The sequence below is a fragment of the Ovis aries genome, chromosome 10, assembly GCF_016772045.2.
Source record: "Ovis aries strain OAR_USU_Benz2616 breed Rambouillet chromosome 10, ARS-UI_Ramb_v3.0, whole genome shotgun sequence".
NCBI classification, from domain to species: domain Eukaryota; kingdom Metazoa; phylum Chordata; class Mammalia; order Artiodactyla; family Bovidae; genus Ovis; species Ovis aries.
The window spans coordinates 69,644,452-69,788,630 of record NC_056063.1 but is presented as its reverse complement, the minus strand read 5'-3'; the positions used below and the strand labels follow the sequence as shown (position 1 = coordinate 69,788,630).

The 144,179-nt window shown below is 40.5% G+C and overlaps 2 protein-coding genes, 1 long non-coding RNA gene and 2 other non-coding genes across 11 annotated transcripts; 3 read left to right on the top strand and 2 right to left on the bottom strand.

Moving 5' to 3' along the window:
* The first annotated feature begins 27,793 nt into the window (after window positions 1-27,793).
* LOC114116759 (U2 spliceosomal RNA) lies at window positions 27,794-27,984 on the top strand. Its single transcript, XR_003590580.1, has one exon. It is a non-coding gene; the product is annotated as a U2 spliceosomal RNA (small nuclear RNA).
* A 2,085-nt stretch (window positions 27,985-30,069) lies between these two features.
* Window positions 30,070-54,827, bottom strand: LOC121820457 (uncharacterized). The gene is made up of 2 exons (XR_009595152.1): window positions 54,452-54,827; window positions 30,070-49,645 (listed from the first exon to the last, which is right to left on the bottom strand). It is a non-coding gene; the product is annotated as an uncharacterized LOC121820457 (long non-coding RNA).
* A 6,158-nt stretch (window positions 54,828-60,985) lies between these two features.
* Window positions 60,986-89,452, bottom strand: GPR180 (G protein-coupled receptor 180). The gene is made up of 9 exons (XM_027973708.2): window positions 89,232-89,452; window positions 86,965-87,123; window positions 79,183-79,383; window positions 73,509-73,689; window positions 73,317-73,366; window positions 70,172-70,329; window positions 66,265-66,456; window positions 64,316-64,393; window positions 60,986-63,265 (listed from the first exon to the last, which is right to left on the bottom strand). Exons 1-9 carry the CDS (start codon window positions 89,374-89,376, stop codon window positions 63,107-63,109), a joined length of 1,323 nt encoding a protein of 440 aa, XP_027829509.1. The 5' UTR covers window positions 89,377-89,452; the 3' UTR covers window positions 60,986-63,106.
* Window positions 88,973-112,092, top strand: TGDS (TDP-glucose 4,6-dehydratase). Of its 7 annotated transcripts, none has more exons than XM_042254983.2 (13): window positions 88,973-89,107; window positions 91,486-91,572; window positions 95,113-95,179; window positions 95,937-96,005; window positions 97,137-97,227; window positions 101,600-101,742; window positions 102,860-102,958; window positions 104,049-104,108; window positions 106,261-106,304; window positions 106,914-107,079; window positions 108,479-108,537; window positions 109,095-109,192; window positions 110,480-112,092. In XM_042254983.2, exons 3-13 carry the CDS (start codon window positions 95,123-95,125, stop codon window positions 110,563-110,565), a joined length of 972 nt encoding a protein of 323 aa, XP_042110917.1. In that variant the 5' UTR covers window positions 88,973-89,107; window positions 91,486-91,572; window positions 95,113-95,122; the 3' UTR covers window positions 110,566-112,092. The 7 variants fall into 7 exon arrangements, with proteins under 7 accessions (XP_042110917.1, XP_014953723.1, XP_042110918.1 ...); XM_015098237.3 differs by lacking the exon at window positions 88,973-89,107 and adding an exon at window positions 89,718-89,812; XM_042254984.1 differs by lacking the exons at window positions 88,973-89,107; window positions 95,937-96,005 and adding an exon at window positions 89,718-89,812.
* Window positions 112,093-138,045: 25,953 nt separating this feature from the next.
* TRNAF-GAA (transfer RNA phenylalanine (anticodon GAA)) lies at window positions 138,046-138,118 on the top strand. Its single transcript has one exon. It is a non-coding gene; the product is annotated as a tRNA-Phe (tRNA).
* Window positions 138,119-144,179: the final 6,061 nt, after the last annotated feature.

Sequence of the window (144,179 nt, the reverse complement as noted above, 5' to 3'; positions counted from 1 at the left end):
TCATAATTCACTCACTCTCCAAAAAAAAAAAAAAAAACTAGGTAGACAGCCTCTTCCATCTGATATTAGTCTTCTCTCCTTGAGACTAATGCTGGGTTGCTTAGTTGTGTCTGACTCTTTTGTGACCTCAGGGACTATAGCCCGAAAGTCTCAAGTCTCCTCTGTCCCTGGGATTTCCCAGGCAAGAATACTGGAGTGGGTTGCCATTTCCTTCTTCAGGGGATCTTGCTGACCCAAGGATCAAAACTGCATCTCTTGTGTCTCGGCAATGGCAGATGGATTCTTTACCACTGACTGCACCACCAAGAAAAATTGCAGAATGTCTCTCTGTCCTAGCAGAGCATCAGAATTGAGGTGAGCTTTTGAACCTTCCCTGGTGGCTCAGATGGTAAAGTGTCTGTCTGCAATGCAGGAGACCTGGTTTTGATCCCTGGGTTGGGAAGATCCCCTGGAGAAGGAAATGGCAGCCCACTCTAGTACTCTTGCCTAGAAAATCCCATGGATAGAGGAGCCTGGTAGGCTACTGTCCATGGGGTTGCAAAGATTCAGACATGACTGAGCGACTTCACTTTGAACCATTAGGGGCAGTCAAGGCTATCTGAAGATCTTGTTGTTCAGTCACTCAGTCACGTCCGACTCTTTGCGACCCCATGGACTGCAGCACACCAGGCTTCCCTGTCCTTCACCAACTCCTAGAGCTTCCTCAAACTCATGTCCATCGAGTCGGTGATGCCGTCCAATCCAACCATCTCATCCTCTGTCATCCCCTTCTCCTGCTTCCGATCTTGCCCAGCATCAGGCTCTTTTCTAGTGAGTTGGCTCTTCACATCAGGTGGCCAAAGTATTGGAGCTTATTCACGGCTGGTTTCCTTTAGGATTGACTGGTTTGATCTCCTTGCAGTCCAAGGACTCTCAAGGGTCTTCTCCAGCACCACAATTCAAAAGCATCAATTCTTTGGTGCTCAGCCTTCTTTATGGTCCAATGCTCACATCCATACATGAAGATCTGCTGAGTTAGAACTTCCCAGAACTAGAACTCAGGCATGTATATCTCTAAAATTTTCCCTTGGTGATCCAGTGTACACCAAGGATTGAAAACAACTGTTCAGACTTTAGAAAGGAGTGTCAGGTAAGACCCAGAGTCAGATCATTGTAATGTTTTATACTGGAGTAAACATCTATAAATTAGTCTTGGCAAATAAATAAACAAACAGAACCCCAAATATCTTGCCTCTCAATTCAATTCAAAAGCTTTTTTTTTTTTTTTTAGGAAAACAATATTGATGGGGACTTATGTTGTGGTTCAGCAGCTAAAACTCTGAGCTCCAATGCAAGGGGCCTAGGTTCCATTCCTCCCTTTTTCTAGTGCCCTTCATTTCACCTATTGGGAAATCTTCTGGATTAGCAAAGGTCCAAACCAAGGACTTCCCTGGTGGTCTAGTGGTTAAGAATCTACCTTCTGATGCAGGGGACACAGGTTCAATCCCTGGTCGGGGAACTGGGATCCCACATGCTGCATCAGCCTGCAACCAAGGTGTGACACAGTCAAATAAATAGATATTTAAACTCTGCCCCCCCATGAAAGATCCAAGCCATGAGCATCTCTCAGGTGAATTATGGCAACAACCCCTGCTTTAATTTCTTAATGCTTCCCTATCATATCACCACAAATGTAACAACTTAAGACAACATGCACTTATCTCACAGTTCTAGGTCAGAGTTCTAGTCAGTTCTAGGTCTAGTAGGTCAGAGTTCTCAGGGTTTGGCTGGGTTCTCTGTTCAGGGTCCCAAGAGGCTGGAATCAAGGGGTCACCTGGCTTGGGCTCTCATCTTCCAGCTTCCTTAAGACTCTTGTAGGATTCAGTTGCTTCTCATGGTGGTGGTTTAGTCGCTCAGTCATGTCTGACTCTTGCGACCGCATGGACTGTAGCCAGCCAGGCTCCTCTGTCCATGGGATTCTCCAGGTTAAGAATACCCGAGTGGCATTTCCTTCTCCAGGGGATCTTCCTGACCCAGGAATCAAGCCTGGGTCTCCTGCATTGCAGGCAGATTTTTTTTACCGACTGAGCTATGAGGGAAGCCCAGGTTTCCCATCAGCAACAGATCGAGTCCCTCTCATGTGCTGTATCTCCCTGCCCTCTGTTGCATTTCTCTGACTCCCACTTAAGAAAACTCTGCTTTGAAAGGTTTATGTGTTTAGACTGGACCCATCTGGACAATCCAGGACCCATCTTCCTATTTATTTTATTATTTGGCTCTGTCGGGTCTTAGTTGCAGTGCTTGGAATCTTCGTTGCATCGTGCAGCATCCTTCATTGAGGTGCATGGACTCTTGAGGCACCAAGGTCTCAGGAGTTGCAGCGCATAGGGCTTAGTTGCTCCGAGGCCTGTAGGATCTCAGTTTCCGGACTAGGGACTGAATCCGAGTCCTCTGCATTACAAGCTGGATTCTTAATCACAGGACCAACAGGAAAGTCCCACAATCTTCCTGTTGTAGAGTCCGCAACCTTAATTGCATCTGCCAAGTTCCTTCAGCCATGTAATGTAACAGATTCTCACGTCCCAGGGATTAGGGCGTGAATGTGGCAGGCTCCTCCTACCTGCCCTGGCTCCTCAGCTTCCTGCTTCACACCCTTGTTCCCATCTAGCCTGTCTACAGCCCAGCGGACAGACCTGCCAGGACGTCCCGTCTCACTGAGAGCAGATCCTGCCCCACCTGCCCTATGCAGTTTGCATCCCCATTACCTTCCTGACCTGTCTCCCTCACACCCAGCAGGCTCCCCGTTACAGACAATTGCCCTGGGCCTTCCTCCGCCCCAACTTCTCTTTCTCGCAATAGCTGCAGTGGCTCACCCTTCCTCTCCTGAATGTCAGTGCCGAGACTCAAACTTAGTGAGGGTTACCTGACCCCCTATTTAAAACTGCAGCCTCCAAATTCCCCGGGACTCCCTTAATCCCCTTCCAAGCTTTATTTTTCTTCATAGCACTTTTCACTTTTGAATGTAGTACGTATTTTATTTATATTTGTTTGTGGTATGCACCAAAGCAAGCCCCATAAAATAGAGTTTTTGGTTTCATTTTTTTAGTCCCTTTTGTTCCCTGCTTTATCTCCAATGCCTACAACAGTGCCTGACACACAGAAACCACCCAGTAAAATTTTCCAGTTGACTGAATACTGGAGTATAAAATGAGGAGAGCAGCCTGCCCTGCAAACTGTATAGGGCAGGTGGGGCAGGTGAAAATGTGGATCTGCTCTCAGTGAGACGGGACGTCCTGGCAGGTCTGTCCACTGGGCTGTAGACAGGCTAGAGTGGGTTGGGAGCGAGGAAAAAGGGCTTGGATCTTACATTCCAGGATGTGCCCTCTCTCAGACAAAACAGTCATCTCCATGAAGATGAGACTGATGTCACATCAGAGGACTTGGCATAAAGCAGATTCATAGTAAATACTGGGTACGTCATGTCAACGTCAGCTTCTCAGGTGGCTCAGTGGTAAAGAACCTGCCTGCCAGTGCAGGAGACACAAGATGCAAGGGTTTGGTCTCTGGGTCAGGAAGATCCCCCGGAGAAGGAAATTGGCAACCCACTCTGGTATTCTTGCCTGGAGAATCCCATGGACTGAGGAGCCTGGTGGGCTACAGTCCATGGGGTCACAAGAGAGCTGGACACGACTTAGCAACTTAACAACAACAATGTTGATGTCGCTGTGCTAGACTGCAAGGACATTATTTCAAATGACCTGCACACCTGTGGATTATTATTCATTTCATCTTACCACTTTAACTCTCCTCATGCGTGCTGTGGGCTAAGTCACTTCAGTCGTGTCCGACTCTGTGATGCCATGGACTGTAGCCTGCCAGGTTCCTCTTTTCATGGAAGTCTCCAGGCAAGAATACTGGAGTGGGTTGCCATTTCCGATCTCTAGGGTATCTTGCTGACTCAGGGATCCAACCCCCATCTCTTACATCTCCTGTATTAGCAGACATGTTCTTTACCACTAGCACCACCTGGAAGCCCAACCCTCTTCACAGAGTGAGCCCAATGATACAGTATGAGAGTATGTTGTGAAGGGTCATTCAGTTCACCCCTGCATCATAGGAGGCCTCCCCTCCACAAATGTGCATGTTTTTAAAAGCATTAACTGTTGGGAAGACAGCCTGGCAAGTGGCAAGAGTGTGGAGACAACCAGGGAAAGGTCTGACCATAGCCTCGGCCGTTGACCAGCTGTGTGACCTTGCGGTGCTTTACACAACCTTGCTAAGCCTCCATTTCCACTTCTTTAAGTGGTGCTAATCACTGCACCTTGTAGGGATACCGTAGGGATTAAATGAGATAACACGGGTGAAATACCCAGCAGAATGCCTGCTGCTCAGGAGGTGAACCTAAGGGAGCTTTCTTCCTTCCTCTCTGAGAGCCCAAATCCACCTCCCTGTAACATTTACCTCTGAGCCGAGTGCTGCTTCAGGGAGCAGTGGAGAATGAAACGGCTCTGTCCTCCTAACGGCTTTTGAAGCAGTTATCATGTTCTCCCTCAATCGTCTCTTTCTAAAGGTGAAAACGCTCAGTTCATTCAACCATTCCTTATGAAAACTGTTTTTGATTTCCAAACATGCACAGGTTTGACGACATAGCTTCTAAAATGTGCTGTCTAGGAAAGACTTACATTAGAAGCGAAGTTCCATGGAGGCAGGACTCTTTGCCTGTTAAATTCATGATGCAGCCTCAGCACCGGGGAAAGTGTCTGGTACGTAGTAGGCTCTCAATAAATATTCATTTATTTAAATGATGATCTCCAGAGGTGGCCTCTAGGACCCTTTTCTGGGCATCATTCTGCTTTTACCTGGTGGCTCAGATTGTCAAGAATCTGTCTGCAATCCGGGAGAACCAGGTTTGATCCCTGGGGCGGGAAGATACCCTCGGGAAGTGAATGGCAACCCACTTCAGTATTCTTGCCTGGAGAATTCCGTGGCCAGAGGAACCTGGTGGGCTACAGCCCATGGGGTCACAGAAAATTGGACACAACTGAGTGACTAACACTTTTTTTGTCCTTTTCAAGTCTCAGTGGGTTCTAAGTAAGTAGAAATCCACTTTCTTAGACAATACCCTCAAGATTTCTCAATTAGAAAACATGAAATTTGTACAACATGATTCTTAAGGACACTACTAAAATTCTAGGTTTTGGCTGTTGTCTCTTTTTAAAAAATTGAAATATAACCTCCATGACATGGAATTCATCGATTAAAGCATACAATTCAGCGGTATTTTGTATATTCATAGAGTTGTGCACCCATCGCCACTAATTCCAGAACATTCCCATCATCTCACGAAAACTCCTACCTAGTAGCAGCTGATCTCAATTCCCTCATCCTTCCATGTCCTGGGTACCATTAATCCGCTTTCTCTTTCTCTGGATTTGTTTCTTATGTCCATTTTATATAAATGAAATCATGCAACATGTAGCCTTTTGTGTCTGGCTTACTTCATCCAGCGTAATGCATTCGAGCTTTATCCCTGTCACATGGTTTCCCTTTTATGGCTCAATAATAACCAACCATATGTATATATTTTATCTACAGACTCATCTGTTGATGGACATTTGGGCTGTTTCCACTTTCAAGCTATTATGAATAATACTTGGATGAGCATGTATATACAAGTTTTTGTATGAATTTATGTTTTAATTATCTTGGGTATCCAGAATGGAATTGATGAGTGCTAGGGTAACGATATGTTTAACCATTTGAGGAACTTCCAAACTGCTTTCCGCAGTGACTGCGCCATTTTGCATCCTTGCCATCAATGTATGAAGGTTCCAATTTCTCCACAGCCTTGTCAACACTTTGTTATTTTCAGTTTCTTTGATTCTTGCTATACTGAAAAAAGCGAAAGTGTTGCTCAGTTGTGTCGGACTCTTTGCAGTCCCATGGACTGTAGCCCGCCAGACTTCCTTGTCAATAGGATTCCCCAGGTAAGAATACTGGAGTGGGTTGCCATTTCCCTGTCTAAGGGATCTTTCTGACCCAGCGATAGAAACTGGGTCTCCTGCATTGCAGACAGATTCTTTACTGTCTGAGCCACCAGTGAAGCTCTCTTGCAATTCTAGTGAGTGTGAAATGGTATGTATGACATTTGATTTGGTTGTTTAAGTCAGGAAGTTTTAAGATACTCCCTTCAAATGTCCATATCAACCTCTTTATCTTAACACTAGTCATACATTTGTTAAACAGTTCTTAAAAGTAATTTGTTTTCAACTTGCACACACTTCTTAGAGTAACAAGTTTGTTAAATGTACTCTCTGCCTAAAATAATGTTTGCTTCTGTTATTAAAAAAAGAAAAGAAAAATTAGTTCAGCTTTCACCAGTTATGCCTTAGTCCTAATCATCCATTAGTTGAGGGTTTTTACACTCAACGCCTTGCTCGTCAAGTTTCTGTGGCTATAATATATGTCACTCCTCTAGGGTTTGTCTACCAAGAAATCTGAGTTTTTCAGTGCTATACGCTCTAACTTTGCATCTTCTCAGATGTCAAGAGGGCAGAGAGGTGCCATGGCATCGTCACCCCTACACAACTTCTCCTAGAGGTAAAGGCCAAGCCTCAGCCAGATAATCCTGGGCCACACGTTCACAACCGGGAAAGATCAGCCAGGGACCACCCACAATTAGTGTGACACAGTGGCTTCCAATCGGAACAACTCTGCCCCCCCAGGGAGCTTTTGGCAATGTCCGGAGACATTTTTGGTTGTCTACTGGCATCTAGTGGGTAGAAAACAGGAATCACCGAACATCCTGCAATGCACAAGACAGCTTCCGACAGCGAAGAACTATCTGGCCCCCGCTGTCAAGAGTGTAAAGCTGAGAAACACTGGTGTAACCGGATATCAAAGAGGACTCTCCTGAGCTTTGATGTGTGGCATATTTCGAAGGCTTTGGTTGACCTCTTTGGCTCAACTTCTGTAGTTGAGGCCCCAGGTGAGAGTGGAGAACAGATTTTTATACTCCTATTAACAAACAGTACTCAAAATCCCACCAGTAAAATTAAAAGAAAAGAAAAATAATCCACCAGTGACTTTAGTGAACTCTAGCCGTCTATGAAATATGTATTAATAGACACTAGAGGGTAAGTGAAGAGGCTGACTTGTATGTGTGTGTATGTGTATATTCTATATAAAAATCCTTATCATATAAACAAGTGTATCTAGACCAAAAAAGAAGGCAAAATATAGAGGTGCATCTAGTATTTATAAAAATGGTATTTTTCTGTATTTTGTTGTATATGGGATTTGTTAGACTTTTCAAGTTTATAACTTATGATTTCTCACTCTAAATAGATGTTTACAGTCACACCTACTTTGTATTAACTCTGTATGATTTTTCTTTTTTAAAAAGATTTATTGATTTTTGTTTGTGGCTGCTCTGGGTTTCATTGCTGCGTGGGCCTTCTCTCATCTTGGTGGCAGGGCGTGGGCGTCTCATTGCAGTGGTTTCTATTGTTGCAGAACACGGCCTCTAGGTGCACGGGCTTCAGTAGTTGCAGTTCTGGGGCTCAAGAGCGCAGGCTCCTAGTTGTGGCACACACGGGCTTAGCTGCCCTTTGGCATGTGGGATCTTCCTGGATCAGGGATCGAACCCGTGTCTCCTGCATTGGCAGGCAGATTCTTTACCACTGAGCCACCAGAGAAGCCCTGTGTGACTTTTCATGAAAAGAACCCCCTGTTGTAGAGCCTCAGTTCCCACAGTGATCTTTACCAACACCACGTTCTGCCTTTCCCCACTGGCCACAGACTTGATTATAATTAGACCCGATCCTCCGCTGCCCCAGCCCACTGCACACTAGCAGCTGTCCTCCCCTCTCCACTGATGCTTCGCCAGGGGTCACCCATAACCTCCATGTGGCACACCCAAGCAAAGGTCAGCTCTCAGTCCCCGTGCTGCTCAGCCCTTGGTGGCATTTTACACCGTTGCCCGCTCTCTCCTCTGGGCTTTCAGACTCCAGGCCCTTCTTTTTTCTTCCCACCCTCCCTTTCCATCCATCTCCAGGCTGCTTCTCCTCCTCCCTCCCACCTCTACCTTCTTATCTTCTCCCTCTGCAGTCCCTGTCCAGATGACCTCGTCCAGTCCCAAGCTGCAGGAATCCACATAGACTCCTGCGCTCCTCAAGGCACCAGCCCAGATGAGTCCCCAGAACTCAGACTTGTTTATCCAGCATTCTGCCTGATATTTCTCTCTCTTTGCACATCTAATAGGCATCTCAAGCATCATGTTCCAACCCAAGTTTTGATCCTCTCCCACCTTGACCTGCTCTTCCCTCCAGTCCTTCTCATCACAATGAAAGACACTACCACCTACAGTCCCTGGTTGCTCAAGCCCCCAATCCTAGAAGGCACCCTGTCTTTCAGTCTCTAGTTCCAAATCCCTAACTTCTCCGGCCTCTTCTCCCCAAACATACCCAGCATCTCCCCACTTCTCTCCAGCTCCTCTCCCCTCTTACCTAAGTCACTGCTGCAGTGTCCGGACTAGGCTCTCTGCTTCCATTCTTGTCCTGCACACAGCACAGTCAGTGAAGATCAGATCATGGTTTCTACCATATTCAGATGGAAATATCATGTCATATTCATTCAAATGCCCTGCTCTGCCAGTTACTAGCATCCTGTTCTCTGACCTGACTTCCTCATCTCTTGTGCTTGCCCACATGCTCCAGGAGCAGTGGCCCTTCTCTAACTTGGACATACCAAGTTCATCCTGCATCAGAGTTAGTGGTTGCTGTTTCCAGTGCCTGGAGAGCTCTTCCCCATGATCTTCTCGTGGTTGACCTCTCACTCTGGTCGTCTCTTCAGAGAGGACTTTGCTAAGCAGTCATGTGACACTCTACCTCATAAACCTATTTTAATTCTCTTCGATGCACTTATTACTATCTGATATATCCTCATGTATTTATTGCCTTTTCCCTGCTGCTGCTGCTGCTAAGTCACTTCACTCGTGTCTGACTCTATGTGACCCCATAGATGGCAGCCCACCAGGCTCCCCCATCCCTGGGATTCTCCAGGCAAGAACACTGGAGTGGGTTGCCATTTCCTTCTCCAGCCATTCTCCCTATGATAATGCAAGCTCCATGAGAGCAGAGACTTCATATGTTTTATTTACCACTGTGCCTAGAATATTGAATAGTTAGTGTTAATTGCTCAGTTGTGTCTGACACTTTTCGACTCCATGGACTGTAACCTGCCAGGCTCATCTGTCCATGGAATTTCCTAGACAAGAAAACTGGAATGAGTAGCCATTCCCCTTTAGGGGATCTTCTTGATCTCCTAAGAATGCATTGCAGGAAGACTCTACCATCTGAGCCACTAGGGAAGAATACTGAATAAACACTTATAAAAATGAATGAATGAATGAATCTGTTTTACAGATGGGAAAACCAAAGCACAGGGTTAAGTCCTGAGGCCAAGGTGCCATGACTCTAAGTCACAGAGCCAGGGTTAGAGCCCAGACAGGCAGTCTTCAGGGTCCATGACCTTAACCACTGTAACATCCTGCTTTTCTCCACCCACTAGGCGCTGACCTGGTTGTCATTAGAGACTGGGAGGGCAGGAGGATGCAGGGTGGCTCTTCTGTCTTGGATCCAAGGCAGACCCTTCCTGGAACACAAGGCAATAAAAACAACCTAGAGGAGTCTCTTAAATACTGGAGTGGGTAGCCATTCCCTTCTCCAGGAGATCTTCCTGACACAGGGATTGAACGCGGGTCTCCTGCATTGCAGGCATATTCTCTACCTCTTTATGGCCTGAGCCAGAAGGGAATCCCCCTAAAATACTAGAAAGTGGAACAGTGGGGGAACTTCCAGAGCCATTTGCAATCCATTCCTATCCTGCTGGGACCTTCAAGCCTGCAGCTGACTCTGACGAACCTGCTTATCAAGGCTTCCCAGGGATTCCGAGAGACACGAAAATCACCCTCATCTTCATCAGACTCAAAGCAAGCCAGGTCCACTTCACAGCAGGAGTATCTGAGTTGCCTTCGGGAGCCAGCGGGGCACGCCCAGAGGCTGCCAGTTTGGGATTTATGAGGTCCCCTCCCAAGGTGAGTGTGAGGGAGCCGGGAAGCCAGCTACCACTCCTTGAGAAAGCAGTTTCCTTCCCCTTCAAGCAGCACACACTCTCAGAGAGTGGTTTCAGGGTTCCTGAGTGTGAGGTAATTTGTTTTTGCTGCATTTGATGAAATATTGTGGCCTATTCTTCCCAGTCCTAAGTCACTTCCTGAAGTTAAATTTGCCTGCGGAGCAGCTTTCTGATAGAGTTAATGGATAGGGGCACCACTGGGGAATTCATTTTTGTTAATTTAAGTACTTAACAGTAGCTCCATCCCACCCCACTCTCCACTCTTCTCCCCTCAGCCCCCAGTAACTAGTTGGTTGGGTTTTTTTCCCCCCTTTTCTTTTTCTTGATCCCTAGTAAAACAGAATGCATTTCCTGCATTGTAGACATTCCCCCTGTGTTTTCTGTTCAGCGTGTGACAGTACTAAAGAATGAAAGGGTTATATAGATCTTTGGAACTGAGTATTTATAAGCTCACTGCTTGGAGAAATTACTAATCGTTTTAGCAAAGGTTATTCATTTGGAATCTTTCGATTTAAAGACACATGCCTCCCTTTCAGATGTAATTTCTGTGAAATGATAATAATTCAGCAGTTGGTAGAAAGAGCAGTAAACCCATATATCAAGATCACATTCCAGCCCTCTCCCATTTCTATTTCTGACACACAAAAAAGGGCAACATATTAATAAAAGAGAAATTCAGAATTTATTTTCATTTGTAGTTGACACAACTAAGAATTACTGTAAAAAAGATTATTTTTTTGACCTTTGTCTTTTTTTTTTTTTTTTTTTTTTGCTGAAGGGGAACTAAGACCAAACTACTATCAACCTTGGCAAACTTGAATTAACCATGGTTAGATTTCTTTTTTTTTTTTTTAGCAGAATCATATACATTTTTATTAAGCGATTTCTTATATCACTCCTATTTTGGTACTCTCATCCCAATGGTCTTCTTAGGAATGATTAGGAATGCTTAGGAATGATTGTTAGCAAGCAAAAACAAATACAGGTGTATGTACTTTAATACTGGAATATAAAGGTCATTGTTTAAATATGGAGAAAGATAAATCTTAGGGATATGAGAAAATTTGGGATCAACAGAGCTAAAATTTAAATTAAATGTGTGTGTGGGTGTATGTGCCTCCCCTATTTGTTTGAAAGTTGTAGTATCCAGCAGACATTCACTGATAAGGGCTTCCCCAAATCAAGGACTGAGGTCATTACTGGGAAGGTCAAAGGCAATGTTCAGTTGAGTAGAGATCCATGAATCATGTACAACATGCAACTATATTCATCTTAATCAAAAGACAACAGAAGATCTCAGTGTTGGAAGGGCCCTTAAAGTCATCTAATCTCACCACCTTGTATTTAAAACATGACTCTACTGATAACGCGTTATCTTATGAGGGTGGAGAAGGAAGGAGTGCCTCTTGAACTGACCCAGTCTGTCTGGGGTGTGTGGTAAACTTCTTAATTACTTAATATTATCTATTATCTGCCAGTGAAAAGGTCTGACCACAAATAAAGCAACATGCCTAGATGGAATCCCTTGTTAATTGCTGAGCGACTGAACTGAACTGAACAATGCCTAAGATGGAGAAATCTGTTGTGCAGTCACTCAGTCATGTCTGACTCTTTGTGACCACATGGACTGCAGCACACCAGGCTTCCCTGTCCTTCACTATCTGCCAGGGTTTGCTCAGACTCAGGTCCATTGAGTTGGTGATGCCATCCAACCATCCCATCCTCAGTCACTCCCTTCTCCTCCTGCCTTCAATCTTTCCCAGCCTCAGGGTCTTTTCCAATGAGTTGGCTCTTCACATCAGGTGGCCAAAGTATTGGAGCTTTGGCTTCAGCATCAGTCCTTGCAATGAATATTCAGGACTGATTTCGTTTAGGATTGACTGTTTTGATGTTCTTGCTATGCAAGGGACTCTCAAGAGTCTTCTCCAGCACCAGAGTTCGAAAGCATCAATTCTTCGGCACTCAGCCTTCTTTATAGTCTGACTCTCTCATCTGCTGGAGAAGGAAATGGCAACCCACTCCAGTATTCTTGCCTGGAAAACCCCATGGACGGAGGAGCCTGGTAGGCTAGAGTCCACAGGGTCCCAGAGAGTCGGACATGACTGAGCGACTTCACTCATTCACTCACTCACTCACTCTCTCATCTGCGCATGACTACAGGAAAAACCATAGCTTTGAATATATAGACCTTTGTCAGCAAAGTGATGTCTCTGCTTTTTAATATGCTGTCTAGGTTTGTCATAGCTTATCTTCCAAGGAGAAAGCATCTTTTAATTTCGTGGCTGCAGTCACCATCAGCGGTGATTTTGGAGCCCAAGAAAACAAAATCTGTCACTGTTTCCATTTTCTTCCCATCTGTTTGCCATGAAGTGATGGGATGGGATGCCAGAGAAATCTGAGTGTCTGCTAAAGTCAGATGCTTCTTGAGTAAGGAGGGGTAGGGGTGAGGAAATGGTGATACCCAAGAAATCTCAATATCCCCTGCCAGGTTTCCAGCAGGTCCTGGGCAGCTGCTTGGGCTTCAGTTAAAAATTCATGTCATCACTGCCATGGTCTAACTAGAAATGACTCAAAATGCTGGCAAAGTCTCCCAGCACATCAGTGGAGTGTACCTCTGCAAGAGGGCAGGAACAAGCTCCGATGGTGGAATCAAGGAGAGTGGACAGGAGTTTAAGCTCTTTGTGGCCAGATGACAAGCAGACACGGTGATTATAACTCCATGGAGTTACAACTCAGGGATCCCGCTTAAGAGTGGCCCCATCTTAAAAACATCACAGGGCTCACAGATGGCAGCAGAGCCTTCAAATTACCTCTTGTAAGTCTCATGAAGTCTCATGCAAGTGCTATTCAGATGCATTTGTGAACTAAGAGGAGCCATTTTATGGATTTGAAAGCCAACTGTTTACCGCTTATCAGGTTTTAAAAAGTTTTCCCCTTGATTTACAGACAGTGACTGATTTGATTGACTTAAACTCAAACAATGACCACTAAGGTCTGAGTTGTATAGGGAGGATTTTGGCAGCTGAGTCCACATACCCAAGGATGAAGTCCAAAGCTGTTTTATTTCTGCCCTGGTCACATTTTTTTTTTTTAATTTCAAATTTTTATTTTTGACTGCCCTGGGTCTTTTGTTGTGGCAAGCGGGCTTTCTCTAATAGCGCGGCACAGTCATAGTTGTCCGCAGGCGTGTGGGATCTTCTCAGACCAGGGATCGAACCTGTGGCCCCTGCTCAGACAGGTGGATTGGTAACCCCTGGACCACGCCCTGGTCACGTTTTTATCCAGAAGGCCCTACTTTTTGAAGCAAAGGGCTGGCTGGCATTTGGTCTGCTGGAACTCTGGGCGGCCAGCTGCGCAGGTTGCAGAGCACACCTTAGAGGACAGGCATGCCTCTTCTCTCTGATTCCTTTTGCTAGAAGGATGCACTTTCCTGATAAATGAAACCTGGGAGCCTCTCTTCTCTCTAATTTGCATGAGAGAATTAGGCAGAGGGCCTAGGAGGCTTACGGGCCCCTTGTTCATCTGGCATCACAGAGCTGCTACACAGCTCCACGCAGATAGCGCAATCACCACCACGTTCAACATGGAAATTACTCCGTAATTGAACTCTATTAGACGCTAAGGTTGAGCCTCCCTGAAGGAAGAACTGTGAACATTTGGGAATATTATCTGGGAAATTTAGCTTTAAAAAAAATATTCATTTGAAATATTTGGGTGATTTATTTAAAAAGTACTTTCCCAGACGTTTAAAATATTCAAAGAATGACCTAATTCTTCCTTCCTATTGATATGTAGGCACACATCCTATAAGACACACTGTCTATCCTAATTGCTTAGGCACTGAATTTCAGTGCTTTCTGGAGAAAGAAGTCAGATTGAATCAATAAAAGAGAAAAGTCAGGTCCCTAGCCTGGCTGCTCTCCTGAGCCACCCCGTGTTGCAGCTCCACCCACTGGCTGGACACCTGAATTTGAACGTTTGTAGACACCACCAGGCTCGGCTAACTCAGTGCTCCAACCTTCCCTCTTCTACTAAATGGCTCCCCCTCCTGATTCCCTGATTTGGTGCTCACAGCCACCTTCCTTCCTTTTGTCCTGAAGACTCAGGAGTCCTCAAGGCACGTTGGACATTCCCTTGCACTATCTCTCACACTCCACCCTTTCTTTCAATTCCCATTGCCTCCAGACCCCTGCTGCTTCAAGCCTGGGTGATTATAATAGTCTCCTAACTAATCGCCTACTTGTTTCTCCCCCTTCAATTCACCGCTGCCACAGTAATCTCCCTAAAACACCATTTAATCATGCCAAACCCTTAATTAAAAATCTTCATTATCTCTTCATTACCACCAGGATAAAGTCCAAGCGCCTTAGTTTCCTTCCACTGTCTGGCTTCAATCCATGTTTCCAGTTTCTTGCCCACTATTTCCCCACAGTCTTTGTAGATGCCACTAAAACCAGTCTCGTCACACCATTCATCCACCTGGAATGATTTTTCCAGCCTGTCACTGAGATCTGTGTTCATTTTTTGAGGCTCAGGCCAAGTTCTCCTGCCTTTTGGGAAGATCCACTGGAGAAGGAAATGGCAACCCACTCCAGTACTCTTGCCTGGAGAATCCCATGGAGGGAGGAGCCTGGTAGGCTACAGTCCATGGGGTCACAAAGAGTCGGACACGGCTGAGTGACTTCACTTACCTGGGTAACTAAGTCTTCCTCAAAGTTTCTAGAACACCCAGTGTCTCGAGTCACAGCCTACCACAAGGCATTATTTAGTTCTGCTTTGACTGTGGGCATGCTCAGTTGTGTCCAACTCTTTGAGACTCCATGAACTGCAGCTTGCCAGGCTCCTTTGTCCATGGGGTTTTCCAGGCAAGAAAACTGGAGTGGGTTGCCATTTCCTTCTCCAGGGGATCTTCCCGACCCAGGGATCGAACCTGCATTCTCTGCATCTTCTACATTGGCAGGCAGATTCTTTAGAGCTGAGCCATCTGGGAGGCCCCTACTTTGACAATATGTGTCTTAAGATCAGGAACAGTTCCAGATACATGCTTACATCTGCCTCTCATTAGAATTGGGCTTCACTTGTGGAGAAGGAAATGGCACCCCACTCCAGTACTCTTGCCTGGAAAATTCCATGGATGGAGGAGCCTGGTAGGCTATAGTCCATGGGGTCGCAAAGAGTCAGACACAACTGAGCGACTTCACTACTACTTTCACTTGTGGCTCAGCTAGTAAAGAATCTGCCTGCAACGCGAGAGACCCGGGTTTGATTCCTGAGTCGGGAAGATCCCCTGGAGAAGGGAACGGCTACCCACTTCAGTATTCTGGCCTGGAGAATTCCATGGTCTGTATAGTCCATGAGTTCACAAAGAGTCGGACACGACTGAGTGACTTTCACTTCGTTCATTACAATCACACCACCGCTTACTGCCTGTCATCCCCAGTAAACACCAATTATGATGGGATTTGGTTTTAAGATATTTGCAGTTTGATGGCCAAAGGAAATTACTGTTATAGTGTATCCATTGTGATCAATCCCTATGCATGTCTGGCGTATCCGATTATAAAAGGAATTCACTTGGTGTGGACGAGTGCTCAGTTAAATTCAACCAGCCCAGAGAGATATAATAAGGGAAGAGAAATGCTGGGGAAATCATTTGCAAGGAAAGACTGCACTCCTCTCCATCTATAAGGACTAAAGAATACAATGGAGGAGACCCTCATGCATAGTTGAAGAATGGAAGAGGTTGAAGCGGAAGCAGGCACAATTGTGTTCAGAACTGTATATCTCTGCCCTTCTTTGCTATACTCGCCCGAGGAAGACACAGTCCACCAGGCATGGAGAAGCATTAGGTAGTTCTTTGGATTTTCTATTATCAGATCACAATATTGATAGCTTGTCCTGAAGAGGCTTTGTTGTTGTTCAGTGGCTAAGTCATGTCCGAGTCTTTGCAACCCCATGGATTGCGACATGCCAGGCTTCCCTGCCCTTCACTATCTCCCGGGGTTTGCTCAAACTCATGTCCATTGAGTCAGTGATGCCATCCAACCATCTCATCCTCTGTCTCTCCCTTCTCTTTTTGCCTCCAATCTTTCCCAGCATCAGGATCTTTTCCGATGAGTCGGCTCGTCACATCAGGTGACCAAAGTATTGGAGCTTCAGCTTCAGCATCAGTCCTTCCAATGAATATTCTTGCCTTGAGAACCGCATGAACAGTATGAAGAGGCTTTGGTGCTCTTAAAGAAAACATCCCTATAGTATCTTCCCTGCTCTCTGCAGCCAGGAGTGCATTTCATCTCAAGGGCTTTTCCCTCCAACGCTTCACCTTGACTCATGGTATCCCCCAGGGATGAAGAGCTCTTCTTGACTCCACGGAGTCCCGAGAATGGGCACTCAGATCTCACCTGCCAGCATCACGGGGGGGAAAACTTTCCTTAGAGTCATTTGAGAAGAGAATGCCTCTTTCCTGTCTTCTCTCACTTTCCTCCCACTTTAGAGGAAGAACCGTCAAACAAACAAACAAACGAACAAAAACCCCCAACAACTTCATAAGGAAAGCAGTACCAGATAGTTGAGGGTGTTGGGTCTTCTTTTTCTTTTCCTTTTTCTATCTCCCCAACCCTCTTACTTCTCTTTAAACACATTTCACTGGGGAACAAGAATCTGGGCCACTTGGGCATTAGCACTACTTCTAAAAGCCAGAGGTGCTCTACAGTTGGCATGACCTGGGCACTAGCCTGAAGCCTTCCTATGTCATCTGTGTCCCACTGGACAGCTGTCACTTGAAGGAGCCCCCAAGGATGAGATGATGCCCTCTGACCCACTAGTCTCATGTTCCCCAGAGGGTCTTACCATTCGGGCTTTTGTTTGTTTCTCCTAATAAAACATCAAAAATGGTATTTCAGTCAATGAGACCTGAGGTCATACTATGTGTGCAAGAGACCCAGAAGATATTGTTTTCAAGAGCTTGAAATCATTCTGAGTGAACTGACACTCACGTGACCTATCTCCAGGTTAAGGTGACATATAAACACTTCTACAAATGACAAATGCAATAGAGCATGTGGCTTAAGGAAGTAATCTGTGTTAGGTGTCCTGTGCTGTGCTTAGTCGCTCAGTCATGTCCAACTCTTTGCGACTCCAAGGACTCTAGCCGCCCCGCCCACCCCTCCAGGCTTCTCTGTCCATGGAGATTCTCCAGGCAAGAATACTGGAGTGGGTTGCCATGCCCTCCTCCAAGAGATCTTCCCAATGCAGGGATGGAACCCACGTCTCCTGCATTGCAGGTGGATTCTTAGACGGTGTTTTCAAAGAGGTAAATTTGAGTGAGATTTTGATGCAGATGAGAGAAAGTAGAAGAGAGCGGTGTATAAAATGATACATGGCTGAGTCAGAGGAATTCCTGTAAGGAAGACAGGAGTTTGATTAAGAAAGGATTCTGGATGGAAGTTCACTTTCTCATCAGGCTTGAAACACAGTTTTAATCTAATCTATCTTTATGTGCATGGCAACCAGCACAGTGCCAGGCACAATAAATGAGCAACAAATGGCTGATAAATTAATGCACAAGAAACTACTTAATTGCAGACTCAAATACATCTAATAAAAAGTTGACTAGTGTAGGACTTCCCTGGTGGTCGAGTGGCTAAGACTCTCTGCTACCGCTGTTGGGAGCCCCGGTTCGATCCCTGGTCAGGGAATGCCACAACTAAGAGCTTGCATGTCCCAACTAAAGATCCCACACGCTGGAACTAGGACCCAGGGTAGCCAAATAAATAAATATTTTTAAAAGGTTAATGAGTGTATTCCTAGCTTTCTTCTATCTTAGCATAAGTTTCTTTTTTCCTCCTCCTATTGCCTGCTGCTCATCTCTTTGACTTTGTGACAGGGTTGAGTGGCAAATGAAATGCCCAGATTACTATTACTATTATACACACATCTATAATGCTCTACTTGATTCATGGAGGGTGTGAAATCAGAATGCCTCATGCACTTTGATCCCTCCATAGCAGAGAGGCTATACCAATGCTTAAGAGAAATAATATCAGTAAAGTGTGTTTAAAAGCTTTTGGTTATTGGATGCACATTAAGATCCTGAGAGACCTACCAGTCACTTTCCAGATCATTTTTGTTCTATAGGGAATTTCTCTATAAAAAAAATTCAACACACCCAGGGTTTTTTCCCAGATCAAAGTAACAGTTGTCATGATCCTGTCTCATCTGTGTACAAACTTCATATAACATAACCTCCCAGTGTAAAGAGAAGACCACAACAATTTAACTCCACTTGGAAGGTCATCCATAGCGCATAGAGCAGAAATATGAGCAGGACACCCATTCTTTAGAGGGGAAAAAATAAGGAGGGCTTTCCCTCTGTGTGACCTTGGAAGTCTCCATAGCAACTGTGCTAATTAGCAGACTGTGTCTGAAGATGGGGGGAGGGTGACTGCACCCTGACCTCCAGGCACATGAGTGCCACCTAGTGGAAATCCCACTTCAATACTTTCCAAATAAAACAAGCCCAACTTGATTCGTTTCACTTGCCTTTGAAAAGGATTACTTTAAGTTCACACAGGTATATAATTTTAAATATTTTAACAAAGAATTATAACTTAGAAGTCAAAAGGCTGAGTCAGGAAATTTAAAAATCCAACCAATACTTTGTATCACAATTTAGGATTTCACTTATTTTCAAAGCCTGCAATGCAGGAGACCAAGGTTTGATCCCCTGGGTGGGGAGTATCCCCTGGAGGAGGGAATGGCAACCCACTTCAGTATTCTTGTCTGGAAAATCCCATGGACAGAGGAGCTTGATGGGCTACAGTCTATGGGGTCACAAACAGTCGGATATGACTGAGAGACTAACGTATTTTCAAAAGCGCTGATCCATTATTCAAATATAAGCAACACTTTCAAAACTTGGGAAGAAAAACAAAAGAGGCATGGATGAGTGGGTGAGAATAGGGTTCAAGGGGACAGAAAGGAGGCCTTTCATTATATACTATGTTGTTTGTTTTCAAACCATATGAATGTATTGTTAATCACTAAATAAGATTTTTAAAAGTCAGCATCTATTCATTTTGCCAGCAGCTGTGTAATTTCAGCAAAAACAGTAACATTTTTCACATTAAATGTATTTGTTAATTTGCAAAGAAAAATGTGTCCTCATCATGAAGTTAAAGCGTTTTCTCTGTGAGAAAGTACTTGTCTGCTGAACATAGATGACATACATAGAAACTTCATCTCAATCACAAAGACACACACACTCCACACTCCCCTCCTCTGAGTTGCTTACATCTTATGTGGAGACACATCTCAACTATTGATTTTTTAGAAAACACTTATGTCAATGGTCCTCAACTTCCTGGAACAAGCACTACCAAGTACTTCACCTAATTTGGTCCTTGGACTTACTAACTAAAAAAAGTAAATGGATGTTAAAAGTTACAAAGCAAAGCTCAAAGAACATGTCCTTCAGGTTGCCACAATGGCTGAAAGAAGACTTCCATTTATCTCCTGCAACTCGGAGAGAAAAGACACGTGGAATCCTGAGCCCAAAGCCGCTTACTGTGGTGACAAAGACGGGAACCCAGAAATGTCAGGCTGACCTTGTCAATGCTCCTGTGATACCAGGTCAGCGTCAGTGTGTTCTGGGTGGCAGACAGGATAACACCTTCCATCACATTCCTAAAAGTATGATGATTTGCTTTGAGGTCATTTTATAACAGTTGAACTGTCTGGTTTTAAAAATGTGAAAAATACCGCGTAGTCCTAAAGACTTTCTGCCTCTATGTATGATTTAATTTTTTCTGTCTACAGACCACTTTGCTGTTGCTTGCTCGTTGTGATGTCTGATTCTTTTGTGACCCCATGGACTGTAGCCCACCAGGCTCCTCTGTCCATGGGATTCTCCAGGCAAGAATACTAGAGTGGGTAGCCATTCCCTTCTCTAGGGGATCTTCCCCACCCAGGGATCAAACCTGTATCTCATGCTTGGCAGGTGGATTCTCTACCACTGAGCCAACTTGTGATTAAGTAAAAGGCCCTGGAGATTCCACAATTGTTTCCACAAAATTGAAACAAAGCATTACACATATGCAAACTCAACAGCTTCTGCTAAGCAAGTGGGTGCAATTTTTTAAAGTTCTTTTTGGAATTTTGGGCCAGCTTGTTCAAGTGAATTAAAAAACACAGAACCACCATATGAATGTCAATGCATTTTGGATGAATATTAGGAAAAAATGCAATTCTGTCCTATTTAAAGCATAGTAATAGAAAATCCTAAAGAAAATCAGTCCTGAGTATTCATTGGAAGGACTGATGCTGAAGCTGAAACTCCAATACTTTGGCCACCTGATGTGAAGAGCTGACTCATTCGAAAAGACCCTAATGCTGGGAAAGATTGAAGGCAGGAGAAAGGGACGTCAGAGGATGAAATGGTTGGATGGCATCACCAACTCCATGGAGATGAGTTTGAGTAAACTCCGGGAGTTGGTGATGGACAGGGAGGCCTGGCGTGCTGCAGTCCATGGGGTTGCAAAGAGTCGGACATGACTGAGCAACTGAAATGAACTGAATAGAAAATAGAAATACATATTTGGGATTCTGCATATTTTAACTAGATGGATCACAGATTGTGGCTTAAACATGATCTAACTTTTTTCTTTTTTAAAATTAATTTTTATTGGTATGTAGTTGATTTACAACGTTATGTTAGTTTCTGCTGTACAGCAAAGTGTATCAGTTCATAATCCAATCTTGTTAGTACTTTTGGTATACCTTATGTGCTAGTTACCATATATGTTGTATGCCAAGTATAAGTGCTATCTTTTGTATATATGTGTGTTATTGTATATATATGACACTATATAAAAATATTCAGCAATTATTTGTGACATATGTTCATAATTTTTCCTTACTTCTATTTCCTTCAAGAATTACACTGAATGGAGGTTGATAGCTTTAAAAAAAGTAAAGCAAATGTGTTTGGAAATTTTAGATACATGCATTTCTATCTTTTACTGTATAAGTTTGTGATATTATCCAAAAACTATAAGATGGGTAGAGTCAGTGATGAAGCCATTATCCTGTAAAAATGGATTAAAATAAGAGATTTTATTTTACTGACAGCTGGTTGTGGTATTATTTTAAAAAGGGGGAATATGTAAATGGGAACTGTTGAATGATATCCAATTTACAGCCCTAGTCACATGGCTACAAAGCTAAGAAGAAGTGAAATTGAACCATCCTCCAGTAAATTAAACTCATGCCAATATCCCATCAAAACTGTTGGTCCAACCATTCTCTTCATTTCCTCTGAGTTGATCCAACCCTAACCTGTCAGTTCTGAAACTGTTCTTCAAGCAACAACCACAATCCAATATTTAGTAACGAGTCATTAAGAAGGAAAAAACCCCACAAAACAGTCAGAACTTGATCTTGGACTCTTAATTAGAAAATATGCATCTTGCTAGAGCTACCAGCAGTATGAGAAAATCTTTGCTGTTTTTTTGTACACGTGATTTTGAAGCTATTTTCTCTAAAAGCCTGAGCCATTTTGGTTACTTAGTTCTTGTAGCTGAGGAGAAGCTGACATTTTCCATGAAATATTATGACCATTTTCTTTTTCAAAAATTCTTGTATAAGACACATTTTGCCACTTCCTAGATGGGTTTCCATGTCCAACTGAATGAGCTATTTGCAGCTCACTCTCCAATGAATGGATAGAAATGGTGATGGTTTCAATTTGACCATTTGAACAACTGAATTGGAGCTAATAGCCTTTCTATTCAGAATTCTACCTTAGAACAAACAGCAGATCTATTAGCAAAATTATTTGAATGAGATGAAGCCCTGGTTCATATGTAATACTTTGAACATCTACTTTCTAACATGTAATTACACACGACATGATCTGAAGTACTTCAACCCTACTCTCAACATACTCTGTGAAAATTACATTTACTTCCTGAAGAATCTCATTTTTCTCTGTAAATCTGTTTAAACCATTAGCTATTCTATTAAACAAATTAGAAGGAAGGCAAGACAAGGGCATTGTCTCAGTTTAACTTTCCCTTCCCCATTCATTTATTCATTCATCCATTCAATGATTCAATATTTATTGTCTAATAAGGGCCAGGCACTGGACATTATTACAGCAGACAAGAGGCAAAAATCCCTGCCTTCGTGGCGAAGACAGACTTGAATCAAATAAACACAAAAATAAAAATCTAGTTACGGAGCAATGTAGATGAGGTGAGGGTGAATTTGGTGGTCTGGAGGGGAATAATAGAATAACCTACCTTACCTGGTGCCTAGAGGGGGTAACTTTGAGGAAGTGACATTTAAATCATCTGAAGGATGAACCTGAGGTAGCCAGGTGAGAGTGAAGTGGGTTAGGCTTTCAATAAACAAGTAATTTTTTAAGTAGAAGTTTGCAATACTTGGAACAGATTTCCACAAAGAAAGTATTTGTTGTTTCTCTGAAATCTGAATTTGACTGGGTCTCTTATCTGGCAATCCCAGGTGGGCACCTGAGCCCAAAGCCAGTGGGAAGGCCTTGAGATGGGCCAGGCTGTCACCTCCTGGGAGGAGGAGGTCAGGTGGCTGACAGGAGGCGATGGAAGGGCAGTGGATGAGTTGAGATAGGAGAGCCAAGAGCCCCAGGCCCCTGCATGACCTGTAGGTATCATATTGCATGCCTTCTATCTTGCCTAAATCAAAGTTTTTGCACTACACTAACCAGAGGCTAAATTTCAATGTAATATCATTTTTCAATTACTATTAAAGAAAAAAAACCCGAGAAAGATTCTCAGGAAATATATGAGCTGTTAATTCCAGAAAGATTTGCTTATTTTTTGAAAGACAAGCTTTAATAAGGCTTTGGCGGATGAAGCCTGTGTATGTTCAATCTCTGCTTTCCTCTTGGCTATTTCAGCCTGAATCGGCCGGGCCTGTCATGGCACATGCAGGGGGTCCTGAAAGATGTTCTCCAGGAAAACCCATTGCACTGGCCAGCGAGGTGTCCCGTTGAGGCATGTGATTCAACTCTTGCCTGTTAGATGCTGTCAATTTCAGTCCATTTAGGTAGTTTTCCATTAACATCTCTGAGTAGCATATGTAATTTGGTCTTCTTAGATCTCTGAGTCAAGTAAACACGCTAGCTTCTGTTTTACAATTTTCCACCTGGTGTTAGAAATTACATCACTATACAACCTCCACTGCCATCTTTCCCTCACTCCCTAAAAGCATGTACGAGTGTCAAAAAGTTGATCATATGTTCCCAATTCATTAATATTTAGCAGGTAGCTTTTCTCCATATATAATTAAATAATATCACAAAGTCTTTGCCCCAACCCTGAAATATTCTAGAAAATAACAGAAAACTCTGCAAAGAACAAAGCCGTCTCTACTCTGCAAAGAACTAAAATTCAGTGATGTCAACTCTAGCCGCCACAAAGTCTCCAGGCCTGTCCTACGTGTGCATGTATGCCTCTTCCGTAATTCACTGACTCAGTATTAGACAAGCTTCCTGTGTGCTACACAAAGTGTTTTCTAGCACTTTAACACAGAAGGTCAAATAGAGCCTTATTAAGTGTACTAAGTAAATCAGGCATTGAGGGTCTATCAAGTTAAAAACCAAGCACAGTGAAAAATCCTAGGGATACTTGATGAATCCTATTTAGAAATAAAGAGGAAATAATACTGGAAAGTCAAAGAATCCCTGAAGAATAGAGTTTAAATAGTTACAAACTAAGGGTTACAAATCTCATTTCCTTTTAAGATCACCAAGGATTGTTGTTCAGCAGCTAAGTCGTGTCTGGCTCTTTTCCATACCATGGACTGCAGCGTGCTAAGCTTCCCTGTCCTTCACTATCTCCCGGAATTTGGGCACATTCATCCTCACTGAGTCAGTGATGCTATCTGACCATCTCATCTTCTGCCACCTTCTTCTTTTGTCTTCAGTTTTCCCCAGCATCAGGGTGCTTTCCAATGAGTCAGGTCTTCGAATCAGGTGGCCAAAGTGTTGGAGCTCCAGAATCAGCAGCAGTCCTTCCAATGAATATTCATGGTTGATTTCCTTTAGCATTGACTGGTTTAATCTCCTTGCTATCCACAAGACTCTCATGAGTCTTCTCTAGTGCCACAACTCAAAAGCATCAATTTTTTCAGCGCTCAGCCTTCTTCATGGTCCAACTCTCACATCCGTACTTTCACATCATAGCAAGGGTGTCTAGGGTGCCTTTCTGCAAATACATTAAAGGCCAGTAACCTCAAGACTGCCTTCAGCAAAAGACAAGACCAAACACATATGAAGTAACCCACAAAAAGAAATCTGCATTTCATATTTCTTTTGGGAGATATATTAACTTCCTAAAGCTGCAGCAACAGAGTTACAGACTGGGTGACTCGAACAGTAGAAATATATTGTCTCACAGTCTGGAGGCTGGAAGCCTGAGATCAAGCTGTCGGCAGGTTTGGTTCCTCAGAGGCTGTGAGGGAGGATCTGCCCCAGGCCTGACCCCCTGGCTTCTGGTGGTTTGCCAGACATCGCTGGTTTCCTTGGCTTGTAGATGAATCATGCCAATCCTCTGTCTTAACTTGGCATCCTTCTTGTGTCCTCACACCCGCTTCCTGCCCAAAGTTCCTCCTTTTATAAGGACACTCCAGTGTTCTTGCCTGGAAAATCCCATGGACAACGCAGTCACAAAAGAGTTGGACACTACTTGGCAGCTAAACAACAATAGGGAATCGTTGTATATGAAGCAAAAAAAAAAAAAAAAAAAGGAATAAAGCCCACCCTAATGACCTCATCTTGATTATCTGCAAAGAACCTATTTCCAAATAAGGCTACATTCACAGATTCTGGGGACTAGGACTTCAGCATCTTTTGGAGGAACGTAATTCAACTCAGATTTAGGGGTACTGGACAACCATCCAAATACTTTTGGGTTTCAAAAAAAGAAGCCATGATAAGCTGGAACGATTTCCTTAGCTTCAATTTTGATTCATGAACAGTGGATGCTTGAATGCAAAAGCCTCTTAATCGAGACAGTGACAGGAAGGGAAGTGCCACACCACAAGATGCTGTTAGATCAGAGAGCTGGACGGGAGAGGATTGCAACTCATTTTCCTGACCCACTGACCAAAAATAAATTATCAAAAGCTTCAGAAAGATTGATTTAAAAAGCTACTAGCAAGGTCTGATTTTGATCAAGTCATAAGATGAAAGTGAAGTCGCTCAGTCGTGTCCGACTCTTTGCAACCCCATGGGCTGTAGCCTACCAGGCTTCTCAGTCCATGGGATTTTCCAGGCAAGAGTACTGAGTGGGTTGCCATTTCCTTCTCCACGGGATCTTCCTGACCCCGGGATCGAACTCGGATCTCCCACATTGTAGGCAGATGCTTTACCGTCTGAGCCACCAGGGAAGCCCAGTAGATAAGTCATGATTCCTGATAAAGACAGATTGCCTAGTCAGCTGGTGAAAAGAGACCCAGGCAAAGTCAGAGTCCTGCTTTTCGGTCATGGTCTCCTCAGAGAGCTGGTAGCTTTGCTATTTTTAATATTTATGTATTTGTATTTGGCTGCGCCGGGTCTCAGTTGCGGCAGTCAGGATCTTTGGCCTCACTGCAGCATGTGGGAGCTTAGGCTGTGCCCTATGAACTCATAGTTGCAGCACATGGCATCCAGTTCTGTGACCAGGGATGGAACTTGGGCCCCCTGCATTGGGAGTGTGGAGGCTTGGCCACTGGACCACCAAGGAAGTCCCTGACTGGTAGCTTTAGGAAGATGACGACAGTGGGCTCTTGTATCTGTGAGTTCAACCAACCATTGATAGAAAATACTCAGGGGAAAAAAATTTCAGAAAAGTTCCAAAGAGAAAAACTTGAATTTGCCACTCAGCCAGTAACTACATAGTATTTATATTGTATTCAGTTTTATAAATAGTCTAGAGAGGATTTAAAGTGTATTGGAAGATGTGCATAGGTTATGAGCAAACTCTGTACATTTTCTATAAGGGACTTGGGCATCCATGGATATTGGTATCTGAGTGGGGTCGGGGGGGTGGGGGTAGGGTGAGCTGGAACCAATCCCCCTTGGATATGGAAGAATGATTGTAGCATTTATTAGTTCCAGCATCCTCAAGAGGGGTTGGGCAAATGATCCTTAAATTCCTTCCCAGACTAATGAATACGTCACCGCTACACACTGAACGACCTGGTGAGATACACCCATCATTCCTGAGACAGGACAGGAAGTAGCTCTTTCCAGTGCTCCAAGGTGATACCTTCAGCCCTTAATTCATGCTGTCTGCACACTGTATGCTCCATTGATTCAACTCTCACCTGCCAATAAATGCTGCATTCAATCCCACACACAGTGAAAGGATGGGGGCCCTGGAAATATCAAGGCACTGATCACTGGAAATGAGAAATTTAGAGGAACTCTTACTTGTCAGCATGGCAAGGTGCTCCTCTCATCTCTTAGTAGCTTCCTCTCCACTTATCAGCACTGGAAGTTACTCTGTGGACAGTCCTACAGGGGAAATGGGAGCTGAGGGCTTTGCCTGTGACGGGTGGGTTGACCTATGTAGAAGGCTTAACAGACAAAGATATCTGAGAACTAAAAGGATTATGGACACATTAAGAATTGTCCACGTAAGTGCAGAGGAAGAGCCGAACTATAGAGTGGTCGTGTCTGGGGACACCGGTCACCCTCACCAGGATGATTCAGAAACACCTGATGGCGAGGTTGAGAGACTGACTTTTGTCTTTTCAGAACCGGGATTCTATAGAGTAGTTGTTAACACATACATGTTTTGTGACCATGAACACACTGTTGGCAATCTTAGCTGAGGCACCACTTCAACTGGTTTCCACAAGGACTCCAGTTCATATTGACTGGAAAGTGTCTTGAGAGCCTCAGAAAAGTACTGCAAATCTGGCTCCCACTTGAATCTTTGAACACTTCTTCAAAACACACAGAAGAGAACAGAAACCAGGAATATCTATGGATGAAGACTTGGCAAGAATGTCTTTCCAACATCGTGGCTAGGGTTTTTGTAAAATTATCCAGGAAACTGTGTCTTTTCACCTTTATATCCCTTAACATCATTTGCCAAGGAAGGACAAATCAGGCTTCTTGGTGGCAATTACTACAGAGAAGTAGGAGTGAAGTTAGGTTTGGTGTGGTGAATTTCTTGGAATTTTCAGAGAGGTAATGTGAGAGCCCTGCTTTCCATTTGGCAATGTCCACTGAAGACAGGTTCTTTGGAGCTCTCTCATATCAGAAGCAGTAGCTGCTGTTTTCCTATCTAGTACCACACTTTTAAGCCAACAGTCACAAAGCTTCCAGCATTCCATGAAGGGATATGAATCTTCTTTGGCGGGAAGTTTAGACTGGCTTCTTGTTTTACAAGCATGGAGCAGAGATTTTTTTTTTTCTTTCTGAGAACGAGTTACTGGTTCCTGCTGAGTGAGAACACCGGAATGGAATGTCACTACTCAAATCAGTAAGACTGTCGAGTGCTTTGTCCCCTGTCACTGAGATACAGCATCAATACCACCGTCAGGACTTCTCTGGCATATGACACAAATCAGAGTTGCAGAAATCAGAGTGGTGAGCATACCTATATCTTCACAAAAGCACACACCATAACGTGGATGGATAGGTACATAGTGTATCACTTCCTGGTCTTTTGGCTAAGATCAAGTGTAGTATCTGTTCTTATCTGTTTAACATCTGATACGTCTTCTATCTGAGGACAATGTACTCTATGGATTTTTGGAGCAGGGAGTTGGAATAGGAGCTTGCTCTGTCCACTCCATGCATTGACCTAGTATCGCAGTATCTCAAGCCACAGTGCAAAAAAATAAAAGAAAGAAGAAGGCATATGGTGTAAGGGGAATCAGTGCAGTTTCTTCTTGAAAATCTTGATTAGATGTTGAGCAATCCTCTGTCAGGCAGGCTTTCAGATTTGCGATGCGGCTCTAGTCTTCACGGGCAAAAGAACAGCCACACCGAGATACACAGGAGTCCTTTATGAATCTCTGCAAACACCAACCCCAGTCCTTCCTTCAGACCAAGTTGGCAATGTGTCTCCTCCTTCGGTTGTCCTAAATTACTTTCAGTTACACGTGTGTGCAAGTTACCATTTACACTTCCTTCCTGCCTCAGCTTTCCACAGCCGTGACAGTGATTATAAATGCAACTGAAGGGGGTGTTCGTACACAGAGATAGCAGCATCCTAAGTGTTGCTTTAGGGAGGAAGAATTCATGACCACTAATGGCAAGGCTAGTAACAGTAGGTATAAAGAAAAGTTGGGGTGTGGGAGGAAATAGTCCTTTATCATCCGCTGGTTTGCCCCATCAGGGGCCCCCAACCCCCGGGATCTAATGCCTGATGATCTGAAGGAGGAACTGATGTAATGATAATAGAAATAAAGTGTGCAATAAATGTGATGTGCTTGAATCATCCTGGAACCATACCCCTGTCCATCCCCGGTCCCTGAAAAAACTGTCTTCCACAAAACCAGTCCCTCGTGCCAAAAAGGTTGGGGTTGGTAATAAAGGGGTCCTTTGGGCTGGACGGTTACATCAGCCATCATCTGGGCTGCAGCTCATCCCTTTCCTGGTCCCATTTATCTTTCACCCAATATTGTCTGTGACTCAAAGACTCCCATCCATGATAAAGACTTCAAATAGGTGGGGAGGAGAATTAGGAGCTTGTAGACATCTGGTGATAGGCGATTCAGATTTAGGCTTAGACGTTACAGGATCTTCATTTTAAAACATCAAAATGTTCATTTTGTACAGTTTGAAACGTGACTTTTAAAGATGACCCTAATCTCAGGGGAGTAGATAGTCTGTCCCACAGATGTGAATTTCGCTAGACAGCCCATTTTTGCTCCCCCGTGAGGAATTAAAGTAGATATGCTAAAAGGTTGTACCTCTTTCAAAGCTGATTCTCCCTGTAAGAAAGTGTTAAACCACAGAAAGCGATGGAAATGGCTGATAAGGCCTCTGGTCGCTGCCTCCACCTCCGTGGGTGGCTGCTCTTTGACGCATCTGAATTTGAAGCGGGGTGGGGGTGCTGTTGGTAACAAAGTCTTATGTTCAAAATGTCCACAGTCAGAAAGGTTTGCAATATAACAAACACCCTTATCCTCACTCGAATCTTTACAACAGCTTGGATGACTTTTTAATTGTGGCTTAATATAGTTAATTATGGCAAACCTTCCCTATTTTCCAGGATGATGAATTAATATTACAGATCATTAATGTTACTAAATTGGCATAATGACATAGTAGATTTAACGTCCCAGTTACGTTAAGACCTGCTTGATAATTTGGCTCTTTTGTTCTTTGCCTTAAATAGGGAAAGCATGCAAGCGAGCCTTTTAACAGCAGGCTGCATGTAACTACCTGTGTCATTTTTCCTTAATAAATTATTGATATGGAAAATCCCAAACGGAGGACTTCTTCAGACTGTATGTGAAGCCAACATTTTCTTTCTAATATCCACTTCATCAGTATAAAAGTTAGAAAGCTGCAGCTCTTCAGCCAGGTTTTATAATTAGACAAGAGTGCATTTTACATCTGCAAAAGACTCATGCTTAGTGGGGGAAAAATGAGAAACGTGATATGTTCCATTCTGTTGCAATGGTTATACCATTTTAATCTCTTAAGTTCAATATATATCCTCTAGCAGGCTATACTTCTAGGATTTCATTTTTAGATCCTTAAGGCTGCATATATCTGTCAAACCGACATAATGAATTTAAAGTGCTAATGCCTAGAAGACCAGAAAAACATTGAAATATATCCTTGGTTGATTAAATTACCACCTCCAGCTACTTTACATCCTTCTGTCCAAATAGATTTTCTTTTTTACTTACCAAGTGCTGGATCTGGAAGATGCTGAAGATGTAATTTTATGGTAAAAACATGCACATGTCTTTAGACAAGAGCATTTTATTTAAAGTCTGTAGAGTATTTCTGTGATAGAGCTTACAATTTGATTACGGAGTCTTTCAATTACTCTCAACCTGCAGGTTAATCGGTGACTTTCAAGTGTATTCTTGGAATGGAATCTATGTTAAACATTGGGAGTACTAATATTCAAATGCTGTGATAACAGTATCTAAAATAATGTGAACTTGTTTTGCAAAAATATAAAGCAACCCTGAATACTAATCTTCATGGTAAAAGTTGTTTCTTCAGGAATTGCTTAGATTGACAGACTGACAACTCAAAGTGGCAACAATGACTCAGACACGTTCCTTTCTCTTAAATATAGTGGCTTGGTCCTTTACATAGATGTTAGTCTGTTAGAAAAATGAACCCAGGTGCCAAATCTTATGCCTCCTTGTAAAAGGGGCAGTCAAAATAAACCTAGAAGTAAAAGTGCTGTGGACCTGAGTGGGGAGAAAATATTGTTTTTTGCACTCAACTTTTACTGCTGGAATTTAAGATAGAATCAGATCTGAAATATTAGTCATGTCTTTCTATATGTCTGTATTCAAAGACTTACAGTGTACTACCTTAAACAATCTGTACATGCTTATCACATTGTCGGGTTTCAAACACACATATGAACACACAAGTACAAACCTGATTACACAATCACAGAACTCAGATCTACACATATTTCAGTAATGGCCCTCACACAAAGGGAAAGTAGCAGCAAATGCAGCTGCAGGACCTGGTGGGATTCATTTTCTATTGGAAGATGGCTCATTACAAGCATAGACCGTGGGATGCCTGGTCCTGGCCACCAGCCTCTGGGAGGACCCATTCTGACCACACATTCACCATCTGCACCCTTCTGAACCTGAGCGAGGGAGTGAGAGAAGGGCTCTGCCATTTCAAGGGGAAGGTTCCAAAACCTTGCAATACTAACATACAGTGCAAAGACAGTGAGCATCAGTGGTTAGATATTGGGGTGCTGTGACATCTGGGGGTGAAACTAAAGACCGAAATGAATGCGAAATAAAACGACAAGTATCAGAAGAAACAGGGGCAGAGACTGAAGGCAAGAGAGCAGATTTGTAGTGCTTTGAAATGAAACGTTATAATCCCTCCGACAATCCTGTTGACTATGAGCTATAGCGCTAGGAGTACAACACAGGAAAAAAGATACATTGTAGGATAAACAGCTTCTTAGAAGGTAAAACTGAATGGTCAAAATAGATGAATAAGGACACACAATGGAGAGGAAAAAAAGAAATGAGTCCATGGCAATATGAGAAAAAGGCAGAAGTGAACAGAGGACAGAAAGGCAGAAAAGAAAAAAAATGTAAATGAGTGAGACAAAAAAGCCAAAAGACGAGAAAGAAAAAAGAGAACAAGAGGGGAAAAGAAGTAATATTTTCCTTGATAAAAATGCACAAAAGGGAAGATGAACTTTGTTCTTTTTCTCTTTCTACTCTCCTCTCTTTTTCTGCTTTTCGCCTCGCAGCACGCCAGCCTAAGCTGAGAGCTGTAATGTCATTAAATTGCAAATGCTTTTTCATTTCCGACACACACTGTTTACTTATCTGGCAAAAACATATGTTGGAAGGAATCCGTTAAATTCTGCCCATTGCCTTGGGTAAAAGTGCAATGGAAACGGACCCACCGAGCGTCCTCTTTCTTCTTCTTTAGCACTCCCCTTATCTACAAGACGGCTTCGCAGAAAACTGGCTAGTTCAATGAAAAATGAAGATACAGCGGGAGATTAGGGAAGAACACTGAGCACAAAATTCCTGGAGAGAGGTCACTCCATTGCAAATGATTTCACTCCTCTAGATCTGCATAAATTACTATTTTTAAGGCATCTCCAAAGTCTGTATATTTTTCTCACTCTGTCAAACATTTAATTTCACGCCCCGTGTTCTGAATATGCTAAAATGCATATCTCTGATGCACCTTTAAGCCAGAAAAACGAATGCAAAATTGAAGATAAAATGATGTGATTTACACTACAAGCCTATTACTTGAGGTATTTACATATAGTTTACCTCTGCAGTTCTGAGGATGATTTATTAAAAAAATCTGGATTAAGCTCATATAAATATGTATAAATCTTTGTTTAGAAAATAGATTTTGCAGCTGTTGTGTCAAAAAAGTTCTTTAAGATTCTGTGAAGAATTTTCCTTTTAGCATGCTTTGAGAGGGGAAAAAAAGGGGGACAGAATTTGACATTCTGCTTGGTGGGGTGGCGGGGGTGGGGAGAAAAGCGTATTCCACCATCCGGCGTTTATAAAGACTCCTTTATTGCCCTTCTTGGCCCAAAGCAGGCTGGCCCCTCCTCAATCTTTTCTTATACTTATTTAATTTTCTTTTCTCCTCCCCACTCCCATTTTTTTTTTTTTCGCTTGAGTCCAAATAATAGTGCCCTGGATTACTAAACTGAAATTAAATATCAGTGTTTAATGACTGAAACAATCGTGAGTCTTTTGCACGTACCCCCTTGTGTCCCTTGGCGCCTTCTGGCACCTTCTGGCACCTTTACCTAATTTGCTCTCTTCCAAAATATCTTCCCAGCGTCTCGGCACTGACACCAGACCCGGGACTTGCCACCTGCCGAGAGCCACTTCCAGCTACCGATTTGAAAATGATTATTAACACACTGCAAGCAAGATATCTTATCCTATGGGAAAGCAATTCTAAAAACATGATATTTCCTATAAACAATCCCCACATGTGTGTTTTTGCCTCTCTCTCTCTCTTTCTCTCTCCATCTCTCTCTCTCTCATCTAGAGTTTTGCCTCTTTGTCTGAAAAATGCTTTCTCCAGTTCCCCCTGATCCCCATTTCTCTGTAATCATTGTGGGGGAATTACTCTCTGCTATTTTCTTGTTAGGCTTTGGGTTTAGGAGAATTTAGATAACAAAGTTGACTAATTCAGAGCTGAATGCACATTGGACTCTGCAAATATACCTTCCGCCACATGATAAGGGCAGGGCCAGCTTCTGGGCTGCACCTGCCGAGATGCTGTGGGAACAGCTGCTTCTGGAAGCAGGTACTGGGGACAGCTATTTCTTCAAAGCCTGCATTAATCCTTTCGCAATTATACAAGAAAGGGATGTTCACAGGCATTCGATCGCTTTCGGGGGTGGTGGTTGTGGGGTGGGGGGAGATATGAGTTTGCTTCCTGAGATTGAATTCCAGTTTTGGTGTACGGTGCCTGCTTAAAGTTGACTAAAGACAATTTAAAAGAAAGAAACTGCAGTCATTTTCAAAAGTTACAAGTCATTCTTTTTTGCACAAAATGGCCTAACAATCCCCCCTAGTGGTCCGTTTCCTGTTCCTGTGATTTATGAACATTCTCCTTTTCAAAACTGCCCATTTGGTGTGTTTATAGGCTCATAGCAAAGAAACTGGAAGAAAAAAAAAATAAAAAACAAAGTCAGACTATTCAGAGTTGAGCTTAGCTTTCCCTGAATTCCTCCTTTCCTATGTTCAGACAGAGCCTCATTTCTCAAAAACTGATGGGACTAAATCCTACCATAAAGCCAGCTTTCTGTTTCAAGGATTTCCTCAAAACTGACAAATAACCTGAGAGCTCGGTGTTTACAATTCCCTTCGCTGAAATCAAGGAATAGACCAGGGGTGTGATGCACTCAAAATACTGGATTTGGGTTTCTGAAGGGAAGAAGAGTAAGTCATGGAAATGGCCTGCACCTTTCTTTCAAGAAGGTTTGGCCCAAACTGGATTATTTCAATCCTTTAGGACAGAATTACTTTTATATGATGAAAGAACCCTGTCTCTCAAGTATAACCACGCGGAAAACGCCTGGTCACCGTTGCCATCCGGTGTCCGATCCTTTTCTTGACTCTGCACAAAGAAGCCTCCTTCCTTCAGCGTTTGAAGGTGAGATGAACTGCCTAACATCCTCCGCGGCTTCCTTCTAGGTTCCGCCTACACAGGAAGCCTGCTTTCCCTCAGTTGAGGCCAGCCGAGCATTTCAAGCTTTGAACACTGAGGAGATACCCTACTCCCCTGAGTGCCGGCTCCCTTCCCTCAGCTGTGTTCCCAGTCTTGCTCCTTTACAGACCAGATAGAAATGGAATCCAGCACATCCACTGATCACGGAAGAGGCTCCATAGCATCGCCCTGGACGGCTTAGATGGGGAGAGTATCAAGACTTCTTACACGACCGGATGTCCCAGTCTGTTCAGGCTGCTACAACAAAATACTTCAGGCTGGTGCCTTAGAAACAGCAGAAATTCACCCCTCATGGCTGGGTTCTGGCGAAGGCCCTCTTCAGACTGCTGACTCACACTGGCTGTGTCCTCACAGGGTGGAAGGGGAGGGAGGCCTTGAGTCTCTTTGAGGAAACTAGTCCCATTCATGAAGACAGGGCCGCCCCTCCTCCCAAAGGCCCCATTTCCTAATACCATCACATGGTGGGGGTGGAGGCATTGGGATTTCAACATACGAATTTGTTGGGGTTGGCAGGAGGGGCACACGAATATTCAGAGCACAGCGGTGGAAGGTGGAAGAAAAAGAATTTTAGATCTTTGCTAAACACGCATCTACCAAAAGTAGCGCAAAATAATACTAAAACCCTAAGGTTTGACTCACAGGAAGCTTATGACTATTAGGAAATAGCGACATCATGAAATGAATCCTTTGGGACTTACCTGGTGGTCCTGTGGCTAAGACTCTGTGCTCCTGATGCAGGGGTAACAGGTTCAGTCCCTGGTGGGGAAGTAAGACCCTGCACGCCACACAGCGTGGCCAAAAACAAGGTAACCCATTGCCAACCTCCTTGCACTTCAGCCTTGAAAGCTTGGACTTATTTTAAGTCTGGGTTTCTCCCAAATGTCTAGACTATTTTTTCAATAACACTTGGATTTGGCTTCATTTCCTTCCTTTCAGTTTCTGCAGTCTTCATCCTGGTTTACAAAATCATTTCTCGCCAGAAACATCTCTGGGAGCCCCAGGGCCCTTTTTATTTATTAATTCATCCTAACTCCAGTGGCAAGAAAGATCTACCTAAACATGCAACTTCCCTTCTCAGAAGTGGGCTCTAGTTCTCAATGATATTACCCTGAAATTTCATGTCCTGAACTTTGAGGCCCTTCAAAGGTACAGTGGCCTTTTCAGTCATTCAGTAATGCAACTGTGACATTCTTCTATCTGCTAGACCATACTTGGACAAACCAGTTTGCTCTTCCTTGAACCAGGACTTCGATTTTTACATGTACACACACCCCTCCTGCACAGACAAATTCACCATCAATGTGATGAAGCCTAGACCTCAGGACCTATCTCATGGGTCATTTCTAAGAACTTACACCTAATTTTGCCTGTGTTTCTTAAAGAGGACTCCCTCTCTACCAAGTTAAATAAGTTTCAGGCTCCACACAATTGGTATCTGCCCCCAGTCTCTTACCATTGAACCTGGATGTGAGCATTCACTTAGTCCAGAACCTTCTTAGGACCTAGTCCAGCCTCTCCTGTCTCTGAACTACATGTCTTGCTTGTGCACATTGTTGGTTTTAGGAGCTCGAGGGCTTTCCCTGTGATAATGTTCTTTTCTATCAGATGACCCAGTGAACGACTCCACAGTAGCGATGGTCTCTTCTTTACATTCTGTACCAGGATATCAATGTGTTGGTTCACTATTTGTAATGTGTGTGCATGCATGCTAAGTTGCTTCAGTCGTGTCTGACTCTTTGCAACGCTATGGACTGCAGCCCACCAGGCTCCTCTGTCCATGGGGATTCTCCAGGCAAGAATTTTGGAGTAGGTTGCCATGCCCTTCTCCAGGGGATCTTCCCAACCCAGAGACTGAACCCTGGTCTCCTGCATTGCAGGTGGATTCTTTATGATCTGAGTCACCAGGGAAGCCCATTTGTAACGTATTAAATGAATATTTGACTGTTTTTGAGGAAGCTGGCAACTGTTCATTTATAGGTGTCTACATTAAAGATTATTAGAGGCTAAAACTGTAACTTTCCAATTCCAAGGTCATTCAAATAAAATATGCAAACATTTATGGAGCATGTTCATTGCTGCATCTTTAAACCTAGCATGGGCGGGTAATCAACACTTCTTGATTAAGTCGTTTATAAGTCAGGACTCGGAGTGAAGGGTGAAGACTATTACTCATCGGTTTATCACTGTAGAACCCAGGGGAATTTAACTGGATTCTGGCATGGGCAGGACCTGGACCTCTTCCTCCACTGCTTCTACTATCTTCTGTGTTGGATTCACTCTCAGGCAGGTCTAATCCATGTACTGGCCTTCAGGGTCTCTAAGCATATACACTATTAGCTCAGAAGCCCTAAAGCAAAAACAAAACAAGACAGAAAAATGAACAACAATGGTAAAACTCCTTTCCCCCCCAAATTGCCAGCAAAACTTGTGAAATCAAGTGTCACTGAGCCAACCTGAAGCACAAGCTGAGTCACCTCTTCAGGTAATGAGTTTTTTATGTTAACTACATACTTTAACAGCTTGTCTTTGAAGTATATGCCTAAGTTAGATCATAAATCCAATAACCAAATTTACCCGCCAGTCTTGAACCTTGTTTAATTCTCAGCTTGTGCTCAAGAAATAGTAAATTATAATCATAATGTTACAGGAAACAAACTGAACAATTCAAAATCAAAGGTCATGTTCATGTCTAGAAAAAAATTAAACTGGCCATTTATGAAAAGCAACAGCCATTGTGATCTTAACTTTCCTAACCAAAATAGACTATAAGAAAAAAGAACAATGCTCCAAGTAGATTACACTACAGGAAGTGTACTGATTTCTGAAATCCTTACCCATGCAGATGTTTAATGGTGCAAAATCTGGCCCCTGTAGGGTGGAGCAATTTCATTTTAGCCTTTCAACCATAACTTTAAATTACTCAGAATTCAAAAATCTACATTTTTTTTAAATTAAAAAAAGATCTACTTTTAAGCAGACCTACTGTGCTGTGTGTGCTGTGCTAAGTCGATTCAGAGTGTCTGACTCTTTGAAACCCGGTGGACTATAGCCCATAGCCCACCAGGCTCCTCTGTCCATGTGATTCTCCAGACAAGAATACTGGAGTGGGTTGTCATGCCCTCCTCCAGAGGATCTTCCCAACTGAGGGCTGGAACCTGCGTCTCCTTATCTTGTGCATCGGCAGGCGAGGTTTTACCACTATCGCCAACTGCGAAGCCCTGGCAAACCTATTAGTTTTTGCAATAAATTAGACCTCACACCTAGTAAATATGAATACTCATTTGTTACAACTAGGGAAAAGCAAATGGTATTATATTTTGTGTCTCTCGGTGGATGTAAGGAAAGTGAACTAAACTGTATGCTTCCAACGCAGCATTTCACAAATGTGGAATCCAGTGAGTGAATACAGAATAAAATGAAATGAGACATATCCAAAAAGTAGCGGCTGTACTTATGTGCTAATCACACCTCAAAGAGTAACACTGTTTGTTTGTTTCTTTTAAATAACAGAAGCAATAAAATCCTGTTATGGATTAATCTTGTGCCAAATTTTGTTTTTTAATCAAATCTATTTTGAGCTAAAGAAAATACAAAAATGCAAATGAAGGGCCTCATCCTCCAGATCTCGTGAACATGTAAGGGCTGATACACTTCAAAGATTTTTTTTTTAACTCAAAAATTAAAGTCATCATGCAACACAGCAAAACATGCTTATTGGTAAACATTTTAATTTTGTATTCCATGTGAAGTTTCACCCTAATAAAAATCTTTAGGAGGGAGGGTTTTAAAACCCTGAAATTAGATGTTTACTAAACAAATATTGCTCTCATTTAATGTCTCATGTATGTACCACACTTGGAGACTGCAAGTGAGAATTCAGTTGTTTCACATGGCGAATCAAACCAAACAACAGGAAAACCACGTTGGAAAAGAGTCAGCGCTCCTCTCCAGATACCCACACCACTTGAACACAAAGTGTGGGTAAGTTCATGGTAGGGTTGTTTGCGTCGCACTCTCCGGTGTGTTCCCTCCACTGGGGAGGAAATATTCATTAGTAGACCGAAACAAACTCTTCAGAACATTTTTATCTCAAAGTGAGAAAGCGCTTTTCAAACAGGCTGCTAATGAAGCCATCCGCCATCTTGTTTGATGTTGTGTTTGTAGTTAAAAGGAGCTCTGAAAGGCCTCGGGCGGTGCCTACTCTCAGTTGGCAGCTGTTTCAACCTTTGTGGGGCCACTGTGCAGCTGGAACACAGACTCTCCCATAAAATGCCAACCCACACGCTGTAAGTGCAAAATACAACAATATTCATGGATATCAACTGTGTAATATCAGGTATCACATAAACTACATTTTATTGCATGAGATCACACTCTGCAGAAGGACATAATAACATATCATTATAAGGATGATGCTTCTTAGAATTCAAAGCTCAAGAGAGAATGTGTTTTGCTTTCTATCCTAAAGCCAGAGAACCTAGGAAATATTAGAAAAGAAATGTATACTGTTGATGGAATACATGAAACAGGTGGTTTGTGTAGCCATCTTTCATAGGAATATCTCACACTGCTTAGAAGCACATGTATCATGGGAAAGAACTTATATTATTTCAAGATATGTGTGTGCAAACACACGTGCACAAAACTATAAAGCGTATAAAATTGAAAATTTACATCAAGGTTGTAATGCCACAGTCGAAAGAAATTTTAAGGTGTTCTCATTCGTGCAAGTACTACTTCTGTCCCATTACTGTGTACTGTGCTTAGCTGCTCAGTCGTGTCCGACTCTGCAACTCCATGGACTGTAGCCCACCAGGCTCCTCTGTCCACGGGGATTCTCCAGGCAAGAATACTGGAGTGGGTTGCCATGCCCTCCTCCAGGGGATCGTCCCAACCCAGGGGTTGAACCTGCAGTGTCCTACATCTCCTGCATTGCAGGCGGATTCTTTACCATCTGAGCCACCAGGGAAGCCCTCTGTCCCATTGGCTGGATACAGTTATTCAGAAGATGATTTTGCAGTATCTCTGCTGGAGTGGAATGGTTACCAAAGCGCATAGGCACTGTGGGGAAAGTCACCAAATACAGTATTCTACATCCAGGTAACAGGCATTTCAAACTCAACCCCTCCAATATTAAACTCAATATTCAACACCATTAAAAACTGCCCATCTTCATGTATTTTCTATTTCAGCTCATGACACATTATCAGTGGTAGACAGAACCATAAGGTCACCCTAATAACCCCCTCACACTGTAGGCAAGACCTATGAGGATGGTAGGACAGCCCTCCCGGGGCTATGTCACACTGAGTGGCAAAGGTGAAGGGATTTTGCAGATGTAATTAAAGCCCCTAATTGGTTTACCTTGGCTTCATCAAAAGAGAGATGGAAGGGAAAAAAAAAAAAGAGAGAGAGAGAGAGAGATGAAATAGAATGGACCTGATTGAATCAGGTGAGCCCTCTAAAAAAGGTCTAGAAGTCAGAGAGGTTCTCCTGCTAGCTCTGAAGAAGGAAGTTCCTATTTTGGGAGAGGACCTGTGGGAGGACAATATGCAGATGGCCTCTAGGAGATGAGAGTGACCCCTGACCAGCAAGGGAGTGGGGATGCAAGTCAGTCTTACAGATGCAAGGGACTGCCTGTAACCACATGAGCTTGAAAGACTTGGGCTGCAGGAAGGAAGACAAGCCAGCTGATTCCTAACTGTAGCTTTATAAGACTCCGGGCACAGGACGCGGCTAAGTCACACCTGGTCTGCCAACCCACGGAAACTGACATGATAAATGTATGTTGTTTTTAGGCCAGTAAGTTCATGCTAATGTGAGAACTGGAAAATTCGATACAGTATACCATGGTGAGAACCCATAAGCATGAGCATAAAGGGGGAAAATCTAACACAGCCTGGGAGAAGGGTGAACCAGAGAGGCTTCCCATAGGGAAGTTGACATCATAGAAACTGACGTTTTGGCTGAGTCCCAAAGATCAAAAGTCGGGGGATTCTTCTTAATGAAAAATGTTAACAAACATCTTCCTTTATTCCATAGTTCATGAGAACTGAAATGAATGAGGATGTGTACTGGCTTAGGGGTTTCCTTTGACTGAGCCCAGATGTCCTGAGTTCTCCAGTTCAGGGCCAAGAGGGGCTCTCCACTTGCCGGTAGTTCATGAACTCGCAGGCAGCATCAACACTGAACTTCCAAGGCTCCAGTGTCTGACCTTTGGCTGGTGTGAGCTTGTTCAATCATGAATTTCTTTCTAAAAGTCTAAACTAAATTGTTCTTATGATAGTTCTGAATTATTACATATAATGTCAGCTGTGAAATAAAAAGAAGTACTTCTTCCACATGCTCCTATGTTCACATTTTTTGTTTGCTTTTTAAAGAGACTTTTCTGCCATTTTTTGAATCCTGTAACTGTCACTCATTTCACATTTTCTCATAGAATCTATTTCACCTTGCTTTGTTGTCTATACTCTACATCCATGCTGCTGTTCACCCCAAGGACCTGTCCCACCAGGCTCCTCTGATCATGGAATTCTCCAGGCAAGAATACTGGAGTGGGTTGCCATTTCCTATTCCAGGGATCTTCCCAATCCAGGGATTAAACCTGCATTTCCTATGTCTCCTACACTGGCAGGCAGATTCTTTACCACTGAGCCACTTGGGAAGCCCCAATATATCCATAAAAGTGAAAAGTGAAAGTGAAGTTGCTCAGTCGTGTCCAACTCTTTGCGACCCATGGACTGTAGCCCACCAAGCTCCTCCGTCCATGGGATTCTCCAGGCAAGAATACTGGAGTGAGTTGCCATTCCCTTCTCCAACACTAAACTTGATCTTTATAGTCCTCTCAAAATACTACAATGGAATCAAACCTGTTTCAGTAACAAATAACGCATTTCCAGCTCCTCCGTGTGATGTTTCTATTTAGTACATATAGGTTTTGTAGAGTAAAATATACTCCATTGCTTGGTAATATTCAGTTCAGTTCAGTTCAGTTCAGTCACTCAGTCGTGTCCGACTCTTTGCGACCCCATGAATTGCAGCACGTCAGGCCTCCCTGTCCATCACCAACTCCCAGAGTTTACCCAAACTCATGTCCATCGAGTCAGTGATGCCACCCAGCCATCTTATCCTCTGTCGTCCCCTTCTCCTCCTGCCCTCAATCCCTCCCAGCATCAGAGTCTTTTCCAATGAGTCAACTCTTTGCATGAGGTGGCCAAAGTACTGGAGTTTCAGCTTCAGCATCATTCCCTCCAAAGAAATCCCAGGGCTGATCTCCTTCAGAATGGACTGGTTGGATCAATATTCAGTAGCAGTCCAATAAGAATTTTTCGTCTATACCCTGTGTATACTTAACTATGCCCCTATTTTATGAGAAACAATTTTGTTAGCTACCTTCATAGCTATGAATACAATGGCATCTTTCAAAAATACTTTTTGGTAAAATTTATAGACTAGAATGCATGGATCTTAAGTGTACAATTTGGTGAATTTTGATAAACCTGCATATCCATGCAACAAACATCCAATCAAGATAAAGATATGTCTTGTGCTCAGTTGCTAAGTTGTGTCCAGCTCTTTGCGACCCCATGGACTGTAGCCTGCCAGGCTCCTCTGTCCATGGGATTTTCCAGGCAAAAAATACTGGAGTGGGTTTCAGTTTCTTCTCCAGGGGATCTTTCCCACCCAGGGATTGAAGCTGCGTCTCCTGCATTGGCAGGTGGATTCTTTACTATTGTACCACTTGGGAAGTACAAGGCTATGTCTGCTGCTCCTCCTGCTGCTAAGTCGCTTCAGTCGTGTCTGACTCTGTGCGACCCCACAGACGGCAGCCCGCCAGGCTCCCCCGTTCCTGGGATTCTCCAGGCAAGAACACTGGAGTGGGTTGCCATTTCCTTCTCCAATGTATGAAAGTGAAAAGTGAAAGTGAAGTCACTGAGTCGTGTCCAACTCTCAGTGACCCCATGGACTGCAGCCTACCAGGCTCCTCCATCCATGGGATTTTCCAGGCAAGAGTACTGGAGTGGGGTGCCATTGCCTTCTCCAAGGCTATGTCTAGTACCCCACAAAGTTCTCTTTGTCTCCTTCTAATCAGTTCTCACTGTTCATGTTTCTATCACTATACATTAGCTTTGCCTGCTCTAAAACTTCATATGAATGTGGCATACGCCTTCACGTATGGCTTCTTTTAACATAATGCTTTAGTGATTCATTCATGTTGCTGCATATGTCATAGTTCATTCTCTTTTATTGCTGCGTGATATTTGATTACATGAATCTAGCACTATTTATTAATTCATTCCCCTATTTACAGATATTTGGGTTGTTCCCAGGATTTGGCCATTCTGAACATTCTTACTTAAACCAAATGTTTTGTGGACATATATTTTTTCTTCAAGATAAAGACCTAGGAGTGGAATTGCTGGGTCCTAGAATCAATGTATGTTTGTTTAACCATATAAGAAACTGGCAAATAAATGTTCCAAAGTGAGTGTATTAGTTTACACTCCTAATAGTAATTTAATGTATATGAATTTGAACTGCTCCACAGCCTCATTGTTTGGAAACAGCCTTATTAATTTCAGACATTCTAGTGGGTGTGAAGTGGTATTCAGCTTTGATTTGCATTAATATTTCTCTGATGATAATGATGTTGAACATATTTCCATGGGCTTATTAATCACTCATTTATCTTTTTTGTGTTCAAGATTTTTGCCCATTTTTACAAATTAGGTTGTGCTTTTCTTATTTGATTATAAGGCTTCTTTAGTCTGGATAAAGTCCTTTTTTGGCTGCATGCATTGTGAATATTTTCTACTGATCTATGTCTTGCCACTCATTTTTTCATGATATCTTTTGAAAAGCAAAAGTTTTGATTTTGACGAAGTCACTCTCTCTGATGCTTAGTACTTTTAGTGTCTTAAGAAATTTTTTTCCTGCCCCAAAGTCACAATGTTTTCTTCTAGAAGTTTTGTAATTTTAGTTTTTATATCTTAGACCTATTATTCCTCTCAAATTAATTTTTAAGGTTTGGTATGAGGTAGGGGGTTCAAGTTTCATTAGTTCATATTATTATTTATTATATATGTGATATATAATATCATATTATTATTTACATATATCTATCCAGTCATTTTGGTATCATTTATTGCAAAGACTTTCCTTTCCTCATTTAATTGCCTTGACATGATTGTTGTACAACATTTGATTATGTAAGTGTGGGTCAATTTTGGGTTCTATATTCTGTTCAATTGATCTGTATCTTCACACCAAAACCATCTCATCTTGATTATTGTTTAACTGTATAGAAGGGCTTAAAATCAAGTCATGTGAGTTTAATTTTATTCTTATTTTTCAAGAATATTTTGACTACATCCTTTTTTTTTGTGATTTTTACAAGTATTTATTTTAGTTATCTATTTATTTGGCTGCTCTGGGTCTTAGCTGCGGCACACAGGATCTTTCTAGTCTCAGCATGTGTGTATTCAGATGCTCAGTTATGTCCGACTCTTTGTGACCCTTTGGAGTATAGCCTACCACGTTCCTCTGTTCATGGGATTTCCCAGGCAAGAATACTGGAGTGGGTTGCCATTTCCTTCTTCAGGGGATCTTCCCAGCTTAGGGATCAAACTTACGTACCTGGAGTCTCCTGCATTCTTTAGGCGAGTTCTTTACAACTAGCACCACCTGGGAAGCCTTTACTTTCAGTAGAAGGGACCTTTAGTTGAGTAGTTGAGGGATGTGAACTTTTAGTTGTGGCATCTAGTTTCCTGACCAGGGATCTAACCCAGGTCCCCTGCACTGGGACTGTGGAGTCTTAGCCCCTGAACCACCAGGGAAGTCCCTTCTGCCTTTTTTTTTTTTTTTTTTAAGATTTTTGATGTGTACCGTTTTAAAAATCTTCATTGAAATTCGTTACAATATTGCTTCTGTTTTATGTTTTGGCTTTTTTGGCCAGGAGGCCTGTGGGATGCTAACTCCCCATACCTTTAAAATTATATACTGTTTAATATTAATAAATATAACTTTTGGAAAAAGTCAATTTTTTAAAAACAAAACATTTCAAGATGGAGCTTTTGGCCAACAAAACAATAGCCAACACAATCCCTCTTTGTCATGAGGGTCTTGACAAGTCTGTTTAGATTGCGAGCTAAGTCACTTCAGTCATGTCTGACTCTTTGCGACCCCATGGATTATAGCCCACCAAGCTCCTCTGTCCATGGGATTCTCTAGGCAAGAATACTGGAGTGGATTTCCATGCCCTCCTCCAGGGAATCTGCCTGACCCAGGGATCGAACCTGCGTCTCTTACGTCTCCTGCATTGGCAGATGGGTTCTTCACCACTAGCATCATCTGGGAAGCCCCTTAAATAGATTAGTAGTCTTATATCCTATGTTGACATGTGTACATAAAATCATTCAAGGAGAGATTTCTGTGCCTCCATGTTCACAGCAGCTTTATTTACAACACCTGAGACATGGAGACAGCCTAAGTGTTTATCAGTAGATGAATGGTGATTTAATATATATATATATTATTCAGCTATAAAAAAGAAGGAAATCTTGCTATTTGCAAAAAACAAGGATTGACCTTGAGGGCATTATGCTGAGTGAAATAAATCAGAGAAAGACAAACACTGTATGATCTTATTTATATGTGAAATCTAAAACAATAGCATGACAATAAAACCAAAATCACACAACAAAGAGATCAGATTTGTGGTTATCAGAGGTGGGGGATGGAGAGACAGGGAACTGGATGTCAAAAGATACAAACTTGCAGTTTTAAGCTAGGTAAGTATTGAGGATGTAACATACAACATGATGACCACTGTTAACACTGCTCTATGCTATATTTGAAAATTGTTAAGAGAGTACCTCTTAAGAGCTCTCTTCAACATTTTGCTGTTTCCATCAGCAAAAAATGATTTTTTTCATTTGCCATCTTGCTTTTTTCTTTTGTCTCTATGGAGGTTAATTAAACTTATTATGGTAATGACAATCATTTCACAGTATATGTAAGTCAAATTATTATGCTGTACGCCTTAAGCTTATACAGTGTTACATGTCAATTATATCTCAATAAACCAAGGGAAAAAAATCATTCAGGAATGTGTGTGAAGAGAACAAACTTGGACTCAAATTTTACAATTTCATTAAAAATTTTTTTAAAAGAAAATGTTGTGATGAGAGAGCAATGTGATAATGCTACTACTATTCCTGAAGAAAGCATTTTACAGCTCTTACCAAGGACACACCTATTTTTGAGGTCATGCTTAATACTTTTTTATGGCATATATTTGCAAAGGGATAAAAAATGCAAAAAATTACACTTAATAATGGGATAAGCAAATTTATAACATAATAAAAATATAAAAGATTTTTATTTTCTTTAACACACTTCAGTAAATCCATATTATTTAATAAAAATGAGTGATAATCTGGTTGATGAGAAAGATGCTATGCTACCAATAAAAATCAGCTTATCAGTCTGATTGATCTGAGAGATCTGAAGGCCTTTTCTTTCCCCTCCATGCAAATATAACACAACAGCATCAGTGAAAGTTTCCTCCCAACAGAAGCTGCCCTTCCTACTCCTCTCCCAGCTGGGGCTATGAATGTTCTGGCAAGTCTGTCAAAGTATCCTCTGCAAACATGAGAGGCTCAGGGTATCCATCTTCTGTGCAGTATAAAATACTTCACTTGAAGTTTGACTTCATCAAAAGAAGGGAGTTGAGTGTAGCAGTTAATAAGCTTTAGAGCCTGATACACTCTCAGTTCTGTCACTTAACTGTGTAACTTTGGGTAAATTACTTTATCTGTTTGAACTCATTCCCTCTCAAGGTTGTTGAGAGGATCATATTAGACAAAGTACTTGGCCCTGCCTTGAACTCTGTGAGTGATAAATAAGTCATCACTGCCAGTTTCCTTTTTGGATTTTCCCAAAGTAGATGAAGCAAACACTTACAAAAAAATATGCCAAAATCAGCACATAGTTTATAAATTCAGTGTGCTTAAAATTACTTAAAACCACCATCTTCATATCCTTGAATATGGGGAATGTGGAACAGTGGAAAGGGTGTATTAGACTGGGAGCCTGGGGCCTGGATTCCAGGTTTGGCTCTGCCTCTATGTGACCATGTGATCTTGAGCAAATTATTTATACCCCCTCGCCTCTGCCCAGAGTCTCTAGATTCCTTTCTTCAAAATGAGGGGACCGTTTTAGGAGAATCTCTAAGATTCCTTTTCAAAGCTGTAACTGTAAAATTTAACTGAGTCATATAATTGCCACTCTGCTCAGATCTAACTAGTTAAATACTTATGCATCCCCTCATTCCCCTCTAGCACTTAGGGAAGATGCCAAAGCTATAGCAAAGTAGGGCCTGAATCATTTAGCTAATTAGAAAACTTGTGTAGAAGAATTCTCACTAGCCATAAGATATCACACTTCATATGGCAGAAATCCAGTGTCACTTGGATTGGCAGGAAGACGTGGCTTCTGATCCTTCTTAGGTTGACTTCCCACAATAATACTTTTATCACTTGGACTAACTACATCTCCTCAAAAAATGATCATACACGTCCTTTCTTCACTAATCTGTTATAACATCTACAGATTAATTGTCTGTATGGTATAGAACATTCAAATGTTAAAGTTTAAATTCTGGATGTATTGGAAAAGAAAGTCTCCTCATCTTCCTGTATTCTCATTTAAAGAGAAAAATGCTTGTGTTTCAATTCTAAGGTGCATATGTGTTTCAGATTTTAAGATCCTGAAATTGAATGCATTTAATAGTTATTGTGATTGGAAAACATTTTGTTATAATTTGCTTCTTGGTAAAATTAACAGTAAATCTTAAAAGGAATGAAACCCTAGATTCAATTACACACAGTAAAATCCCACAACCGAATACAAGAACTTTTGTAAGGCTCCAGTGAAATAAATGGCCTTCAAACAGTCTTCTCAATTGTCAATATAAACAACAAGGACCTCTGTATAGCACAGGGAACTCTATGCCATATCTTGTGATAACCTATAATGGAAAAGAATCTGAAAAGCTGAATCACTTTGCTGTATACTTGTAGCTAACACAATATTGCAAATCAACTACAGTTCAATTTTAAAAATATTGTTTTTGTCATCAGGAGAATGGACTGAATATGGTCTAAAGTTCTTAGTTTCTAATGTCTACAGAAGTCCTACATGAATGCAGGATCTTAGTATTAAATTGAATCTCTTCTGTAGAATGAGGAAATGTGCTAACACAAGCTAAGATAAAACCATACCGGCCACTGTGATTTTCTTACTGGCCAAAGAAATCAGATGCTGAACTCTATAGATTATTTTTATCAGTCTTTCCAAAATTGTGTTTTATTCTCAGAGATAACTTAATGCTAAAAAGCAAACATTTCATAAACTTAAAATTAGTTATAATTTAAATCAGTATATATCTATAAAATAAACATGTTTTTGTTTATAAAATAAAAGCAGCAAACAGTAAAACCTAGGTATGCAAGTGCAATGTCCTCATCTTACAAGCCACAGATCTAATCTAATGAAAACTGTCACAGCCAAAACATCTCCCATATGCTCTGATGTACTGTTTAAAAAGAACGACTAGAAATTAGTCTTTTAAAAAAGTAAAGTCCTTCTGCAACTGATTTTTCTTATGATAATTCTCCTTGTAGAGAATTTGGAAAATGCAGAAAAGAATAAGTAAGAACATTTGAATTCCACCACTCTGAGACATCAGAGATTTAAATCTCTGATTTAGATGTATTTAAAGATTTAAATGTATTTTCTCAGTTTTTTGTATAATGTTATATATATTAGTGTAAAGTTGGAATCAGGGGGTATTGGTATATTCGACACACATGTATAAAGTTTATGTCAATTTTTTTCACTTACACACATTTTATCATCACCATTTTCATATTCGCAAATAGTCTTCAAAAACATCTTTGTAATGTGTAGTGAAACAATATGGAAAACAAAACGTTGCATCCACACCTGATTCTTTAAACAGTGTTTCTTGACCCTGGTTATAAATCACAAATCACCTGCAGAAATTTTAAGAAAAATACAATGGCCAGACCCCATCCTCAGAAAGTCTAAACGAATTAGTCTGGACGGCATCTAGCTAGACACACAAATGTTTTTCTCACGTAATTCTAATGCACAGCCCCGGATGAGAACTATTGTTTTACATCAAGATAAACTCCAAGTAGATAAGAAATTGATTGCAACAAAACAAAACAAACCATGAAATTAGTGAATAAAAAATAACTGTATATATAATCCTTAGGGTACTAAAGAATACTAAAGGTAGGAACCATAAAAGGGAAATATTCACATATTTAACTATGTGAAAACTACATTTTCGAATGCCAAAAAAAAATCACAAACTAAATGGAAAAGCAAACCACAAACAAGGAAAAATTTTCAATATGCATTATAAGCAAAGCTCTTAGAAAGTATAAACGGAATGATGAAGAACTAAATAGAAAAGGTCAGGTATAGGTAAATCACTCAGCAAAAAAGAAAATCACTACACATATGGAGATAAAAAACATTTCCTTTTTAAATGAAAAATAAACTGATCTTCACTTCAGACTATATTCTTCCTTTCCTGACTCTTCTCCTGCCACTCATAACTCAGAGGCGTTTACATTTATACCCTGAAGCTTCACCTCATTAAAAAAAATCAAACTCTAAGCAAATATATTAAAACTAAAATACGAATACATAAAGAGGAGAGGAGCACTGACACTTAAAGGTCTCATAAAATCAGATGTAAAGGAACGTAACACCGCGTTATTACTGCCTGAGCCCGGCTCTGCACAGGTTCTACTCGCAATAAAAGGAAGTCTTTTCAATCTGCTGCGGTGACTTTACCTTCATTAGAATGCATACTCATTATTTTCTGATTACTCCTTTACATAAAACATACCATTTTTGTACCTTGGTTTCCACACCCCTTGTACAGTATTCATATTTTATCTCTAAAGACTGTAATCAATCACTTCAAACACAATAACCCATTTAAGAACGGATTTTATAGGCAAAGAGGCACACCTTTGGTGATGTGATTGCAATCATCAGATGCTCCGACTCTCCCCAAGCAAGCATTGTACAGTGTGGACATTAATGATGTAGCAAGGCTAGGAGAGGCGATTACAGCAGGAATGAGTCAGCTCAGCCCAGTGGGTACTTCCCAGTTTCAGGGTGTATCCATAGGAACCCTTTGAAATGTTTTGTTTTATTAATTTGGCTCCTTTCTATTTTTCACTGGTGCCAACACTTTCAAGATAATGCAGTTTAGACATGTCACAGCTGTTGAAACTCATAGCGTGCGCTTGAGCTGACAGTGGTGTATCATCAAGAACTAGAAACACCAAAACAACATTATGATAAAGAGTGAGAAGCACGAGAAATGAGAAGACAAAGGGCAGGAAATATTGCCTTACCGACTTAAAGCAGAGCCCTGGGGGAAAACATCTGGTTCGGAGCAAAGGGATTCTTTCAGCACAAGGAAGGGGTCCTACCGGATAGAGTGAGAGAGACAGGATCTTGGAAGCTGAAGGGCAGGCAGTGAAATGTTGCTCTCTGGAAAGGAATTTATATTTTAAAAGGTGAGATACCTATGACCTTGAAATCTACATAGCAGCCATAATTCGTGACTTTTGATACTGTTTGTAAAACCTAACTCTATTACATCTAGAAGGCCTTCCATCCTGAATTCTCAAATTAAGCGTATGAACCACTCTCTATGCATTTGGGAACAAGTAGAATTTACAGGGGTTTAAGAAGATTGTTAGTTTGGAAATACTAAACTTTAAAAAACTATGGAACGTCATTTATTTCTACAGAACCTGATGTCTTCACAAAAGGAACAAAAGAATACTATAATTTACTAAATTGATAAGGAACTTTGGTCACAGAAATTGGTGTGTCTGAGAAGAAACCACTTTGCCCTTCAACACCTCTCTGCCTACCCTCCTCCACCACCAAATCTTTTACAAATGCTTTAACTTCTGGGTAAGTCTTAAAAGCTAATCTTCTGAAAGATCTTTAAGGCTCACAGGCTAGGCAAGAGATTTAAAAGTTTATTTTGTGTGGGTGTATGTTGGAATGTAGTGGTGTGTGAATTAGATAGAATCTTGAATATATTCCAATCACACCTACTTTCTGCTCTAACCACAGATGTACCATTATTTAAAACACATACTTTCATCTCATGGACATTTAAATATTATCTCTGAGTGAATAGATTAGGAAGAACCTCTGGTTCACTGAAAGTTTTGCACACAACCTTCAAGCCTATAAATAAAGAACACTGCACTGAGCAGGCACAAGCACCATACAAAATCTTTACATCAGTCCCATGAGTCAGTAACATCAGAACCCATCTCACATCTGAACGCTCCTCGCTTTGTTCAGTATGACCCCTTTGCCATGCTAAAGGAATCACTGTTCATTCCAAAACAAGATTACATACGAGAAAATGATTGAAAAATGGCAGAGCCAAGATTTGAAATCAGACTGTCTTGTCAAAAAGTCTCTGTTCTTCCTGGTAGATAATAATACTTTCTAAATATGACAGATTTTGGCACCTTTTACAACTAACCAGCTCTATAAAGCATCTAGTGGCAAAACCCCTGAAATATAAGTGATGCATAAAGCAAAAAATCAAAATAAATCAACCGATTTTAAATGCACTTTTCAGAACAAACACATATGAGTCTTGTCTTTCAAAGACATCCTCAAAGAATAAGAGAATCTGAATATGTTCATTCTTCAAACTGCTCAAGTTTATACCCTGTTGATTATTCCAGTTTTAAAAATCTCATTGGTTTGGGATGGTAAAACTTTAAAAAATGTACTGAATGACGGTTCTTCTTCAGGAAATCTGTTAATACTACTCACTATTTAATAGAACAAAAGAGAAAATCATATCATATTCTTAAGTGCTGAAAGGCATTAGACAACATCCAACATCCACTTTGTAAAATTTATTTTTGTCTCTAAATTATGTCTCTAAATTGACCTTTTCAGTGTGCAGCTCTTAAATTTTAACACATGTACAGATTGATGTAGTCACAACCACAACTGGGATACAGAAAGGTTCCATCTCGTCCAAATAACTCCGTCGTGTTACCCCTTCACAGTCATACCCTTCTCCCACCTGTAACTCCTGGCAACCACTGATCTTTCCTCCGTGACTACAAGCAGATTCTTTACCAACTGAGCCACTAGGGAATCCCTATTTGAAAATGCCATCTAAACGGGATCATATAGTACATAACCTTTTAAGACTGGAATGCTTTTGTGACTCATCCAAGTTGTGTGAATCAATAGTTTGTTTCTTTTTATTACCAACAGTATTCTTTTGCATGGATATATCCTACTTTGTAAATTCAGGGCATGTGGGTTGTTTCCAGTTTTTTATCATTGTGAATAGAGCTACTACCAACATTTGTGTACAGATTTTTTGTTTGTTTGTGGCTGTGCTATATAGCATGTGGGATCTTAGTTCCCTCACCAGGGATAGAACCTGTGCTCCCTGCAGTGGAAGGGTGGAGTTTTAACCACTGGACTGCCAGGGAAGTCTGTGTACAGATTTTTATGCAAGTGTAAGTTTTCCCTTCTCTAGGGTTAATACTCAGAGGTAGGATTGCTGTGTGATACAGTAATTTATTTAACATTATAAGGAACTGCAATAGAACGGCTGTGCCATTTTGCAGTTCCACCAGCAATATAGGAGAGTTACAGACACTCCACATCCCTGGTAGGACTTGTTATTTTCATTATTTTTATTTTAGCATTCTAATAGGTATCTAGTGGTATTTCTCACCACAATTTTAATTTGCATATGTGGTGTGCACGCTCATGCTCAGCTGTGTCCGACTCTTTGTTATCCCATGGGCTGCAGCCTGTCAGGCTCCTCTGTCCATGCCCATGGACAGGGCATCTTCCTGACCCAGGGATCAAACCCACTTCTCCTGCATTGGCAGGCAGATTCTTTTATCACTGTGCCCTTTATATTTCCCAAATGGCTAAATGGGCTTCCCAGGTGGCGCTAGGGGTAAAGAAACCGTCTGCCAATGCAGGAGACCTAGGAGACCGTCAATTAGATCCCTGGGTCAGGAAGATCCTCTGGAGGAGGGCATGGCAGCCCACTCCAGTATTCTTGCCTGGAGAATCCCTTGGATAGAGGAGCCTGGCAGGCTACGGTCCATAGGGTCAAAAAGAGGGGTTATTTTCACTTCTTTTTAATTTTCTTCAGTTGGAAGCAGAAGTTATTAATTTGAGAATTTTCTTCTTTTATGCACAAGATTTTATAAACATTTTTCTAAGAAACACACTTGCTTCTCCCCACAAATTTTCATATGCTGTATTTTCATTTTCTGTCAATTCAAAATATATTTGGTAAGCCATGGTTCATTTAAAAAGTGTTTAGTTTTCAAGTGTTTGTAGATTTTCCAGTTATCTGTCTGTTCCTGATTATGATCAGAGAGTATATTTTGTATAAACTCAATTCTTTTAGATTTGTTATGGTTTATGAACCAGAATATAGTCTATCTTAATGAATGGTCCATGCACACCTGAAAAGAATGTATATTGTTCTGCTGTTGGGTTGAGTGATCTATAAATATCAACTAGATCTACTTGATTGGTGGTGGTATTCATTTCTATATTCTAGCTGATTATTATTATTTTTTTTTTACTAGTTCTGTTGATCACTGAGAGAAGAGTGTTGAAGTCTCCAAATTGAGCTTGCCTATTTCTCCTTTCAGTTCTGCCAGTTTTTGAAATATGTATTTTGAAGATCTATTGTTTGATATATACATTTAAGACTGCAATGTTGTCTTAGTGAATTGACCCTTTTATCTTTTCATCCTTTCTTTATCCCTGGTAATTTTCATTACTCTGAAGTCTACTTTGATCTTAATATAGTAATTCAATAGACTTGAATGAATTTGAGCAAACTTGGGGAGATAGTGGAGGACAGGGGAGCCAGACAAGCTGCATACAGTCTGAAGTGAAGTGAAGTCGCTTAGTCGTGCCTGACTCTTTGCAACCCCATGGACTGTAGCCTACCAGGCTCCTCCATCCATGGGATTTTCCAGGCAAGAATACTGGAATGGGTTGCCATTTCCTTCTCCAGGAGATCTTCCCGACCCAGGGATTGAACCTGGGTCTCCCGTATTATAGGCAGAGGCCCATCTGAGCCACCAGGGAAGTCCAATACAGTCTATAGGGTCACAAAGAGACAACTTAGCGACTGAACAACAACAACAATAGTAATTCCAGTTTGCAATTGATTGCTGCTTGCATGTGTGTAACTTTCCTATTACCACGCATGGCAACCCACTCCAGTATTCTTGCCTAGAAAACTCCACGTTCAGGGGAGCTTGACATGCTGTAGTCCATGGAATCACAAAGAATCAGACACAACTTAGTGACTAAACAACAACAGCAGTAACAGTCTTCAGTTGATTGTTGTTTCCGTGCATATATCTTTCCCATTATTGGGCATGGCAACCCACTCCAGTATTCTTGCCTGGAAAAGTCCATGGAGAGAGGAGACTGGTGGGTGACATCCATGGGGTTGCAAAGAGTTGGACGTGACTGAAGTGACTGAGCATGGACACACATACACCTATACCATACTTGAAGTGTGTTTCTTATAGATAGCATATAGTTGGGACATTTAAAAAAAGCCTATTCTATCTCTTTTAATTGGTGTATTCTAAACATTTACATTTAATGTAATTATTGATGTGCCTATATTTAGGTCTATCATTTTGTTGTTTTCTGCTTTTCTCTTTTTCCCTGTCTTTAATTTCTTTGTTTCCTCTTTCCTCTCTCTCTTTTTTTGAACATTTTTTATTATTTTACTTCAATTTTCCTATTGCATTTTGACAAAATATATAACTTGTTTTTTTTTCTTATTCTAGGCATTACAGTATATATATTTAATTTTTCAAAGTCTCTTGGAACCACCTAATGTGGAATGTAGGAATACTAACACCATGTTACCAAAACTAATTACTCTTGTTCTGGAGATACTAGTAATAAGGAGTGAAAATGAGGGGTACAAAGGGGAAAGAGAATTTAAATGATCATTCTTTGCAGATGTCATGGTTGTTTATCTAGAAAGTACCAGAGAGCCAACTAAAAAGTTATTACAACTGTTAGGAGATTTCAGTTGGATGATTGAAAGCAAAATTAAAATATAGAAACCAATAGTCTTCACATATAAAACAACAGTCATATGCAATATAAAGTGAAAGAAAACATTAAAATATCTAGAAATTATCAAGAAACATTCAAGTTCTATATAAAAGTCTTTAAAAAGTGATGACAAATAATGCTCACATTAGAAAGTAATAGAAACGTATTTCATACCAGTTTCTTGGATCACTATGGAAGCAACCACAATTCAGACAGTTGATGACATGCTTGGCTAAGGAGCCAAAAGGACGAGCTACCATCTGTGAAATCAACATCCAACATGTTAAGTCAAATCTCCCTAAATTAATATCGAAATTTAATTCACTCCACTAAAAACAGAAAGCAGATTTGTTTTTCTTTTGAAAAAAAAAAAATTGATTCTAGAGCTCATATGAAAAAAATGGCAAGAATAATAAAAAATCATGAAAAACGAGAGTACTAGCAAGAAATTATCCCAACCAGACAGTAAGGCATATTTTAAAGCTATAATAATTAAAACAGTGTGGTATTAGACAATGAATCGAGTTTACTGAAAGGCCTAAAAGTTTCAAAATAGACTAGCTACAAATCAATAAATAAAAGGTGGATTACACAATAGATGATGTTGCAATAAGTGGGCAACCATCTGAAAAAAATTAAGTTGTATCCCTCGTTCATATTTTACAGCAAAATTAATTTCAAATGGATCAAACCTTTAAACATAAAAAAATAAGACTGCTAGAGGAAAATATGGGAGTTTAAACATAATCTCCAAGAGGTAGGCTTTTCTACCTATGACACAGGTAGAACAGTGACCATTAAACAAATGCTTTTAATTCTACCTGTATTTTAAAAAATCTATAAGCTCATCTGAGCTTCAGTGTGCAAAGTTTTTGTTGGGATTTCACTACATGGGCATGATAGATTGGCTCGCTGGCCACGAGGCTGAACTTAATCCTCATTGCCTCTTCCCTCCTTGGAGATCAGGCTGAAATTTTCGTGACTCAAAGCCCCAACCCTCTAATCACATGTTTGGCCTTTCTGGTGTGGTCAACCCTCATACTGAGTCATCTCATTAGCACAAAATATCAGTTTCCACCATGAATAACAAAAACACTTCTATCACTCTGGAAATTTCAATGATTTAGATCCTGCAAAATGAGACAGGGAGGGTCTCGGAATAGGGGAAGAGGGCCAGGCAAATTTTTTATTCCAAAAATTTAGGGGGCTACCTGTGATAGCAAAAGGCTTGAAACCGAGTGTCCAGTAACAGAGGACTATTTTTAAAAACTCACTCAATGTAATTTAAAATCACTAATTGAATCACTAATTGAAAAAAGAGTCATTCATATAATGAAATTCTAAGCAATCAGTGAAAAGATGGGATGATGCAGCAAGTAGGGATACAAAACAAACTGCTGACTGTGCATAACAATCTGTATGGGATGCTCCAATTTATGTTTCACATATGTTTACATATACATGGGGCCATCTCTAGAAAAATACACTACCAGTAGAGTATTTTTGGTAGTAGAGGCTGAATCCAGGGGAGGGAAATAAGTGGCCATAGGGACTTAATTTTTTACTCTTTTCAAACTTCTAATTTTTGTACAATCAGTGTATGTGTATTACCAATTTTATAAGGATAAAACACTAACAGTGTACTTGAACATTTCTATGAGACTACTGAACATTATTTAATCTTTGAATATTAAGGATTATGACCATGATATATGTGTGTGTGTGTGTGTGTATATATATATATATATATATACATATATATATATTTATATATAGGCCAGGCTGCACAACTCGTGGCATCTTAGCTCCTTGACCAGGGATCAAGTGAAGGCCCTTGGCAGTAACAGCACAGAGTCCTAACCACTGGACCACCAGGGAATTATTGTCATGAGCTATATTGAACAACAAAGCTCTAAGTGTCTATCAAAGTATGCAGAGCTGTTTTTACCTACACTAAATGACCCCAAGCTGCTGGAATTTGAGCGTTAGGGTCATTTATATTTTTTCTGTCTTCTCCCAGATGCTTCAGACTATTGTCAACATTCCTTCCTCTAGCTAACTTAAACATCTTTTAAATTGATTATTTTAGTTGTGGTGGACTAAGATGCCGGTCACATGGTCTCTCTATTTAAAAGAGGGAGAAACTGGTTCTCTGATAACTTGAAAAATCCTTTTACAATTGATGAATTTTAGAGATTAGACTTTATTAATAACTACTTGACTACTCAAGATTTTTACACATTCTCAGTTCCATATCTTAATAACTTAATAAAGAATAGCATGTTGGCTTCCCTGGTAGCTCACCTGATAACGAATCTGCCTGCAATGCAGAAGACCCTGCTTCGATTTCTGAGTTGGGAAGATCTGCTGGAGAAGGGATAGGCTACCCACTCCAGTATTCTGGCCTGAAGAATCCTATAGACTGTATAGTCCATAGGGTCACAGAATTGGACACAACTGAGGGGCTTTCACTTTCACTTTCAAAGAATTAGGGTTAGGGTTGAAGTCACTATATAGGAGATATTGCTAAATATATGTTTAAAACTTTTTCAGAATTTCTTTTATCCATTGATTCAAAAGTATTTTTGAGCATCTAGAGAATACCAATCAGAGAATGTTCTAGGTTCTAGGGATATAGCAATAAACAATACAATGGGCCAAACTCCCTCAGAATTTACAATCTAATTGAGGAGAGAGGCAATGGTAAAGAGAAAGCAGTACTATAGAAAGAAAATAATGTAATAGAGATTAGGATGGGGAACAGCATTAAATAGGATGGTGTATCTGTAGGGTCGGATCACAAAAGGAATACCACTAGGACATCCCCCCCCACCCCCAACACACACATTCCATTTTTAATATACAAAATAAGGTATTTATTATAGGGATTTTCTTATAGGAGGCCATTCCAATGCCAAAGAAAGGCAATGCCAAAGAATGCTCAAACTACCGCACAATTGTACACATCTCACACACTAGTAAAGTAATGCTCAAAATTCTCCAAGCCAGGCTTCAACAGTATGTGAACTGTGAACGTCCAGATGTTCAAGTTGGTTTTAGAAAAGGCAGAGGAACTAGAGATCAAATTGCCAACATCCACTGGATCATGGAAAAAGCAAGAGAGTTCCAGAAAAACATCTATTTCTGCTTTATTGACTAGGCCAAAGACTTTGACTATGTGGAGCACAATAAACTGGAAAATTCTGAAATAGATGGGAATACCAGACCACCTGACCTGCCTCTTGAGAAATCTGTATGCAGGTCAGGAAGCAATAGTTAGAACTGGACATAGAACAACAGACTGGTTCCAAATAGGAAAAGGAGTACGTCAAGGCTGTGTATTGTCACCCTGCTTATTTAACTTCTATGCAGAGTACATCATGAGAAACGCTGGACTGGATGAAGCATAAGCTGGAAACCAGATTGCCAGGAGAAATATCAATAACCTCAGATATGCAGATGACACCACCCTTATGGAAGAAAGCGACAAAGAACTAAAGAGCCTCTTGATGAAAGTGAAAGAAGAGAGTGAAAAAGTTGGCTTAAAGCTCAACATTCAGAAAACAAAGACCATGGCAGCTGGTCCCATCACTTCATGGGAAATAGATGGGGAAACAGTGGAAACAGTGAGAGATTTATTTTTGGGGGGCTCCAAAATCACTGCAGATGGTGACTGCAGCCATGAAATTAAAAGATACTTACTCCTTGGAGGAAAAGTTATGACCAACCTAGACAGCATATTAAAAAGTAGAGACATTAGTTTGCCAACAAATGTCTGTCTAGTCAAGGCTGTGGTTTTTCTAGTAGTCATGTATGGATGTGAGAGTTGGACTATAAAGAAAGCTCAGTGCATTAGAATGGATGCTTTTGAACTGTGGTGTTGGAGAAGACTCTTGAGAGTCCTTTGGACTGCAAGGAGATCCAACCAGTCCATCCTAAAGGAAATCAGTCCTGAATATTCATTGGAAGGACTGATGCTGAAACTGAAACTCCAATACTTTGGCAACCTGATGTGAAGAACTGACTTATTTGAAAAGACCCTGATGCTTGGAAAGATTGAAGGTGGGAGGGTAGGGGGACAACAGAGGACGAGATGGTTGGATGGCATCACTGACTCAGTGGACATGAGTTTGAGAAAACTCTGGGAGATAGTAAAGGACAGGGAAGCCTGGTATGCTGCAGTACATGGGGTCACAAAAAGTCAGACACAACTGAGCAACTGAACTGAACTGAACTGAACTGAGAAGGGAAAATGGATGTGAAGTGGGGAAAGCAAGGATGCACTGGGACCTGGCAGGATGAGGAGACCCACAAGAAGTGAGTGGAACTCATGAGGGTGCACTGGAACCCAGGCCAGTCTCATTGCCTTCAAGTCTCCAACCTCGATGACGGGGTTGTCCTGCAGAACCCAGCACCCTTTGTCACAAAGCAATACACACATCTGGCCCAGGAGTTAAAGAAGCTGAAGGAGGTGACCCAGCTGGAGTTGGTGTTCTGTGGGCCTGGCTGTTGGTCCTCAAACCAAGGTGAACCAGCACACAAGCAATAAGCCGGGTGAGCAGCAACAATGCATGACTTGCTTGCACCTTTCAATTATCAAAAGAATCTGGATCTGGTTACTTTCCCTTAGTCCTTTAAGTCTCATGCCAAACATCTCTTTGACCCACACTATTCTGGAATTATGCAGACGTAATTCAGAGGAACCTATGAGCAGCTTAGCTATATTGGCCCCATATAAATTCACCACAGATGGTCAGAGGTCTCTGAAAGATACTTTATCTGAGAACTTGAAGGATGAGAATTCAACCATAAACCACATCAAGATTTGGAAGAGAATATTCCAGGCAGAAGAAATAGCTAATGCAAAGGCTCTGAGGCAGTGACATAAATGAGGTATTTTGGGAGGATAAGGCTGGGGCATGGTGAGAAGAGTGGTATGAAATGAGATTAGATGTAGAGAAAGGGCCCTGATCACGTGGGGCCTTGTAGAACATTGTCATGAGCATGGGTCACTTTTCCCCAAGTGCAATGGGAAGCAAATAGAGAGTTTTAATAAGACAGTCACTTTGAGCTCATTTACATTTCTAAATTTTAAAATAATTTCAAATATACAAAAGGCATACAGTTAGCATGAAGAATTCCATCATCCAGCTGATTTCCCTTAGCTGTGTGGAGACCGGGCTGTAGAGAGCAGGACCACTCCTTCCACAACTCCAGGCTTCCTGCTATTCTTTTGTAACTGTCACCCCTAGGGTACTTTCCAGGTGCCTATAGTGGTAAAGAACCCGCCTGCCAACGCAGTAGTCGTAAGAGATGCAAGTTCGATTCCTGGGTTAAGAAGATCCCCTGGAGGGCATGGCAACCCACTCCAGTATTCTTGCCTGGAGAATCCCATGGACAGAGGAGCCTGGTGGGCTACGGTCCATAAGGTTGCAGAGCCAAACACAACTGAAGGGATTTAGCATCCACTCATATCACTCCTAGAGCACAATGCCCTTGGAGTTGTGCAGAGAAGGTGCCCAAGTGTGGAAGAAGCACTATTAGAAAACCACCGCACGAGTTCATGCACTAATTTTCAGATCTCATGGGAAAACTAATGTCATTATTTTAGTCTCAATTTAGAAATACATGTTGAAACAAAAATTGGTGCTACCGCTTCAGATCTAGTCTCAAACTGATTGGCTGTATCACATCACTTCTCAAGAACAAAGAACCTCCAAGATTTGACATCACTGAAGCTATTTAAAATAAATGTTTCACAAATAATTCCAGATTTCCAAAGAAATTTCAGAGAGCATGCACAGCCTCCTGAGGGAAACATGTTGAAGGGGCCAATGTTCATGCTGATATATAGATTCTACTTTCCTTACGTTAGAATTGGCCTTAGACTCGTTTATCTCCCATTTTCATCAGACATGGCTTACTTTACTTGAGATCATGAAAATTTTTTTCCTAAAGCAAGTTCTTCTGCCTGGATTATCTCTCCTTGCTAGCAACACTATCTGGCTGAAAGCCAAGGTTCAAATATTGAAGTGAGCTACGGTACACAGAGATATTAAAGCTCATTTCTAACTTTCAGCACAATTTCAGGTTTACTGTTAAAAACCAACAGCAAAAGTTAACTATGGCTAGCCATCCTTTCTCACTAAAATTTAACACAATATCTAATAGGTGCTCATTAAATCATGAGGGTAAAGTATAAAAGTGAAAGAGAAGTCAGGTGACTATGGGGAATCATTTATTCTGTTTCATACTCAGTTACAGGGGAGCATGATTATCACACTAGCGCTTAGGGTGATATGTACTGATTATACATATCAATAAAAACACCTTCATATACCTTCCTATATAGCGCTTCCCAGGTGGTGCTAGAGGAAATGAATTTGCCTGCCAGTGCAGGAGACTGGAGACACAGGTTTGATCCCTAAGTCAGGAAAAGCCCCAGGAGAAGGAAATGGCAACCCACTCCACTATTCTAGCCTGGAGAATCCCAGTGGATAGAGGAGCCTGGTGGGCTACAGTCCATAAGGTTGCACAAAGAGGGTCACAAAGAGTCAGGTACAACTGAGCATCTGAGCACACATACCTTCCTACATGAAGAAAGAAAATGTTTCTGGGAAAAAAACGCTGTGAAAGACCATTCAACTTCTCCAAGAAAAAATGTAAACATAGATTTTTTTTAAGAAAGCATTATCTGACAAAGAAAAGTAGCCAAGTTCTGATCTTTAATTAGTTTGCAGTATATACTTATCTTTCTGTAAACTGTGGTAACAAATCTCCATGTAAACATTCAGGAAGAGAAAAAACAGGGGATACCATGTCATGAATTATGAACTACGAATTCTGAACTCAGATTACTAAACTTTATTCACAGCTGTTTTATACATTTATTAACAAACTGTCTTCCTTCATTTAACAATGGCTCTTGAGTAACAAAATAAATTATCAGTAAAGTCAACCAGAAATTAAAAAATAAAAGTAAAAAATAAATTGCTCAAGCATCATAAATGCAAGCACAGTAATGTATTTCATACATGTTGATTACAGTTTCCATGTTCTTTGTGTAGGTAACACAAAGATTATTCTCTTCCATTGTTGCAAGTTAACAAAACTTTTGAAAAGGCTTCAGTCTTTTTTTTTCAGCTCAATTAACTGCACTTCAGTTGAATAGAACAGATAATAACTAGGGTTATTAGTGAGATGTGGTAAAAGAAAAGGTCATGACCACTCAGAAGATCACATAAACCTAAAATATACTGTGGACTTTCTAGTCTCAACATGTAGCTCTCATTTATTAAATAATTTACAAAGAGCTGTTGATGATTTAATGAGCAGGTTGAACTTTGTCACTCTGCCATTTTGCTAGTCACGAACACATGTATTTTGCCTTTAAAATGAAGCAGAATACTATTCACTTTCAATGAGACTAGATGCAAAGGAAAAACAAAGACAAAATCATAGATATTTTTTAAGTTCTGCTATGTTACTTTAACTATTTAATTAAAAGAGGTTAATTACCAGATCAGTGCACTATTTCTTGCTTAAAAACATAACACCTTTGAAAGCAGATTTTTTAAAAAAAAATCTTTAAAATAAGCCAGAGGTAAAAATGAAAAGGCCTGAAGGACTTGCAAGACAGAATAATTTCTGATCAGTGACTCTTAATGGGAATAGTCATTTTATACTGCAAGTACTAACAACCATTTAGCAATTTTTTTAACAGGCACTTGATAGAGTATTTGTATACTCAATACCAGGGCATCATTCGCAAAAAATATGGCTTTATTACAAAGGATTCAAGATGGCAACCACTTAGAATCCAGTGCCAACACGGATTATAACAAATCCAGAGAGTATTTTGTTTTTCAATTATTCATAGAAAATTTAATCCTGATTAAGTATCCATGGGCAGGAATTCATGGGTAGTTGATGACTGAAACCAACATTTATGTGAAATGCTTCTGTTAATTTAATCTGTGTATACAGCTTAATTATGATTGGGGATTCAATGTAAGAGAAATGAATTATATCAGGATTAAAATTTTAGTAACCATATCATAGAGTACTTTTTCCTTCTTTCTTTTTAAACATGTTAACCTGCTTGTCCCTTCACCTAAGTGCTCAGATTTTAAAATCCTTTGTATAACCGCTGCAATGTATCTAAGTTTTCATAAATTATCTGCCAAAAACCCTTTGCTAATCAAGCTAAATCCTAACTAGAGAGCCAAAAGTAATATAAGAAAATGGAGAATAACCCCATCCACAAATAAACAAAAGCTTATTCACTTAACTACAAATATATTTTATATTAATTTTCTGAAGTAACTTAATTTTCAATATCTTTAAACTCCAATATGAAATGCATTTTTCTTAAAGCATAGAAAGAAGCAGTTTTTAACCAGTGTATTACACTGATTTCATAAGTGGACTTAGTTTAGTTACATATAAGTAAGTAATCATTGAACTGATCACTTTTTTTGGACTATCAAACCTGAGTTAACTACTGATGTAGGATGAGGCATTGTAAGTGGTGAGTCTCTTATAAAAATATCAAACAATTCTTTTCAGCTTTATTTCCATATGGAAACTGCATAAATCACCTTATAACAATGCTCTTTCTTGAAAGTTTATTAAGTATATTTCAAAACATTTGTTACCTTTTTTTCAGTTTTCAGTTTGGTACTGCTTAAATGCAGTTATATATATATAACATGCTCTGCTTTCTCTGTTCAATTTTTCATACCACAAGTATGAAAAGAAAGTCACTGTATTTGGATCCTTATTGCACTCTGGTGAATCAATTCACTTTTCCTTAGAGAAAAGCAAGTATCAGAAGTGAGGCCGAGTTTTGTGTCCAGATGATATGGTCAGTGGTAGTGTTACTGAGGAAAGTGAAGAAACTTCCCAGAACAGACTGTGGGACAGAAAGAGTCTGTAGAGAATGACCATGGCAACAGACTGGCAAAGGATAACACCTATTGTAATGACCTGAAAAGAAAAGAAAAGGAATGCTTTACTGCATGCAAAAACAGAGAAACTGTATTCAATTTATCATGAACCTATATATACTTTATACATACATAAACATCACACATAAACTTCTATATACTTTAAATAAATATATATAAATAAAAAATTATATCTTCCCCATCTTTACTGAGGGTAAATTTTTAAAAAGAAATTTTCAATAGAAAAATACAACTAATGTTCAGGACTGTAATTGTTCAAAAGTAAAACTCTTTTTTTTTTTAAGTAAAACTCTTTTAGCAGTTTATAGATGTCACAATAAGACACACAAAAATAATTTATGAAACCATTCTCTCCTCAGGGTGCATGCACTGAAAAAAGTAATAAGTAATAAGAAAGTAATAAGAAAAATCAGGCTCCTGGCTAATCTAGTAACAGGAATAAAGGATGCCCCTACCTGAATCTTGACAAGTATTCTAAAAGCCCTTTCAGAAATTCTCAGGTCGCTTCTCTGTCTTTGTAGACTAACTTCCTACCTATTTACCCTCTGTAAATACCTGAGGGTCAAGAAACGCTTCTGTGTTTTCTGTGTTTAAGCACATATGGCATTGCTTGTAAACAGCTCCTGGCAGAACTCCACTTTGAAATGATGGAGTCATTCACCTAAGATGTTAGGTATCAATGCAACCAAAATGTGACATACTTGAGCATGGCACTCCAGTTGGCAGGGTGTTAAAGCAACTAGACTGATTTTTTTTAAAAGCTATCTTGATATTTACCATTATGCAGTGAATATTTTTAATCAATTTTCTTAACAAAGCTGTGTTTATATACTCTACAAGTTAATTTATAAAATAGTACTATGAGACAGGTTAAAATAGGAATAACAAAAGCTATTTTTCCATCATTTTGCTTATAAACTAAATTGAAATACTCACTGGTTTAATATTTTGTTTCCAAGTTTTATTTCGCAGAATCCAAAGAAACTACTGAGTGGACAAATAGGTTTTTCCTACTTAATTTCCCAATAAAGATTAGAAATAAAACTATTAGATCACGTATATTATTTACCTTCTCTCTTTGGTAGTCATCAAAAATGATAGAAGTGCACACAAGACCTGGATGGCACAAAAACCACAAGATGCAGCCCTGAAACAAATGAAAAATACGTTGAATAAGCACAGCTGTGCCTCTGTTTTCATAATGTACCAGACAGAAAACATTACTAGCCTATTTAGGAGGTCTTCATTGATCTCAATTGGCCTGTACAGTAGAAACTGCAACAAAAGATAGAAATGTTTGCTATTGTTGTGACAATGATACTTTGTTTCTAATCAAATGGATGGTTTTTTTAGGAGTATTTAAAATCTCCCATCTTTCACATATACACATTTTGATATACTATGAACATGTTTAAACAAATAAATCAATAATTGAGAAAAGCGAGGTACAAATGTGCAATATTTCTATAAAAGACATAAGAATATTCATTCATAGTTTCATATACATACATGAAGAAATTCTGTAAGAATAACACAAAAAACTGATTAACAGTGGCTACTTGTTTGAGATATAGTACAAAAGACACTGGAATTAGGAAAGTAGGAATGGGAAACTTTTTAACACTTTTATTTTCAAATATCTATTTTCTATTTTTCCTAGAACATGGCAAAATATCCTTTTCCAAAATTAAATTTGAAATAAAATAATAAATTAATACTACTAGCTCTTGACATGGTTAGTACCTTGATGTTGTAAGAAAAATAAACAAGATGTATAAATATGTGTTTAGTATGTTACTATCTGTATAAATGCAAAGTAAAATATAAAATATTTAATAACATATATTTTTAATTCTCTGAAAAATAAATTAGGAACTAATAGTCGTGATTCTGTAAGGAGGTGATAACTGCATAGATGGGAGAGAGGTGAGAATGTGTTTGCTACTCTTTAAATGCTTCTGGATGTCTGAATCTATTCAGATAGTTATATGAAAACATATAAAAATAAAAATTTCAGTTTAAGAAAAATTTTGGTACTGTTTAAAACATTGAAAAGAAAAATTTTAGTTTTTATACAACTGAAGTACATACTAACATTTCAGACAACAGGCACTACTGTATCTGTGAAGAATTCCAAAGTGAAAGGCATATCCTTGCCTGTTGGATACACAAGAGGCCTGTGGCAGCAGCTTGACAAAGCTCCACATCAGGAATAAAGAAGGAGTCCTGGCCCTCTGTCCATAGCAGCCTCACTCTTCTGAGACTGTGGACTAGGGTGGGTGACCAAACAGCTTGTCAGAATGCGGTTTAGAGTTGCCGAGAGGATGGGTTATGGATTCTCTCCATCTGTATACCAAAAGCATTACCTTCCAGGGAGGGAGGCTTCTGTAACGTGACTGCCCCAACCTCTCTCCTGATCTTTTCCTTTATTAAATGGGTACAGAAAAAAAAAATCGATCTGCCTTTAGCTCTCACTGGCATAGGAAGGACATGGAAAGGGGGGATGAAGTCAACATGATCTCGTATGGATGCCACAAAATGGCTTAAGTGTAGCATGTACTCAGGCTCCTGGCTCCCTCTGCTTACCCTGAAGGATGGCTCTTCATGGTTCATTATAAAACATTGCATAATTCTGGGAGTAAACAGTTCATAGTCAATTAAAAACTGCTTTTTTGAGAAATGCAAACAGCATTTCTATTTTTTTATTAAAAAGTTCTGATACTATAAAAAAGAATGTAAAATCCCTATTGATCGAGAAATTACAATTCAAGCAAAACTGTCCTGCCAAAGATTACATGGAAACTACTGTTCCTTGGGCTCTGTAACATGGGGATAGTATCATCTGCAGCTCATGAATTGTGAAGATTAAATGAGCTGAAGCACATAAAGGGCTTAAGAGTGGTGCCTGGCACATAATAGAAGTTTACGAAGTATTAGCATAGGGTTGCATACTAACTTCCCAGTAATGCAGAATAAAGTCGACAATGCAAAGAAGTCATTTTCTAAGCAAACCCATACTTTGGCAAAGGTGATGTAGAACTCCCTTTTGAGTGTACTTCTCTCCGCTGTGATGATTTGGTAGAGTCCACAGCCTAAGGACAATGCTAGGCAAATTCTTAAAACGATAAGAAGGATCCCTGCTAAGCTGTGGTGCGAATGGTGACTGTGAGAACTGGTTTCTTCAAACTGTTCCCAAAGTAGCAAAATACTCTGCAAAAAAAAAAATAAATAAATAAATAAATAAAAACTAAATATTTTTAGAGAAAAAAGTCTTATCTATTTACAATAAAGTACTTTACTCAACTCTTTTATATATCCCCCGAAACAGTACATTCATTCCTAAGAGGTTTTAAGATTTATCTAACTATATAAGGTGTTGATGAAGTATGGGCAGTTTTTCCCCTCACTGACATCCCTAAGCTGGAGGAAGGGGCTTGTTATCAAATGAGACCATGTATCAGAGATAAAAAATACTACTGCTAGCACGATTCAAATAACACATCTCTTATGATGAAAATAAGTTGAAAAGAGGAACAGAGTAAGCACAAAATTTCTTCTAAATCAATCTCTTTCTTACTTTAACACCTTATTATGAATCAAACTGTTCTGCATTCAAGCCTGTTATCTCAGGATAGAGTTTCAAATATCTCAGTATCTTTTATAATCCACAAACTAGCAAGTCTGAATTGTTGATTTCACTCTTTTTTTCCATGTTAACCTCTCTGGTTAAAGGAGAGCAGATTTTTTTAAGATTTGTTTTTTTTTTGATGTGGACCATTTTTAAAGTCTTTACTGAATTTGTTACAATACTGTTTCTGCTCTATATTTTGATTTTTCTGCCAAGAGGCACATGGGATCTTAGCTCTATGACCAGGGATTGAAGGCAGACTCCTGGCACTAGAAGGTAAGTGCTAGCCACTGGACCACCAAGGAAGTCCCAAGGAGAGTGGATTTTTAATTCCCTGGTGGCTCAAATGGTAAAGCGTCTGTCTACAACGCAGGAGACCTGGGTTTGATCCCTGGGTCGGGAAGATCCCATGGAAAAGGAAATGGCAATCCACTCCAGTACTATTGCCTGGAAAATCCCATGGACAGAGGAGCCTGGCAGGCTACAGTCCATGGGGTCGCAAAGAGTCGGACACGACTGAGCAACTTCACTTCACTATGGCGCCCAGGGCAGAGTTACTTTCCTTATGTGTTTGTTCACCTTTTCTCCCCTGTGGTTACTATACCAGTGAAAAGCTCAGCAAGTTCCTGATTAAGCTGTTCTGTTTATTGCTATTCAGTAGAAATCAGCGCCCACATTCCCTCCACCTTTACTAAATATCAATCAGTTAAATTATGATAATTTTTAGCATCACACAAGTCATTGGTCCTCTGTGCTCCATTCATTTACCAACTCAGCCCTCAGAATTGAGTCTTCAGTGGCTTCCAAAGGATTTAGATGAAAACTCCATTACTAAATCTGATTTTAGGCTTTATGGGTTTACCAGCAACCACCTCTTTTCCTCATTCTTGAATCTTCCACCCTAATTTTACTCCTGCTATGTTCTTGCTAGGTGAACTCCCTTTTCCTCTTGCACAGATGAATTTCCTTCTTGGACCAAATATTTGATCTTTTTTCCACTGAGTTATTCCTCTACCCCACCAAATTATACCCATCTGATTCCTCAACATGCATTTCTAAACTTGATTTTTTACCACAAAAAAGTGCTATCACAGAACTATTATCTCCTGCTATACGAGGTGATGGATATTAACTGGCTAGGTTTTGGTGATCATTTCAAAATGTATATATATCAAAACATCAACTTATGTAGCTTAAATCTATACAATGTCTGGTTTTCAATTATAATCCAACAAAGCAGAAAAAAATAAACATTTCCCATGATTCACATTTTTACATATTCATATGCTCATATTTTCACATATGTATGCTAAGGCTTGATCTGTAAAATACAGTGTACATATTTACGTGATCTCTCTTTGCCTGTCTTGTCCACCTAGCCTGGCTGTTGTTGAGGATTAGTGCCATGTCTAACACATTGTTCACAAATGCTTTCCTGGTGGCTTAGGCAGTAAAGAATCCGCCTGCAATGTGGGAGACCTGAGTTCAATCTCTGGGTTGTGAAGATCCTCTGGAGGAGGGCATAGCAACCCACTCCAGTATTCTTGCCTGGAATGCCCATGGACAGAGAAGCCTGGTGGGCTACAGTCCATGGGGTCACAAAGTCAGACACAACTGAAGCAATTAAACTCAGCACTCCCGTATTTTCACATACATATGCTAATGTGTGACCTGTGGAATATGATATACATATTTACATGATCTCTGTTTGCCTGTCTCATCCTCCTAGTCTGGTTGTTGTTGAGGAACAGTGCCATGTCTAACACAGTCTTCACAAATGTTCACAGAAAGTCTAAGGTAGAGTTACAATCTCAATTTGTATGTTTATGATAATGAATTTAAATTACAATGAAATAATGAAAATTCAGTTTTTAAAAAAGGCTACTGAGAAATGAGACTTGAACTTGATGTAACATTACTCTCCATAAACCCTGGATCAGAAATGTTAAGTTGGTAGGATCTTGTCCTTACTTTAATCACCTCCAATTCAGTTCTTTCTCATTAGCTCTCCCTTGCTGGCATTATCTTCTTTTCAGGTATAAACACCTATGATATGGTCCCTTTCTAAATTAATCATGTAAATTCAACAGACCATCACTTGGCACTTACAGTGCTAGAGGTACAGAGATGGATAAAGCACAGGCTTTACCCTCCACTACTGAGGTTTTCAATCTATTTGATGCATTAAAACAAATTATGATGTCCTATATAGAACCCAAGAGTATATTTCATTTTCATCTGTAACTTATACTGGTCACAAATCCAGTACAAATTTTTATGTCTATATCTTTCATCTAAATTGTTATAAATCCATGGCATATAAGCATACAGAGATCCTAGAATGTCTACATATCACAACAGAGGAAAACAAAACAAGAGCAGAGAGGACCCTTTTAAGAGACCAAATTTGTTTTGGGTGTATTTGCGTTCAAAAACAAGATCCCCTTCTTTTTTATTCTACATTTTGGTTTTTTCTTTAATCTGATATTCACTTGAATTCTTTCATGTATAAAGTAGATTCCTGCCAATGAATGAATCCAAGATTCTTTAATTGACTGATTTAATACTGAGTACTTACAAAGTGTTAGAAAATATGAAAGAAAGCTCTTAATTCGAAAATGAGAATCTAACTGAATATTAAACATACTGTGCTTAAATACACTGATAGGAAGCTCAGATTCAGGTAAACTACAATGAAATTTTACAATCTACACATACTAGCACTCAGAAAATTAACAGGTTATTTGATCCATCACTCTTTTTTTCCATGTTTTTAAAAAATTGAACTATAAGTGATTTACAATGTTGTCTTAGTTTCCGATGTACAACAAAGTGATTCAGTTACACATATGTACATACTCTTTCTCATATTCTTTTCCATTGTGGTTTATTACAGGATTGTGAATATAGTTCCCAGTGCTATACAGTAGGACCTTGCTGTTTATCTATTTAATACATAACAGTGTGTATCTGCTAATTCCAAGCTCCTAATTTATCCCTCCTCCACCCTCTTTTCCCTTTGGTAACCATAAATTTGTTTTCTATGTCTGAGAACAAACTCTGCTTCATAGATAATTTCACTTGTGTCATATTTTAGATTCCACATGTAAGTGATACTGTATAGTGTCTGTCTTTCTCTTTCTGACTTACTTCACTTATGATCTATCACATTTTAAATTCATAGTATAAAACAACACAAATTTCTCATGGGTCCCGGGGTTCAATTTTAACAGGAGAGGTGTTCAAGTCTGCATTTTTGAATAGTGTAGAACAGAACTACTTGGCTTCACTGCTCACCTGTGTTATGACCATGAACACGGCAATCCCAGTGGATGCAGGAGTAGAGTCCCACTGGAGAGGTCTGCTCTGAGACTTCTTCATTCTGACTATTGTCCAACCCATGCACAGACTCAGAAGTAGGTACAGCATTTGAATTTGGGAAGCAATGTCAAAAACTAATGGGAAATGAAAACCAAAGTCAGCTGAGCTTTTGCAATACAACAAATCTTTTTTTTTTGTGGCCATGCCACACAGTTTGTGGGATCTTAGCTCCCCAACTGAAGAATGAACCCACACTCTGGGCAGTGAAAGCTCAGAGTCCTAACCACAGGACCGCCAGGGAATTCCCAAATTTTATCCTTTTTGCATTGAGAACATAATTACTTTATTGAGCACAAAAGACAGGCACTTTCAAAAAGAAACTACTGCAATTCAATAATAAATCTAAAGAATTAAAATTCTGCCATTAAATTTGTAAACATTTCTGAAAATGGCTAACACAATGGCAAAACTCCTATTTAAAAAAATATATATGTACCTGTACATATTTTTAAGGCCAGCTTTAAATCTGTTTGTGTTCCTTATTTTTCTTAGTTTTTCTAACTACAATCTATAACTCACTACTTATGAAAACACATTTAAAATATAACTTCTGCAGTGTGGAGAACACTACGTATTTCTGGGTTGTTAATGTTTTTTTGATGGCTGAATCACAATGTGAAGAATAGTTTCTAAAACTATTAGTAAGAAATAGCATGACGATAAAGAAACGCAGAGCTTCTGTGACATCCAATTATGCTGGCCTTAGTGTCTGAGTCCTGAAGACAGATGAAGTGCTCCATGCATTAGCGTGAAGCGCCACCAGGCGGCCATCACTCACACTTCAGGGGCAGTCTACTGCTGTGGAAAGGACGCAACGAAACCGCCCCCGTCCAGTTCAGCGCTACTGGTAAACAACCATCAGGTGTTTACCTCCACTTACACGTGTATTTATTTCAGAAGTTCTATTTATTGATTTTTAAAAAAATTATAACCTTTCATCAAAGTGTATTTTGATATGGATTTTGGAATAAACATTTGATCACAATTTAACAAAATAAAACTTCCTTCAAATTGCCATTTATGACCTTGATGTCTACAACTACTTCTTTTATACAAAGATATTCTTAGAGAAACAGATAAAACTAGTTGTAGTATAATACTTATATTAAAAGTCACAAGCCAAAAACCTATTAATAATAGATCTTCTCAGATTTATTTTGACACATTTCTCTAACCCTAACCCCAATTAAAACTAGATACTTTACATTTCGGCTTATTTATCTGTAATAGTGAATTTTAATAATGAACTGTCACCACATTTCAATAATATGAGAAACATCATGGCCTTTCAGATCAAGGGTAATTTACTTTCACCACAGATTTTAAATGACTATGATGCTAATTATTTTTATTAAGCATTTTACAAATACATATTCAGTTACTTAAAGAAGTCAGCCAAAGGAATATACCTACATAAGTTGCTACTTAGCTTTTGCTATTTGTTTTTACAAATACAGGGTGTGGGGGGTACATTGATTTTCTGGTTCATTTCTGTGTGTACTAACTAATGCACATATTGACATAATACACTGTAACTGTGACGATAGGCAGAACACGGTGTATCTGTTCTTGGAAAAGTAACTAATTATAGACAAACTACACAGATCACACAAAAAACCTCATCCTGTGGAATTTAATTAAAAATCTTGAAATTTTAGGGGCTGCTCTGGTGGTCTTGTGGTTAAGACTCCGCACTTCCACTGCAGGGGGCAGAGGTTTGATCCCTGGTCTGGGAACTATTAATTAGATCCCACATGCCATGTGGTGCAGCCAAAAATTTTTTTTAAAAGAAATTTTATCGTTTAATGAACCTGTTGTCAGAACTACCAAAAATGAGCAATGTTGATTTACTGTAGTTTTTTTAAAAAAGACTTTTGCTTTTAACCTACCATGAAGATGCCAGACAGCCTGAAACTGTTTTGTCTATAGTAAAATTTCAAAAGTCCTTGATTTTAGTAATAGCTTTGCTACTGATGGGCCTCTGTATACTTTGCCTCTCTGGACCACAATTTCCTCATCTAAAATGCATGAGCTAAATTATTTCTATGTTCTGTGCAGCTTTAAAACTCTAGGACTCTATTATAAACATCCTGAGTCATCTATGAGAAAACAGGGGGACAAAGAAGGGTTCTGGTAACATCGAAAGAAAGAGAATCAACCTTTGGTCATGCCCAAGAGGTAACAGTATATACATCCTCTTCACAAGGAAAAGGAGAAGTTATAGAAGTTTTAGAATCTTAAAATAGGCAGCATCAGGACAAGCGGGTCCTGAGATGATTACAGAGATTACTGTAAGACACCCTATTAAAGAGTGAGGAGACTAGAAGAGAAACATGGAAAATATAAGGAAAGTAAATCCTAGGATGGTTGTGTATTCAGGACCTGCTTTTTTAGAGCAAATCTTAACTTGTTTTTCAGAACTGAGAATGACATATGACCTGATGTACCTCTGAAGTTCTCTTTTAAAAGTTATGATTATAGGAAATTTTATTTTTTCACCATCATGCTTAATTGAAAAATTACCTCATACGAGTTCCTCTTATAAATCAAAGAACAAAGCTGAGAAGTCAGCTCAATTATAGGTTTATTCTATGGCTCCAGGTTAGAAATACAGAGAAAAAGTCAAACAAGGGATGATAAAAGGGAAAAAAATCTTTAGCTTTGTGGTCAGAAAATTATGTCTAAGTCTTGGCTCTACCATCTACCAGATGACTGACATTTGTAAATGTATTTTCTGTCACTGAGCCCAGATTCTTCATCTGCAAAATAGGGATAAGCATACCTACTTCACTGAGTCTTTATTGAGGGTAAAAATGACAGAAAGGGCATAAATATGCTCTAAAGACAATGAATAGCTAAACACATTACCTACAGAAACTAAACAGGATATGTGGAAACTAAATCTGTAATCTTATTTCCAGTTGAGCCAAATCTAATCAACCTCAGATTAAAAAAAAAAAAAGAACTGTATTATGACAGAAAATAAGTGATGAAAAAGGAAAACATATAAGAAGCAGATAGCAAGTTTATGTTTTAAAGAAATGCTTAGTAAGATACTCACATTCTGCCAAACTTCCCATAAAAGGTACCCCTATTCCATCTTTGGAGTAACTGAGGAATTGAAGAGGAGAATATTAGCATAAATTACAAATGTGAACAAAATTATTCATAATCAAAGCAAATATAACTTTGGTGGACTAATTATGATTAATTAGACACAATGATGAACACAGTTTTAATGGTTTTGAGTTACCTGGAGAAATGAATGTAATTAGCGAAAGCTGAACCAGCTTGTAACAGCAATGCAGTTGTCAGAACCTTTAAAACCATGTGCATGGGTCCTCCTTTCTTAATAGCCTGCCACAATGACTGAGCATAAATGCAAGCAATCACAAAGTACACTAGGACTAGGAGGAAAAAGAACTCATGTAACCCTGTGAAGAGAAGAAAGGAACAAGCCAGTTACAGTGTTGGGTTGCTTTCAAATCTTCCCATCAACATATTTTCAGAACTTGTCTTTTAATTGGAATCATAGCCTTTATTTGCTTTTGCAAGAGAAAAAAAGGAAAACCCGTTGAAACTTAAATAATCTTCTACTCTGGAATAAAGCCTTAACTCTGAGAGCACAGCTTAAACTAAGGTCAATCTATTAAAAAAAAAAAAAAAAACTACTGGTCAGGAAATAAGCCCACAGACTAACCACAAAATAACAGTTTTGTTTGAAAAAACAATGATTTCAACATTCAGTTACATATGTTTCTTACCCCCAAAATGGGTTTCTTCTGTAAGACATTTAAAAATAGACTTAGTCAGTCAATAATAGTTTACACACCCTGACCATGCTTCTCGAAGTGTGAGCCCTGGGCCAGCAGCAGCACCAGCACTAGGGACCTAGTTGGAAATGCACATTTGGGACTCATCCTGCATCTAGGGTCTCAGAGACCCTTGGAGTGGGGACCAGCACTCTGGGTTTGAAAAAGTCCTTCAGTGACTCTGATGCAGCTAAAGCCTGAGAGCCACAGCTCTGGGATGGATGGAAGCCTTAAATCCCCACTAGGACAAAGGGTCACAGTATGTGTCATGACCAGAGCCTCCTTCTGAAGGAAAGGGCTTTCGTTCTGTCAAAGAGGAAAACCTATGGAGACCACGTGATTCCACTCCACAGGTGACTGAAACTAAAACACCTGACCAAATGGCTACCAATCCAAAGACTAGTCATTGGGCAATAGCATCACTTGGTTCTCAAAGGTAAGAGGCTAAGCATGTTCTCTTGGGACATTAAACCACAAAACACAGAAAGGATGAAGCAAGAAAACTTAAGTTGGAAAGAACTGATGCTAGGGCAGGTCACAGGAGTCAAGCCAGGCCATACTGAAATAAAGATTCTGAGTGGGCAGAAATTTTGAATGAGCAAAGGGAGTTGGCTGGTAGAGACAAGAACAAAGTAACTGTGTAGAATTTTTTAAATGGTGCTAGGCATTTAGTGACCTCTAGTGTCTACCAGCAACTTTTCAGGATGGTCTGCACACATTCTCAAGATAAACACCCGCTTTTCTGCGTTAAGTGGAATCTTTTGACTGTGTCTTCGTTTTTCAGAACTTTCAGAAAATTTTTATAACAAACCAGGGCAAGCTCTGAGTTTAACAGTTTACATATACTCTGTTACACTGAAAGTTAGTCCCAAACATTAGGGCTTTTATATTCTATCTAAATAACACTGGACACCGTGACAGTGGCTATGAAGACAGCTCTATTGAATCTGTGAATGAATAGTCTAAACTGCACTCACTTTCATCCAGCTGTGACCCCTGAACGTGCTCCAATTTCCGTCGTGGGATAAACTTCAAACAACAGAAGGAAATATTTCCATTATATGGAAAATCATTTTGGAAAAGTAATTCAGGAGATACAAATAGTAGGAAAAATACTCAATAAACAGTTCAATCTCAGTCATGTTTTAGCCATGGTTAGGAGAAAACAGAAAGTCTTTCAGCCACTGGGTGTCTCTCCTGCTCTTCGTACCTAAATGCTGTTCATCCACTTCCCTAGTACAGGTGAGAAAGCACGTTCAGACTTCAGGAACTTCAAATAACAGAATGGGTGTATGTTCTTTTAAAATTCCTCACAGAGAAGTAGAGTATTCTAGTTTTAGAAATAATAGGACCATAAGCCTGCGATTGTTAGAGTAATAGAACAAGGCAGAAAATAAGCTAAACATGTGACTGTGGGCTTCGCTGGTAGCTCAGTTGGTAAAGAATCCACTTGCAATGCGGGAGACCTGGGTTTGATCCCTGGGTTGGGACGATCCCCTGGAGGGCATGGCAACCCATCCAATGTTCTTGCCTGGAGAATCCCCATAGACAGAGGAGCCTGGTGGGCTACAGTCCATGGGGTTGCAAATAGTCAGACACGACTGAGCAACTAAGCACACCATTATAACTGTGGGTTAGTAAAAGTCTTGATGCTATCCCGTGTTCTGAATCTGTTTTTGTCTTTCCTTCTCAGTATAAAGAAACATGGTATTCTACTTAAGTTTTTATTTATTTATAATACTTTACAGAATATTCATTACAAGTTAAGGTTCCAGGCTCTGTTAGGTTAGAAATGCACTAGAAAAAGAACATTCTCAGACTGTTTATTGAGTAACCAGAATAGTGAGCCTCCCAAGTGGCTCAGTGGCAAAGAATCTGCCTGCCAAGCAGGAGACACAAGTTCAATCCCTGGGTCAGGAAGATGCCCAGAGAAGGAAATGGCAACCCACTCCAGCAGTCTTGCCTGGAGAATCCCGTGGGGTTTCCCAGGCAAGAATGGGAAATCTTGCCTGAGAAACATGGACTGGTGGGCTACAGTCCACAGGGTCACAAAGAGTTGGACATGACTCAGACTAAACAACAACGGCGACCAGAATAATAGAGGAAAGGACTTTTGAAAATAAGACATACGTCACTAGCAAAAAATGTTTTCAGATTATTCAGAAAAGACTAAATGTATTTTCCATAAAAAGCTAACACTGTAACCAACAAACTACTTCATTGAGATAATATATTAAGTAACTTGAACAAGGACATTTGTCCTATACTTTGCTCATTGCATTCTGCATAAATTATTTACCTTGACTCTGATTCTTTAAAGATAAAACTCTGCTTTTGCACCCAGGGTTCTTTTAAACAAACCACCTCTAGGAAAAAAAGTCTGTTTCTTTCCTCTTCAACTTTACTTTGTTCTGCCAACGTCCCTCAGAGGAAAGCAATCTATGTTCACCTTGAAACTAAAATCTAATTTTAAAACTAGTGGATACTAGGTATTAAGTCTTGCCTATACACAAAAGAAGAAAAACACTCTTAAATCACCGTGCAATGGGTGACAAAGGCTTATAAGGGAATGAGTAGATTTTAAGGCAAACTTAATGGGAAGAAGCATTAGCAAAATTCACCAGGAAGAAAACTTTCAGGACAGCTTTAAAAAAATTTACCTCTGGCTAAATGATGGGAGATGAGAGAAAAGAGGGTAAGAGAGGGAGAGAGTCAACAGGTCATGGGGCAGCCCCTGGAACAGTCTGGCCTACCAGTGATGTCTGCGGTCTCAGAACCCAAGGTCCATCCCACCCGCAGGTGTCTCAAGATACCTCCTGATGAGTCTAAACCAATTAGAGAAATTCCAATACTCTCTTTGCCTAAAGATGTATGCCTAATCCTAACCCTTTAACTTGTTGGTTTGCCTTTATCTCCTTTCTGATACCTTCACTTAACATTTCTCTTACCATGTTAGATAACAAGGTCATGTGTAGAGTTCTGGCCAATGAACTGTGATGAGGGACCTTCTGGGAAAAGTTTCCTTGCTCTTAACAAAGAGACACTGAATTTGGCCATTGTCTAGATACAAGGACCAGATAACTGCAGTTAACCGTGAATATGAAGGAGCTGACAAAGCTGACAGTCAGAGGATTTGAGGTAGAGAAATGCTAAATAAACTGCCTTGAAGAAATCGCAGATGTTATCGTTATGTAAGAGAATTAATTTCCTTATTGTCTATACTACTTGCAGTAGAGTTTTCCATTAAAGTTACAGAGCTAAAAGTAAGATCGATGACAGAGAGGAAAAAAGGAACAAGAGAAAATAATAAAAGTATCTGAAGTCTTAAAGACAGTGAGATGGCAGATGTGGAAGAGCATGTAGTATTATTCCAAGAAAAATCAAGTCTACTTTAGACAATGATGCTTTAACTCTCAGGATTCTGTGCAACTTTTGGTCTCTACCAACTACAAGTAATTAACAACGATTCTAATTTTTTAAGAGGCGATTTTGGTCTCTACCAACTACAAGTAATTAACAAGGATTCTAATTTTTTAAGAGGCGATTTTATTTTATTCTACCTTGAGACATGATATTCCTATGTAGTGCTTTGTCAAATAGCATCAAACTTGCCTTAGTCAATATTCAAAAAACCCCCTAAGTTCCTATGTCTGTAAAATATAGGAGTAATTGAAGTCTGGTAGATACATAAAATACCTAATTGGTTTGAAAGGAAACTATAAAATTTAATCAGAGTAACATGTAACATTAATTGCAGCTTTTTGCATCAGGTTATTCTAATTTGAACCTCTAAGATACACGGTTTAACAGTCTATTCTGAGTAAAAAGCATAGCAAATCCATTTTTTCTACTCAGGGCAGAAAATTAGTCAAATGACGAAAAGTTTCTAAACGGAACCTAATTATTCCCTGGAAACAAATTCTATACCTGAGGCTACAGACCAGGAAGAATCCTTCTGCAGGCTTTATGTTAAAACCAACACATTTCTAAAACAACATGGACTATGGACTTCCAGATAAGTGGGTTTGCACAGTAGAATTAGCTAAATGCCTCACTTCCACTCCAAAATCAAGTCTATCTCAGTCTCTGGGGGCAGACATCTATATTTTTCCCTAAGCTCTCCAGATACAACCCACAGCGGTGGGTTGAGAATTAATGAATTAATCCCTCAATGTAGAATTGTTCAGATTTTAAGGTATCTAGATATTTAAAGAAAGAAATGATGAGATCCTTGGAAGTTACACCAGCTACCTAGCAATGAATACTTTTGAGTACTTACGGCACCTTTTAAAAATCAATCCCCACATAATAGCCTTGCAAAGAATCCCATGCTTAATGGAAATCCATATTATAGTGAGATTTTTTTCCCCCTTCATTTAAATACTCTTGGTGACATGACCAAAGTAACATTCCCCACTTGAGCAAAAGAAAGACAGATTTTAAACACACTGTTTAAGTATCAAATCAAAATCAGTCACAGGAGAAGATAGACCAGAAGGAGTCAGGACTAAGAACTGAGTCAGAACTTCAAATTCTGTCAACCTAAAATTCTGATGAAATATTTTATGGGAGTAGATTTGGTTTCAGAAAACTTCATCAATTTTGATCATTCCTAAAATGGACGCAAGCTCCAAAGAAGGCAACTCCTAAAAATATTCAAATACCCTAGTGAAGGACAGCTACATGAAGTAATGGAGTTTCTATCCTACTTAATCACTGGGTTGCCAATTTAGACTGCTCAGTTTATCAACATTCTTCTGTTCATAAAAATTAAGCTAGCTTATCATAAAAACAGATTTTAGAATGCAGAAACTATTAGCTATCCATAATCCTAATAGCCAAAGTATGGAAATAATCTGTTCATATTTTTGTACTTCTTTCTGTTGATTCTCTGCATTTTGTAACATAATTGAAATCATACAACATAAAATTTCCAGTTCTGCTTTTAAACTTAATAGTACAGCTGTTACAATTCTATAAGAAGGTTTATTTAACCATTTCTCTACTGTTGGACACAAGTTGTTTTTAATTTTTCAGTATTCGAATAACACAACATGAAGATTCTTGGGCATAAAACTTTTTCTACACTTAGGATATCTAAATACATATTCTTACCAGATTCTCCAGCACTGAAATGATCAAACGGGTTCCCTTCAGCATCCGGGTTTAGTAACATCATTTCAAATGGGATATCTTCCACCTGAGAATCCTCATTGCCCTCTCTGCATGTGTACTTATCTGCATAGAACACGTGCCACTTTTGTGGATAAGGAATCTGGGACACTGTCAGGTTATGTTCCGTCTGATTCATGGCCACTTCAAAGAAAAAAAAAAATAGCACTTTCAAAGCAAAACTCTCAAACGTATTCATTGTTTTAGTCACACAATCAATTTGAAATTAGAATTCTTTTGTTTAGTTCTTATTGCCTCAGCAATCCAAATCCTGATGTATGTTGGAGTAAGTTTTGTAAGTCAAAAAGCAGGTAAAAATATTGTATTTAACCAACCAAAGGAATCACTATAAAAGTTCTATGAAAATATGTACACTGAGTCATTCTGCTGTGCACCTGAAACTATCACAACATTGTTAATCGGTTATACTCCAATATAAGAAAAGTTCTATGAAATACCACAAATGACTAGAAAGGTTACACTGAAATCCTGAATTTCAATTAAATATTTCCGAAGTTTTCAAGTAAGTGAGCAATACTAAAAAATTTTTTGTTGCAGTGGTAAAATGTCTACAACACAAAAGTTATCATTTTAATCATTTTTATGTGTACAGCTCTGTATTAAATACATTCACAATGCTGTATGAACCATCATGGTGACATTTCTGAAAATTACTTATTTGAGTTATATTTAAATATGGAGCATTCAACTTTGGAAACTATTATATCGGAAAACTATGGCTGACAAACACCTTCAAAAGACTGTCCAAAATCTCTGTTTGGTTATTCCTTTAAAAGGTACTCAAAGCAGAAGAACAGAAATTATAGGAATATAAGAGTTGTTACACTGGGTCAGATCTACATAATGTATTGGGGGGTGGAAACTGTTGGCCTCACACAGACCTGTGCTTGAATCTTGGCTCCAATATTTACCTTCTATATGACTTTGGGCAAGTTACATAAGCAATGACACTCACTTTCTCCATCCAAAAAATGAAGATAATACGTAGAGCAAAGAGCCAATGCAAGCACTAAGTTATACACTCAGCATGGTTGCTGAATACAAGTTGTCCTTTTCCTTTCTTTAAAATAAAGTGATTACACTAATCAATGGTTCTCAATCCAGGGTAATTCTATTACCCTGTAGAGCATTTGTGGAGAAGGGAATGACAACCCACTCCAGTGTTCTTGCCTAGAGAATCCCACGGGCAGAGGAGCCTGGAGGGCTACAGTCCATGGGGTTGGAACGAGTCGGACATGACTGAGTGCCTAACTCTTGCACTCTCTTGTAGAGCATTTGACAATGTATAGGGACAGTTTTGCTGTCATAGCAGTTGAGAACATACTTGAAGCGAGGCAGTGCTAAACCTCATGCAACCCAACATAGTCTCCCATGATAAAGACCTGTTCCTACCCAAAATGCCAACAGCGCTCCCTTTGAGAAACACTAAATGATGTCTGAGATCCCTTCTCGATCTAAAACTATGATTCTGACCTAAGAGAAACTCACTACCACCGTAAGTGTGGTAGGAGAATGAAGTCTCAAACACCATGTGTAATAAAGACAATAGGAGAATTAGAGGGGCAAGTCTTATAACCTTGGGACTCATCATATAAATACAACACTTAACCTCTCTACAAGTGTTTCTTCAGTAGAAAACGTAAGACACTTTCCCTGTCTGACTCAGAATCCTTGTGAGGAGCAAAGGAGACGGTATATGAAAATCCTAAGTGAAGAGTCTGATTCTACACAAAGTGTGCTTAAAATATAGGATTATGATGGGCCCAATTCCCAAGTCCAGACTGCCCCCAGCGCATGCCAGCTAGTCTTGACCTTTTCCTCAAGTGAAAACACAAAACTTTTTAATAAATAAAAGACATTTCTTGAGATAACTGTGGAAATTTGCATATGGAAAAGATTTTAGAGGATACTATGAAACCGTTCATTTTCTTAGATGCAGTGATGGTATTGTTATGGTAATATTTATGGAGAAGAATGTCCTTACTCTTATGAGATGTCTGCTGAAATATGGTGAATTGCTCAACACACCCACAGCTTATTTTCATTTCGGTTCAAAACAAAAATCACACACACATACAAACATAAAGCAAATGTAACAAAATATTAACATTATTAAACATAAGACAAGAATATTCAGATGCTGGCTGCACTCTGCTTTCAACTTGTATGTATAAATGAAAGTTTCCCTAATAAAAAGTTGGAAAAACATTTGTAAGTTGTCTTTATCACTGAGACAGGGACTTATCTAGACAGGATTCAAATTTGGAGGACTTAAAACTTTACATTTGGGCATTTCATTAATAGCAGTTAAAAGGGACAAGATGACTTTGCTAAGAATACCACAGCATTGGGTTTTTTTGCTGTCTTAATTTAGCTGAAATTTATACTGTTTTTCTTAAGGCACAGCTTCTGGGGGAAAGTAGCAAGGACTCAAGTTTCTGTTAAATATTTGAAGACCTTCAATAAGAATTCAATATACGATCAATAAGCAGCTCAGAAATAAGGCTTTTGAAATGTGCAGCTTGCAATTATATAATCTGGGCTTATTATATAAAAGCTCTGCTGTATTGAGGTTTTATCACTTCCATTTTTTCTCTTAGATAAAATAATATAAGAATTTAACCATTATATTTTCATCAATATACTTTTTGATGCTTCATTTTAAATTATGTGTTCATTTTAAATTACCACATCATAAACAGACACTGGCTTGAGTTTTTGTCTTGCTGCCTTTTTCAGTAAGCCTAGGAAATAAGCCTCTTGACAAAATGCATGTTCATTGTTTTTGAAACAAAAGACTACAGCACAGCATGCTCATTGTATGCTGATGCAATTAGTACCTCAAATATTAACAAAACTTGAATTGCAGAGAATGGTGTTGAATGGCTAATTGCCCAATAGAATTATAAAACGAAATGAATACTGTTAACAAAATTACTCAAAATAATAAGATACTAACACTTTTAAGCAATTAATAAAATATACCAAATGTACAAAAGGAAATATATGCGTATGATATAAAAAGACAATACTGAAAATGTTTTATATACAAAATTACATTTAATTCTTGTTATCTGACAGCAAATTTCTTTTGCATAAAACTCATTTTCTGTGCTTTAAATATCTTCTTTGTTTGCTCTAAAAAAAAAAAAACCTACAAAATACTTTTCACCATTTAAAAAAATCTGATGGTTTATGTCATTACTGAAAGAGAAAAAAGGAAGACTGAAAAATAATTCTTCAAACATTAATTTGGGGAGAACGTATAATCAAAGCAACATTCAACACTGAGATTTTTCAAATCTACTAATCTTTTCATAGTTCATGGCAGCAATAAGGTTTTACATAGGAATCAGGCACAGTTAATGAGCTCATCACCAAGCAGGTGAAAGGCTATTAATACTTAAAAGTCTCATTAATGGTCAGGAAATGAGAATTTTTTTAACAAGGAATTATCTTCAAATATGTGATACTACTACACTGTCATGAATTTAAGGATATGCTTTTTGTTTCAATACATCAGAGCTTCTAGATAACAATATACTATAAATATGAAAATAATATGTGAAAGTTAAGAGAATACAGATATTGTTAAGACTTGGCTTTAGTTACTGGAAAAAGAACTGATTAAATATGTAGAAAGGAATATATATGCCATCAGTACTTAATTTATTTCAGACCTTCAAATTTAAGAAAACAATCTTCATTCCTCAAAAATTCCTGTTTCCTGAGATCTTCCGTTCCACCAATTTCAAAGAATACCCTTCACATAACAGAGAAGGAAGAGGAAGGGAGAATAGAAAAAGAAACAACAGCAAGAGGTGTTATAAATTATAGCTCTCTATACATGCAACTCCACCTAAAGGGTCATAATTAGAATCACAGCATTTTAGACTTTTAGGAACCTTGGAGAAAACTAGTCCAACTTCCTTGTTGCACAAATAGGTATAGTGCAGGTGAAAGATAACAAGATCTTATTACAAGTTACTAACAGTGATTCTCAGTTTAGCGGTCTTTCCACTGCACCAAGTCTCTCCATATACATAAGTTCTGTAACTGAAGGTATTTGACTGATATAAAAATTATGTTTTTGCAAGTGTATATACAATATGGTATAACATTGACCATGTAATATAAGAAAATAAATCGATTCCTATAGCTCAAAGCTTTAAACTGTCCGATCAATTCTAACAGACAAGCAAAAAGACTTTAAGGTGCCAAATACAAAGAAAATGACCTACTAACCAAAAACCCCTCAAGCGCTAAGCTGCATGACAATTCACCCTACAAATACTTAGCCAATGCTTAACTGAGCACTATAGTAAAGTAATGCTCAAAATTCTCCAAGCCAGGCTTCAGCAATATGTGAACCGTGAACTTCCAGATGTTCAAGCTGGTTTTAGAAAAGGCAGAGGAACCAGAGATCAAATTGCCAACATCCGCTGGATCATGGAAAAAGCAAGAGAGTTCCAAAAAAACATCTATTTCTGCTTTATTGACTATGCCAAAGCCTTTGACTGTGTGGATCACAATTCACTGTGGTAAATTCTGAAAGAGATGGGAATACCAGACCACCGGACATGCCTCTTGAGAAATCTGTATGCAGGTCAGGAAGCAACAGTTAGAACTGGACATGGAACAACACACTGGTTCCAAATAAGAAAAGGAGTATGTTAAGACTGTATACTGTCACCCTGCTTATTTAACTTATATGCAGAGTACATCATGAGAAATGCTGGGCTGGAAGAAGCACAAGCTGGAATCAAGATTGCAGGGAGAAGTATTAATAAACTCAGATATGCAGATGATACCACCCTTATGGCAGAAAGTGAAGAGGAACTAAAAGCCTCTTGATGAAAGTGAAAGAGGAGAGTGAAAAAGTTTGCTTAAAGCTCAACATTGAGAAAATGAAGATCATGGCATCTGGTCCCATCACTTCATGGGAAATAGATGAGGAAACAGTGGAAACAGTGTCAGACTTTATATTTTGGGGCTCCAAAATCACTGCAGATGGTGACTGCAGCCATGAAATTAAGACGCTTACTCCTTGGAAGAAAAGTTATGACCAACCTAGATAGCATATTGAAAAGCAGAGACATTACTTTGCCAACAAATGTCCGTCTAGTCAAGGCTATAGTTTTTCCAGTGGTCATGTATGGATGTGAGAGTTGGACTGTGAAGAAAGCTGAGCGCTGAAGAATTGATGCTTTTGAACTGTGGTGTTGGAGAAGACTCTTGAGAGTCCCTTGGACTGCAGGGAGATCCGATCAGTCCATTCTAAAGGAGATCAGCCTTGGCATTTCTTTGGAAGGAATGATGCTAAAGCTGAAACTCCAGTACTTTGGCCACCTCATGTGAAGAGTTGACTCATTGGTAAAGACTGATGCTAGGAGGGATTGGGGGCAGGAGGAAAAGGGGATGACAGAGGATGAGATGGCTGGATGGTATCACCGACTCGATGGACGTGAGTCTGAGTGAACTCCAGGAGATGGTGATGGACAGGGAGGCCTGGCGTGCTGCAATTCATGGGGTTGCAAAGAATCGGACACAACAGAGAGACTGAACTGACTGACTGATGGTGATTATAAATTCTCTCTCTCAATCATAATGTAACTAACACTCATACTTCTTACCACAACCTCAGTTTCTCATTTACTCACAGTGACCTGATCCATACCCTTAGCAGCCTTAAGTGCTGTGGAGAGTGTCAGGATTTTGGTCCCTTGATTTATCACTATCACTAGTGCCTAGCATAGTATGCGAAGTATTGTGAATAAATGAATGAACAGGTCAAAAGAGCCCTTCGGCTCTCACTGATTGATTTTATACCAAATAAATATAAACTTGTAACTATAACAAGTACTGTGGAATAAAACAGGCTATAAAAGTGTTAACTTAGTGGATGGAAGAGTCAAAGAGGAAGAGCAAACAGAGGAAAAGCCGATGCAAAGGCCCAGGCGAGCTCTGAAACAAAACCAGCAGTACAAACAAAATGAGGCCGAAGTGGGCAGTACTGTGAGATGAAGCTGGGGGTTAGGGGCGTTAGTATCAGCCAGGCTTGGATGGCTTTCCTGATCAGGTTAGGAGGGTCATCTCTCCTTGCGCAATAGGAACCCACTGCAGTATTTCAGGGTGTGGTGAGGGTGTAAAGGTGAGACAATCAAACCTGCTTTTCTGTAACTCTGGTTACAGAGAGGGAACAACACAGCTGCAGTGGCCAGGCAAGAGACTATGCCCTCCTGGAATAACACGATGGGGGTAAGATAAAGAAAAGTAGATGAATTCAAGAGATATTTAGAGGAAACTTACTAGACGGGAAGGGGATAGAGAGGTTAAAGAGAGGAGTGTTGGAAGACTCCTTGGTTTCTAGCTCATTCACTGGATAGATGGTGGTGCCAGTGTCTCAAACAGGGAACACTGGAAGACAACCAGGTTTGGATGGCATGGTGGCAGACAGTACGAGAACTGGGAACTGACGGTCAGAACTTCTTATACTTGTGTGGAACACTTAGCTGAGCAAATTGGTGTAGAAAGGCAAAGAAAACTGACAATGACCTTTTGTATGAATTTCCCAGATAAGTTCTATAATTCAGGGTTGGGGTAAATAAGTAACTGTCTCTTTGATATCTGAATCTAGTCATTCAGGCTTCTTCAGCAGACTGTCAATGTCATCTCAGAAACCTAGACAAGAGATCCCCACAATAGGCAGTGATGATATGGGACCTGTACTCTCATCCCTATTCAGGCTATGAGGGAACCAGACATCTGCTGACTGACCGCTAAACTGAGACTCACTGTTAGTAACTTGTAATAAGATCTTGTTATCTAATAAACAAAGAATGGATGTTTAGAAATAGCAGTGCTTGACTGACTAGACTAAAAGAAGACTCAAAGACTCATCAATATGTAGAACATGGTAGAGGAAATACAGGGCAACAGGGGAGAAAGATAATTCCCAGTTTTTCTCATAGATATCCCACATTCCTAACTAATAACCAGTTAACTTCCAAGGGGTGGGATGGGTAGCACGGCACAGGCTCTTCATTTCTGCCTTAAAAATACCTGCACTCACTCTGGATGGCAAACACCCTAATGCATGGGACAATGCTGAAGACAACAGAAGAGATCAAGGATTCAGGCAACCAGAAAAATAAAAGCAAAGCCTCTCCAGAGGTGAACCTAGCAGTTTACAAATGATGTGGTCATGGGATAATCCAAAATGACACACTGTGGCACCGTGTGACTGGGTCCCAAGTATGCCAACAGCATATTACAAAACAGTATCACTTGGGGTAAATTATACAATTAACTGAGATAATGCATGCTTAGTGTTTAGCTCAGTGCTACCAGATAATAAGCATTCAACAAATTCATAATCATTCACTCCCTGCTGCCACTGGGTCAAAATACATCTGCCATATTGGTAGGAATTATGTGGCCTGTAAGAAGTCTGAATGAAGGAAAGTATACCTTTATAAATTATCTGCATATTTTTTTCAAATATTTTGAATAAGAGGGAAAAAAAGTCATTCTATCTTTTGACCAAAGAGAAGATTAGTTTCCTTAAAATTTGGCTTAAAATGTATTAGGCAGAGAGTGGTGTATGCTGTGCCATGAAACATCTTGATATGTAAATACTATACTCCTAACATTAAGGAGGAAAAAAAAAACACATAATGATCAAAGAAAAGGGGAAATACTCACTTGTCAACTGAGCTTTGGATAATTTTTCACTACAGCTATACTCAGGACCACCTTCCTGCAGCTTTAGCCATTCCTGGGCTTGGAACAGGTAGAGTTTAGCTTCCTTTCCAACAGCTACTGCTATGTTGTTGATTCTGACACACAAAAGAGCGTGGTCACCTGGGACATTAAAACAAAAATTATCTCTTTGTTTGATCTTGTATGGAGCTGAAATGGTAGGACAATTCAATAACTCTATTTATCAAAATGGGAATTGAAAGAGCACGATTTTTCTTAAATCTCATTTTAACCAGGTACTTCATATTAGAATGACCATCCTATTCAGACACAAGTCAAGTGATTATTCATATTAATTATGCAAAACAATATGCTGTGTTTCCTTATACTTCAGCAGATAACTGATTGCTTTTCACTGAATAAACAGCCACATCTGCTGTAGGTAGATATGCACTGTGATAGAATTTCGCCTCATTTTACAACCATTCCAAATCTTTAACACTTGTTTATAAATTATCTTTAGAAATGTCCTGTCAGTTTCTTTTGGTTTTTAATATAACATGGATGCTAATATTTAATTATTCTTTTACTATAAAAAGCAAACATATATATAATATAGCAAGAAAGTTTAAATAAATGAATTTTAGATACATTTGACATCTGTGACTTTTACATAGTAATTTTCAGAACAATATATGTTGTAAGACAACTATACAATGAGCCTTGTTGCACACCGCAACTACATTTAAGGCCTAGAAGAGAAATGGCAAAAAGTAGGTCCCTCTAGGGAAAGGAAGGTCCCTCTGAGTAAGGAAAATTGAAGCAAGGGACAGTTTTTTCATCTTAAGATCTTTTAATTCTTTTGTTATTGTTTTATACTATTATCACTTTGACAAAACATTTTAAACAAATTTATATGCATAGTGTGTATCAAAAAATCATTTAAGTCTCTGACATAAACTCATCACATTATAAATTATCAACATCCTTAAAAATGATTCTATCCCCATTAACATTTTGAATCATATTCTGAATTACAATTCCTAAGTATGGTCTTGGTACTATTATTTTACTGAATTCGAATTTACTGAAAACTGATAATAGTAAAAACACACACGAAAAGAGAAAGTGTGTATGTTAATATACTTGGAACACTCTATTCCTCAATCTTTACTCAGAAATCTGGATTTATTACTTGTTTGTCCTCTATATCTATCAGGTAACCATCAGTGAAATATCTGGGCTGTCTAAGCCTGTTTGCAAATCATGAATAAGCCATATCATAGCTTCCATACATACCACATTTTCCGACACTGTCCAGATTGTGCCATTTATCGCAGTGACATTACTATCACTTGCGCATGCCACACATGGCACAGCCAAAAAATAAGTAAATGAAATAAGGGTCCTAACCTCATCAAAGCAAATAATTATTTTAAATATAGTAGTAGTCAAATTAAGAGTACTAAGAGTAAGTATCAAGAAAAACATTCAAACTTTGAGGGTGCAATTGAAGCAAAAATTAGAATGAAAGCAGATTCATTCATTTAATAATTATGGATTTTTGAGGGAGACCAGAAGTGAAGAATCAAATGCAATCTCATTTTAGAAGGGTCACATAGGATACAAATTAAGAAGCTTCCAGGACGCACTAAACGTGCATTTCCGTCAAGTTCATTCTAGGCCTCGTGGTCCACAGTAAAGCTAGGGGAGTAACCAAACTATTCCCACAATTGTGACAATTATAAGACGTGGTGAGGAGGGGAATCCTAAATTTCTGTGCTGCAAGCAGGTTTTAGCAAATTGATACTAAAACAAAAAGGACAAAACCCAGAAAATCTCAGTTCTGAAACTTATGTTCACGTGTAATTACGGTGTCTTAGTGTACACAATTAAGCTGACAGGAGTGAATAAACGATGCTTCTTTGAGCGAAGGATCTCGAAACTTGCAGCAGGATAGAGAACAGCACATTCGTCAGCACGAGAGGATTGAGGAAACGGTCTTTTAGGTGCAGGATACAATCCCTCATGGGGGAGGGAGCTGACGAGGATCTGGGGAGCTGCAACAGAGGGGTTGGTCATAAACGCATCCCACGATTCCGGGAAGCCGCGGTAGGGGAGACAACCGGCGACAGGGGAAGCGCAGGTAAGCTGGCTACAGTCCCCAGCCTTGCCGCTGCCAGCTCCAGGCTCCCCAAGGGAGGAGGGTAGAGAAGGGCCCGCGGGATGGGCCCACGCGCCTTTATCCCTCTCCCCGGCCCCGAACCTACCGTGGAACTCGAAGTGGCCGATGCTCTGGCCCTGAGCGTCTCGGGCTGCGGCGCTACTGAAGCTGCCCCGCAGCGTCTTACCCTGGCTGCCTGGTGGCCACCAGCAGCAGGTGAGGGCCACGGCCAGCAGCCGCAGCCCCCCCATCCCCGCCTCCTGCTCGGTACCCACACCCCAACCCCTAACCGCCCGCGGCCACGGCCCCACGTCGACAGCTCAAGATGGGGGGGGAGGGGGATGATGGGAGCAGGACCGGCATCGCGGGCCCGCCCCCAGGAGACTAGCAGCCAATGAGATGGGCCCTTCCGCCACGAGCCAAGGATATTCACCAATCAGAGGCTGACATGGGCGGGACTGCAGATACGGGAGTCCCATCACTCCCCGGCCAGTTGGCTAGTTCCCGCCTTTTTTATGGAGACTCAGGAGGATGTTGCTTCTGGTTACGGAAAAATTATTGCCCTCCTCTCTGCCGCGCGCGTGGTGCCACTGCGCATGCGCCTGCGAATGCCATCGGCCCGAAAGGTTTTCTCGTGATGTGTGGGTTTCGGAAAGAAGAAACACACAACAGACCGTTTCTGGTGAGGTGAGGAATGCTCCACCCAAGAAAGTTCTATGTGCCCAATTTGATCTCTCAAAGGCAGGAAACTGTCCCTGTCCACAGCTTAACGCCTGGCCACTTGGCACCTCCAACCGACTTTTCCCTCCTAGGTTTCCTGTCTTGTGTTATGCCATGATCCAGCAGGCCAGACAGCTGAGAATTGTAACAACCCCTCATCACCACCCTAACCTCCACCCCTAAGCTCCCTGCATCCAGTCAGTTAAAAGAAACAGTTTATTAGCGCCTCTTCTGGACGATTAGGTTAAGAAGTACTAGCCACTGTACCGGAGAAGGCAATGGCAACCCGCTCCAGTACTCTTGCCTGGCAAATCCCATGGATGGAGGGGCCTGGGAGGCTGCAGTCCAGGGGGTCTCTAGGAGTCGGACACGACTGAGCGACTTCACTTTCACTTTTCACTTTTATGCACTGGAGAAGGAAATGGCAACCCACTCCAGTGTTCTTGCCTGGAGAATCCTAGGGACGGTGGAGCCTGGTGGGCTGCCGTCTAGGGGGTCGCACAGAGTCGGACACGACTGAAGCGACTTAGCAGCAGCAGCAGCAGCCACTGTACTACCCAGGCCACCACCTTACCATCATTTACTTGGCCTATGACAACTGATCTGACAACAGTCAGTTTTCTTCAAGTAGTTACACACAGTCCATCTCTACCCTAGAACCACAGAAAGCTTTGGGAAACACTGTATGACTGCATCGCTTGCCTTCAGAGGCTCTCTCCTTAGCACACAACTCAAACTCTTCAGAATGTGACTTTCAAGCCTCTCATATTTCCACCTCTCAGTGTGGGCCTATAGCATTTGCAGATCCCTCTGGCTGCAATACTTCACATATTCTACTATTTAACCCCTACTTCATCTCATTTTCCTACTCTACTTTCCCAAGGCACGTTAAGAAGCCATTCTCAAGCCTTCAGATCTGTGTTAGATACCCCAAGAACCAGAATCTCTTACTACCCTACCTGGATATTTAACCATACTATATTGTAAATATCTACTGATTTATCTGAATACCTTAATGTATTGTAAGCTCCAGATGGTCAGAGACTATATCTTGAGAATAGAAGCTCAAAAGCATTTCATGAATAAAGGTATATAAATTATTTTCATTGGACAGCAAGCTTTTATTACATATAAGCAAGTTCTCACAACAGATCTCATAATTTAGAAAGGGAAAACTTCATATCATGTATCTAGCATTTTCTATAACTCTGGCTGACTAGGAATAAACTGAAGATATTAATATGAGGTTTTAAAAAATAACATTATTTTTAATTATTAAAGTAATTCATGCAGCTTAGAAAAAATTTAGATAAAATTTAGATAAAATTAATTTAGATAAATTAAGATAAAAATGGAAGTTTTCATTTCCCTGCTCATACTGATACCAAATGTAACTCCTTGTTAATAGTTCAAGGTGGATCCTTTAAGACTTACATTTACAAATTGGTGGTGTTTGTAAACCAAGGACAGGAATAAAATTGGTCCTGAAAAAAAATCTGAACATAGGCCTTGAATACTGTGAAGATTTCTTCTTTTTCTAATCTTCATGGTCAACTTCATTTCTCTCTCTTTGAAGACAGGCTTCTTGCTTCCTCATTTCATTTGAATGAGTATAGCTAACAAGTTGCAAATTTTTATAGGTCCTCAGAGTTCAACAAGAGCAACCAGACTATGCTGAAACCTTAGCCCAATTCCAAATCCCAGGAAGAGGATTCAGTTAGCCTATGGTGAGTCAGATGCACATTCTATGGTCTTCCTGGGTAACTTGAGAAGATGATAAAAGGTAGGGAAGTCTGGTCAGATAAAACCATAAGTATTCACTGCAATATATTTTGGCCTTCATTCCATGTTGGAACATCCTTTTTAAAGGCCATTATCATTCAATTGCATTAAATTAAATTTTATGAGCCCATTGCATTAAATTTTATCAGCCCATTACATTTAAAAAGTGAGACAATACTAGTAGGCATGTACATTGTATCCAGATTTTCATTATTGTAAGCAATATAAAAGTGAACATATGTTTTTTTGCAATATCTATATTATACATCATGAAATTTTGGGATCATAGAGTGGTCTGTCAAAGCTATGGTTTTTCCAGTAGTCATGTTTGGATGTGAGAGTTGGACTGTAAAGAAGGCTGAGAGCTGAAGAATTGATGCTTTTGAACTGTGGTGTTGGAGAAGACTCTTCAGAGTCCCTTGGACTGCAAGGAGATCCAACCAGTCCATCGTAAAGAAAGTCAGTCCAGAATATTCATTGGAAGGACTGATGCTGAAGCTGAAATTCCAGTACTTTGGCCACCTGATGTGAAGAACTGACTCATTGGAAAATACCCTGATGCTGAGCAAGATTGAAGGCAGGTGGAGGAGGGGTCAACGGAGGATGAGATGGTTGGATGGCATCACCGACTGGATGGACATGAGTTTGAGTAAGCTCCGGGAGTTGGTGATGGACAGGCAGGGAAGCCTGGAGTGCTGCAATCCAGCAGCAAAGAGTGGGACACGACTGAGCGACTGAACTGAACTGAGAGTGGTCTCTGCGTTTGAAATTTTCATATATGTTACTACTTGTTTCCCCCCAAAAGGCTGTAACAAAAAGACACTTCCACGTATACTGAGTATTCCCATTCTTCTTGCGTGCGTGCTAAGTCGCTCCAGTCCTGTCCGACTCTGTGCGACCCTATGGACTACAGACTGCCAGGCTCCTCTGTTCCTAAGATTCTCGGCTGTTCCTGGGCGCGCACACAGGAGGGCCCCGCCCAGCCCTCGGTGGGCGGGGACAAGTCGGTCTAAGCTCCGGAAGCGGCATCTGTCTGCTCCTTTAACGTGTCTCGGGGAGTGGGACGCGTCGCAAAAAGTCGCGGTGGAACTTCCCTACGATCTACAGACCTGGCACTTTACGGTGCCAAGCCCTGCTGAGCTGGGAGATGTCGGCTGAGGGCCGCGCCGAGTCCTTGGGTCCTCCCGACAGCTTTGCGAAGCGGGTCCTGGTGACCGGGGGTGCTGGTTTCATGTAGGTAACGGCGCCGCTGGCCGAGTAGTGGCTCCCCCAAAACCCCAGCCTTTTCCTGCGCCTCTACTTGGCCCTTGGCAACTTGGGACCAGCTTTGGGGATCTGATTGACAGGGGGAGGGTCTTAACGCACGACCTGGATCGTTCCACCTTCTCCTCCTTTACTGGCCTACGGAGACGTGGCTCCTTTGAAACTACGACTTATTTTAAACGTCTCCCAATCAAAAGTAGCTCAGAGGCTAAAGCGTCTGCCCGCAATGCGGGAGACCCGGGTTCGATCTCTGGGTTGGGAAGATCCCCTGGAGAAGGAAATGGCAAGCCACTCCAGTATTCTTGCCTGGAGAATCCCATGGACGGAAGAGTCTGGTGGGCTACAGTCCACGGGGTCGCAAAGAGTCGGACACGACTGAGCCACTTCACTTCACTTCACTTCAATCGAAGCAGAAGTGCCGTGGTACTGTTCCTCTTTCTACCTGGCCCGACATTTACCTGTCACTCTTTTGAGCACGCCCGCTTTGCAGAAAGTTTCTCATCAACTGTTCCAACCCCGGTCCGGTTCCCACCCCACCTTCACTCCCTCGAAACACAGGCCTTGTACGTGTAGGCTTCATGAAACGGTTCTTGGATTATGAGAGCGGTTTCATTTATGCAGCCGACTTAAAAAAAAAAAAATCCTCTGCAGGTGTTTTGACCTATGCTAGTCTGAAAGCCTCTTTCCGTCTCACACCCGCATTTAATCAGCAAGTCCTCTCTCTACTTCCTAAGCGACCACATCTTACCTTCCTCCCCATTTGACCCTAAACCCTGTTACTGTCTGCTTTTGCCTAGACTACTACTGTAACCTCCTGATGAGTCATACCACTTTCACCCTTGTTCCCTTAGAGTTTATTCTCACGCACAGAGTCTGTGTTTGTTAAGTAAACGGGTGTCTCATTTCACTCCAAAGGTTTCTTTCAGGCTTAAAATAATATCCAGACTCTTAGTCACATATAGAAGACTCTCAGGGGCCTAAGCTGGAACCTGATTTCCTGTCTTTCTTTCTCTTGCTTTTCTGTGCCTGCCACCCTTACCCCCTGAAACATGGGAGGCTAGCTCCTCCTTGGTCCTTGCTTCCTCTTTGCTGACGCTCTTTGTTTTTGCATCACTCAGTTCAGATGTTTGCTCAGACATCACCTCCACCTGGTCCACCCTATCTAAGTAGCCCCTCTCCCAACTAACACACTTACCACTACCTGAAATAATATTGCATATTTGTGTTTACTTGCTTAGTGTCTGCATTCGCACCCTAGGATGTAAACTGGTGAGGGCAGAGACTATGGTTCTATCAACACCTGGCGGAATGCTCCCACCCCATTAGTACATTAGATCACCTCTTCTAACGGGACAGGGACTTGGAGGAGGGTACTAGGCAAGCTTCCTCTAGTGAAAGGGAAGCATGGGCATATAACGGTTGTAAAGTGCTGGCCCGGGAAAGGTACATCCTAGAAAATTCTGTGAAAGAGCTGTCGGGTACAAACTCTGGATTTATCATTTGTTCCTAGGAGCCCAGCGTTTTGGTGCATATGATAAAATCTGGTGGATTATCTCACAGAGAGGTACCTCTGTCTCCACTTCAGGGTCCTCTGATACTCATGATGTCACTATGGATATTCACCTCAGGATGGTTTCAGCAGTTCTTAGCCTTGGAAACCAAGGTTTACCCTAGAACTTCTCTAGGACCTTCCTTTCTCCCCACCCCCAGGATTCTACTTTACACCACCAAATTCTTATATCAAGAAATAGGGTTTCTGTAGACATGCAGAAATTGCAATAAGATTACAGTAAACATGGACAATTCCCGTGCTCATAAGAGCTTAATTTTTAGTTATGCCTACAGTCTCTGTAAAAGCACATTAGAGTTCTAAGTCCATTTGTATTGACCATCACCTGTTGTATTTATGATATTGCTTTACTCCTATACTCAAAGCATGCATGGATAGCATCTTTTGGCTAATTATTTTCTTATATCCAGGACCAATGAATTCTCTCTTCACCATAGTGTAAAAGGGAAGGTAAGACTTTGTATATCAATACTGTTGAGAAGATTAATGAAAAGTATGGATCATATATTCAGCATCATTATTCTTTCTGTTATCTTGCAGTAATTTGATAGCATCTTTGAATAGTTTCCTAATACTCAATAGCTTAGGGTAACATTTGAAAATTTAAGGAAAAGGTTAAATTTCTACTAACAAGATATGCTTTTTTCTCTAGAGCATCACATATGATTGTCTCTTTAGTAGAAGATTATCCAAATTATATGATCATAAATCTAGACAAGGTAAGTTTGACAAAAATGAGCTCCATGTAAAAAGAAAATGAACTCTGTGTTCTGAACCTTATTTATATTTTTAAAAAGTATTAGAATCCTGTCATGCTGATATTTTAGTTTTGTATTTAGTCATTTTTAGCAACTTAGGAGCCTACCTAGTCATGTGATCATACAGGTTTTTAATCTTACATAAAGTCTTGATACTTTTAAATTTGCTACAGTAGCCCATAATGTAAAGGTTTTAAGTGTGGTATTTTTACTGTAAGAAAGTCTTCACTCTAAATTCAATATTTGGTGTAATATTTTGTGTAATCTTCTGATTGTTAACCTTTTTTGACATTGAGGTATTCTGATTATTTTATTATATGGTTTTATAACTGCCACCTCCCGAAAATTGTATATTTATTTTAAAAACTAAAGTGTAGTTAAATTAGTTTTGAGAATATTTCTGTAATCTCCCTGGAGATTCTGAAAGCCATGATTCATAATCATTGCATTGTTGACTTTAAGTACAAGATACAATTAGTTACCATAATTTCATAAAGCAAAATAGTAAAAAAATATATAGACAAAAAATAATCTTTAAGTCTTAATTATTTTTGCCTGCCAACCACAGACAGTAAGTTTTCCCCCATTGGTATACACTGATTTGCTAATAATGTTATGCTTAGAAGATCTATAGTATTTAAAATAAATTGATATTTTATAAGAAATGCTATTTATTATCACTTTTTGTGTTGTTTTTGCCCCCCTTACTTATTTTAAGTTGGATTACTGTGCAAGCTTGAAGAATCTTGAAACCATTTCTAATAAACAAAATTATAAATTTATACAGGTATGAAAATATTCTTATAATTATATAATTATTTTGTACTGTGCCTCTTAGGCATTCAGACTTCATTATAGCTTTCTACTTTATAAACCTGTGTGATATAGGCTTGGAAAGCATGCTTATTTAATAACCTTTTTAATTTTAGAAGCACATGTGCTATAGAGAATATTACTGATACTTGTAGATTGATACTGCATTATAGTTACATATGATTTTTGGTGCCTTGTCAGATCTGTGAGTAGCTGATTGAACTTCCATGCTATGTAATTTTTAGGTCCTCACTAGCCTTCTAAATAAGCCCTTGCTAGGATTTAAAGAGATTGAAACAAAGTAGGGTGTTACTCAGGCCAGTCAGTCATCAAAAGCCCAGCTTATAGCCCATGGTAGTTTTTTCCTATGAAGTTGATGAATTGGCCCTGGAAGGCTGATTCTTATTAGCCGCTCTTCGAATAGTCCAAAAAATAAACCACATCACTAATTCAGAAAGGGAAATTTTAATGTCAAATGGAAGTACCTTGTGATTTATGTTTTTTAAGTAATTGTAAAAACTCTTTTTAACAGCAGATCATAAAGATTATACTAGGCAAACATTTCGTAATTTTTTTCTTCTGTGTGAAAGTGTTTCCTTCAGTTACTAAAGAATTGTTAAGAATACATATTTTTAGAAGAACTAGTATGTATATATAACATTAAAAATATTTACTTAGTTGTGGTGATATCCATAATTCTAGTTGTTACACTTACTTTAAATATATTTCAATAATGGTTATCTCAAACTTTTAAAAATATGTTTAAATTTTTTCCTGCTAACATAGTTATCTCAGGTTGGCAAGAATATGAAGGGAAAGAAACTAGCACAGTCCATAGTAGTAGTTGGTGCCCCCAAAAATACTGTTTTAGATACTTATTTACAAAAACATATTTTGAATTGATTATCTTGTATACTAGAACACAGGAGAAATACCCCATTACTGTACTTCACCCCTCAATTGAATTTTCAAGATATTCTTTTCTGTACCTGGGGTGGGGATTAACTTTTTTCTTATCATTTTTTTTGTTCATGAAATAAAATGGTTATTATGATTGAGAATGCTCGATGAGACTTAGTTTTTTTATGTTTGCTTTTTAATATAGGGTGACATATGTGATTCTCACTTCGTGAAACTACTCTTTGAAACAGAGAAAATAGACATAGTACTACATTTTGCTGCACAAACGCATGTAGGTAAGCATTGTTTTATGTTGCAGCTATGATAGGCAAAGTTTTTTTCCAGTGTCTAGCCAAAATCAAGGTCCAGTAATGGGGTTGAACAAATAGGTACTTAACGTACGTGAAAGAACATATACCATGTTTTATCAGAAAAGCCCGTGGTCACTCTGTCAGGATACTTGGTGCTTTCCAGATTACTTGTGTTAGTGTAGAGTAAAATGTAACCTTGAACATTAGCTGAAAACTGAGTTTAACCAAATCCAGAATAGTGATTCCTTCTGGGGAAATGGGCCTTCAGCTGTATTTTTATATTGTTTTTCTTAAGGTGGATGGTTGATACACAGTTAAACCTTATATTATTATCCGTACTATTTTGTTCTGAGATATCTTCTAATAATTTGTTTAGCATTTTATATTGTGAAATATAGCACATATTCAGAAGAATTTAGAAGTAAGGTTAAATAAATGATGATAATAAAATACCCAGGTAGCGATCACCTAAACAAAAGGTAGAATGTTGCTGAACCCTCTTTGGAAGTAGTATTCCTACTGCCTTAGTACTTGATTTTTAAGTTATAATTTCCCTTGGTGTTCTCTGCAGCTTTGTCTCTGTTTATCTCTAAATATCTCTGTATTTATCTGTAAAGAGTTTAGGTTAGTTTTGCCTGTTTTTAGATTTTATAAAAAGGCATACATAAAATAACGTGTAGGTGTGTTTGGTCTTGATATTCCATGCTGGTAGATTCATCCATACAGTTGGGTGGAGGTATAATTTCTTCATTGTCAGGGACATACAGTATTCATCTCTTTAAGTATATAATACTTCCTCTGTCTGTTTTAGTCTTGTTGGTCATTTGGATTATTTGCACTTGGGGGAATTTTGAACAGTACTACCATTAAAACATTCTTACACATGCATCTTGGTACACATTAATACACATTTCTCTCAGTATAGCACTGTCATCATAAGATCTGCACACTTCAATGTAGGGATGATTTCCAATTAGTTCCCAAAGCAACCATATGAATTTCTTCTCCTTCAGGAGTGTAGGAAACCTCCTGTTATTCCAGATGTCACCAAATCTTAGTTTTGTTAGTTTTTTCCATTTTTGTCAATCTGAGTAGTGTGTGCAGAGTGATATCTCATTATGGTTTTAATTTGTATTTCCCTGATTACTAATGAAGCTGTGTACCTTTTATAGGTTTCTTAATAATTTAAGTTACTTGTTTTGTGAAAGCCTATTGAAATCTTTTGCCTATTTTTTAATTAGGTTAGTTGCCTTTTTCTCATTGGTTTGTAGGTGTATATACACATATATATGTATATATGTATGTGTAACACATATACACACACGTGGATTTGTTGGATGTATTACAGATATCTTCTTCTCCCACTCTGTGGCTTATCTTTCCATGTTTTTGCTAGTGTGTTCTGATGAACAGATGTTCTTACATAAATTCTTAATTTATGTATCTTTTATGTTAATGTTTTCGGGGTCTTAAGAAATTCTCTTTCACCCCAAGGTTTTGAAGATATTCTCCCATATTATTTTTGAAAAGGTTTGCAGTTTTGCCTTTCACATTTCAATTTGTAATCCATCTGACATAGATTTTTATATGCAGTGTAAGATGAAAATCCAGTTTTATTTTTGAATACTAATTGGACCTCTTCTGTTTATGGGAAAGCTCATCAGTTTTCACTGCCCTGTCATATATCAAGTATCTTTATATAAGGTACTGTTTCTCAACTCCCCATTTGTCTATTTGTCTGTGCCTGTGCTGATTACACAATATATTGACTAATCTTTCATATCTGTTAGAACAAATTCTTTTGCTTGATTAATGACAAAGCAGTTTTCCTTCCAGCAGTTTCTGAGATGCTTACCATTACTTCCTGTTGTCAGCCTTTGGTGACTTTATTATGGTTCCCTGATTATGAATGAGGTTAAAACCTTTGCATTTGTTTATTGGGGTATTCTCCTCCCTTTCCTATTCGTATATGTCTTTAGAAAGTTTCTGTGTAAGTCTCTATACCATTTTCTAAAGGATTGTCAGTTTTTTTCATTACAGATTTTTATTAGTCATTTATTTGTTTATTTACTTTTGACCTTGCCACATGGCTTATGGAATCTTCGTTCCCTGACCAGGGATCGAATCCTGGGGCCACAGAAGTGAAAATACCTAGTGCTAACCGCTACACCACCAGGGAATTCCTCTGTAAGTCCTGTATATACTCTGAATTCAAGCCTTTTGCCATTACTGTTTTTCAATCTGTGATTGGCCTTTTCACTTTCTTAAAGGTATCTTTTGACCAGCTGAAATTCTTCACTTCAGTGTAGTCCATTTGTCTACATTTTCCTATAGGGTTAGTTCTCTTTGTTATCTGTGTAAGAATTCTTTTCATACCTCCAAGGTCATGGAGATATTCTCTTATATTCTTTTCATAAAAGTTATTGTTTTGCTTTCTACATTCAGATTTTTTTTCCCGCATGTCAATATCGGTTTGACCAAACACAGTTTATTGAAAAGACTAAGCCTTTTCCCACTGCCCCTTTATTGGAGATCAGTTCAGTTCAATCACTCAGTCGTGTCTGACTCTTTGCAACCACATGAACCTCAGCATGCCAGGCCTCCCTGTCCATCACCAACTCCTGGAGTCCACCCAAACCCATGTCCATTGAGTCAGTGATGCCATTCAACCATCTCATCCTTTGTCGTCCCCTTCTCCTCCTGCCCTCAATCTTTCCCAGCATCAGGTCTTTTCAAATGAGTCATCTCTTTGCATCAGGTGGCTAAAGTATTGGAGTTTCAGCTTCAACATCAGTCCTTCCAGTGAACACCCAGGACTGATCTCCTTTAGGATGGACTGGTTGGATCTCCTTGCAGTCCAAGGGACTCTTAAGTCTCCTCCAACACCACAGTTCAAAAGCATCAATTCTTCAGCGCTCAGCTTTCTTTATAGTCCAACTCTCACATCCATGCATGACCACTGGAAAAACCATAGCCTTAACTAGATGGACCTTTGTTGGCAAAGTAATGTTTCTGCTTTTAAATATGCTATCTAGTTTGGTCATAACTTTTCTTCCAAGGAGTAAGCGTCTTTTAATTTGATGGCTGCAGTCACCATTTGCAGTGAGTTTGGAGCCCCCCGAAATAAAGTCTGACACTGTTTCCACTGTTTCCCCATCTATTTCCCATGAAGTGATGGGACCAGATGCCATGATCCTTGTTTTCTGAATGTTGAGCTTTAAGCCAACTTTTTTGCTTTCCTCTTTCACTTTCATCAAGAGGCTTTTTTAGTTCTGCCATAAGGGTAGTGTCATCTGCATATCTGAGGTTGTTGATATTTCACCCCTCAATCTTGATTCCACCTTGTGCTTCCTCCAGCCCAGTATTTCTCATGATGTACTCTGCATATAAGTTAAATAAGCAGGGTGACAATATACAGCCTTGATGTACTCCTTTTCCTATTTGGAACCAGTGTGTTGTTCCATGTCCAGTTCTAACTGTTGCTTCCTGACCTGCATACAGGTTTCTCAAGAGACAGGTCAGGTGGTCTGGTATTCCTGTCTCTTTCAGAATTTTCCACAGTTGATTGTGATCCATACAGTCAAAGGCTTTGGCATAGTCAATAAAGCAGAAATAGATGTTTTTCTGGAACTCTCTTGCTTTTTTGATGATCCAGCAGATGTTGGCAATTTGATCTCTGGTTTCTCTGCCTTTTCTAAAACCAGCTTCAAGTACCCATATACGCATGGTTCTGTCTCTGGGCTCCTGTTCTGTTTCGCTGGTCTTTTGTCTATCCTTATGCCATTACCACACTGTAATTACTGTAACTTTATAATAATTCTTGATACCATCAAAGCAAACCCTCCTATCTTTTAGTTGTTCCAAAACTTTTAAAATTTAAGAGCACTTAAAATTTTAGCTGTATCATTTCTTCTTTTTCTTTTTAGAATTAAAAACAAAAAGTGTTTCCTGTAAATATAGCACTGATAGTTTTCTAGGTTCTAAGAATGTACATGTAGTATGTAATTTGAGTTTGAAGAAATCATAAATAGCATTTCACTTTTATGTTAGTTTTAACACTGTTGCAGTTGTGGTAAATGAAAAAACGTAAATAGAGCTCTTCTTTGAGACCCCATGGACTATAGCCCCCCAGGCTCCTCTGTCTATGGGATTCTCCAGACAAGAATACTGGAGTGGGTTGTCACTCCAGTGAAGATCCAGGGGATCTTGCCAACCCAGGGATTGAACCCAAGTCTCCCGCATGGCAGGTGGATTCTTTACCACCTGAGCCACCAGGGAAGCCCACGCCTGAGTCTACTGGTTGCTATTTCCTTTGTCCTTTGAAAGGAACTGTTCTGGATTTTTCTTCTTTTTTTAGATCTTTCATTTGTCCGTGCCCTTGAGTTTACCTACGTTAATGTTTACGGTACTCATGTGTTGGTAAGTGCTGCTCATGAAGCCAGAGTGGAGAAATTTATTTACGTCAGCACAGATGAGGTCTATGGAGGCAGTCTTGATAAGGTGAGCTTAGAAAATGTCTGTTTCAACTACTTACCCTGTACCACCATACAAACTTGTCAGATGAAAATACTCTAGACTTTTTTTTAATCCTCTGATTTTACACACTTGTGGGACTCTTCAGACTGTTATTCCATTGTTTAAATCAAGTAATACCACCCCACATAGGAAACAACAGCCTAGTCTGGTACAGATTTTATATAATTTGACTGACAGTATTTTGAAAGTGAGCTCTCACTGACTACCCAGTCTTACATCATGAATGTCATTCCCATGGGCCAGCGCATGTATAAGTTAGGCTGCAGCATAAGGCCTGTCTCCCTTATCTTCTGCTCAGAAAAGCACATTACACTGTCAAGGAGTGAGTGTGAAATTGTTATAGAAGCAGGAATCTGTTCTCCTTTGTTAATCATTTGTAAACATCATACTTTTACACAAAAAGTGGCTGCATTGTTCAGTCTTTATTTTTCATAGTGTTTACAGTGATCTCATTTTATTTTTAAAATATATTTATTTACCAAAACACATATAGAATGAAAAAAAAAAGTAGCTTGAAAAGACTTATAGTGAGAAAAAGCAGACCTGACCGTTTCTCTTTAATGCCCCATCCGACTTCTGAGAATCAACCGTTTGCAAAATCTCTCTGCAATTTTTATCAAGCAAGCCTCTTCCTTCTTATACTCTCGTCGAGCTACATCAGATCTGACACAGTAGCCAGGATGTTTTTTAAAACCTAAGTCAGATCTTGATGTTATCCTGATCAAAAACCCGTCAGTGTTTTGACAGGCCTTCCGGGCTCCACGTGCTCTGGCCTCTAGCTTTCCAACCTCATCTCACGTTTCTTCCCTCACACCAGCCTCCTTGTAGTTCCACTGGATGCAGTTCTGTCTCAGGGACTTTGCACTTGCTGTCCTGCCTTCCTTGTAGGGTTGTTGTGAACTATAAAGAAGTTACTACATGTAAAGAAAGTGCTTAGAAAAGTGCCAGGCACATAGCTGGGTTTCAGTAAATGTCCTTTAAATGTAAGTGGTTAACATTTCAAGTTTGTAATATGTTCTCTGATTTTTCAACTTAGGAAGTGTACATAATACTTACTTTTTAAATATATCTTTAAAATTAGGAATTCGATGAATCTTCACCTAAACAACCTACAAATCCTTATGCATCATCTAAAGCAGCTGCTGAGTGTTTTGTACAGTCTTATTGGGAACAGTATAAGGTAAGAATTGGCTTCAGAAACTGGAATCATCTCTTTTTTGGACTTAGGTATTAAAACCCCAGGTTATCATTAGCCAGCATTTTATTTTTAGAGTAGAAGGCATAGACTGAGAAAAGTTATATATTAAGGAATTTAAACAACTGATTTTCAACATTTTGTGGGCAAAGCATTGACCTTTCTTCTTATCTAGTCTGTCATTTAAAGGAACAATTTCTGGGGATTTCCCTGGCAGTCCAGTGATTAGGACTTGGCACTTTCACTGCCATGGGCTTTGGTTCAGTCCCTGGTGTGGGAACCAAAATCCTGCAAGCCACACAATATGGCCAAAACAGTAAATTAAAAAATAAAGGAGCAATTTGGATATATGTTGCTTCTACTTCACTAATAGGTAGAGTGTGACAGCTAGGGTGAAAAGCCCTGTTGGAAAATCCTGATTCCAAGGAGTCCTCAGAGTGAAGGGAGACAGAGGGAGAGGAGATTCGCTTACATGCCGCTGCTCCTCTCGGCCCCTCATGAATGGAGCTGGATTTGTCCCTGTGGCTGTGGCAGTGTCCCTGCGGGAGCCTGGCCCACTGTGTATCAACAGCTCGAATCCCTGCACTTCACTTCCCACTGATCTTCCAGTTATTCGGGACTGGGCCAGACAGGAGAAGCAAGGAATTACTTCAGGTTCTCTAGCCTCTTATGGTCCAGTAGCGTTGGTCTTGTAGCTCTTTTCATTTGTAAGGATTGGTCCCACAGAGAAAGCCAACTTGGAAGTTTAACATCTCAGATGGTCTTTGAAATAATCAGGTGGAAATGTCTTTAGTTTCCTGCAATCAGACCTACAAACCTGCCTCCATCTATTTTCATCCTTCCCTTGTCCCAGTAAAGACTCTTCTTCTTTCTCTTGGAGCTTCTGTCTTTTTCTGAATCTCATCCTCTCCTGTCTTTTCAAGAACCTTACATTAGAAAAAAAAAATCCCTTCGCTTCTGTCCTAAAGGTGTGTGGAATTATTTAGCCAAAAGTGCCCATATTTTAAAACTGCTTATCTTTAGATAATCAATTTTTGGACCTTTCCATGACCTTAATGTCAAATACTCTTTTAAGTTTCCAGTTGTCATCACACGAAGCAGTAATGTTTATGGACCACATCAGTATCCAGAAAAGGTACATTTTACTTCGAATTTACGTTCTGTTTTAGTGATTGTAACTTCTCATGATTTAAAATAATCTCACTTCAGTTATTTGTACAAAATAATTTATGTTGTAATTAACCATAATTATAAATGCTATATAGGCCACATGTAAATCTCGATAGGTATGGAGTTTGACAACTTAAGTCTCAGCTTGATACTTACAAGCTGGAATGGCCTTAGTTAGGCCCTTTGAGCATCATCTTTAACTTAATGGGTAATGATAATTTTAGAAAGAATTTTGAAAGATCAGTGAGATGATGTATATGAAGATGCCTTGTACGTTGCAGGATTCTAAAGCACTATAGAATACTCCCATCATTAATATCTTGCCAGTGAAGACTCCTTTCTAGTTTGCAGTCAGGCCATATGTCAGGCTGTAAAGAAAGGTAGACACTAGTTAGAGAGTGATGCAGGAAGCTTGTACATAAATTTGTCTTACAGTCTGCTGATTAACTGTTCACCAACAGTACTTTTGCCTGGAAAATCCCATGGACAGAGGAGCCTGGTAGGCTGCAGTTCATGGGGTCGCTAAGAGTTGGGCACGACTGAGCGACTTCCGTTTCACTTTTCACTTTCATGCATTGGAGAAGGAAATGGCAACCCATTCCAGTATTCTCGCCTGGAGAATCCCAGGGACAGAGGAGCCTAGTAGGCTGCTGTCTATGGGGTCACACAGAGTCGGACACAACTGAAGCGACTTAGCAGCAGCGGCAGCAGCAACTCCTCTGTATTATGCAGGCCTGAGTGTCTTCCAGAAAGTAGTTTAGCAAATACGACGGGTTGTTAAAAGGCTTAAAATGTGTGCATGGTTGATTCTGTACCATAAAGCCCATTGTTAAGTAACTACTAGTCTCACTGCTAAACTTTTGAGCTGGGTTTTCTTACTTCTTAGCTATTGCATTGATCTGTCTGCCCAAAGAAAAGGGCCGTATCATGATCTGCTGATATTAATATATAGTTGGCTTAATTTTTAGAATATTCTTAACATATTTATTATAAATTTAATAATTTCTTGCCTCACTATGTTTAACATGAATTTTCTTTGAATACAGTGGTACTGGAATTGCTTTATATTAATTTCACAATAACTTATTGTGTAGATACTGTATATAAAGTAAGAAGTAAGCTATGATTCATGCCGATAGAAAACCAACACAAAAGTGATCTTATGTTGAGGTCCTTTAATGGACCGAAACCTGGTGGTCCAGAGTCAACGATAAAAAAGTAAAGGAGAGGAAAAGAGGCTGATATTCCTTGGTTTACGCAGAAAGCCAATAAAGCCCCTGCCACGGGGCTTACTCTGTTCACGGAGGCCTCAGGCGCCCTCTTGATAGAGTGAAGACGCAGAGCGCCTTCTCGAGAGGGTCTTAGAAGCCTGGGCAGGAAAGTGGACTCAGAGGGCCTCTGCGCTGCAGGGAATCAGCCTGAAAGAGAGAGGGAGACAGAGAGAGCAAGAGAGAGACACGGGCACCAGAGCTCTGATGGAGCAAAGGTGTTTTAATTAACATGGTGTGGGCATATATACTGTCTTACAAGGTTGTTATTCTCAGCAAAGATAAAAATTAAAATTCCAGACTTATAAAACTTAGGAGATCCATATTAAAGAGAGAGAGAGTTGTAAACAATCACTTTTACCACCTGGTTCACAAGAAGGAAGAGGGTACTTATCACTGTATAGAAAAACTGATGAAGGAAATAAATGCCTGGATTCTTCAGCCCCCAGGAGAGGCTTGCCTCTCAATTCCTGAATGGAATTAATAAGGAACAGAGAATTCCTGACAGATCCAAAACAGCACACAGGAAGCCTCCTGTTAAATGCTTCCTGACAATCTTACAGTGAGAATAAACTGTTCATGAAGACTTTACCTGAACTCTTTTTCGCTATTTATATCATTTTATCTTCATTTTAATCTAGCGATAACTGGTTTTATGAAATAGGAAATGATCTTAGAGTTCTTTTACTTATCAAAATTACAATAGGTATTTTGTGAAGTGATAAGAATTAAAATTTATCCTTACATGTGTTCCTTAACAATAATAATCTTTTAATGTTATGATGAGTTTAAGTTTATAGTTATGAATGAATTTCCAAAGTATGAAATGATCTTTAAATATTCTTTTAGGTTATTCCAAAATTTATATCTTTACTACAACACAACAGGAAATGGTATGTTATTTACCTTTATATGCATGTTTTTCTGGTATGTTAGAGTATTTAGTGTCAGTCTTTCTTGAAAATCATAAAGCGGTAGAGTTGGAGGCCTTAGAGTTTAGTGTCACAACAAATTTAGGAATGCCTTCTACGATTACTAGTAATAGTTTTTAAAATAATTATAATGGTTAATTCATCTTTATAATTTGATTACTAAGATAATTTTAATCCTTAAATAATCTACCTTAAAACTTTGAGTTATGGCATTACAATTTGTCATCTATCTTTATGTAATTTTATTTTTGCAAAAGATGTGTTTAATTCCTAGAACTGTAGATAGTCTTCAAAATGAACTTAAGGTATAGAATTGATGAATAATTATTTCTGCAGGGGTCACTTAGATGTTTGCCACTTTCCTAATGAGTACCCACAGACGGTTTGGAGATGTGTTAAGAATTATGGATAAAATTTAGAAGTCATGAGAATTTGTATTTTCAGTAAGAGATATCTAGGATCTTTATGGGAATTGGCTTCTCTGAAATTGTACTGTCATTGCAATACCCAGATTTGGGAGAGCTTACTTTTTTACACTTTATGATTCTCTCTTTCATTTCATCTTTTTAGCTGCATTCATGGGTCAGGGCTTCAAACAAGAAATTTCCTTTATGCTACTGATGTGGTAGAAGCATTTCTCACTGTCCTCAAAAAGGGAAAACCAGGTGAAATTTATAACATTGGAACCAATTTTGAAATGTCAGTTCTCCAGCTTGCCAAAGAACTAATACAGCTGGTATGTATATATTATGAAAGGGCAATATTTTCAAAATAGTCACGGAATTAGTGACAGTAATCACAAATTTTGTCAAAATCAGCAATTTACCATTTACTCACTGGAAAAGTGAACAGGTAAAGAGGAAGAACTTCATAATTATGTGCTGAGATGTGTCATTTTGGGTAAGTATATCACTTATTCAATCACAGCTTTCCAGAAAAAAAAATTCCACTATATTAAATGTACATACCCATTATAAGACATAATCAAGTTCAAGAAATCAAATGTTAAATCGTGTGCCCTAGGATCAAGAAACAATGATATATAAATAATAATTCTGCATGTATTAGTGAGCATCAGTTATAAATCTCAGGATGCAATAGAAAGAGTGACTGAGCAAATGGTAAAGCGTGTTTTCCTTCGCACTACTCACAGAACATGTCTATACTCCAAATGTGTGGGTTTTCCACACCCAACAATTCTCAGTCACCAGCTTAGTAGGGTCCTACAGTTTAACTCAGTTCTGACATACCTACCTGGAGATGGTGTCAGATCCCATAGGTTAAGGGTTCAGTCCCCCAAGACTGCCCTCACTTCATACGTCAGTCCCGAAACCTGACTGTCACCTGTGCTTCTGATCAGCCAAGTATAAGTCTGAGATAATCTGCTAGAGGAAGTCACAGAACGCAGGAAAAGAGTTTGCCCATTAGATTACCAGTTTATTACAAACAATAGAGGAGATCCTTAGGGCACACGATAACGAGGGAAAGGAGAGGGAGCTTCCTGCCCTCTCCGTGTGTGCCCCCTCACAGCACCTGGAAGCTTTCCTCTTGGGGTCTTTATGGAGGCTTCATTAAGTAGGCATGATGGATTAAATCATGGCCACTGATTAGTTCAACTTCTAGTCTCCTCCCCTCCTCAGAGGTGGGAGCAGGGAGGCTGAGTTCCATCCTCTAATTGCTGGGTTGCTTCCCTTGGCAACCAGTCTTCATTCTTAGGGACTTTCCAAAAATCACTCATTAACATAAACTGTGATGTAGTTGAAAGGGGCTTGTTATAAATAGCAAACACCACCTTTATCTCTCATCACTTATGTATTTTTAGGAGCTCTGTGCCAGGAACAGGGATGAACATCAAATAGACGTTTCTGATTTTAAATCATAATATCACACTCAGTAATAACCAAAAGCCAAAAAATTTATTTTTTCCTATGGTTTTTATAATGTGTAATCTTTCTGAGCTTCAGCTAGAATTTAGATTATAAAGTATAGAAAGCGTTAATAAAAATGTTATTCATCTTAGCTGCCTTCCCCACTTGGAGGAGGCTGTTTTTCTTGTCGTTTGAATCAGTTGACTACCTTTTTATTCACTGGTCTCATTTTATAATTTGACTTAAACGTCTTCTCCTTTTTGACAGATCAAAGAGACCAATTCAGAGTCTGAAATGGAAAACTGGGTTGATTATGTTGATGATAGGTGAGTAACAAGTTAAAAAATTGGGGAAAAGTTTTGAAGTCTTAGGTACTTATAAGATGATAAATGTATGTCCTTACCCAGAAAAGTTTTTCTCTTCAGTTTTCTGCTAAAATATTTTTTCCTAATTATAAATGTAATAAGAAGAAAATATAACATTATTAATTACTACTGGTATGGCTTAAAGAAAGTTTATTGACCCTTTCCAAGTCTGAGATTTTCTTGAGTGTGACATAGGGATAATAACATCTTGCTATGGAAGTATTTTAAAATATAATTTCTAATGTCTACAAACTACCAGACCCAGGACATGAAACATAGAGTCCTAACAAGTTAATATGTGGTTGAAATAAGTAAAGGATAAGCCACAGAGGGTTAGGCATCTGAATTATAGATGGTTTTTAACATATAATTTATTTTCTAAATTTTCTATAATGGGGTCATCAGGGGAAAATTTTTGAGAAAAAAAAATTGAATTATGGACTCATTGTTTCTCTTAAGAATTTAAATTTGTAAATATATATCCACAGTGTCATTTTAAATCTGTTTTGTTTTCTAAGACCTACCAATGACATGAGATATCCAATGAAGTCAGAAAAAATACATGGCTTGGGATGGAGACCTAAAGTACCTTGGAAAGAAGGAATTAAAAAAACAAGTATGTTATGAATTGATCCCTTGAGGGTAGGGGGAGATTCAGAAAAATTTTAAGGCACAATAATTTGTTTTTTAGGACACTACAAATTTGGCAGAATGTTATGGTAAATCACTTTTGTTTTGGAAGTTTTTGCATTTAATGTATTTCTAACATTAGTAATTAAGTGTCTTGAACTTTAAAGACTAACTTCTGATCAGGCTTCTTCTTCTTAGCATTTGTCAGGTACCTATTTCATTGATTCTCAGATGCACATTTTTCACTTTTTTCACCTCCTTCAGAGGTATGTGTTTTACAGTCACTAGTGTCTGATAATTCTTGCTTCAACTTGTTTTCTTTCTTACTAATCTGTAAAGTAATGATTCATCTTAAGATCAGGCATCTGAGATTTGGTAAAATAGAGACAGTTACAGTCTTTGAGTCTCTTGAGTCTTTTTATACTGAAACAAACAAATAGGAAACAAATTTAATATGTGCAGCAGAAATATATTAAAGTAAATCTATATAAAATCTGTGTATATATATGTATATCTGTTAAATTCTGTTTAGAAATGTACTCATGAGAAAAGATACCCAAGTGTAGGAAAAAAGTCTTGGTTCAAAACTGGACATAGAAAATACTTATATTGAGTTCTAAAAAGCAAATTCAAAGATAATTTATCATTTTTTCAACTGAAAAACTTATTAATAAAGTTATAGATAGCAGCATAAAGTAATTTTACATATTAACAGAAGGAAGTTCACATCATTTCACTATGCCTATCATGCAATATTGTGATATTTATTTACATGAACAAAACACTACATGTTTTTCCTTTGACCTTAAAACAAGCACAAGTGACTTAGTTACCTTTTCCCCTGAATTGTCTAAAATCAGAATGTTTTAACACTTTTACCAGCAAATTCAATATTGAAGGGCTTTTGAAGTTAAAGAGAAATGTTGATTATTTTTCTTTTATTTAGACTTTTTGTTTTGTATGGTACAGCCAATTGACCAGGTTGTAAAAGCTTCAGGTGAACAGCAAAGGGACTCAGCCATACATATTCATGTATCCATTCTCCCCCCAAAATTGTTGATTCTTAAATCTAAGTTTTCAGGTGATGAAAGATTTCCTGATTAACATCATTGGTTCAAAATCAAATTGTTTTCATCATTAGGTAATCTTTGCCTACACATTAGCTGATGGGCAAGACTTTTCTTACTTAGTAGGAACTCAGTAAATATTGGTTAACTGATGTTTAGTTTTCTTTATTTTATTTTATTTATTTTTTTGTCTTTTGTCTTATCAGTTGAGTGGTACAGAGAGAATTTTCACAACTGGAAGAATGCAGAAAAAGCATTAGAACCCTTTCCGGTACAACCACCGTTTGTATAGCTGGGAGTTTTCAGAGAAAGAAGAAAATTATCCTACCTACCTCGACAAGTGAGATGAAATCAAGTGACCAAATGAAGCATCTTCTTTTTCATTTGGAATTAGATTATGACTTTGTGTATAAAATTCAAATGTAAAATGCCTCAATCTTTAGAAGAAGTTCAGTCTCAGCATAGGATTTAAATAATCATAATTCTCTCAGAAACATTTTATTCTGAAAATTAGGAACCAGTATGCATAGAAAGACTTCTTGGTAGATATGGGTCGGGAAGGATGAATCTCCTGTTTCTGAGAACAAGGACAGGTAGCTCTGGGCAGATGACAGCCTTTGCTGACATTGAACTCTCCAGCTTTTCCCACTGCCTAGAAAGTCTCTAAAGTCTTTTAGGCAATATAGGATGAACCTTATGCCCTAATTTATCTTTTTAAGGTCAGATGTTGTGTTACAAGTGCTTTAAAAATGGAACAAATGGAAGCATATCTAGCACTTTTTAACTTTTGATAATTTTTATAAAATTAAGTTATAAAAAAGGTAGTTTTTATATTTTCAAAATCGATCATGGAACTATATAAGTCATCTTGTATCAGAGAAATTTTATCATGTATTTACTGTTTAAAATGATTTTATTTATAAAATTATCAATATTTTCATGTATTTAATGTATCATATGGCTTTTTAAAAAAGTATGTCTTTGTTTTGCTGTACGGAATTTTTAGAAGTACTTGATTATCATGTATTTTTAATTCCTCTCTCCCCTAAAGTCTTTAAGATGATTGGAAAAGGTAACTGATTGGATGTTACACCGAGAAAAGGGAAAGAGTCAAAGGCTATGCCCAACTTTCTGGCTTCAGTGTATGAGTGGTGGCTTGTTTCCTCTGTGGAGTAGAAAGTGAGGTTATTAACTCAGCAGTGGTTGAGGATGGGTGATAGGAGTGGAGAACATGAAGCTTGGGAAAAGAGTAGTAAGCAGATCCAAAATTAGTAAGGGGACTTGCCAAACAGCTTCCCTTGTTACTCAGCAAGTAAAGAATCGCCTGCAATTCCGGACACCTGGGTTCGATCCCTGGGTTGGGACAATCCCCTGGAGAAGGAAAAGGCTGCCCGCTCCAGTATTCTGGCCTGGAGAATTCCATGGACTAAGCCCATGGGGTCGCAAAGAGTCAGACACGACTGAATGACTTTCACTTTCACTTGCCAAATAAGAATGAAACAAACTGAAGTTAAAACACTGTCATTTCAGAATTCTTATAGCTGTAAGAATAGACTGAGCCAGAGTTGGGCATAGTATGAGGCACGAGGACTACACACAAGGACTAGAATGAGAACTACCAACGTGATGGTCCTTTGGTCTTAGTTATGTAGGGAAGGAGTGCTTCTTGGAGCTCTGGAGAAAATGGATTTGGGGTAAGAGCTCAGGGAAATGGCTGTAGGAAGTGACAGGCAGAAAATGGAACAAATTGAGAGCAAATTGTCTTCAGTGGAGTTTGGTCATTAAGGGTGGATGACAAAATAAAAACACTTGCTCTGTGTCCTTTGTTCTGTGTCATTTGTTCTTGCACGTATGTTTGTGATCTTTTCATTCAGTGAAAATACCCTGTATGATGGTATGATGTCCATATGTCAATTTATATCTATTCAAGGACTTCCCTCGTAGCTCAGTTGGTAAAGAATCTGCCTGCAATGCAGGAGACCTGGGTTTGATCCCTGGGTTGGGAAGATCCCCTGGAGAAGGGAAAGGCTACCCACTCCAGAATTCCGGGAGAATTCCATGGACTGTATAGTCCCTGGGGTCACAAAGAGTTGGACTCGACAGATTGACTTTCACTTTCAAAGGCAGAGAATGTATAAGAGCCAGAGTGAACCTTAAGAAAAACTATGTACTTAGGGTGATTACTATCGATTTGGATTCATCATTGGTTAAAAAAAAAAAATAGAAGCACCATTCTGATGAATCATGTTGATAATAAGGGAGCTATACATATGTAGGCTCAGGGAGTATTAGAGAAATCTTTGTTCCTCCTTTTCAGTTTAGTGGTAAACCAAAAACTGCTCTAAAAAGTCATCTTAAAACAAAAAAAAAAAAACAAACTTCAGAAGTTCTCTGGTGGTCCGATGGTTACGAATCTGCCTGCCAATGCAGGAGGCCTGGGTTCAATCCCTGATCAGGGGAGATCCCACATGCCACGGGGCAACTAAGCACGTGCAGCACAACTGCTGAAGCCCCCATGCCCTAGAGCCTGCGCTCTGCAACAAGAGAAGCCACCACGATAGAAGCCTGTGCACTGCAACGAAGACCCAGCAGCAACCTAAGTATTTCTCCAAAGAAGACATACGGATGGCTAACAAACACATGAAAAGATGCTCAACATCACTCATTATTAGAGAAGTGCAAATCAAAACCACAATGAGGTACCACTTCACACCAGTCAGAATGGCTGCGATCCAAAAGTCTGCAAGCAATAAATGCTGGAGAGGGTGTGGAGAAAGGGAACCCTCCTACACTGTTGGTGGGAATGCAAACTAGTACAGCCACTATGGAGAACAGTGTGGAGATTCCTTAAAAATTACAAATAGAACTACCTTATGACCCAGCAATCCCACTGCTGGGCATACACACCGAGGAAACCAGAATTGAAAGAGACACATGTACCCCAATGTTCATCGCAGCACTGTTTATAATAGCCAGGACATGGAAACAACCTAGATGTCCATCAGCAGATGAATGGATAAGAAAGCTGTGGTACATATACACAATGGGGTATTACTCAGCCATTAAAAAGAATTCATTTGAATCAGTTCTGATGAGATGGATGAAACTGGAGCCGATTATACAGAGTGAAGTAAGCCAGAAAGAAAAACACCAATACAGTATACTAACACATATATATGGAATTTAGGAAGATGGCAATGACGACCCTGTATGCAAGACAGGGAAAGAGACACAGATGTGTATAACGGACCTTTGGACTCAGAGGAAGAGGGAGAGGGTGGGATGATTTGGGAGAATGACATTCTAACATGTATACTATCATGTAAGAATTGAATTGCCAGTCTATGTCTGACGCAGGATGCAGCATGCTTGGGGCTGGTGCATGGGGACGACCCAGAGAGATGTTATGGGGAGGGAGGTGGGAGGGGGGTTCATGTTTGGGAACGCATGTAAGAATTAAAGATATTAAAATTTAAAAAATAAAAAACTAAAAACAAACAAACAAAAAAGAACACTTTTAGAAAAGAACGTTGAAAACTTTGTCTCCAAGAGCCCTTTGAAAACTGCCTCCCTTTTCTCCCTGCTGTGTATTCAACTTACTGCTTTCACTGCCTCCATGGCAGGAATTCTCCTTTGGGTCATCAGCCTCAAAAACCTTCCTAAAAGAGACTTCCCTGGTGGTCAACTGGTTAAGACTGCACTTCCACTAATGAAGGGGGCACAGGTTCAATTCCTGAGTGGGGAACTAAGGTCCCAGATGCCATGTAATGTAGCCAGGAAACTGAGAAATTCTTTAAAAAACCTGGGAAATACCATCTACTCTCATTGCTTTAATTACTATCTTTTTTTTTTTCAGTTCCTTATCTCTACCCAAGATCTCTTCTGAGCTTGTGATCTCCAATCACGTACAGCCAGACATCCTGGAATGTGAAGTCAAGTGGGCCTTAGGAAGCAACACTATGAACAAAGCTATTGGAGGTGATGGGATTCCAGTTGAGCTATTTCAAAACCTAAAAATGATGCTGTGAAAGTGCTGCACTCAATATGCCAGCAAATCTGGAAGACTCAGCAGTGGCCACAGGACTGGAAAAGGTCAGTTTTCATTCTAATCCCAAAGAAAGGCAATGCCAAAGAATGCTCAAACTACCACACAGTTGCACTCATCTCACACGCTAGTAAAGTAATGCTCAAAATTCTCCAAGCCACGCTTCAACATGAACCGTGAACTTCCAGATGTTCAAGTTGGTTTTAGAAAAGGCAGAGGAACCAGAGATCAAATTGCCAACATCCGCTGGATCATGGAAAAAGCAAGAGAGTTCCAGAAAAACATCTATTTCTGCTTTATTAACTATGCCAAAGCCTTTGACTGTGTGGATCACAAGAAACTGTGGAAAATTCTGAAAGAGATGAGAATATCAGACCACCTGACCTGCCTCTTGAGAAACCTATATGCAGGTCAGGAAGCAACAGTTAGAACTGGACATGGAACAACAGACTGGTTCCAAATAGGAAAAGGAGTATGTCAAGGCTGTATATTGTCACCCTGCTTATTTAACTTCTATGCAGAGTACATCATGAGAAACGCTGGACTGGAAGAAACACAAGCTGGAATCAAGATTGCCAGGAGAAATATCAATAACCTCAGATATGCAGATGATACCACCCTTATGGCAGAAAGTGAAGAGAAACTAAAAGCCTGTTGATGAAAGTGAAAGAGGAGAGTGAAAAAGTTGGCTGAAAGCTCAATATTCAGAAAACTAAGATCATGGCATCCGATCCCATCACTTCATGGGAAATAGATGGGGAAACAGTGGGAAAAGTGTCAGACTTTATTTTGGGGGGCTCCAGAATCACTGCAGATAGTGACTGCAGCCATGAAATTAAAAGATGCTTACTCCTTGGAAGGAAAGTTATGACCAACCTACATAGCATATTAAAAAGCAGAAACATTATTTTGCCAACAAATGTCCATCTAGTCAAGTCTATAGTTTTTCCAGTAGTCATGTATGGATGTGAGAGTTGGACTATAAAGAAGGCAGAGCACTGAAGAATTGATGCTTTTGAACTGTGGTGTTGGAGAAGACTCTTCAGAGTCCCTTGGGCTGCAAGGAGATCCAACAAGTCCATCCTCAAGGAAATCAGTCCTGAATATTCATTGGAAAGACTGATGTTGAAGCTGAAGCTCCAATACTTTGTCCAGCTGATGCGAAAAGCCAACACATTTGAAAAGACCCTGATATTGGGAAAGATTGAAGGTAGGGATGACAGAGGATGAGATGGTTGGATGGCATCACCGACTCAATGGATGTGAGGTTGGGTAACCAGGGAGTTGGCATGCTGCAGTCCATGAGGTCACAAAGAGTTGGACATGACTGAGTGACTGAACTGAACTGATCTCCAGTTTGAAATAAATTTGATTAAGGGCTCAAAAACTTAAACATAGAATTACCATATGATCCAGCAGTTTAGGTATATTTCCCAAAGAATTGAAAACAGGATCTCAAACAGGTGCTTGTATACCAATGTTCTAATGAACATTCCAGAAGCTGGAACCTACCCAAATGTACATCTACAAATGAATGAAAAGATGTGGTCAATACAAACAATGGAATGGTATGATTCCACTTAATTGAAGTATCCAAAGTAGGCAAATTCATGGACACAGAAAGTAGAGCAGAGATTGAGCAGAGACTGACAGAAGAGGGGAATTATTGCTTAATGGGTATGGAGTTACTATTTGGTATAATGAAAAAGTTCTAAATGTGGATGATCCTGAATGTACTTAATGCCACTGAATTATACACTTAACAATAATTAACATAGTAAATCTTTTGCTATGTAAATTTTAGCACAACAATAAAAATCTTTTAAATATGTACCCAGACCAACAGCATTTTTATCTGTTGTTAGACCTGCAAATTCCTGAGCTCCATCCCAGACTTACAGAATCTGAAACTTTGGGGATGGGGCTCAGTGGTTCTGATCACTAATGCTTCAGAACGTCTGCTCTGTGATGTGAGAGAACGGGGAGGGGAGGCCAGAGAGCAACATGATTGGGCCTTGGAGGGGCTCTTCTGCCATGAAAGAAGTGCTTTTACCTCATTTTTCTGGGTTTCCCTGGTGGCTCAGCAGTGAAGGATCTGCCTGCAATGCAGGAGGCCTCTCAGGAGATGGAGGTTCAGTCCCTGGAAAGGAAGATTCCCTGGAGAAGGAAATGGCAACTCATTCCAGTATTCTTGCCTGGACAATTCCATGGACAGAGGAGCCTCGTGGGCTACATTCTATGGGATCGCAAAGAATCGGATATGGCTGAGCACTCACTCATACCTCTTTATTCCAGCACCAGCAGAGAGTTAATTCAGAATTTTAAGGAAGAAATCAACATCATTGGATTTGTGAGATTTATCTAATTCTTAATTTCAAACTAATATGTACTCATTGCAGAACACTTGGAAAACTAAATCAATAAAAAACGCAAACCACTCAAGGTCTACCACTGGACAAAGACTGGCTAATATTCAGATGTATGTTCTCCATTTCATTTCTTGGAACGTATATACACATTTTAGAAGACCAAAATGGGATCAGAATGAACCAACTGTTTGGGAGCCTGCTTTTTTTTTTTCATTAAGCAATGTATCATGAACATTTTTACATATTATGAAATCTTTTGCCATTTTTATTGACTGCAAAATTACTTTTTTGATAGCTGATTCTGGCAACAGGATGAAAGATGAATTTAAAGGAAAGCAAGATTGAGCTCCTGCAGGGATCCAAGTTATGAAGCCGTGGCAGTAAATCAGGCCGGTGATGATAAGGCCTGAAGCACCGCACCCCAAACACGTTACATCAGTGACAGCAGTGAGAACTCTTTAGATTAAAAAACTCATTGATTGATTATACGTGGGAGGTGCACTTTCTTGGGTGGTATTTTAAGGTTTTGAATGTTGAATTGGAAAGAGTGGAGAATGATAAATTCTATTTCGCAGATGGTAAGCTTTAGGGAACCAACGGTGACTCAGAGGTAAAGAATCCCCCTGCAATGGAGACGAAAGAGACATGGCTTTGATTCCTGGGTGGGGTAGATCCCCTGGAGGAGGAAATGGCTACCTACACTAGTATTTTTGACTGAAGAATCTCATGGACAGAGGAGCCTGTCAGTCCATGGGGTTGCCAGAGAGTCGGACATGACTGAGCACATGCGCATGAGTTTTAGGGAAATGTGGGATATCCAAGGACATGGACTCCAGCCCTCCAGGCTCCTCTGTCCATGGAATTCTCCAGGCAAGAATGCAGGAGTGGGTAGCCATTCCCTTCTCCAGGGGATCTTCTCCACCCAGGGATCAAACCCAGGTCTCCTGCCTGGCAGGCAGATTCTTTATGGCCTGAGCCACCCTGAGTTGGGGATATCTAGCAAACAGTCAAACATGAACCTGATGTTTGAACTGGTGGGTAGGGTTTGAGATCTACAGAAACATATTTAGGAGTTAAGCGGTAAATCTCCACAAGGAGAATATACAAAATAACAAAGTTGATAGCTGATTCACAGACAAGCTATGAAAAATACCAAGATTTTAACTGCAGGCAGGAAAGCCAGGGAGATTAAGAAGGCGTGGTTAAAAAAATAAATACAAATGAAAGAGTGGAAGAGAACAAGAGGAAATTATACCACAGACACCAAGGGGACAGATATATAATAACAAGCAGGTGGTGAGTTGAAGTTCAGTAAGGAAAAGACAAAAAGGGCCCAATGGTTTCAGCCATGTACAGCAAATTTCCTAGTCATTTTAGTGGATGCACTAAGCGCAGGCAGCTGCGACCGGCACACTAAGCGCGGCCGAGAGGAGCTACCCCACATCTGAGGTCAGGGGCAGAAGCCAGGAGAACCCCATGACTGAAGAGCGGCGGCCAAGAAGAGTTACCCCACTTCCGAGGTCAGGCGCAGAAGTCGGGAGTGCCAGGCTGTGATGGCGCAGGAACAGCCGAGAGGAGCTACCCTGCGTCCGAAGCCAGGGAGGGCGGCAGGGAGGAGCCACCCCGTGCGCGAGGCTAGGGGCGACGGCCGGGAGGAGCCAGCTCACATCCAAGGAGCGGTGGCTGCGTGGGGCGGCAGGAGGGCCTAGAGGAACTATCCCACGTTGAAGGTCAGGAGGGGCGGCTGTGAGGAGATACCCCTCATCCAAGGTAAAGAGCAGCGGCTGCACTTTCCTGAAGCAGCCGTGAAGGGATACCCCACGCCCAAGGTAAGAGAAACCCAAGTAAGATGGTAGGTGTTGCAAGAGGGCATCAGAGGGCAGACACACTGAAACCATACTCACAGAAAACTAGTCAATCTAATCACACTAGGACCACAGCCTTGTCTAACTCAATGAAACTAAACCATGCCCACAGGGCAACTCAAGACTGGCAGGTCAAGAGGTCTGACAGAATGTGGTCCACAGGAGAAGGGAATGGCAAACCATTCAGTATTCTTGCCTTGAGAACCCCATGAACAGTAGGAAAAGGCAAAATGATAGGATACTGAAAGAGGAACTCTCCAGGTCAGTAGGTGCCCAATATGCTACTAGAGATCAGCGGAGAAATAACTCCAGAAAGAATGAAGGGATAGAGCCAAAGCAAAAACAATATCCAGCTGTGGATGTGACTGGTGATAGAAGCAACGTCCGATGCTGTAAAGAGCAGTATTGCATAGGAACCTGGAATGTCAGGTCCATGAATCAAGGCAAATTGGAAGTGGTCAAACAAGAGATGGCAAGAGTGAACGTCGACATTCTAGGAATCAGGGAACTAAAATGGACTGGAATGGAATCTCAAAAACGACAGAATGATCTCTGTTCATTTCCAAAGCAAACCATTCAATATCACGGTAATCCAAGTCTATGCCCCAACCAGTAACACTGAAGAAGCTGAAGTTGAACGGTTTTATGAAGACCTACAAGACCTTTTAGAACTAACACCTAAAAAAACTGTCCTTTTCATTATAGGGGACTGGAATGCAAGAGTAGGGAGTCAAGAAACACCTAGAGTAACAGGTAAATTTGGCCTTGGAATGTGGAATGAAGCAGGGCAAAGACTAATAGAGTTTTGCCAAGAAAATGCACTGGTCATAGCAAACACCCTCTTTCAACAACACAAGACAAGACTCTACACATGGACATCACCAGATGGTCAACACCGAAATCAGATTGATTATATTCTTTGCAGCCAAAGATGGAGAAGCTCTATACAGTCAACAAAGAGAAGACCAGGAGCTGACTGTGGCTCAGATCATGAACTCCTTATTACCAAATTCAGACTCAAATTTAAGAAAGTAGGGAAAACCACTAGACCATGCAGGTATGAGCTAAATCAAATCCCTTATGATTATACAGTGGAAGTGAGAAATAGATTTAAGGGCCTAGATCTGATAGATAGAGGGCCTGATGAACTATAGACTGAGGTTTATGACATTGTACAGGAGACAGGGATCAAGACCATCCCCATGGAAAACAAATGCAAAAAAGCAAAATGGCTGTCTGGGGAGGCCTTACAAATAGCTGTGAAAAGAAGAGAAGCAAAAAGCCAAGGAGGAAAGGAAAGATATAAGCATCTGAATGCAGAGTTCCAAAGAATAGCAAGAAGAGATAAGAAAGCCTTCTTCAGCGATCAATGCAAAGAAATAGAGGAAAACAACAGAATAGGAAAGACTAGAGATCTCTTCAAGAAAATTAGAGATACCAAGGGAACATTTCATGCAAAGATGAGCTTTATAAAGGACAGAAATGGTATGGACCTAACAGAAGCAGAATACATTAAGAAGAGGTGGCAAGAATACACAGGAGAACTGTACAAAAAAGATCTTCATGACCCAGATAATCACGATGGTGTGATCACTCATCTAGAGCCAGACATCCTGGAATGTGAAGTCAAGTGGGCCTTAGAAAGCATCACTATGAACAAAGCTAGTGGAGGTGACGGAATTCCAGTTGAACTGTTTCAAATCCTGAAAGATGATGCTGTGAAAGTGCTGCACTCAATATGCCAGCACATTTGGAAAACTCAGCAGTGGCCACAGGACTGGAAAAGGTCAGTTTTCATTCCAATCCCAAAGAAAGGCAATGCCAAAGAATGCTCAAACTACCACACAATTGCACTCATCTCACATGCTAGTAAAGTAATGCTCAAAATTCTCCAAGCCAGGCTTCAGCAATACGTGAACCATGAACTCCCTGAGGTTCAAGCTGGTTTTAGAAAAGGCAGAGGAACCAGAGATCAAATTGCCAACATCTGCTGGATCATGGAAAAAGCAAGAGAGCTCCAGAAAAACATCTATTTCTTCTTTCTTGACTATGCCAAAGCCTTTGACTGTGTGGATCACAAGAAACTGTGGAAAATTCTGAAAGAGATGAGAATATCAGACCACCTGACCTGCCTCTTGAGAAACCTATATGCAGGTCAGGAAGCAACAGTTAGAACTGGACATGGAACAACAGACTGGTTCCAAATAGGAAAAGGAGTATGTCAAGGCTGTATATTGTCACCCTGCTTATTTAACTTCTATGCAGAGTACATCATGAGAAATGCTGGACTGGAAGAAACACAAGCTGGAATCAAGATTGCCAGGAGAAATATCAATAACCTCAGATATGCAGACGACACCACCCTTATGGCAGAAAGTGAAGAGGAACTCAAAAGCCTCTTGATGAAAGTGAAAGAGGAGAGTGAAAAAGTTGGCTTAAAGGTCAACATTCAGAAAACAAAGATCATGGCATCCGGTCCCATCACTTCATGGGAAATAGATGGGGAAACAGTGGAAACAGTGTCAGACTTTATTTTTTGGGGCTCCAAAATCACTGCAAATGGTGACTGCAGCCATCAAATTAAAAGACACTTACTCCTTGGAAGAAAAGTTATGACCAAACTAGATGGCATATTCAAAAGCAGAGACATTACTTTGCCAACAAACATCCGTCTAGTCAAGGCTATGTTTTTTTCCAGTGGTCATGTATGGATGTGGGAGTTGGACTGTGAAGAAAGCTGAGACCCAAAGAATTGATGCTTTTGAACTGTGGTGCTGGAGAAGACTCTTAGCATCCCTTGGACTGCAAGGAGATCCAACCAGTCCATTCTGAAGGAGATCAACCCTGGGATTTCTTTGGGAGGAATGATGCTAAAGCTGATCTCCAGTACTTTGGCCACCTCATGAGAAATGTTGAGTCATTGGAAAAGACTCTGATGCCGGGAGGGATTCGGGGCAGGAGGAGAAGGGGACGACAGAAGATGAGATGGCTGGATAGCATCACCGATTCGATGGACATGAGTCTGAGTGAACTCTGGGAATTGGTGATGGACAGGGAGGCCTGGTGTGCTGTGATTCATGGGGTCGCAAAGAGTCAGACACGACTGAGTGACTGAACTGAACTGACTGAACTGGGGTTTAGGGAGAATGAGAGCATGAAGTTAATAAAGAATTGAGTAGTTAGGCTTCGAGAAATGGAGAAATGGAATTCCAGACCAGTTTTCCAAGGAGCTGAGTAAAGCCAGGTTAGGGCCAACCTCAAGGACGATCTGGGCCCCTGGTGTCTCAGATAATAAAGGGTCTGCCTGCAATGCAGGAGACCTGGATTCGATCTCTGGGTCAGGAAGACTCCCCTGGAGAAGGAAATGACTACCCACTCCAGTGTTCTTGCCTAGAAAAATCCAATGGACGGAGGACCCTGGCAGGCTACAGTCCATGGGGTCCCAAAGAGTTGGATATGACTGAGTGACTTTCACATACTTGTGTAAGGATGACTCAGGTCCAGGAAGCCTTAAGTGGTAAAATAAGGAGTATATTTGAAAAAAAAAAAAAAAGAAGAAAGAAAGAAATATATCTGCTCTTTGTCCCAGGCTCCTGGCACTGGCTCCAAAAACCCTTGGTATTTCTTAAATGACAGGAGTGTCTTTGTTTCTCTTAAGGAGCTTTTGATTAACTTTTGATTATAGTTGTTTATGTTACTTAAGTGACAGGGTGGTCCTTTTCCGGGGTGGGGTGGGTCCCTAGAAAGGCCGCATGATTAGAGACTGGGATCTTTCAGCCCTGCCCACTGACCTACTGGAAAAGAGGATAGAGGGAGCCTGGAGATTGCTCTTGCTCAGTCTTGCAGTCGTGTCTGACTCTTTTGTGACCCCATGGACTGTAGCATGCCAGGCTTCCCTGTCCTTCATCATCTCCCAGGGTATGCTCAAACTCATGTCCATTGAATCAGTGATATCATCCAATCATCTCATCCTCTGTCGTCCCCTTCTCTATAAAAACTCTTCAACGGCAAGGCTTGCTGAGCTTCCAGGTGGGTGAACAAGCGGAGGTGTTGGGAGGAAGATACACCTGCCAAAGGCAGGCCCTTCCCCCATACCTTGCTCTAGGCTTCTCTTCCTTCTGGTGGTTCCTGAGTAATATCGTTTATACTAAACTGGTAAACATAGGTAAAGAGTTTCCCTGAGTGTTGTGAGCCATTCTAGCAAATTCTTGAACACAAGAAGGTGGGTCACAGGAACCTCAGATTTTTATAGCCAATTGGTCAGAGGAACAGGTGGTTCCTGGACTTGCAATTAATGTCTGAATAGGGGGTGGTCTTGTGAGACTGAGCCTTTCACCAACGGAACTGCTGAGTGGCAGTTCTGTTTTTAATTTTTGGGGGGATCCTTCATACTGTTTCCTGTAGAGGCTGTGCAGCAAACCAACAAACTCTGGAGAGGGAGTCATCACTGGGTGTTTCATGTTCCCACCTCCTGATCACCTCTGCCCCTCGTTATAATCTGATTTTTGCTCCTATTACCTTACCAAGTCTGTTTGCACTTGACTATCATCACTCATAACCTTTTAACTTAGAATGACCAATGTCTTCCTCGTTCTCGGCAGCACGTGGCCCTATTCATACCCTGATTGTTCAAAACCTTTTTTTCCTTTGCCTCCAGCAGCATCCCTCAAACCCATCCCACTCACTGTTTAGATTCTGCTCTTTTTCTTGCTGTGCTCTTATTCTGCTGCCTATTCCCTTGATCGTGCAGCTGCCCTGTGGACTGAAGGAGAAATTAACAACATCCTGGCTTCTACTCACTGCCCCCAGCTGTGACAACCAAAGAGCCTCCAAACTGCCAAATATCCCCTAGGGACTAAAAACACCCCGAATTGAGAAGCACTGCGCCAGGGATGGTGTTTCCCCCTCCTTATGTCCTCTTAGTCACTGCTGTTTCCTTGTCCTCATGATGACAATGATTCCCACATTTCCTTTCCCAGCACCTCTTTGTTTTCATCTGGGTTTTCCAGGCTCAGAGCGCCTCTTGCATCCTGGACCTACCCGAATGGAGTTCAGAAGATGCCTCAGCTTTTATAGCTACATTATAGAACATCTCCACAGCCCCACATTGCACTTCCTGCATTCTCAGTCTTGAAAGAAGGTGTCATCAATGACCTTTTCCAAATCTGACAAATTTGATGCCATTGTTGGCTCTCACCACCCATGTCTAGTCACTAAATCCTATAGATTCCTCCTTAACCAGCTCTGAGATCTGCTATCTCCTTTTCAGCTCTTACTCATCACCACTGCCTTGGTATTTAGGTGACACCCTCCTCGCTGGTTTCCCAGCTTCCAGATCCTGTCCACTCAGATCTTTCCTTCATACTTCCCCAGACTTGTATTTTTATCAATCAAGCCAGTCCCTGATGCAGAAAATATGTTTGGGTTCCCGTTGCCCAATGCACGAATCTCCAAAGAGTGGTCCATCCCCAGGCTGCCTCCTGCCTTTCAGCTCCATCCACAGCTGCCCTCACACTTGGCCATGCTGGTCTTCTTTGGATGCAAGGCCCTTTCAGGCCCTGGGCCTTAGCACAGTTGTCCATGCTGCCAGAATGCAACTTCCTCTCCATCTGAAGCACTTCTGGTCAACCCTGAAAACCTCATTTAGATGTCAGCCACTCACCAAGGTTGGCCTCACCTGCAGATGGTGAGGTTCTGTCCTCTCTATTACCATCACACATTACTTGGTTGATTCATCTGTTTATAGGTTTGTGTTCGTGTGCCCTGCTAGATCTGTGGTTCCTGGTGGTGCAATTGTTTCTGCATTCCACGACCTGGACATGCAGCATCTCTATTCAATTGTGGGTATTTTAAAAGAGCAGGCTCTTCATCGCTGTCTCTGTCTTTCTTGGATTCTCTCTGCCTCTCTCTCCACACACATCCCTACTCCACTCAGAACCCCTTGCTTTTTCACATGCCCCTTACCACCTAAAGCTCACATTTTCCTTGAAGCTCACACTTTAAGAAAGTGGTAAGCCGGTTTTGCATCTTGTGGCTGCTACAGATTTCACTTATACTCTGTTGTTGTCTAAAAGGACTGCTCTTTAATCCTCACTTTGGTCCTTCACTGTAGAAGCTTATATCTTTGACTAATTCTTCTTTGATCTCTTCTTAGCTTTACTAGCCAGTTTTGTTAATATTGTTGTGTTTATAGCCAAACTCATTATGTTCAAATCAACACACTCCTAGAAAGACGAGTTTTACCCAAGGGCAGAAAATATTCTACTTTACCAATGGAATCGTTCTATCCCACATGCAGAAAGTAGGAAAGTTCTTTTTCATCATCCTGACTTAATTAGGTCAATTTTGAGGTGCAAAGGAAGCAATTCTAATTCATGGTCTCTTTGTTGACTCCAAACTGATGGAAAACCCTCCAATCAAAAGTCTGATAACAACAGTTCTGGGACTGTGCTTCCTTTGCAGGGGTCATGGGTTCCATCCCTGGTCAGGGAGATAAGATACCATATGCCAAGCGGCAGCCAAAAAAAAAAGTCTAATAACAGTTCTATATTTTGCTTGGCCCCTCATCTATTTGCTTGGAATGAAAACACTACTCCCTTTCTAGCAACAGTTGTGAGAATTAGCTGCTATAGGGGTAGAACAGAAGAGAAAGCACACTTTCAGGGTAAAATGCTGACTAAAATGTACAGATAAAAGAAATTTTTTAAAATAAGAGAGGCCAAGTAAGCCTCTTGAGAAGCATCTTCCTATTTCTAGCAGATTTTTAAACTTTGATTAATGGCTCTGGAGCTCAGCCCTTCACATATTTTTCAACAGAACAAACCTAAATGAAACAATTTTTCTTTGTCCAGAAAAAAGCTTTCAAAGTAAAATTATGTTAGCTATTTGAGTGTTACGTATCAAACGAAAATTCTATGTACTAGTGTTTAGAAATTACACATTTCCCTTTACCTAATCAGCTATTCTTCAGGTTTTCCTTTTGCCCTCCTAACTGTCTAAGTAAGTGTGCTACCTCAGATTTACTCTACAAATATTTCAGCTATCAAAAAAAAAAAAAGGGAATAATATACTACATAGCTAAAATTAAATCAGTTTAAAATTCTCAGGAGTTGAAATTATGGTTGCGGATGTTAATGGACTAATCAAACCATAGTTTTAGATGATGTTTCTGCAATATTCTAATTACTGCAATCTGATTTTCCTTAGTAATTATGAAGGTCAAAACTGAAAGCCTGATTCAAAAAGGAAATTAAAAGTTAAGAATAAAAGACAAGGAAGACATTTTAATCCCCAACATATGTCATGATAAATTATTAAGTTGACCTTGTAAAGTTAAAGATTTTGCTGTAAATCACATTGGAGTTGACTACAAGGTATGCAACTGTTTTCCAAGTCTTGAAACAGCATAATTTCACTTAACTGTGCTATTTTTCTTTTTCCAGAAAGGAGATTCACTATACATTCAATAAACAAAATCACTTCTACACGTTTTGATTTTTATACCTTTGTAAGGCTTTCATTGGAGAAGGCAATGGCAACCAACTCCAGTACTCTTGCCTGGAAAATCCCATGGATGGAGGAGCCTGGTGGGCTGCCATCTGTGGGGTCGCACAGATTCGGACATGACTGAAGCGACTTAGCAGTAGCAGCAGCAGCAGCAGCAAGGCTTTCATGTGCGTAAAAGCAGAAGTAGGGGGGAAATATTCTTTGTCAGACCATATGTCCCAATTTGGTGACTAAAAATATGTTCCTAAAATATGTAGGACAAGCACCAGCACTAGATGGACTAAGGGGCTACTTAGACTAATCATGTATTTTGGAAAGGGCTTCTCTGTTCTCGCAAAATAGATTTTTAGCTATATTCTGATGCCCAAGATTCCATCAATAAGTTCCTACATCTTTAGTAAAAAATAGCATTAGAATTTGGAAATTTCTAGTATCTCTAAGATGAGACTAATATTTATCTTTTTCAAAATTTCACTATGAAAAATGTAAAACATTCAGAAAAATTGGGAGGTAAATTTTTCCACTTAGAATTCAACAATCATTAACATTTTGCCATTCGATTTTATCTTTATATGTGTATTTTTGAGACATAAAAGTAAGGTATAGACATCGGTGATACTTCAACCCTAAAAACCTCAGCATAAATCTCCTAAAACCATAGCACTCTCCTGCATAATGACAATACCATTTTCTAACCACTCTTTTCTTTTTAAAATATTTATTTATTTATTTGGCTTTAGTTGTGGCACATCGGATCTTTACTTGTGGCATGTGGGATCTAGTTCCCTGACCAGGGATCAAACCCCAGGCCTCCTGTGCTGGGCATGCAGAGTCAGCCACTGGACCACCAGGGAAGTCCCTCTAATTACTCTTTTTAGTTACTCATCACTGGGGGCTTCCATGAATGAGTATGTGCAAAGCACAGGTTAATTAAAAAAATGTTGTTTTTCTCTTGTTAATCTACGTTTTGTTAGAAAAATTTACAGGACTCCATCTAGGAAACCTAAAATGAGTAGAAGGAAAACATTTTTTCCCTCTCTACCCCTCAAATTCTCTCTCTCTCTCTCTCTCTCTCTCTCTCTCTGTATATATATATATATATATATATATATATATATATATATATATATATTCTGTTCCAGGCTCCAAAAAAAGTCCACATGTTACTTTTGGTTATGTCCTTTTATTAACAGTCTCATATAGAGCTCTATCCCCATCTTTTTGATGTTTTGTTTTTTCATAACGCTGGTATCTTGAAGACAGCAAACCAGAAGTCTTAGAGAATGTCTTATTCTCCAGATTTGTCTAGTTATTTTTCCATGTGTCATCTTACTTATTTTTCCATTTTCTGAATTTCTTATAAACTGGAAGTTAGGTCTACCTAGAGACCTGAGTAGTTTCAGATCAAACATTTTTCAGCAAGAATCCTTCATAGGCCACCCGTGGGATCGCAAAGCGTCAGACACGACTGAACGACTGAACTGAACTTCACAGATGATGCCTAGGCACAATCATATTGCAGGATTAGGAAGCTGATAAAAATGGGCTGAAGGACTTCCATTTACACTGAGGTATGAATGATTCCTAGCAGGTCCTTTTCTGAGTCCAGAGTTTCATCAGAGGACTGTGAATTGAAAGCAATTAGGCCTCAAGATTCTCAGGGCAACATTGGCATGAACTTTGCTCCTGTGCTTGGGGAAATGAGCCCGGTTGGTGTAAACAGCAAGATTCCTCGCTAAGGTCAAGAAGACCACTTGCCTCAAAACCTAATGCCCCCAAAGTGCCTGTGGACCAAAATCCACTGCCATATTTCAGTAAAGCTGGTCTAATACAGGGACAGGCATTACGCAGTGTGACTACCCTGGCCTGGGGCTCAGAACTGAGTTCTGGTCCCAGCTCTGCCACCAAACAACTGTATGACTCAGGGAATCATTAACCTCTGGGGCTTTTATTGACTCACTCACAAAGAGGCCACTGTCCCAGCTGATCAATGTGAGATCACCTGTATTTATAACACAAGCACCGGTGTGAATGCATGTCAGTGTTTACTTCTCATGGAGACAGGAAAAAACACTGATTTTACGCCTCCCATTCCTTATGGAGCAGCAGTGAAGCCTCAGTCATTCCCAAGTTGAAGCATTCCCCTTTTTCCAACCACCCAATCATCAAGAGGGCAATAAATCAACCGTCTGAACACTTCCGTCTGTGATGTGATGGTGGCTTCCTTCCTGTCCCTCGAGGAAGCTCTGGACACCCGACCATCTATGGGAAAATGCGTGGAGCTGCCAGCCCTTTCTGAACCCTACGCAGGCTTCGGTGGCTGGAGAAAACTGAGTGTAATGTTTTCCAACTGCTAATGATGGGAAGGTGCTGGATAGCTGAGTGGGAGAGTCTGGGATCAGGGCCCTGCTTACTGTCCCTATAACCCGAAAAAAGTGAAAATGTTAGTCGCTCAGTCGTGTCTCACTCTTCGAGATCCCGTGGACCGTGGCCCTCCAGGCTCCTCTGTCCATGGGATTCTCCGGGCAAGAATACTGGAGTGGGTAGCCATTCCCTTCTCCAGGGGATCTTCCTGACCCAGGGATCTCTGGTCCCTTGCATTGCAGGCAGATCCTTACCTTCTGAGTAACCTAGGAGTGCCCTGGACACCTGCCCTGACAGCTCCCCCTGCAGGACAGAGGAGACCACGTTCCAGGAGGATTCTGCTCCCACTGCAGGTCCTGAGCACAGCAATCAGCAAAGCTAGCTCCGCAGTCCGTCTCACCCCATCCCTCCAACCAAAAATGTCCTCTAGAGGAACTCTTGCCTGTGTGTGCAAGGAGGACACGAGGAAGGGTAGAGAAACACTGACTCGTCGCCAAGAGTCCCGAGGAAAAATGAGGTGGGTCAGGAAGTGGCCAGTGGAGGGACACTGAGTTGGGGGTGTAAGGACACAACAGACAGAGCTGGAGTGGTGGATGAAAGCAGAGGAGAGAGTCAAGAGCGCTGGGCACCTGGGAGGCTGGAGAAGCATCAGGACCAAATAGCACACGTGCTCCTGTGTCCTCCTTCTCTGAGCCTCTGGTCATTTAACACTGCCTTGTGCATCTTTAGCTTCCCTTGTGGCTCAGATGGTAAAAAATCTGCCTGCCATTCAGGAGATCTGGTTCAATCCCCGGGCTGGGAAGATCCCTTAAAGAAGGGAATGACAACATACTCCAGTGTTGTGCCTAGAGAATATCATAGACGGAGGAGCCTGGTCTGCTACCGTCCATGAATGAGCAGCAAACACTTTCACTTCGTGCATCTTCAGTGGGGCAAAGGAAGAGACAGATATATTTCTTGTTTCTGGCTTTTTTTTTTTTTAACTAACAAGGGATTTAGGGAAGTCTTGACTTAAGTTTATTCTGCCTTATTTCTTTGGGTGAATAAACAGGTCTTACTCCTTAATCTCTGGATAGGGTGGAGTAGGGAGATGGAGCAGGGATGCAGGTGGGAGGCTGGCCCAGTTCATCAAGAAAGGAGACAAGACAAGCCGACAATTATTTAAAGCATGGCCAAGCCTCTGAAACTCAAGCCCTGGAGTCCAAGTTCTCTGGCCTTTAAGGCATTAGGCAAAATCCACATGGCTAGTTAAGTGTTTGCTTGATGGATGTGGGAGGATTAGATTAGAACAAAGACAAAGCTCAGTTGGTTGTTCTTAAGTATAATTTACTTAATTGTTTCTGGCCTTGTAAGTACACCCCAAGGCTTAATATTGATGTCTGTGATTCAACAAAAACAAACAAAAAAACCCAATAATGTCTTTATAGACTTGTGGTTTAATGGCTTTAAATAAATTAACTTCTTTTGGATCAATTCAGCACACTGATGATATCTGCAATCTACTAACTTTTTTATACTTCTCCCCTAAGTAACAACTTTAATATATAAGTTTTGGAGAAATCACTTTCTATCCATCAAGAAAAAAATTCTTTCTACATATAGAGAATTTCAAAAGGTATAGAGATGCCCATTAAAAAAAAAGCATCTACAAGAAAATCTGAGCCCTAAACCCCAGACTCCAGATACAGATTTAGACTCATGCTAATTTTTCACTGAAATGGGGTCTTTAAAAAAAAAAATTAAGAGCATTTGGTAGAGGCTGTAGAATATGCTTTGTGGGTCAGTCGTCAGTTCTGCACCAAATTAACTGTGTAACTGGCATGAACTGAACTGTTCTTCTTTTCCAGTTCATATTGAAGCCTAGCTGCCGTTGAGACTGTATTTGGCGAGGGAACTTTTAGGAGGTACTTAAGGTTAAGGAGGTCATAAAGTAGGGACCTAACCAGATAGGATTAGTGGCTTTAGAAGAAGAGGAAGACAATGAGACAGAGACAGAAGACACAAAGAGACACAGAGAGAGAGAGAGAGATCTCCATGAACATGTACCAAGGAAAGTCCACGTGAGCACACAGTGAGAAGACAGCCATCTGCAAGCCAGGAAGAGAGCTCTCAAGAGGAACCTACTCTGTTATCACCTTGATCTTAGACTTCCCAGCCTCCAAACCTTGAGAAAATAAATTTCTGCTGTTAAAGTGCCTCACTCCACCCTCCCAACGTCTATGGTACTTTGTTCTGGCAGCCCTGGCCAACTAAGACGATATTCTTAAGCAAGTTGTCTATAGCATCTCTGGGTCTCTGTTTCCTGATATGTAAATTTGTGGATCAGGCTAAATAAACTCCGTGGTCTCTGCCATATCTAGCATTACCACAATTCTAATGGAAATTTTTTGGCTCCAGAAGAGCCAAATTCTTTTTAATTCTGAGTTTCCAATTTTCATAAAAGTTACAAAACGGTACAGAGAAGTCCCAAGTATCTTTTATCCATGTTCACCAACTTTCAATATTTTCCCCTATTTACATTTTCATATTCTCTGTGTGTGTGTGTGTGTGTCTCTATTTGCCCAAACATCATTATTCTATTTTTTTGAACCATTTGAGGGTAAGCTGCAGCTATGATATTTCTTTATACCTGAATACACTGTTATGTACTTCCTAAAACAAGGATATTCTCTCACCTTGCTATGGTTTTTTAACATTGACATGACACTTTTATGTAATCTACAGCCCATGTTCTAATTTCTTTAATTGCTCTACTACAATCCTTAAAGCATTTTCCCTCCTAAATAGAAACCAGTCCGGCATCACATATTACATTTAGTTGCCATGTCTCTGTTGCCTCCTTCCATCTGGAACAGTGGCCCAGCTCTTCTTTGCTTTCATCACCTTAACAGTTCTGAAGAATATAGGCCAGTCATTTACTTGATTGCCTTTATATCGTGATTTGTTTAATGTTTCTTCATGATTCCATTCAGGTTATGCATCCCTGACTGGACCATGATTTAAGTGGCAAGCTGTGTACTTTTGAAGGTCTCACATTAGCAGGCACATGATGTTTCAGTGTCCTTCACTGATGAGGTTCATCTTGACAAGATCAAGGGATTGTCCAGTTTCCCCACTGTATACTTTCGATTTCCCCTTTGCAACTATTAAGGAATCTACAAAGAGATACGTTGAGACCATGCCATGATCTTCCTCACTGTATAACTTTCCCTGAAAACATAGCGTCCACTGATGATTCTTGACCCAGCCAGTCTTTACTATCATGCTTGGAAAATGGCGATTTTCAATGTCACCACTCCATCCATATTTTTCAGTCAAAAGTGAAAGTGAAGTTGCTGAGTTGTGTCTGACTCTTTGTGACCCCATGGACTGTAGCCTGCAGGCTTCTCTATCCACGGGATTTTCCAGGCAAGAGTACTGGAGTGCAGCGACCGAACCCAGGTCTTCCACCTTTCAGGCAGACGCTTTACCCTCTGAGCCATTTTTCAGTCAATGCAAATTATTGACCTGTTGGCCAGAACCCTCATTCTCATTCTCTCTGCATTATTATACTCATGGATTCTTATTTTATTCAAGGGGTAAATAGTCTATCACCTTCTTATTTATTTTGAAGCCTAGATTTCCCCCAGATTTGGCCAGTAAGAGCCCCTTCAAACTGGCTCTTATGTCCTTTTGATATACTCCCTTCTTTCTAACATTTTCAAGAAATATTGACTAAAACCAAAGGCAAATAAAAATAAGTGCTACTTTTTTGGATTATGAGGTCCCAGGAGCAAAGTTCAGGACAGATTATCAATCATAGTTGTTCAAAAGTCTGTTAGGCACTGTAAATATATACAACATATTCTCTTCAGTTTTGTTATTTTTAGATCTTCTAGTTAGTTCCCATAATTAGTCTTTATGGTTATCATAGGTAATTAGACTGGAGTTGGCCAGAATCCTTGGACTAATTTGGAGACAAGACTGCAGCCAAAGCTTCTTTTCAACATGGAGTCCTTTCACTGATTTAGATGCCAACTTTTTTTTATCATCAGTCCCTTCCAACTGCGAGCATGTCCATAGACTGTTCCCTTCACTTTAGCCCTTGGCATCTGGTCTCTGCAGAAGCTGGATGTTTCTTCTAGCTTCTATAATCTTGAGAACAAAGCAGATTTTTCTCCCAAACTCAGTAGTAATTTTCATTCAACACTGCTATCAACATCAAGGCACTAAGCTAGAGGCTTCCAAACCTTCTCTGTATATAATGCTCCCCTTCTCTCAGCAAATTTTTCCAATGCCCCCAGGCCAAAAGAAATACCAAACAGTTCCTTTCATGAAGTACTCAGGCCCAAACAATTTATTATTTTAGTCCAGCATCTTTGTTTGGAAAAAATGGTAACACATAAATTGAAAAAAGGTATATATATATATATTTTCATAACGAAGTTTTTCATGTAAGCCATCTCCTGCCATAAACAAAGAAACTGAAGATCAGCATAAACGTCATCACTAGATACAAGAAGGTGAGCTTAAGGTCCCTAATACACACTTTTCTGGTCCACGTGCGCCGAATAATGGTCGAAATTGGCGCTATGGTCTCCACTGGGGAGTGGTCGAGATTCTCTCCATTCATCTTTAGAGCCAGTGGGAAGTGGGTTCACATGAGGGTGTGGAATAGGGTATGTTTACCATCTCCCCCAGGGAAAGGGCTTGGACCTGATGCAAAGATAGGGATAGGTGATGAACTCCCACGTTTTCCTCATCCCTACACCCACTCCAAATCCCATTAAAACTTACCTGTCACTTTCCTAGTCACCCAGGTTCAAGCCTTCCCTACAGTCTTTGGAGGAGAATGTGAAAGGTAGCTACATTCATGACATTCAAGAAAAACCCTCTTTCCCCACCTCTTTATGTTTGACCTGTGCAAGGAAGCTGCTCCAAATTTTCCCTTCTTCCACTCCAACCTCATCTGAGTTAAATTCACGCATTCCAGTCCATTTTAATTCGCTGATTCCTAGAATGTCGACATTCACCCTTGCCATCTCTTGTTTGACCACTTCCAATTTGCCTTGATTCATGGACCTGACATTCCAGGTTCCTATGCAATATTGCTCTTTACAGCATCGGACCTTGCTTCTATCACCAGTCACATCCACAGCTGGGTACTGTTTTTGCTTTGGCTCCACCTCTTCATTCTTTCTGGAGTTATTTCTCCGCTGATCTCTAGTAGCATATTGGGCACCTAATGACCTGGGGAGTTCCTCTTTCAGTATCCTATCATTTTGCCTTTTCATACTATTCATGGGGTTCTCAAGGCAAGAATACTGAAGTAGCTTGCCGTTCCCTTCTCCAGTGGACCACATTCTGTCGGCTCTCCACCATGACCCACCTGTCTTGGGTTGCCCCGCAGGCATGGCTTGGTTTCGTTGAGTTAGACAAGGCTATGGTCCTAATGTGATTAGATTGACTAGTTTTCTGTGAGTATGGTTTCAGTGTGTCTGCCCTCTGATGCCCTCTTGCAACACCTACCATCTTACTTGGGTTTCTCTTACCTTGGGCGTGGGGTATCTCTTCACGGCTGCTCCAGCAAAGCAGAGCCGCTGCTCCTTATATTGGACGAGGGGTATCTCCTTATCGCCGCCATTCCTGACCTTCAACGTGGGATAGCTCCTCTAGGCCCTCCTGCGCCTGAGCAGCCACAGCTCCTCGGGTTGCTCCTCCTGCCCTGGCCTCGGGCTCGGGTGGCTCCTCAGGGTCACCGCCCCTGGTCTCAGGTGCGAGGTGTCTTCTCCCGGCCACCACTGGCCTCGGACGCAGGGTAGCTCCTCTCGGCCGTGCTTGGTGCGCCAGCTGGCAGCTGCCTGCGCTTAGTGCGCCAGCTCTAATGGGTGAATTTAACTCAGATGACCATTATATCTACTACTGCGGGCAGGAATCCCTCAGAAGAAATAGAGTAGCCATCATGGTCAACAAAAGAGTCCGAAATGCAGTACTTGGATGCAATCTCAAAAACGACAGGATGATCTCTGTTGTCTCCAAGGCAAACCGTTCAATATCACAGTTATCCAAGTCTATGCCCCAACCAGTAACACTGAAGAAACTGAAGTTGAACGGTTCTATGAAGACCTACAAGACCTTTTTTAGAACTAACACTCAAAAAACATGTCCTTTTCATTATAGGGGACTGGAATGCAAAAGTAGGAAGTCAAGAAACACCTGGAGTAACAGGCAAATTTGGTCTTGGAATGTGGAATGAAGCAGGGCAAAGACTAATAGAGTTTTGCCAAGAAAATGCACTGGTCATAGCAAACACCCTCTGCCAACAACACAAGACAAGACTCTACACATGGACATCACCAGATGGTCAGCACCGAAATCAGATTGATTATATTCTTTGCAGCCAAAGGTGGAGAAGCTCTATACAGTCAACAAAGAGAAGACCAGGAGCTGACTGTGGCTCAGATCATGAACTCCTTATTACCAAATTCAGACTCAAATTTAAGAAAGTAGGGAAAACCGCTAGACCATGCAGGTATGAGCTAAATCAAATCCCTTATGATTATACAATAGAATTGAGAAATAGATTTAAGGGCCTAGATCTGATAGATAGAGTGCCTGATGAACTATGGAATAAGGTTTGTGACATTGTACAGGAGACAAGGATCAAGACCGTCCCCATGGAAAAGAAACGCAAAAAAGCAAAATGGATGTCTGAGGAGGCCTTACAAATAGCTGTGAAAAGAAGAGAGGCAAAAAGCAAAGGAGAAAAGGAAAGATATAAGCATCTGAATACAGAATTCCAAAGAATAGCAAGAAGAGATAAGAAAGCCTTCTTCAGCGATCAATGCAAAGGAATAGAGGAAAACAACAGAATGGGAAAGACTAGAGATCTCTTCAAGAAAATTAGAGATACCAAGGGAACATTTCATGCAAAGATGGGCTCGATAAAGGACAGAAATGGTATGGACCTAACAGAAGCAGAAGATATTAAGAAGAGGTGGCAAGAATACACAGGAGAACTGTACAAAAAAGATCTTCATGACCCAGATAATCATGATGCTGTGATCACTCATCTAGAGCCAGACATCCTGGAATGTGAAGTCAAGTGGGCCTTAGAAAGCATCACTATGAACAAAGCTAGTGGAGGTGATGGAATTCCAGTTGAGCCGTTTCAAATCCTGAAAGATGATGCTGTGAAAGTGCTGCACTCAATATGCCAGCACATTTGGAAAACTCAGCAGTGGCCACAGGACTGGAAAAAGTCAGTTTTCATTCCAATCCCAAAGAAAGGCAATGCCAAAGAATGCTCAAACTACCGCACAATTGCACTCATCTCACATGCTAGTAAAGTCATGCTCAAAATTCTCCAAGCCAGGCTTCAGCAACATGTGAACCGTGAACTCCCTGATGTTCAAGCTGGTTTTAGAAAAGGCAGAGGAAATCAGAGATCAAATTGCCAACATCCGCTGGATCATGGAAAAAGCAAGAGAGTTCCAGAAAACATCTATTTCTGCTTTATTGACTATGCCAAAGCCTTTGACTGTGTGGATCACAAGAAACTATGGAAAATTCTGAAAGAGATGGGAACACCAGACCACCTAACCTGCCTCTTGAGAAATCTGTATGCAGGTCAGGAAGCAACAGTTAGAACTGGACATGGAACAACAGACTGGTTCCAAATAGGAAAAGGAGTATATCAGGGCTGTATGTTGTCACCCTGCTTATTTAACTTATATGCAGAGTACATCATGAGAAACGCTGGACTGGAAGAAACACAAGCTGGAATCTAGATTGCAGGGAGAAATATCAATAACCTCAGATATGCAGATGACACCACCTTTATGGCAGAAAGTGAAGAGGAACTAAAAAGCCTGTTGATGAAAGTGAAAGAGGAGAGTGAAAAAGTTGGCTTAAAGCTCAACATTGAGAAAATGAAGATCATGGCATCTGGTCCCATCACTTCATGGGAAATAGATGGGGAAACAGTGGAAACAGTGTCAGACTTTATTTTTGGGGGGCTCCAAAATCACTGCGAATGGTGACTGCAGCCATCAAATTAAAAGACGCTTACTCCTTGGAAGAAAAGTTATGACCAACCTAGATAGTATATTCAAAAGCAGAGACATTACTTTGCCGACTAAGGTCCATCTAGTCAAGGCTATGGTTTTTCCTGTGGTCATGTATGGATGTGAGAGTTGGACTGTGAAGAAGGTTGAGCGCCAAAGAATTAATGCTTTTGAACTGTGGTGTTGGAGAAGACTCTTGAGAGTCCCTTGGACTGCAAGGAGATCCAACCAGTCCATTCTGAAGGAGATCAGCCTTGGCATTTCTTTGGAAGGAATGATGCTAAAGCTGAGGCTCCAGTACTTTGGCCACCTCATGCGAAGAGTTGACTCATTGGAAAAGACTCTGATGCTGGGAGGGATTGGGGGCAGGAGGAGAAGGAAACGACCGAGGATGAGATGGCTGGATGGCATCACCGACTCGATGGACGTGAATCTGAGTGAACTCCGGGAGATGGTGATGGACAGGGAGGCCTGGTGTGCTGCGATTCATGGGGTCGCAAAGAGTCGGACACGACTGAGCGACTGAACTGAACTGAACTCCAACCTCTCCTAAGCGTGCACAGAACTGTATCCATCCCCAAGCTGGCCTTGGTCTCTTCACTTCCTTAACCAATGACTTCTGATAAATCCCAAGCTCTTCTGTTTGGATTTACAACAAAGGAACTCAGAAAGAGACCTTAGAGATAGCTATCACTCCCCATATTCATACATTTTTTTCTTTCATATTCGTATACATACATACATCTATCCCTCAAAATTGGCTGTGAAGCTTCCACTTAAGTGGGTAAAACGGCGGTGATAGTCAACCCCGCCTTTGGAGAATTACAATTTTATTGCAGAGGGGGAAAAAAGGCAAAACAAAACAAACATGGCATTTTGGGGGTGCAGAATGTCGGTGCTTGACACGTAGCTGGTGCTTCAGAAACATTTAGTATTGATATTGGGTGACCGTGGTCAATGAGCTCGCCAAGCTTTTAAGATGTACCTGGCTGATTCCGTGCAGCGTGGTGGCAGGTAAACGCAGCAGGGCGAGGACCCGGGATCGCGGAGACTGCAGCCCTATCTCCACGCCCTGGCCCATTTCTTGTCTATACCAATAATGAAAAGTGTGCGGTCACAGCTGGAAGGGGCTACTCCTAGGGCAGGGGGCTTGCCAAAGGGACCACCCTCCATCGGGAAAGCTGGAACCAGCTGTGGGCGGACTGAGCCGGCGTGCCGAGGAGCTGTGGAGCCCTGGGGGTGGGGGGCGAGCAGCTATCGCTTCTTTTGACCCCGCTCCCCCGGGCTGCGGGCCAGCCCAACCCCCGAATCCTGCAGCCGAGACACCGGCTAGTTCACGCTGCCGGCTGTCGACGATTAAACCAGAGGTTCAGATTATACTGGAAAAAATTAAGTAACGTATACTAAGCTATTTAGTCATGGCTCATAAAAAGGCAGACTTCTAGGTATAGCCATTAAAAAAAGAAAACCATTTAATTTGACAAGGAAGAAACACTTTTAAGTGATTACTGGGAAGAGACGGAAGAAGCCAACGCCAGGAGTTCAGTGATAGTTTACTCTGAGAGCGACAAAAGGGGCGCCGAAATAGCTCAGTTGGGAGAGCGTTAGACTGAAGATCTAAAGGTCCCTGGTTCGATCCCGGGTTTCGGCAGAGCTTTCCTTTTTCAATCCAGACATTCGAATTTCGTAAATTCCCTTCTGTAAAGTAGCCTGGCTCATTAATTCCGGCGCAGGTAAAGCATGAGACTTGAAGGGCGAGCGAGAAGTGGTAACAGCCGTTCTGGGGCAACCCTAGGTGGCTTCTCCTCCCGGCCACTTCCGGAGCGTCTCCTGGTCTGGCGTCGGAGGCGCTGCTGCGCGTGCGCAATGCGGCGCGTGGGGGCTGCAGCCGCCCTGCTCCAGCGGAGAGCCGGATGTGCAGCGATCCGGTGACCGCAGCGCCCCCGGGTGGTGAGAGGAGAATGTGAGCTGGTTGCCGTGAGAAAACCGTAGATCTTTCTGCCGGGGCGGGGGCGCGGCCAAAAGGAAAAGCTGGTCCTAAATTTCATCCGCGTGCGTGCGTGCTGAGCTGCTTCAGTCGTGTCCGAGTCTGTGCGACTTTGGGGACTGTAGCCCGTCAGGCTCTTCTGTCCGTGGGATTCTCCAGGCAAGAATACTGGAGGGGGTTGCTGTGCCCTTCTTCAAATTTCATTCGCAAAGCTTCCCAATTTGAAAATCAAAATCCCTACTGTTGAATCAAATGGCATTCCTCTGATCCTGCCCAGGGAGGGAACCGGACGGCTGGGTATTCCTGGTGAAAATACACCAAACGCGGCTCTGGGATGCCACGGTCAGGGCTATTTGTCCAATAGGTAAAAGCATGGCAGCTTTACATCTCTGTGAAATTAATCAGTTCTGTGTCGCAACAACTTTATTTACAGTCTCGATCAGAAGTTCGCAAAGTGATCCCAGGGCTAGCAGCCGCAACTTCACAAGTTCTCAGCCGCGCTTGACACCTACTGAATGGGAAACTGGGGTGGGCCCATCGCTAGTTCTTTTAACAAGTATTCAGGGGATATAAAAATCGCGGGTTCTATCCGTGGGCCAGGAAGATCCCCTGGAGGAGGGCATAGCAACCCACTCCAGTATTCTTGCCTGGAGTCCCAAAGAGTCCGAAACGACTGAAGCAACCCAGCACAGGGGATTCCGAAGCAGCTAAAGTTTGAGGGCTGCTTATCTAGACATTCCTTTCAGTTTTTAAAACAGCCCTTTCCTAAGACTGTTTTTGTGGACAGACTTTCCCCTTGTGCTTTTCCCCTGCAAGTTTGAAATAAAGCTTTGCCATCTGCTCAGAATTCATTTTTCTGAGCATTTTTGCTTTCACGGTGAATGTGTGTGTTGGTGATGGGATGTGTTGGGGGCATGGACCCATGGGACGGACCCACTCCAAAGCTAATGTAGGTGCTTCTGAGTAAAGAAAAGGGAACAGGGGGGCCTGATATATATTGTGCAGGCTCCTGGGAGCTGAGCCAGGATCCGAAGGTAGAAGTTGTAAGGATGCAGATTTTAACTGAAGGAAGAAGAAATTTCAGCCTATTGTGAAGTGAAGTGAAAGTCGCTCGTTCGTGTCCGACTCTTTGAGACCCCATGGACTGTATAGTACAAATTCGCCAGGCCAGAATACTGGAGTGGGTAGCCTTTCCCTTCTCTAGGGGATCCCAACCCAGGGATTGAACCCAAGTCTCCTGCATTGCAAGTAGATTCTTTACCAGCTGAGTCACAAGAGAAGCCCTCAGTCTATTGGAGTCGCTATAAAAGGGAAGATGCATTTTAGCGAGGAGATGAGTTGCTGGTCAACAGATCAAAGACAGTCATTTGTGGGACCTATGCATGAAATCTTGCATATATTCTGCTTCTCTTGGGTTGAAAGGGAAGGCAACTCACATTATGAAATCTTGTGTGCATTCAGGTTGTTATTTCACTCATTGATTGAACACCAATTATATACCTCCCTCTATGTGATCCTTAAAACTACCCTGTGAAGTTGCTTATTATTATCTTCATTTTACATATAACAGTCGTAGGAGTGCAAGGATTAAACATATGTCAGGTGTCTACATCCTAAATGTTATTAAGAGTGAACAGATGTTGGGATGTTTGGGTGCATAAAAGTAAGAATAGTTTCAGTGAAAGCCTCTCAGTCACGTCTGACTCTTTGTAACCACATGGACTATACAGTTCATGGAATTTCCCAGGCCAGAATACTGGAGTGGGTAGCCATTCCCTGCTCCAGGGGTTCTTCCTACCCAAGGCTCCAGGGGTTCTTCCTACCCAAGGGATCAGACCCAGGTCTTCTGCACTTCAGGCAGATTCTTTACCCTCTGAGCTACCAGGGACATCCAGGGAAGAATAGTTGCAGGAGTAAGCTAAAATCTTTGCTGGTTAATCAGGAATGGCTCTCTGGGCAAGTAGGTCTTGATTGGGCCCTCAGAGGAAGGTTTCTTGGTTAGGGAAACCCCAAACTGGAGTGCACCCAGACATCCAGCTGTTCAGATGGGAGGAGAATGGTGTGGGTGCCAGGCAGTGACAGTGAGTGTTCATTTCAGGCAGCCTGAGGCCCGATTACCTTGTGGGCAGACACAATAAGACTGTGTATCTGCTGCAGGAACTCAGACTTTTGTATGGGAGGTGGGCTTGAGGCTCACACTGGGTTAGAAGTCTGAAGAGGTGTTGGAAAACACATTTTAACTGAGTAACTTTTAAAGATCACATTGGCTTTCTTCAGTAATTCAGGAACCAGGGAGCGTCCCTGCTGGTTCATAAATAAATAAAAAGGGGTCTGAGAAGCTGTTCAGAAGGCAGAAGGAGGCAGGACAGGAAGTTATTCTAGCAGAGATCTGATTGTTTCAGACAAGGCCACCTTCCTCTGGGAGGGCCAACAGGGGTCTATCAGATGAATTGAGGGCTTCCCTTGTTGGCTCAGCTGATGAATCTGCCTGCAATGCGGGAGACCTGGGTTCGATCCCTGGGTTGGGAAGATCCCCTGGAGAATACTCCAGTATTCGGGCCTGGAGACATGACTGAGTGACTTTCACTTCACTTCACCTCTGTTGGAGATGGAGAATTTCCCTTCTACCCCTCTTGAGTTCTTATGGCTGGACTAATAATAAAATTGACCCAAGACAGATTGACAAGAGAAAGAGAGACACATTTTAATACATGCTCATGGAAGTCTCAGAGAAATGAGACCTGAGAAATGGACAAAGCAGGCAGTTTTTTTAGTCTTTAGACGAGGAAACAATCTGTGAGGAATTGACAGGGTGAAGAAACTAAGGCTTTGGGTGCTTAATTAGTGAAGAATCTAAGCAGAATTTGGGCTTGGGGTGGTAAATTGAAATAGTAACCAGGTTTGTTCATATAGACTTCTGAGCTGAATTCCCCCTCTCTGGTGATAAGGGTGTCCTCTACCTCCTGTTGCAGGGAGAGTGCCATTCACAGGGGAGATGTTTTCCTGCTTTCAGGGAGATTTAGGAGGGTTCAGGGTCCCTCTAGCATTGGCCATTAAAAAAAAATTATTTTTGACTACTCTGGATCTTTGTTGCCATGTGTGGGCTTTCTCTAGTTGTGGAGATCGGGGGCTACTGTCTAGTTGCGATGTGTGGACTTCTTATTGTGGCTTCTCTTGCAGCAAGGGCTTAATTGCTCCTTGGCATGTGGGATCTTCCTCGACCAGGGATTGAACCCATGTCCCCTGCTTTGGTAGGCAGATTCTTAACCACTGGACCACCTGGGAAAGTCCCAGTCTATTTCGTAAGTAGCTTTGATTCAAAATAATCAATATGTCATTGAGGCACATTTTGGGGGTGACCTACCCTGGGCACTGGCACCTCACTGGTGCTGACCAGGTAATGCCAGACTGACTAGAAGATGACGTTCCTGGGAGAGGAGGAAGCTGTCATTAGGTTAGGTATTAATTCTTCATCCCAGTACTAACCAGGTCCAAGCCTGCTTAGATTCCAAGATCAGACAAGATGGGGTGCGTTCAGGGGGGTTTAGCCATAGACAAGTTAGGTATTAAGTCTCGGTTTGGGGACCTTGGGCTTAGCATAAGTGGCTACATTTTGGGCTGGAAAGCTAATTTTTGTTTTGCTTTTATATTACATTTTTATTTTGCAAGAAAATAAAGTATACAACTTAAAAATAAAATTAAAACATTAAGCAGTTCATCAAAATATTTCAGCCTACTGCATATGGAAACTATGATAGCTCATTTTTTTTAAAACAAGGGAACAGTTAAGAAGATATTTTGCGTAGGCCTTCACTGGATCTGTTTTCCTAAAAGGTTTTGCTGACTTTGTGGGAGGCAAGAATGATTAGGAAGAAGGTAGGCAACCTTTAAAAAAAATTAAATATGTATTTTATTAAAAATAACTGCATATGCATATATTTTATTTTAAAAAATATTGCACATGTATACATATTGGGGCTTCTCAGGTGGAGCTAATGGAAAAAAATCTGCCTGCCAATGCAGGAGACCCAGGTTCAATCCCTGAATCGGGACAATCCCCTGAAGTAGGAAATGGCAACCCACTCCAGCATTCTTGCCTGGAAAATTCCATGGGCAGAGAAGACTGGTGGGCTGCAGTCCATGTGGCCTCAAAGAGTCACACACGACTGAGTGACTGAGCACACACACGTGTACACGTATGTTCATACCATGTAATTTTTAACCTTAATATGTAAAGTCTACAGATGTAATCTGATCATTTTTATTGCCTTTCAGTGCCATGTGACCTGCTCTAATAGATGTCAGACACCATCAGTTTCCAGTGGTGAAGGCTGAGAAATACTGAACATGCGTTGTCTCCTAGGGACCCTCTGATACCAGGTATCTCCTGGCTCTTGATAACAGATCAGGGGTAGTGTGTAGCTCTTTATAAATGGAGAGGGGTGTAAAGGGTGAAAGTGAAGTGTGGAGTCAGCCCTTATTCCAGAAAAGAAATGCTTTCAGTGGAAAGAACACCATCACATTAAAGATTTATAAGACTTAATGCTCAGCCCAGGTCTTTATTGTCAGCAGAAAGGTTGTGAATATCTCCTCTAGCTTCAAGGCCTTTATCTTGGGTGGCCAGGGGGAAGGCTTTTTCTCCTGTTTCCTTGGTGAGCTTTTGGAAAAAACCTGGGCCCTCTGGGTCATCTGATAAATTTCTAATGGACAGGCAAGCGTTGCTAAATGACTATCTCTAATTATCCCAGACGCTGTATTCATTTTAGGTTAGAACTAGGATGTAATGAAACTGTTACAGTTGTTACGCACAATATAAAACTAGATTAGCATTTAATAATTCATTGAGGCTTTTCATGTAATCAATGTGTACATGCCTTAATGCCCATTTTATTAGTCTTGGGTCCTATTTCTACTCATTTAAATGTAGAGTGGTTTATAGTTTAGTTTCCTGTTATAGTATTTATCCATCTCAGACTTATCTCATGTTGAAATCTGACGTTGGTCAGAAATACAACTCCTGCTGGGATTGGCCTTCAGTTCTGGGAATACATGAATCCTGCACAATCATCCTTAACAGGTGATGTCAGAAAGGACTGCTTTGTTTAAGGATAGCTCACTTTGTTTAAAATCTTGGAGGGTTGTTTGCAGAGTAGTATTTGGGAGAGGGCCAGCAGACAGCCTGGGGAATGAAGCAGGACAGTTTGATGAGGGGCAAGGCTCTTCATAAAAGATGCCCAGCTCTCATGTGAGTTCAAAAAAATTGAAAATTTCATATAATGAGTTGTCTTAAAGCAGGGGTGTGCAAATATTTGACTGTTACTACCTAAATATATTTTACAGTGCATTTGGGGCAACCCTGCCTTTACATACTCCACTGGCCTTCTAGTTCAGAGAAGCAAAGAATGACCAGAGTTGCCATTTCCAGAGTGCTGTCCATGTGCCAGGCATTCTAAGATGGGAGTTCGAATCCTGGGTTGGGAAGAGCCCCTGGAGAAGGAAATGGCAACCCATTCCAGGATTCTTGCCTGGAAAATCCCATGGACAGAGAAGCCTGGTGGGCTACAGGCCATGGGGTCACAAAAGAGTTGGACACCACTTAGCAACTAAATGGCAATAAGTGGTAGATAAGACTAGTTAGTAAAGTTTATTACATAGGTTTTTCAGGTGCCATTTGTGGGCTGAGTAGGGTGTACATTTGTCTCCGGGGATTAACTGCTGTCCTCTC

Bases quoted from the DNA above. Each gene is read 5' to 3' on its own strand.
- GPR180 (XM_027973708.2), bottom strand. From the start codon at position 89,376: ATGGGGGGGCTGCGGCTGCTGGCCGTGGCCCTCACCTGCTGCTGGTGG. The intron at 87,124-89,231 runs GTAGGTTCGGGG...TTAATGTCCCAG, and splicing joins CGGCCACTTCGAGTTCCACG to GTGACCACGCTCTTTTGTGT. The intron at 73,367-73,508 runs GTAACTCAAAAC...TCAATTCCTCAG, and splicing joins AATTACATTCATTTCTCCAG to TTACTCCAAAGATGGAATAG.
- TGDS (XM_015098235.4), top strand. From the start codon at position 92,775: ATGTCGGCTGAGGGCCGCGCCGAGTCCTTGGGTCCTCCCGACAGCTTT. The intron at 96,006-97,136 runs GTATGAAAATAT...TTTTTAATATAG, and splicing joins AAAATTATAAATTTATACAG to GGTGACATATGTGATTCTCA. The intron at 101,743-102,859 runs GTGAGCTTAGAA...CTTTAAAATTAG, and splicing joins ATGGAGGCAGTCTTGATAAG to GAATTCGATGAATCTTCACC.